Raw genomic sequence first — 143,454 nt, 5'->3', positions numbered from 1 at the left:
AAAGAATTGGTTGGGGGTACTTGTGTCTTTTTGCAGTCCAATAGCTAAACCATGGTTAAGGAATTAACAAATTGTCTAACTTAAGTTACCATTGAGTTAGAAATATTAATTCGTGATTACCATTGATAATAAAAAATTCTAGACTTTACCACTGAGAAAAATTAAAAGTTTGTGGTTACCAGATAGAATTTCCCTTTTTTATTTCTAGAGAAAGTTTGGCCAAACTCCTATGAGGTTTGATCAAACTTTTGAAAAGTTTAGCCAAACCTGTGGGAGTTTGGTCAAACTATCCCAAAATGCCTATCCCTTCAAAATTTGCACAAAACTTCTCTCAAAACACTCTAAAATACCACAAAATCATGCCAAATGACCATGGAAAACACACTCCTTTTTAAGGCAAGACATACAAGAATACCAACACAAACCAAAACACACAAAACCATCAATCCAAAGTTGTAGATAGAAGAATTAAAACATCAATAAAAGAGATAAGTAGAAGAGGGTTAGAAACTCGGGTTGCCTCCCGAAAGCGCTTTTGGTTTACGTCATTAGCACGACGCCCCTTGAGTGAGATCAAGGAGGATCATTCACATGATGCACATCAATGAGTGAGTAGGTGACTCGCTCATCAATGGGATGCCCTTCATAGTAAGGTTTGAGACGGTGACCATTTACTTTGAACAGAGGGTACTCATCATTAAAAATATCAATAGCACCATGAAGGAACGAACACTTTAGTGATGACGAATGGCCCACTCCATCGCGACCTTAGCTTGCTCGGAAAAAGCTTCAAACAAGAGTTATAGAGGAGAACCTTTTGCCCTTTGACGAAGTCTTTCTTGACAATTTGAGCATCGTGCCAAGCCTTGGTCTTGCTTTGTATATGCTTGCACTATCATAAGCGTTCAACCTCAAATCCTCTAACTCATGAAGCTCTAGAAGCCTTTGCTAACCCGCACTATGGAGATCAAAATCGATTTGCTTGATTGCCCAATATGTTCGATGCTCCATTTCCACGGGTGTAGGCGTCATTTGAAGCGCGCCTACTTAAGCATGTTGTGAATATGGTTGGCACTCATAGGAAGTGGGAATTGACATACGATTAGGGACACGATTAGGGACAAAGCAAAATAGGGAGCCTCCAACAAGTTTTTAAGGAACTTGTAAACCGTTCACGGATCATTTAAAGGCAACCACGATAAAGGGACAACGATAGGCAACAACGATTGACCCATGAAGGTTACACCCTGTTCATAATCCATGAGATTACTAACTCCATATGGTTTGGAACCACGAAAGGCGGATCAGGGATGATGGTACGAAGTGAGTCATGGAGTCACATTCGCCCGTATTGGCCTTTACTCGATTCTTATAGTGAAAAAGTATTCTTATGATCTCAAAGGCACACAAACAAAGATTTAATTTTCTCCAAACTAATATTAAGATAAATTGGTTGAATGTTAATGCAACATATAATTCTAAAATATTGTGATCACTTTAATTAACAACAAGACTAAAAAGGAACCTAAACCGGTCGTCCAAATTATCTTATTAGTCGTGATATTCAATTACATATTCCCTTTAAACATGCAATATGGTGGTCAATAGATATAATAAAATTAACATTAATATTGGAAGCAATTTAACCATGAAAATAATGGTTAGTATATGAAAAACACAATATAGAAATATAATAGGAACAAAAGGAACATGATTCCTTACTTTGATTGCGTTTACTTGCAACCATAAAATAATTAACGCGTTAGTAACTTCAAGGAAAATAATAAACAATCAATGGAAATTAAATAATATTAAAGTAGAGTTGATTTGAGGCCAACCCTCAAACAGTTCTACCTTTCACGCCTTGGCTTAAGTGTGGAACTACGAGTAAAGTACAGACTCCGGGGAGTGCTCAAGGGATGTATTGTGAGAAAATAGAGAAGGCTAGTGTTTAGGCTAGAGCATAAGAGAGAAAGAGAATTATTTGGCGCCCCGAAACTGGTGAAATCAGATTCGTATTTATAGAGAAAATGTGAAGGGTGAAGCACGAAACACTAGAATTGAAGGCACCGCAAAACAAAACCCTAGAAAATTGCTGTGCCATGGCATAATTGTTGTGACGCAGCAGATTTTGCCGTGGCGCGGCAGATTTTGCCTTGACACGACATTTTTTACCGTGTTGTGGCATTTGTACTATTTTCTGGAATTTCGTCTAGGTTCATTTTTATCTTTTATTTTGCATTAGGTACGGGATAATCTAGGCATCGTTTTAGTGTTCCGGACTTATTTTAGGCTTAGGGTTTTAATATTTATTAATCGGGCTTAATTTATAAATATTATGAAATGGATTTAAATGGTTTGGGTTGAAATGTGAGTTGGAATGAGCTTGACTACATGTTTGGACTGATTTGTGGACTGAATATGGGTTTTAAGCACTCCCGGGATTAAATACTCGACCCGGCCAATAATGGCGTTGAAAGGTTGTTCATCATCGGGTTTGGTTTTGGGGAGACATTTTTAGGTGTCTACAACGGGCAAATGGCAATTCTTCCCATATACAAGCTTGTAGGGAGTAGTCCCGATTGGAGTCTTAAAGGCGCTCCTATAAGCCCACAAAGAGTCAATGAGCTTGGTGGACCAATCCGTTCTTGTCCTTGCCACCGTTTCTCTAGAATGACCTTAAGCTCTCTATTGGTTATCTCCGCTTGACCACTTGTTTGAGGGTGGCAATCAAGCCCTCGCTTATGAGATACACCATGCTTATCGAGAAGTCTAGTGAAAGTGTGATGCTTAAAATGCGACCCTCCATCGCTTATGATAGCCTTAGGGACACCAAATCTCGAAAAGATCACCTTCTTGAATAACTTCACAACCACCTTGGAGTCATTTGTAGGAGAAGCCACGGCCTCTGCCCATTTAGAGACTTAGTCAACGGCCACCAAGATGTATTTGTTCCCATGAGAAGAAATTAAGGGACCCATGAAATCTATTGCCCAAACATCGAATACTTCAAGCTCAAGGATGGGGTTTTGAGGCATTTCATCTTTCCTTGAGATGTTCCCCGTCCTTTGGCACCTAACACAAGTTTTAACAAATTGCCAAGCATCTTTGAATAGAGAGGGCCAAAAGAGCATGCATTGTAAGACCATAGAAGAGGTCTTTTGAGCCCTCATGTGACCACCACAAGGAGAGGAGTGACACATATAGAGAATACTTGGAAATTCATCATTGGGAACATATCTTCTTAGAAGACCATCAACCCCTCTTTTCAACAATATGGGATCATCCTTTATGTACCTTTTTGCTTCATGCTTGAGTCTTCGACGCTGTTGAGGAGTGAAATTCGGAGGAATGGCTCTACAAGCCAAGTAATTCACAATATCCGCATCCAAGACTCCGATTTTTGCCTCAAGAGCATATAGAACATCATATATTAAGGCATCCTCAATTGGCAAGCCATCTTCATGTATTCTTGCACCTCCTAACCTAGAAAGGTGGTCCGCCACCACATTTTCGGCTCCCTTCTTATCTCTCATTTCATAGTCAAAGTCTTGAAGGACCAAAACCCATCTCAACAATCTTTTTATTGCTTATCAAATATTTGAGGGACGAATGATCGATGTACATTATTGTCCTAGAACCAATAAGGTAGGTCCTAAATTTCTCGAATGAGTGAATAACTACTAAGAACTCCTTCTCGGTGGTTGTATAGTTCCGTTGAGCATCATTGAGGGTCTTGGACAAATAGTGTATTACGTGAAGTTTCCCATCCTTTCTTTGTCCTAGGACCGATCCGATGGCCTTGTCGCTTGCATCGCACATTAACTTAAATGGTAGAGACCAATCCGAACCTTGGACTATGGGAGCGGTGTAAAGAGCTTTCTTCAACCTACAAAAGGACTCATGACAAGATTCATCAAAAACGAAATCTTTATCTTGTTGCAAGAGAGATGTGAGTGGCTTGGCAATTAAAGAAAAGGTCTTTTATAAAATGATGATAGGATCCGGCGTGGCCATGAAAGGACCTCACCTCCCTCACATTAGTGGGGGGAAGGAGTTTCTCAATGACCTCCACCTTGGCTCTATCTACCTCAATGTCGGCATGGGAAATTTTGTACTTTCTACCCTGAAATGGCATTTTTCCCAATTCAACACAAGATTAGTCCTCTCACACCTTTCCAAACAACGAGATAAATTATATAGACAATCTTCATAGGTGGCTCCACCAACAGAGAAGTCATCCATGAAGACCTCTATCTCCTCCTCAATCATGTTGCTAAATATCGAGATCATACATCTTTGAAATGTTGCGGGGGCGTTACGAAGCCCAAAAGGCATCCTACGATACGCAAAGGTACCATAGGGACATGTGAATGTCGTCTTCTCTTGTTCCTTGGGGTCAATTGGGATTTGGAAAAATCCCGATTAACCGTCAAAGAAATAATAGAAGGAGTACTTGTAAGCCTTTCCAACATTTGGTTAATGAACGACAATGGAAAATGATTTTTGCAAGTACTTGTATTGAGTTGGCGATAGTCAATGCAAATACGCCAACCAGTAACAAGCCTGGTAGGAACTAATTGATCATGATCATTTTTCACCACCGTCATGCCACCCTTTTTTGGCACAACTTGCACGGGAGATACCCAATCACTATGAGCGATTGGATAGATGATTCCCGCTTCAAGAATCTTAGAAACCTCCTTTCGTGCAACTTCTTTTATGGAAGGATTGAGCTTTCGTTGCCTTTGCCTTACGGGTCTAGCATCTCCCTCTAGATCAATCTTATGCATGCATAAGGATGGACTTATACCCTTGAGGTCATCAATGGTATAAAACCCAAGGCCTTCTTATATTTCCTCATGATATACACGTTTTATACATAGATTTATCCCGAATTTTCATTACATTCTTGTATGGTTTTAGGCTCTTTAGAGCTATTTTCCGCTAACATTCTCTTCTCTAGTGTGTTCGGTGTATTTTTATAAGTTTTACAGGAACTTGGAGTTTCTCGGATGATTCGGACACGTTTTCAGCGTTTTGGAGATGTTAGTGGACAAGGATGTAAAACCGAGCTAAACAAGAACCAAGTCTTAGAAGAATTTGCAAGCAAGGAGCAGTTTTTTATAATGTGCCCGGTCAGGCATTGTAAGCCCGGTCAGACCGGGCACAGAAGGACTTCATGGTTGATGCTAATATTGTAGCAAAGAAGCTGATTTATGGTTTTATCCCACGCGCCCGATCGGGCAGCCCATGCCCGGTTGGACCGGGCGTGTGGTGGCTGAGATGTTCAAAGCTACAAAATCAAAAGCAAGGCAGCCAGCGAAGAAGTGTCCCTCCCGCCCGATCGGGCGCCATATGCCCGGTTGGATCGGGCGCTGAGGAAGGCACTGGCTCATTCGATACATGGGACAAGCTAGTGAAAGCCTTCTTAATAAAGTTTCTAGGACAGGAGAAGACTGCTAGGTTGAGAAACAAATTATCCACCTTCAAGCAGTCAGATGATGAGTCCCTATACGATGCGTGGAGGAGATTCAAGCGATTGCAGAGGCAATGCCCCCACCATGGTATTCCTAAATGGATGTTAATCCAAACCTTCTACAATGGTCTAACTCACGAGTTCCGTATCTACATTGATGCTGCGTCCGGGGGTTCTCTCTTGACAAAGAATCCAACTGATGCAAAGGAGTTAGTTGAGAAAATGACGACCGCACCAACATCCCCATTTTCCTAGGTGGCTTAGTGACTCACCTAGCGGTTAAGGAGGGCTTTGTAGAAGCCCAAAACCGCCCTGTGCCAGGTCACATTACCTTGGACCAGCACTACCTCACCACCACCGGCTGGTTGTCGGTGGAGTACGGTAGTTATAGCTGGCTACTAGACAGGAGCACTAGGCGATCCATTACCTTACCTGCCCCTGAGCTTACTAGGATCCAGCCCTACCAGCCCTCCTACCTACTCGAGGCCCCTGACGGCCCACCTCCTCCTGCCGCACCTACTAGGACCTATCACAGGAGAGAGCAGGGCGGCGCATCCTCATCCTCCACCGCTCCCCATATCCCTACCGACCGTGAGTCTATCATAGCTAGAATACAGGAGCTTAGGTTAGGCCAGCAGGAGATTAGGTTAGACCAGCAAAACCTAGCCACCCGAGTCCAGAACCTAGAGACTGACCTACGTCAGTCTATGTATCCTGTATATGATTTCTTTTGCATGCAGGGTCATATCCCGAGAGATGCTCAGCACCTCTCGTGGTATACTTTCCCCGATATGACTGACATTGCAGGTACTAGTGGGGCGGCTGGTGGTGTTGATGATGATGGTGTCGATGGAGGTGATGATGATGATGATGATGGTGTCGATGGAGGTGATGATGATGATGGTGTTGATGATGAGTTCGCTTGAGGACTCAGGTATTTCCTACTTCCCACTTGTTGTAATGAGGACATTGTCGAGTGTAGCTTGGGGGAAGTTTGTGCATAGTAGCTTAGGTATGTTCTTTGAGTTTTCTTATTTTTTCTGGTTTGTTTTATTTCATGTGTTTTGGTGTGTTTTAGTTTATTGCTTTTTTAGTTAGTTTTAATTGCTTTGTTAGTATATATATATAAAAAATAAAATATATATATATAGGGTCGGGATCCGGTGAGAACCACCTTCTATATGAGAACACATCCTGTATGTGAGAACCAATCTCAACCATCAAATTGTATTCAATCCAACGCATGTGATTAATCACATAAAACTCCTAAAATCACACCTAACTGTCATCTCTCTCCACCTAGCTAACTAACTTCTCTCTCCACCACGAGCTTCATCAATGGCGCCTAATCAGTAACGCTGTTTCTCATTGCTTCAAATTGCTTCATCAATTGCTTCATCAAAGTAATCATAAGCAAGTTCACACCGACCTTGCTCGCCTTGCGCTATATTACTAATCGCGATTGCAATCGCTGCTACAAATCAAATTCGCCAGGTTATTGAATTGCATGTTAATTGGATGATAATTTTTTATTTTTTGGTTTGTTTAGTTCTTATTAATTTGCATATTTAATTGCATCAATCACCAGGTTATTGAATTGCATGATAATTTTTGATTTTTGAGGTTTGTTCTGTTCTCATTGAATTGCTTGTTTAATTGCATCAATTATGGATTTGATTGAATTTACTTCTTTGAAATTTTTTGAATTAAATCAACAATTTAGGTTTGATTAATTTGATAGAAATTGGAAATTTGCAATCAAATTTAAAATGAGCAAATGAATTGAAAATGAGCAAACCTAAATATTTGTAATAATATAAAAAACATATAATGAGCAAACATAATTAAATTGAGCAAATCCTAAAAAAATGAGCAAATATAAAAAGGAGCAAATGAGCAAAATAAGTTGGTAATGGTGGTGGTGGTAGGATGCAGGGGACAGGGGTGGCGGCAAGGGAGTGAGAGTGAGACAGGTTGTGGTGGTGATATTGGTGGTGGTAAGGTACAGAGACAGGGGCGGAGGAAGGAGAGAGAGTTTGGTGGTGGTGGTGATTGTACAGTGTAAGATAGAGGGTGAGAAATGGGATTCAGCTCATTAACATGAGTTGCAGAATCAGTGAGTAAGTGTAAGAGTTATGCTGTAAGTAGTAATTAGTATGGTTAAAAACATGATTCAGCAACACATATGAGATTTTTAATGAGCTTCCTTAAACTATTTTATGGAATTGTTACTAACCTGTTATTTCTATTATATTTAATGTTAGAAATGATGAGCAACAACGAAGAACTTGACAGTCATTCTAGTACCATCACAAATGTGGCAACTACTCCTACAATAGTAGTTTCTCCTAAAGTAGCACCTTTGCTCACTCCTGGAGGAACAAAAGAATGGCTTCCAATATTCCCCAATAAGTTGAAACCAGCTATAGGGATGAAGTTTAATAATCTTGAAGAGGGCCTTGAATTTTATAAAAGATATGCGTTTGTTGCTGGATTCAACACAAGAAAGTCTACAACTAAAAGGCAAAGAAGAAGCAAAGAATTGAAATCACAGTATATCTTATGCAATAAAGAAGGATACAAAGAGAAAAGAAAGCCTACTGTTGAAAAAGATTTAAATAACAACGAAGGAGAAAGCAATGAAGAAAAAACTTCAATCAAAAGGAAGAGACTCGTTACTCGTGTTGGGTGCAAGGCACATATTGTCATAAAGCATTGTGATGATAACAAATTCATAGTGTCACAATTTCATGAGGGACATACTCATCCACTTTATACACCTAGTTGTAATCTCTTCCAAAAAGAAGGAAGAAAAATGAACATATTGCACAAAAAAATAATTGTGGATAATTCTAAGGTACGAATTTCAAAGTTTCTTATGTTTCATGAATTCTCTGTACGTTCTAATAAAAGTAGTATGCTCATTTGAAAAATGAGCATTTAATTGTTTGTTTATTTGAAAAATGAGCATTAAATTGTTTGATCATTTGAAAAATGAGCATTAAATTGTTCAAATAAGCAAGCAAATAATTGAATTGTTTGCTTATATTAAAAATGAGCATTAAATTATTTGCTCATTTGACAAACTGTTTTGTTCTTTAAATAGGTGAATATTGGTCCTGTTACAACTTTTCGAATGATGAAGGAAATTGTTGGAGGATATGATAACATCGGTGCATCTAAGCAAGATTTCAAAAAAATTCATAGAGATTTGAAAGCATACATTCAAGGAAGTGATGCTCAAATGTTCGTGGATAACTTTACCAACAAAAAGCTAATGTGGAGCGCTTTTTTCTTTGATTTTGAGATGGATGAAGATTATTGCCTTTGTAGAGCATTATGGGATGACCCCCTTTGTAAAAAGAGTTACGCTCTATTTGGTGATATGGTATCCTTTGATACCACATACCAAACCAATAGGTAATTCATAAAAATCACAATTCATTTTTATGTTATAACTATAGCTTAAATTAATAACTTTGTTTTAAATGAACTTAGTATAACTGTTTGCTTATTTCACAAATGAGCATTGACTTATTTGCTCATTTCAGAAATGAGCATTCAATTATTTGCTCATTTGACAAAAAAGCAAACAATTGTTTGCTTATTTCACAAATTAGCATTGAGTTATAAGCTCATTTGACAAATGAGCAATCAATTATTTGCTCATTTGTCAAATGAGCATTGAATTATTTCAGTAGCTGATGACAATTCTGATTTCATAATCTGATTTTAGATTCTATTACAGATTGTGAGTGCGTGTATGTATGTGTATGTGTGTGTGTGCGTGTGTGTGTCTGTGTCTAAGTACGTGTGTCTGTGTATTTATGTGTGTGTGTAGTTATTTGATCATTTAAAATTTAATCTGTATGTGTAAACAGGTACAACATGGTGTTTACTCCATTTATAGGGGTTGACCATCATAAGAGCTGCATTACTTTTGCTGCTGGTTTCATAGCAAAGGAAGATATAGTGTCATTTGAGTGGTTGTTCAGATCATTTCTCAAGGCAATGGGTGGAAATGAACCGAATTGTATGATTACAGATCAAGATCCAGCAATGAAAATTGCTGTTAAAAGTGTGTTTAACAAGACTGAACATCGCTTCTGTATGTGGCACATAATGAAAAAGTTACCAGATAAGGTGGAGAAATCAATCATGCAAGAAGAAACTGGTTTCCTAAAAAAATTATGTGCTTGTGTTTGGCATCTTGAAATTGAACCTGTTGAGTTTGAAGAAAGGTGGAACAAGGTGTTGGTTGAATACCACTTGGAAGAACATGAGTGGTTAGGTTATATGTACAAGATAAGGAACAATTGGATTCCGGCGTATTTCAGAGATGTGTTCCTTGGAGGAATAATGCGTACAACATCAAGATCCGAAAGCGAAAACAACTTTTTTTCTGCTTCTTTATCAATCCTCATGTGTCACTTGTTGAGTTTTACTTGATATATAAAGCTGCAATTGATGCCCAGGGACACACTCAAGGTCAGAATGATAATGATTCGAAGCACAAATTCCTGAGTGCAAAACACCACTAGGGATAGAAAAGCATGCCTCACATTTATATACTAACTCTGTCTTTTATGAATTTCAATATGAGGTTGAAATTGCTTGTTTTTCTTGTGGTGTTGATGAATTGAAGAAAGAAAATGGATTGGAAGTTGCAAAAGTAAGTGAAGGAAATTGGATTAGAACATTTGATGTTGTGTTTAATCCAACTAACTATGACACCACATGTTCTTGCAAGCTATTTTATAGACAAGGAATTCCATGTAGACATATGATTTGGGTTTGGAAATCAAAAAGGTTTGAAACCATTCCTGAGCAGTATATGCTACACAGATGGACTACTATGGCACTGAAAAAACCAATTTTTGACTTGGGTGGAAACCTATTGGAGCAATGTGCTAATTTAATTGACAAGAAAAAATTGTTAAATGATTTATGGTCAGAGAAACACACTTGTGTAAGTTTGGCAGAAGGCAATGATGTAGATATTCAAGATCTTGTGATAAATCTTCAAGGAATAAGAAAGGATTTGGAGCTAAGAGGATTGCAAGGAATAATGAAACAACAGGAAGTGCAAACAACAAAGGACAAGACATTGAGCTATTGATTGGAGCTAGTGTGCCAACCGAAATAATTGTCAAACCTCCAAAACTTTCAAAGAATAAAGGGACTGGAATTCATGTATCCAAATGTAGAGACTTCAAAAGAGAAAGGGGCTGAGATTGATGTGCCAAATGTTGAAACAAGAGGTAGAAGTGCAAAAAGGCTAAAGGGAGAAAAAGAAAAGGCTGTAGAACAAAACCAGAAAAAGAAGAGATTATGTAGAGGTTGTGGTGAATTGAGTCATCATGATATTAGAAATTGTCCAAACAAAGTATAATGATACTTTTATACAAATATAAAAGTTAATATTTTTATATAAATATATGATTTAGCATTTTGTGTTTTAAATTTTGTTGAAATGAGCAAATATTTTGCAAGCTCTGTTATCTATCATACACACATGTAATTATACCAAAGCTATTCTAATGTCCTTGGCAACAGAAATAGTCCAATCCAAGATATTATACAATGAGTTCAGTAAAGAGAACAACCCAACATACCCTAATCTTCAAAGTCATAGAGGCTAAATTAACTAGATATTTGCTGATATTTGTATAATGATACTTTTATACAAATATAAAAGTTAATATTTTTATATAAATATAAGATTTAGCATTTTGTGTTTTTAATTTTGTTGAAATGAGCAAATAGTTAATGCTCATTTGTCAAATGAGTAAACATTCCTTTTAATAATACATTAAATCAACAACCATTTCTTTGCACATTTGTGAAATGAGTAAGCATTAGTTTGCTCATTTTTTAAATGAGAAAATAATTAGTTACTCATTTAAAAAATAAGGAAACATTTCTTTGCTCATTTAGAAAATGAGCAAATAGTTAGTTGCTCATTTGTCAAATGAGCAAATATTTATTTGGTCATTTGGCAAATGAACAATTATATACTGTTTGGCAAATGAACAATTAATTTTTTGCTCATTTAAAAAATGAGCAAATAGTTAGTTGCTCATTTGTCAAATGAGCAAATAGTTAGTTGCTTATTTGTCAAATGAGCAAATAGTTAATTAGCAATTTAACAAATGACCAACAACTTAATTAATAAGATAGAAAATGATATCCATTACATTGACATAGCAAAAGTTATACTTAGAAAATCCTAACAACATCATAAAAACATTTGATCAACTAAGAACATTTATCACATTTGTCCTATTAAGAACATCATAAAACTAACACTTCTATTGTTCTATACAAAAACTATACAAATCCTAAGAACAATTGATCAACTTCAGTCTTCAATTCTCTCTGTTAATTGCTCTTGGATTGCTGCCCCTAGCTTTCTTCAGCATCACTTGCTTCCTTAGCCTTTTTTTTTTCTTTTGGACAACTTGTTTAACAGGTTTAACAGTATTTACTTCACTTGAAATAATTGAGAGGGTATACTTCAAACAAAGTTTTTCAATGATTATGTCCTGCAAAGAGAAAAAATGAAGCAATAATTCAGAGTAAGTATAGGGTAAGTAACGGCTTCATGAATGTATATCAACAAGCTGCTCACAAATTTTAACCTAAAAAGTGCAGATTTCTCATTCCAGAAGAAGCAAATTATAAAAATTGCAATTAGACTTTTTCTGGTTAGACTTACATTATTTTTCTTTAAATGTGAAAGACTTACATTATTTTTCTTTAAACCTGAATTCCGCTTTTACAAACCCATATATGTTTCCATATGCCTCATCATTACAACACCGCAATGCAAATGATGATCATCTGAAGACTTCCAAGGTAAATCAACCACAACAGACTCCATAGACTTGATCTGTTTTGACAAAACAACACTTTGTATACTTCCTTCACCATTCATGAAATATGAAAATGCACTTTTCTGAAAATGAACAAATAAGTTAAAATAAGAAACAAAACAGGTGGAACAAATATAGTTAGAACAAGCAGAACAAGATCAAGATAAACAACTAAACTCAAATCAATTTTCTAAAATAATCTAACAAAATCTTGAGCCATTACTGCCACCTACCCACACAAACCTACCCACACATTACACAATTCTGATTCTAAAAACTAATTTCAGAATCTGATTTCAGATTCTATTACAGGTTGTATGTGCGCTTGTGTGTGTGTGTGTGTGTGTGTGTGCCTGTGTATGTGTGTGCGTGTGTGTGTGTATGTGTGCGCGTGTGTGTGTGTATGTGTGCGTGTGTGCGTGTGTGTATGTGTGTGTGCCTGTGTGTGTGTGTGTGTGCGTGTGTGTATGTGTGTGTGTGTGTGTGTGCCTGTGTATGTGTGTGTGTGTGTGTGTGTGTGTCTGTGTGCGTGAGTGTGTGTGTGTGTGTGTGTATTTTCTTGTTATGGGAGAAAGGAGAAATTCAGAGGAGAATCCTGAAAAGGTTAGGGTACCAGTGATATAATGAGAGGAGACATGAATAAGGAATATGGTAACAACATGACAGGCATCAATGAGGATATTGATGATGAAGAAGAAGTGGCAGAAGACATACCAGATTTTTAAGCAATTTCTTATTTTCTCTAGGACCTCTACTGTAATCAATAACCTCAATTGTACCACAGTCTGTGATGGTGTTAAAATATACCAGATAATAATGATCCTTTTCAAATACTGGGTAAAAGAAAAGCTCAATATCTTTCTTTGGGATGATTGTTTTGCTGAAATCCAACTCCACAACCTCACAAAACATTTTATTCATTTCTCGAGCACGATCACTTTTGTATTGAAAAAGGCGATCCTAAAAAAATACATAAAGAAAAATACATAAATAAGATGAATATAAATGAAAAGAGTAAATAACAAATGAGTAAAGTGAATATGAAATGAGAAAAGTCATATAAAATGAGTAAATTGAAATTTTTTTTACAAATGAGAAAGTGAATGTTTTGCTCATTTGACAAATGAGAAAAAAATTAACTGCTCATTTGGCAAATGAGCAAAAATTAATTGTTGCTATCATTCAATTATTTATGTAATTACTGAACATGCAGAATGTTAGTTGTCAGATAGCATCAGAAACTTAAAGAATTAAGACCTTTGGTTTAAGCTTTATTTTATCAGCCTCATTTATGCTTACGCAGATATCTGCCATGAGAATTACGAATGGTATTAGAGGTCATGCTGTAATATATGAAAGTTAGTTCATGCTAATGCTAGTTTATGCTTTAATCTTGTTCTTTTAATATTTTAAAAAGAATAAGATTGATCTGATATATGATAGTTCATGCTTTAATATATAGTGATTGTGGCATATATCATGAGTTCTGAATACAGCAGTTTGCTGGCTTTCAAAAATTCACACAACGAAAATTCATTTGCTAATCTTGATTGAGGAATTCCTAATAGCTCAGTGAACTAGGACTCATTTTCTGAACACTTACAACCTGCTCTCCACATTCATCCAGTGAGGCAGTGTGGTGGATGTACATAGAACATATAAAATTATAGATGCGGCATGTCTGTGAGTTCTCGCTCGTCACTGATTCAGACCATAATACAGGTCATAAATAACAGTTTGCATTGTGCACGACCAAAATTAGACCATAATACAACTCATAAACACTGATTATACATTGATCCAGACCAAAATCAGTGTTGGATAATTAGACCAAAATCAGTGTTGGATAATTAGACCAAAATACGTTGCATTATAAAATTCAGACCTGATTGTTCAACTATTCTCCAATAATTAACCTTGGTTAGTGAAATAATAGAAACTAATGGACCTTTAACTGCTAATTAGCTACTAACGTTATGTTTAAGACAATTCTTAAAGTATATAGTTACTTTTGGGATTTTTTAAAACTTTAATGCTAGCGATGGGAAAAGTGTAAAATACAACGCTATCAATGGGAATTTCCCAAATTTTTATTAGAAGTTCATAACACATCATTTATTTCTATTTGCTAGGGACATTGATCAATTTCTTAAATCGGCTACTTTTTGGACAAAGGAAGTCAGAATTTATATTGTTATCAAAATTAATTTCTCATTTGACAAATGAGCAAAAATTAATTACTCATTTTATAAATGAGAAAACGCAAGACAATACACTACAAAGTGCAAACAAACAACCATGACATGATTATGCCTTGAAGATAACTATAATAGGCAAGTTTCTTAAATTAGTTCTGTATTTCAAATATTTTATCAAAAGATTTTATGTTATTTAGTATCCAATAAGAGACTTGAATTAGTTCAGTATTTATTTTTTGCTCATTTGACAAATGAGCAAGAATATTTAACAAATGAGCATTGAATAGTTTGCTCATTTGACAAATGAGCAAAGAACTAATAATAGTTTTTGCAAATACAAAACAACATCTACATTCAAATATAAAAAAATTATATGAAATGAGCAAAGTGAACATGAACAAAATAAAACAAAATAAAATGAACGAGTTGAACTTACAACTGCATTAATACCGAAAAAGAAACGTCCACTAGAATTGATATCTCTATATTGCTCATTAAAATTCAGAACAGTAGACCATGCATTAATGATATCGCCATGAACTTTGCTCTGAGTTTTTAGCATTTCAAGTTGAAATAGCATTACTTCAGTATCAGGCTCACCCTCGCATAAAAACCCTGCATCACTACATATAAGATTTAGGGAAGTTAAAATAATTTTAATCGTAGATATGTAAAGTGAGAATATAGAGCTAGACTTGTTATAAGTAAGGAAAATAAAGTCAGTTGCCAAAATTTCCAGAACTGAAAAAATTGAATAAATACTTACAAACGGTTTTTCTTCTCATGAAAAAATGAATCCATAACACCTTTCTGAACTGCTGTTAATGGTATATATATGTTGATAATCCGAGACTTAAAAGGAGATCTTATCTGCAACGATGGTTGCACTTTACGCTTCTTTGGAATACAACTCTCATTTTCAGCATCTCCTTTTCTCTTAAGCACAATTGGATATTCTTGAGCATTCACAGCTTCAGCATCATCAGCAACAGCAGCAACAACTAATTTAGAAGCACCAACTTGTGCACTGACAGGAGCAACTACAGGTTCATCAGTAGGTGCAATGCCAGGGGACTTCTCCTAAGAATCAGTTTCTTGAGAAGAGATTCCTAAGCTGAATGAAGGAGTTCCACATCCTTTGGCAACTGAACTTCTTAAACTATATCTCATACTTGACTCTCCAAGTTTTTTAAACACATGTTCAGCAACCTTAGGCTGTATGATAATAGATGGAGCTTCAACATCAGGTATACCACTTGATATGTGAGCACATTCAAAAGCAATATTAGTAATATCAATTGGTTCTGATTCAATCAGATGATCAACCCTAGCATTAATTGTAGATTCAGCATGCTTGTCATTGCCTGAAATCTTTGAAAACCTATCCCAAGCTTCAATTACAGCTGGATCTTTCCAATACTGTTCATCTTGGCTAAATGAGAAAGGAATATCTTCAGTCAAAGCTTTAGAGCTCATCTTCTGCTCATCACAAACAGTCATTGCATCTTCCTTCAGCTTTTGAATCTTCTCATTGTTTGGAAAATACTTAACAGAAGTTTCATGTTTTTCACTGAAATCCATGTATGCCAAGACTAGATTTGTAGATGTTGTTGCAAGCTCCATAAGGCATTTCTATAAAATAAAAAAAAATACATAATAAGGTTAATATAAATGAAAAGAGAAAATATGAAATGAGCAAAGTGAATATGAAATGAGCAAAGTAGATGTGAAATGAGCAAAGAAATGTGGTACACAAATGTGATATTAACCCTATCCTCCCTAAGATACAACCAGAAGATGTATCTTAGGGAGGATAGGGATTGGGCTGATAATTATGATGTAGATTCAGACAACTTTTCATAGGTTAGCTTAGGGGAGGAGGCACAAATCACTATTTTACAAGGTCTGGGCAGAAGTCTAACACTAATATGGTACAAGGGTAGGACAGGTAAGCTACGTATGGGACATCCATAGTTATATGCCAAAGCCACAAACCTCTTATGACATATTCAAGTTCCAAAGAATAGACATTTTCAGCATTTAAACAATTTAAAAATTAGATGCTAAAGGCAAATCAAAGACATTTAAACAAGGCATAGCTATAATTCTGGATATTAACTAAGTATAGCACAAATGAACTTAACAAATCAGTAAGCAGAAGCAACAGAAATAGTCCAATCCAAGATATTATACAATAAGTTCAGTAAAGAGAACAACCCAACATACCCTAATCTTCAAAATCATAGAGGCTAAATTAACTAGATATATGCTGATAGTTAAAAAATAAAAAAAAAAAATGATATTGAATTCAATTAATATGCACAACTCAAAGGATATCCACCATGAAAGTCACCCTCACCTCATAACAACTCGCACACCCCCAACCTTTTAACCCCCTACTCTTTCATCGCACGGCAATCCCCAAATTCACAAAACAACAATACAAATTCACAAATTAAGTAAAAAATAACAAAAATTAGGAAAAAAAAAAACAAAAACAAAAAATGAGAAAAGTCATATAAAAATGAGCAAATTAATATAAGTTTCCAGAAAAGTCATATAAATACCTTCTTCGGATCTTGTTCAATTTCTTCATTTTTTGTATGAAGTGGATCAGATTGTTCCTAAAATCAAGCAAAAACAAAAAAAAACAAAAAAAAAACACAATTAGGTAATTGTGTAATTTTCATCCAAATCACACAGAGTATCAAATGAGCAAATATTTTTTTACTGATTTAGGAGGTCCATTAATGTGCTATAAAGAGCACCACATTGCATCATTTTCCTAAAAGCAAGATTTGTTCCAATTCAATTCTTCAAGCAATGCCAAAGACATAGAAAAACTAAGTATTGGTTACAAGTGAAATACCATTTTTGGTTGTTTGCTGCCAGAAGGACCAACAAGCTTCTGATTTTTATAAAAAAAACTACAAGCCTCCCCTTAAAAATTTCCAATTTATCACGACTTGACAACATATTGGTTGTCTAACCTTTGAGAACTAGAGTTTCTCGTTTGGCTCTAACTTCCTCAATGACAAACTTATCAACGTATAAAAGCTACAAACAAGTAAGATAGAAAAAATTAGTACATTAAAATTAAACAAATAACAATTAATACATAAAATAATTACAAACAAGTAAGAAAAAATAATTAGTAAATTAAAAATCAACAAATAAGTAAAAAAATACTACATTAAAAAAAACAACAAAAATTAAAGTAATACCATAAGAAACAGTAAAGACCCAGGAAAAGAACGAGTTTGACGTTCTTCCCAGAAAAGCTTGGCCTTCACAAGTGAATCAAGGATATAATTGCACCAATTTAAGTCCTTTATTTTATCAACATCAGAAAGAAATGTGAGAATATCAGAATTGATATTCACATTTTGTTTCCCTGACAAAAAAATGAGCAAAGCAAAAGAAAAATGAGCAAAAGGAAATTTAAATGAACAAAATATAATATAAATAAGCAAACAAAATTGAAAATGAGCAAACTCCTATAAAATTTAAAACCATGATGTTGACTCTCCACCTTTTCCTGATGATATAATTAATTTTTAATATAACTTGAAATTTTTTGGCAAGTATGTTAATATGAAGTATGTACCAAATCCTATTCCAAATTTGTTCACCCATCTCATCATTGACTAACAACAATAATCCATCAAATTATACAAACTACTTAGATAGCCCAAAAGATAAATACATAGAACAAAAGATAAATATATATATATATATCTTATTCTGAAAGTGTCAACAGTCTCTATCTAATGATGTATAGTTTCAAGTAACTGATTCTATACATATATGACCAACAACTTAGATAATATAATTGCTATATATAGCACACAACTGCTAAGTGCTAACTATAACTAAAAATAAGCAAAATAAAAATAAAAATTTTACCATCCATCAATGTAGAAACGCATAGCACTACAAAGTTCCTTTTGAACATAAGACCAGCTGAGTTATGCTCTTTCAGAAATTCTTTCAGCTCCCCTATTTTGATAGAGAGTGAGTTGCTTTTGAATTGCTTCTTCCATTGCTGAATCACTCTCTTATCTCTGGAAAAATTATTTTTTTATGCCACCCATTGGCAACCCAAGTACTTGTGTAACACCCCCAAATCTCCCTCTACGGAATATGTAGAAAATACGTATAAATACCGTAGAGATAGACTAGGGCGTATTACCGCCACGTGATAATGCAAGGCTTATACTTTAAAATACTTTTGCAGCGGAAATTCTTTATTCTTATTAATAAAACTTTAAATAAAATTTGTTCATAATTTGTGACACAAAAACGACTCCAACTTTTCCTAAGCTAGGTGAAATTCCCGTGGACTCCCGTATGCATCAATCAACTTCCACCTGAAACATTCACCTGCTTACCATAAATGGTAAACAGGGCAAAGCCAAAACAAAAGCACGTATTAGCAAATTATGCTAAGTAGATTATGTGTAAGATAAGTAAAACATAATTTAAATCATTTAGATTTAATTCATAAGAATTCCAATGCCGTACTCAAGTAAGAGTTTTTCCAATTCAATTCTTTCCAGACAAATTTAAAAACTCAATCGATTACGTTCCAAAACCAATTCCTCACTAAGTGTGCACACCCCCCAAGTGGTTTAATTTATGAACAAAGGTCAATCTTGAGGAAAGGCTAGGTCATGCAAAGTCCATAGCCTTCTCTAATCCATTCCCTAAGTGGGATTCATAACCATATCGATTGATTGCTTAAAAGCACCTTTTAAAAAAATCCGCTATACTTGGACATCAATAAACCTGTAAATCATTTTTAATGCAATCCTTTTAATAATTTTAATCGCAATTCAAAGCCTCTTTGATTAACCAAAATCATTAATTTCAAGCTATCATAAAACACAATTTCATATAGTAAAACATAAATTCATACGGCACATAATTTCATAAGAACTATATTAAAACATAATTTCATAGTCAACTTTCGAAAGTATCAAACCACATAACGTACCTTAAATCCGAATATCAATCAACACTTCGCACTTTCAAAGTTCAATCACGAATACACATTGCAATTAACATAACCATACGGTTATCACAACATCTTTAAGAACTATATTAAAACCCAAATCTAATGTGCATGGACTATAAAACTCTTTTAAAAATAATACTTTAATATAAAATTATAACTTTGAAATAGGTAATTATATTTTAGAAAACTAACCATTAAGAAAATAAAGGAATAGGATTAAAGGAAATTGAATTTGCGTTGGAAAGGATAGGCAGAACTTGTAGAGGTCATAACTCCTTTGATATAACTCCGAATTGGGTGATTCTTGAGCCTAACCTCAAGGAATTTTCGACAGAAATAATTTTCTTAGAAATAGAAAAATCCAAAAAATGAGCAGAAGTGCCCGAAAATTGGCTCCAAAGATATACGGGTAGATTTTCTTTTAGAAAAGAGGAAAAGAAAAATAGGAAAAGTTTGAGGGAAAAGAAGAGTAAAAGAAAAGACGGGAATTGAGCTTTTGGTGTGAAGAATATGAGAGTTATGAGGGGGTATTTATAGGTGTTTAGGTGATGAGTTTATAGAAATTTAGGGTTGTATAATTTATGGAAATTTTAAAGAATAGAAATTAGGGTTTTAAATATATGAAAGGATATTAGATTTTATTTGGTCATGAAATATTATTTAGTAGGTTTTGAGCTTGGAGTGCAAGTATAGAATAAGATCAAGAGATTTTAGATGTAAGAATAGAAATAAGGAATTTTAAAGGATTTTTATTTTTAATAAAATAAATTAAAACCATTTAGAAAATTCATGAGTGGCCGAAAATATTGAGCTTAATATTGCTCAATATTTTCGGTCCTTCTATGTTAATTTAACGATTTTGTAAAATAATTTATTTACCTAAAATTAAAATCCCATAAAATTTATTTGTGAAAATTAATAATTGAAGAATAAAAATCAGATTTTTATTAAATAATTAGGGTGGCCGAAAAAATTGACATATAATAATTAATTAAATCATATTTTTATTGTATAAAATCCGAAAATTAATATATTTCATGAAAATAATTAATTTAGAAAAATATAAAAGCAATTTAGATTTTTATTCTATGAAAACCGAAAATACATTTTAATTAATCTACCGAATTAATATAATTTCGTTTTAGCTATTTAAATTTTGAGAAATCAAAAATACTATTTATAACATAAGTATAAAATAGTTTCATTTATTGGATTATCCAATTTAATTAGTTTTGTAAAATAATGATTTAGGCGCCAAAATTTAAATATCATTTTGGCTCCAAAACTAAAATACTCTTTAGAAAATAATTAATTTAGAAAAATACGTCAAAATACGAGACTAAAATACCTTTCAAAAATACAGGGTATTACAGTCTACCCCCCTTAAAAGAAGTTTCGCCCCGAAACTAGGCAAAATAATGAGGAAAAATTAAAATTTTCTTCTTTGAAAATAAATTTTAGTTTGTTAATTTCATGCACATTCTAGCTAGACACGCCCTACTGCTACCCTAGAGGGTTGAAGATAAACGCGCGCGAAACTCTATCGCACTCTACCCCCCTTAAAAAGGAATTACGTCCCCGTAACTTGACCAACACATTAACTCATTAAATCAACGATATTAACACTTTATCGGTGATCGTCAATCAAAGTAAGGAAAATGAGCAAGTTTCAAACATCCAAAAGAACTTAGGTTTTGATTTGTTTACAAAAGTAGTTAGAAAACTCGTCAAATATTTTTATGAGTCATTCGTAAAATTTAAAATATTTTCATTAGGAGAAATCGTTGAAAGACTATAAGGTATGAACTGAAATATTTAATCAAATATATTAAAAGATTTATGAAAGTTTCCAATCTAAACCATTATTTAAAAACAAGGAATACAAAACTTTATTTTCAAAATATATTTGAAAATTCATTTTGCATACTTGTAAAATACTTTTTAAAAGTCTTACTTTTTCATAAAGAAACACTATAATTACAATAATCACATATTCAACTTCATAGCTAAGATTGTCATAAGTACAAGCATAAAAAGAACATATCTCACCTTGACCTTCTTATCGCTCAAAGATTAGTAACTTGTCTCGGGGTATCTTCCAAAAGTATTTACAATTTTCCCAACAATTTCATGAGTCCTGGTAATACAGCCTTAAAACGTAATCATTACCTCTTGGTCACTTCAAATAACATAATACTTTGCCTAAAAAAAACACTCGATAATCTTTTCTCATAACTTCAAATTCCTCAATCTGGTTGTAATAATCCATAACTTATCTCTAAGGCAATTCATTAAATAACTCAATTGATTCTTCTATCATTAATAACTTCTCTATACCAATTTTATCGTCAATCCCTTAGAGTAAAATCCTTTAAGTAATCATCCAAACAATCATTTCCTTAACTAACTTTAATAAATCCCTTCACAAGGTATCATTTCTTCAAAATAACTTCAATTTAAACAAATTCCTCTATCTCAATATTATTTCTTATACTTCCTTTCACTTCAATTGACTCAAAATCCTCTAACTTTTGTATCAAGTTTCTTCAAAGATTCAATCATCAACAATTTTGCTTTAAATAATCATCACAATACGCATTCTTGCAATATGAATACTTTCCACCATTAGATATAAACGATCATAAATTAATGCTAATATCAAAATTCATATCTCCCAAAAATACATACCTTACTCCAATACTTATGTAGAACCTTTAACTCATTATTACCACAAATAATATTTCCATGCTCAACATAAATCATATTCCAAAAATTAGTAAAGGCTTGGATAACACAAATTCTCCAAATATTCATGATAACACTCCAAAATAACTTCTCATTATCCCATGGTAAACCTCAAATCCTCATCTCAAAATAACAAACTCAACCATATTGACCACATGTAACTTCGTATGGTTCAAATACATGCCACATATCACATAGTTAATTATACCATATAAGGTCAAAGAAATTAATCAATAGATTATATCAAACTTATAAAATTCACACTTAAATTGATAGTCAATACAAAAACTTATTGAAATTCACAACAGACACCATCATTCCAAAATACGATTTTAATATTTCACATAAACCCATCTATTATATATCAATTTCAACATTAGGAACACTCATTAAATAATTTTTGTTCCACCAATAATTTTGGAATTCATATATTCCTTCGTATAAACCATGTAAATCATATATATGCACAATTTCATGCTTTGCATATGAAAATAATTATTTCTAGCTTCCACTTGATATAATCAAATATGTATCTTCCACCTTGGAATAAATTTCCGTAAAACTTCAACATGCACTAAGAATTCGGACAATTATGTTTCTCATGAAAACTTCACATGAATCTTGAAAATTCAAATACTATTATAATTCAACTTTTATTAATGAGAGTCGCATAGAAGGATTCAAAAAGCTTGAACTAATTAAAATTCTAAAAACATAGAGAACACATCAAATTATTCAGAACTTTCACGTTCACAATTATTCAATACGAACACACGCCCCTTAGGAACATTCCCTCCATTGTTTCTGGTTTCAACTTGTGGTCCCCTAAATTATGCATGGGCCACATATATACCCAAAATGTTTTTTCCATGGACTTCTTCTAAAAAAAAATTCATATTATACCAACTTACATGCACACATAGTTTTGAAACTTAGAGAATTTCAATTCATTTTATTTTGAAATTAATAATGTACTTGACTCATGATATAGGATGGTCGAGTCCGCGTCTCCCAGGTAAGTTACCCACAACGTCGGGGAGAGCCTTACCTAGACAGAGAGGCGTACCCATTATAGGCCTCATTATGAGAACCCGAGCATCCTTTTCTCAATCATCTTTCCAAAGAAGAAAATAGGTTTTTTTTTTTTTTTTTTTGAAAAAAAATGCAAAACTCTATCCTATATGCCCAACTTAAGTCTACCCATCCAATTTATTTATTTCAACTTTTAATCTTGTTTTAAGACCCGACAAACTGATACCACTTTGTAACACCCCCAAATCTCCCTCTACGCAATATGTAGAAAATACGTATAAATACCGTAGAGGTAGAGTGGGGCGTATTACCGCCGCGTGATAACGCAAGGCTTATACTTTAAAATACTTTTGCACATGCTCTTCAATGATACAAAAAGGTTCAGAATCTGGAATGTTTAAAGAGCATGTGTTAGCATCAAAGTGATGAACCAACCATAAACCCAACTGCAAAGGCAGTTGGGTCACCTTCAAGAACTCCATAGACCCGAATCCTATTGCTCTAATAGCTTTTAACTGATTTTCTGAACATTTTTCAATAACTTGAACTATGGATGAAGGGGACATCCGACTATGTAATGTCCCATAAACATGAGACTTCAAATGTTCCCCTTCGTTGCTGGATTTCGTCTCCTCCAGCTTAATCTTTTATTTTTCTTTCAATCCTTTTTCAACCTTTTTACCTTTAACCTTAGTACCAACTAATACCTCTGATAAACCAACATAAGCAGCAGGCCCTGCTGAACCAACATCAGCAGCAGGCCCTGTTGAACCAACATCAGCAGCAGGCCTTGCTGAAACAACATCGGCAGTAGCACCTGATGAACCAACATCGGCAGCAGGCTCCTTTTCAATAGACTCCCTGCTCAAACAAAACAATTAAAAAAAAAGTAAATAATTAGTTGGTAATTTTATACAAATGAGCAAAAACATAGATACTCATTTGTCAAATGAGCAAAAACATAGATGCTCATTTGTCAAATGAGCAATCAAACATAGATGCTCTTTAAGTGACAAGCAAAATTTTTGCTTTAACCAGCCTAGAAACTACATTTAGTCAGTAAACCTACTCTCGCATGCTTCATACCCATCTTACATTCCTCCCACCTCATTCCAACCCCAAATCTATCCTCAAGTGCAGTGGTAATACCCTACAACCACTTGTCATCCGAAACAAAATCAGTAGACTTAAATGAGTAAATTCCATTTACTGCAAGACCATAAATGACAAAACAAACATGAGAGAATGAGTAATTATGGAGTACATTTCATTATATTTATTCTTTGATATTAGATTTTTTTCTATTATTAAAGCTTAATTTCAAATGAATTAAGCTTTTTATACACATAAACAAGGCTAATAATGCTTTTTTTTCCTGAATGCAGCAAATTTGTCATAGAGATCTTAAGCTGGAAAACACTCTCTTAGATGGCAGTTCAGAATCGCGTCTAAAAATCTGCGACTTTGGCTACTCTAAGGCAGGGAAACTCCTCTGAATCTATCATTTTGTTTATAATCAATTACTAATCATGACTAATCTTTGTTAATTATAATAGTTTGTAGTGCTACATTCTCAACCAAAATCGACGGTAGGAACACCGGCCTATATCGCCCCAGAATTCCTTTCCCGAAAGAAATATGATGGAAAAGTAGTGTAACAACTAGTGAATAGTGATAGAGCGCTCTAGATTGCAATAAAAATATAAACATCTACATGTGTTACAGAGATGTAATATTTCAAGCAGAAAAGCTCAGTAAAGTCAGGAGATTAAACGAAATTCAGCAGGTTAGGTAGACTACATGACATAAAGGTGAAATTACACATCATGGAGGACCTAAATTTAGAGAAAATAAAACTAAAAATTACTTGATAATTACTCAAAAACAAAACGAAAAAAAAAAACTAAAATCAACAAAAAAACAAACTAAAAGATAATCGACACAAAGTAACCTAAAATTAATGAGCTAAAATCAGAACAAATTAAACGAAAAGCAAAACGAAAATCAAGCAAAAATCGCAACAAAACAACATAATATCGCAAATACAAAACCAAAACAAGAACACTTAGTAAAACCAAAATTCAGGCAAAATAAAACTAAAATTTACTGGATAATCACTCAAGAAAACGAAAATAAAACTAAAATCAACAAAAAATAACAAAATAAAACATAATCGACACATTGCATGTTAAAATTAATGAGCTAAAATCAGAAAAAATTAAACAAACATCAAAACGAAAATAAAACAATGAATGTAACCTAAAATTAATTGAAAAACAACAAATGTATAAACAATAGACTCACATTAACGAAAAATTGATGAAAATTGAAGAACTTGTGATGAAAAATCAGAGAGCAGCAGAGTAGAACACCGTAGAATTGCAGGAAGAGAGAGAAAAATGAGCGAAAAAGAAGAAGGAGGAGAGAGAAAAAACGTAGGAAATAAATTTTGAAATAAATTTGTTTTGTTTTGTTTGTTTTACCGGGTTGTATTATGATCCAACGGTTGTAATATGTATATATATATATATATATATATATATATATATATATATATATATAGGATCATATGAGACCACCCCCCTTATGTGAGAACCCTATTTCATGTGAGAACATATTACAACCGTTGGATCAACTACATCCAAGGGTCATAATACAACCCAGTAAAACAAACAAAACAAAACAAATTTATTTAAATTTATTTCCTACGTTTTTTTCTCTCTCCTCCTTCTTCTTTTTCGCTCATTTTTCTCTCTCTTCCTGCAATTCTACGGTGTTCTACTCTGCTGCTCTCTGTTTTTCATCACAACTTCTTCAATCTTCATCAATTTTCGTTAATGTGAGTCTATTGTTTATACATTTGCTGTTTTTCAATTAATTTTAGGTTACATTCATTGTTTTATTTTCGTTTTGATGTTCGTTTAATTTTTTCTAATTTTAGCTCATTAATTTAACATGCAATGTGTCGATTATGTTTTATTTTGTTATTTTTTGTTGATTTTAGCTTTATTTTCGATTTCTTGAGTGATTATGCAGTAAATTTTAGTTTTATTTTGCCTGAATTTTGGTTTTACTAAGTGTTCTTGTTTTGGTTTTGTATTTGCGATATTATGTTGTTTTGTTGCGATTTTTGCTTGATTTTGTTGCGATTTTTGATTGATTTTCGTTTTGCTTTTCGTTTAATTTTAGCTCATCTCTGATTTTAGGTTAATTTTCGTTTACTTTGTTCTGATTTTTGATTGATTTTGTTGCGATTTTTGATTGATTTTCGTTTTATGTAATTTCTCAAAAATTTGTAAAATGATGTTTGTCTAGTATCGGAAACAACAATTTGTAAAATTGATAAATAAATGGTGATAGTACAGTAAGATGCTATCAAAACCAAAAAAATCTATTTATTTCTAATAGAAACATAGCAGCAAAGCGCTAATCCTGAAGGTGTAACTACATTCTGATGTAGCCCATATTGTTCTGACAATCCTCTAGTATTGTATAAAAGTAATAGCTCCTCTGCTTCTTGTCCAACATTAACTCAAGGCTGGAAATTAGGTAATGTTATCTTTCGATATTCTTTTTGTGATCTACATTGTTAAACTGTCTGGGTTTTGGATGATATTTGAAAAGGTCTGGAGGAAGGCAGCTAAGTCAGCCCCGTAGATGATTCTGTGATCAGCTGTGACATTCACCTGCACAAAACATTTAACAGCTTGAGTCAAATTATTCAAAAAGCCATCCAAATATGATCTTGTCTGCTGGACCCTGGAATGTTAAGCTGTTAGGATTTCATGTATGAGTATGTTAAAACCCAGGCGAGAGTAAAATTTGGAAAATAATTCTAGTCGTCATATGCTCAAACTGTCAAACACTTATTTTCAGTAGCACAACCTTAATAGCAACAATACTATTGCAGACAAGATACATTGCTCAAAAATTTTGCTTGTCGCTTAAAGAGCATCTATGTTTGATTGCTCATTTGACAAATGAACATCTATGTTTTTGCTCATTTGACAAATGAGTATCTATGATTTTGCTCATTTGTATAAAATTACCAACTAATTATTTACTTTTTTTTAATTGTTTTTGCTCATTTGGGAGTGTTGAATGTGTTATATTATCTAACCAGTAAAGTCGATGGTTCCAAGTCTTTTGTAAGGTCCTCCATGATGTGTAATTGCACCTTTATGTCATGTAGTCTACCTAACTTGCTGAATTTTGTTTAATCTCCTGACCTTACTGAGCTTTTCTAGAGCGCTCTACCACTATTCACTAGTTGTTACACTACCTTTCCATCATATTCCTTTCGGGAAAGGACTTCTGGGGCAATATAGTCCAGTGTTCCTACCGTCGATTTTGGTTGAGAATGTAGCACTGCAGACTATTATAATTAACAAAAATAAGTCATGATTAGTAATTGATTATAAACAAAATGATAGATTCAGAGGAGTTTCCCTGCCTTAGAGTAGCTAAAGTCGCAGATTTTGAGACGCGATTCTGAACTGCCATCTAAGAGAGTGTTTTCCAGCTTCAGATCTCAATGACAAATTTGCTGCATTCAGGAAAAAAAAAACATTATTAGCCTTGTTTATGTGTATAAAAAGCTTAATTCATTTGAAATTAACCTTTAATAACAGAACAAAAATCTAATATCAGAGAATAAATATAATGAAATGTCCTCCATAATTACTCATTCTCTCCTGTTTGTTTTGTCATTTATGGTCTTGCAGTAAATGGAATTTACTCATTTAAGTCTATGTTTTTGCTCATTTGACAAATGAGTATCTATGTTTTTGCTCATTTGACAAATGGAATTTTTACTTTTTTTTTAATTATTTTGTATGAGCAGGAAGTCTATTGAAAAGGAGCCTGCTGCCGATGTTGGTTCATCAGGTGCTACTGCCAATGTTGTTTCAGCAAGGCCTGCTGCTAATGTTGGTTCAACAGGGCCTGTTGCTGATGTTGGTTCAGCAGGACCTGATGTTGGTTCATCAGAGGTATTAGTTGGTACTAAAGTTAAAGGTAAAAAGGTTGAAAAAGGATTGAAAGAAAAACAAAAGATTAAGTTGGAGGAGACGAAATCCAGCAACGAAGGGGAAGATTTGAAGTCTCATGTTTATAGGACATTACATAGTCGGATGTCCCCTTCATCCATAGTTCAAGTTATTGAAAAATGTTCAGAAAATCAGTTGAAAGCTATTAGAGCAATAGGATTCGGGTCTATGGAGTTCTTGAAGGTGACTTAACTGCCTTTGCAGATGGGTTTATGGTTGGTTCATCACTTTGATGCTAACACATGCTCTTTAAACATTCCAAATTCTGAACCTTTTTGTATCACTGAAGAGCATGTGCATCAAGTACTTGGGCTGCCAATGGGTGGCATAGAAATGGACAAAAATAATTTTTCCTGAGATAAGAAAGTGATTCAGCAATGGAAGAAGCAATTCAAAAGAAACTCACTCTCTATCAAAATAGGGGAGCTGAAAGAATTTCTGAAAGAGCATAACTCAGCTGGTCTTATGTTCAAAAGGAACTTTGTAGTGCTATGCGTTTCTACATTGATGGAGGTAAACTTTTTATTTTTATTTTGCTTATTTTTAGTTATAGTTAGCACTTAGCAATTGTGTGCTATATATAGCAATTATATTATCTAAGTTGTTGGTCATATATGTATAGAATCAGTTACTTGAAACTATACATCATTAGATAGAGACTATTGACACTTTCAGAATAAGATATATATATGTGTATTTATCTTTTGTTCTATGTATTTATCTTTTAGGCTATCTAAGTAGTTTGTATAATTTGATGGATTATTGTTGTTAGTCAATGATGAGATGGGTGAACAAATTTGGAATAGGATTTGGTACATACTTCATATTAACATACTTGTCAAAAAATTTCAAGTTATATTATAAATTAATTATATCATCAGGAAAAGGTGGAGAGTCAACATCATGGTTTTAAATTTTATAGGAGTTTGCTCATTTTCAATTTTGTTTGCTTATTTATATTATATTTTGTACATTTAAATTTCCTTTTGCTCATTTTTCTTTTGTTTTGCTCATTTTTTTTTCAGGGAAACAAAATGTGAATATCAATTCTGATATTCTCACATTTCTTTCTGATGTTGATAAAATAAAGGACTTGAATTGGTGCAAGTATATCCTTGATTCACTTGTGAAGGCCAAGCTTTTCTGGGAAGAACGTCAAACTTGTTCTTTTCTTGGGTCTTTACTATTTCTTATGGTATTACTTTAATTTTTGTTGTTTTTTTAATGTAGTATTTTTTACTTATTTGTTGATTTTTAATTTACTAATTATTTTTTCTTACTTGTTTGTAGCTATTGTATGTATTAATTTTTATTTGTTTAATTTTAATGTACTAAGTTTTTCTATCTTACTTGTTTGTAGCTTTTATACGTTGATCAGTTTGTCATTGAGGAAGTTAGAGCCAAACGAGAAACTCCAGTTCTCAAAGGTTGGACAACCAATATGTTGTCAAGTCGTGAGAAATTGGAAATTTTTAAGGGGAGGCTTGGAGTTTTTTATAAAAATCAGAAGCTTGTTGGTCCTTCTGGCAGCAAACAACCAAAACTGGTATTTCACTTGTAACCAATAGTTAGTTTTTCTATGTCTTTGGCATTGCTTGAAGAATTGAATTGGAACACATCTTGCTTTAAGGAAAATGATGCAATGTGGTGCTCTTTATAGCACATTAATGGACCTCCTAAATCAGCAAAAAAATAGTTGCTCATTTGTCAAATGAGAAATTATATTTTGCTCATTTGATACTGTGTGATTTGGATGAAAATTACACAATTATGTAATTTTTTTTTTGTTTTTTTTTTTATTTTAGGAACAATCTGATCCAATTCATACAAAAAATGAAGAAATTGAACAAGATCCGAAGAAGGTATTTATATGACTTTTCTGGAAACTTATATTAATTTGCTCATTTTTATATGACTTTGCTCATTTTTTGTTTTTGTTTTTTTTCCTAATTTTTGTTATTTTTTACTTAATTTGTGAATTTGTATTGTTGTTTTGTGAATTTGTTGCCGTGCGATGAAAGAGTAGGGGGTTAAAAGGTTGGGGGTGTGCGAGTTGTTATCAGCCCAATCCCTATCCTCCCTAAGATGGGAAAACCTCCTCATTAACATGTGTAGGTGTTTGCTCATTTGATAAATGAGTAATCAACTATTTGCTCATTTGGTAAATGAGCAAAAAATTGATTGCTCATTTGACAAATGAGAATCTATGTTTTAATTTACTGCATGAAAGGACTTTTAGCTATTGGGGAAATGGATTTAAGGATCCAGGTGTAGTGTTAAATGATGCTCTAATTGTTAGCAAAATAAAACTCTAACAAGCTGATCAAGATTTTGCTCTAAAGTTTGGGACTCCTTTAAGTATTCAAGATGCTCTTGGTTTCTTTCCATTATTATGAATTAATTTTTTTTTTTATTTATAGAAATGCTTTATGGAGCTTGCAACGGAATCTACAAATCTAGTCTTGGCAATGACTGTTTGTGAAAAACATGAAACTGTTGTTAAGTATTTTCCAAACAATGAGAAGATTCAAAAGCTGAAGGAAGATGCAATGACTGTTTGTGATGAGCAGAAGATGAGCTCTAAAGCTTTGACTGAAGATATTCCTCTCTCATTTAGCCAAGATAAACAGTATTGGCAAGATCCAGCTGTAATTGAAGCTTGGGATAGGTTTTCGAAGATTTCAGGCAATGACAAGCATGCTGAATCTACAATTTATGCTAGGGTTGATCATCTGATTGAATCAGAACCAATTGATGTTACTAAGATTGCTGCTGAATGTGTTCACATAGCAAGTGGTATACCTGATGTTGAAGATCCATCTGTTATCATACAGCCTAAGGTTGCTGAACATGTATTTAAAAAACTTGGAGAGTCAAGTACGAGATATAGTTTAAGAAGTTCAGTTGCCAAAGGATGTGGAACTCCTTCATTCAGCTTAGGAATCTCTTCTCAAGAAAATGATTCTCAGGAAAAGTCCCTTGGCATTGCACCTACTGATGAACCTGTAGCTGCTCCTGTTAGTTCACAAGTTGGTGCTTCTAAATCAGTTGATGATGTTGATGTTGTGAATGCTCAGGAAGACCCAATTACGCTTAAGAGAAAAAGAGATACTGAAAATGAGAGTTGTATTCCAAAGAAGCGTAAAGTGCAACCATTGTTGCAGATAAGATCTCCTTTTAAGTCTCGGATTATCAACATATATACACCATTAACAGCAGTTCAGAAAGGTGTTATGGATTCATTTTTTCATGAGAAGAAAAATCGTTTGTAAGTATTTATTCAATTTTTTCAATTCTGGAAATTTTGGCAACTGAATTTATTTTTCTTTCTTATAACAAGTCTAGCTCTATATTCTCACTTTACATATCTACGATTGAAATTATTTTAACTTCCCTAAATCTTATATGTAGTGATGCAGGGTTTTTATGCGAGGGTGAGCCTGATAATGAAGTAATCCTATTTCAACTTTAAATGTTAAAAACTCAGAGCAAAATTCATGGCGATATCATTAATGCATGGTCTACTGTTCTGAATTTTAATGAGCAATATAAAGATGTCAATTCTAGTGGACGTTTCTTTTTCGGTCTTAATGTTATTGTAAGTTCAACTCGTTCATTTTATTTTGTTTTACTTTGTTCATGTTCACTTTTCTCATTTCATATAATTTTTTTATATATGAATGTAGATGTTGTTTTGTATTTGCAAAAACTATTATTAGTTCTTTGCTCATTTGTCAAATGAGCAAACTATTCAATGCTCATTTGTCAAATATTCTTGCTCATTTGTCAAATGAGCAAAAAATAAATACTGAACTAATTCAAGTCTCTTATTGGATACTAAATAACATAAAATCTTTTGATAAAATATTTGAAATACAGAACTAATTTAAGAAATTTGCCTATTATAGTTATCTTCAAGGCATAATCATGTCATGGTTGTTTGTTTGCACTTTGTAGTGTATTGTCTTGCGTTTGCTCATTTATCAAATGAGCAATTAATTTTTGCTCATTTGTCAAATGAGCAATTAATTTTGATAACAATATAAATTCTGACTTCCTTGGTCTGAATCAATGCATAATCAGTGTTTATGAGTTGTATTATGGTCTAATTTTGGTCCTACACAATTCGAATTCTTATTTATGACTTGTATTATGGTCTGAATCAGTGACGAGCTAGAATTCACAGACATGTTGCATCTATAATTCTATATGTTCTATGTACATCCACCACACTGCCTCACTGGATGAATGTGGAGAGCAGGTTGTAAGTGTTCAGAAAATGAGTCCTAGTTCACTGAGCTATTAGGAATTCCTCAATCAAGATTAGCAAATGAATTTTTGTTGTGTGAATTTTGGAAAGCCAGCAAACTGCTGTATTCAGAACTCATGATATATGCCACAATCACTATATATTAAAGCATGAACTATCATATATCAGATCAATCTTATTCTTTTTAAAATATTAAAAGAACAAGATTAAAGCATAAACTAGCATTAGCATGAACTAACTTTCATATATTAAAGCATGACCTCTAATTACATTCGTAATTCTCATGGCAGATATCTGTGTCAGCACAAATGAGGCTGATAAAATAAAGCTTAAACCAAAGGACTTAATTCTTTATGTTTCTGATGCTATCTGACAACTAACATTCTGCATGTTCTGTAATTACATAAATAATTGAATGATAGCAGCAATTAATTCTTTGCTCATTTTCCAAATGAGCAGTTAATTTTTTGCTCATTTGTCAAATGAGCAAAACATTCACTTGCTCATTTGTAAAAAATATTTCAATTTACTCATTTTATATGACTTTTCTCATTTCATATTCACTTTACTCATTTGTTATTTACTCTTTTCATTTATATTCATCTTATTTATGTACTTTTCTTTATGTATTTTTTTAGGATTGCCTTTTTCAATACGAAAGTGATCGTGCTCAAGAAAGGAATAAAATGTTTTGTGAGGTTGTGGAGTTGGAATTCAGCAAAACAATCATCCCAAAGAAATATATTGAGCTTTTCTTTTTCCCAGTATTTGAAAAGGATCATTATTATCTGGTATGTTTTAACACCACCACAGACTGTGGTACAATTGAGGTTATTGATTACAGTGAAGGTCCTAGAGAAAATAAGAAATTGCTTAAAAATCTGGTATGTCTTCTGCCACTTCTTCTTCATCATTAGTATCCTCATTGATGCCTGCCATGTTGTTACCAGATTCCTTATTCATGTCTCCTCTCATTATATCACTGGTACCCTAACCCTTTCGGGATTCTCCTCTGAATTTCTCCTTTCTCCCATAACAAGAAAATACACACACACACTCACGCCACAGACACACACACACATACACAGGCACACACACACCCACACACGCATACACACACATACACACACGCACACATACACACACACACACACACACACAAGCACACATACAACCTGTAATAGAATCTGAAATCAGATTCTGAAATTAGTTTCTGGAATCAGAATTGTGTAATATGTGGGTAGGTTTGTGTGGGTAGGTGGCAGTAATGGCTCAAGATTTTGTTAGATTATTTTAGAAAAATGATTTGAGTTTAGTTGTTTATCTTGATCTTGTTCTGCTTGTTCTAACTATGTTTGTTCCACCTGTTTTTGTTCTTATTTTAATTTATTTGTTCATTTTCAGAAAAGTGCATTTTCATATTTCATGAATGGTGAAAGAAGTATACAAAGTGTTGTTTTGTCAAAACAGATCAAGTCTATGGAGCCTGTTGTGGTTGATTTACCTTGGAAGTCTTCAGATGATAATCATTTACATTGCGGTGTTGCAATGATGAGGCATATGGAAACATATATGGGTTTGCAAAAGTGGAATTCAGGTTTAAAGAAAAATAATGTAAGTCTAACTAGAAAAAGTCTAATTGCAATTTTTATAATTTGCTTCTTCTGGAATGAGAAATCTGCACTTTTTAGATTAAAATTTGTGAGCAGCTTGTTGATATACATTCATGAAGCCATTACTTACCCTATACTTACTCTGAATTATTGCTTCATTTTTCCTCTTTGCAGGACATAATCATTGAAAAACTTCGTTTGAAGTATACCCTCTCAATTATTTCCAGTGAAGTAAATACTGTTAAACAAGTTCCAAAATAAAAAAAAGGCTGAGGAAGCAAGTGATGCTGAAGAAAGCTAGGGGCAGCAATCCAAGAGCAAATAACGGAGAGAATTGAAGACTGAAGTTGATCAATTGTTCTTAGGATTTGTATAGTTTTTGTATAGAACAATAGAAGTGTTAGTTTTATGATGTTCTTAATAAGACAAATGTGATAAATGTTCTTAGTTGATCTAATGTTTTTATGATGTTGTTAGGATTTTCTAAGTATAACTTTTGCTATGTCAATGTAATGGATATCATTTTTTATCTTATTGACTAAGTTGTTTGTCATTTGTTAAATTGCTGATTACCTATTTGCTCATTTGACAAATAAGCAACTAACTATTTGCTCATTTGACAAATGAGCAACTAACTATTTGCTCATTTGCCAAATGACCAAATAAATATTTACTCAATTGACAAATGAGCAACTAACTATTTGCTCATTTGCTAAATGAGCAAAGAAATGTTTCCTTATTTTTTAAATGAGTAACTAATTATTTGCTCATTCAAAAAATGAGAAAACTAATGCTTACTCATTTCACAAATGAGCAAAGAAATGGTTGTTGATTTAATGTATTATTAAAAGGAATGTTTACTCATTTGACAAATGAGCATTAACTATTTGCTCATTTCAACAAAATTAAAAACACAAAATGCTAAATCTTATATTTATATAAAAATATTAACTTTTATATTTGTATAAAAGTATCATTATACAAATATCAGCAAATATCTAGTTAATTTAGCCTCTATGATTTTGAAGATTAGGGTATGTTGGGTTGTTCTCTTTACTGAACTCATTGTATAATATCTTGGATTGGACTATTTCTGTTACCAAGGACATTAGAATAGCTTTGGTATAATTACATGTGTGTATGATAGATAACAGAGCTTGCAAAAAATTTGCTCATTTCAACAAAATTTAAAACACAAAATGCTAAATCATATATTTATATAAAAATATTAACTTTTATATTTGTATAAAAGTATCATTATACTTTGTTTGGACAATTTCTAATATCATGATGACTCAATTCACCACAACCTCTACATAATCTCTTCTTTTTCTGGTTTTGTTCTACAACCTTTTCTTTTTCTCCCTTCATCCTTTTTGCACTTCAACATTTGGCACATCAATCTCAGCCCCTTTCTCTTTTAAAGTCTCTACATTTGATACATGAATTCCAGTCCCTTTATTCTTTGAAATTTTTGGAGGTTTGACAATTATTTCAGTTGGCACACTAGCTCCAATCAATAGCTCAATGTCTTGTCCTTTGTTGTTTGCACTTCCTGTTGTTTCATTATTCCTTGCAATCCTCTTAGCCTCCAAATCCTTTCTTATTCCTTGAAGATTTATCACAAGATCTTGAATATCTTCATCATTGCCTTCTGCCAAACTTACATAAATGTGTATCTCTGACCATAAATCATTTAACAATTTTTTCTTGTCAATTAAATTAGCACATTGCTCCAACAGGTTTCCACCCAAGTCAAAAATTGGTTTTTTCAGTGCCATAGTAGTCCATCTGTATAGCATATACTGCTCTAGAATGGTTTCAAACCTTTTTGCTTTCTAAACCTAAATCATATGTCTACATGGAATTCCTTGTCTATAAAATAGCTTGCAAGAACATGTGGTGTCATAGTTAGTTGGATTAAACACAACATCAAATGTTCTAATCCGATTTCCTTCACTTACTTTTGCAACTTCCAATCCATTTTCTTTCTTCAATTCATCAACACCACAAGAAAAATAAGCAATTTCAACCTCATATTGAAATTCATAAAAGACAGAGTTAGTATATAAATGTGAGGCATGCTTTTCTATCCTTAGTGGTGTTTTGCACTCAGGATATTTGTGCTTTGAATCATTATCATTCTGACCTTGTGTGTGTCTCTGGGCATCAATTGCAGCTTCATATCTCAAGTAAAACTCAACAAGTGACACATGAGGATTGATAAAGGAGCAGAAAAAGTTGTTTTCGCTTTCGGATCTTGATGTTGTACGCATTATTCCTCCAAGGAACACATCTCTGAAATACGCCGGAATCCACTTGTTCCTTATCTTGTACATATAACCTAACCACTCATGTTCTTCCAAGTGGTATTCAACCATCACCTTGTTCCACCTTTCTTCAAACTCAACAGGTTCAATTTCAAGATGCCAAACACAAGCACATAATTTTTTTAGGAAACCAGTTTCTTCTTGCATGATTGATTTCTCCACCTTATCTTGTAACTTTTTCATTATGTGCCACATACAGAAGCGATGTTCAGTCTTATTAAACACACTTTTAACAGCAATTTTCATTGCTGGATCTTAATCTGTAATCATACAATTCGGTTCATTTCCACCCATTGCCTTGAGAAATGATCTGAACAACCACTCAAATGACACTATATCTTCCTTTACTATGAAACTAGCAGCAAAAGTAATGCAGCTCTTATGATGGTCAACCCCAGTAAATGGAGTAAACACCATGTTGTACTTGTTTACACATACAGATTAAATTTTAAATGATCAAATAACTACACACACACATAAATACACAGGCACACGTACTTAGACACAGACACACACACGCACACACACACATACACATACATACACGCACTCACAATCTGTAATAGAATCTGAAATCAGATTATGAAATCAGAATTGTCATCAGCTACTGAAATAATTTAATGCTCATTTGACAAATGGGCAAATAATTGATTGCTCATTTGTCAAATGAGCTTATAACTCAATGCTAATTTGTGAAATAAGCAAACAATTGTTTGCTTTTTTGTCAAATGAGCAAATAATTGAATGCACATTTCTGAAATGAGCAAATAAGTCAATGCTCATTTGTGTAATAAGCAAATAGTTATACTAAGTTCATTTAAAACAAAGTTATTAATTTAAGCTATAGTTATAACATAAAAATGAATTGTGATTTTTATGAATTACCTATTGGTTTGGTATGTGGTATCAAAGGATACCATATCACAAAATAGAGCGTAACTCTTTTTACAAAGGGGATCAACCCATAATGCTCTACAAAGGCAATAATCTTCATCCATCTCAAAATCAAAGAAAAAAGCGCTCCACATTAGCTTTTTGTTGGTAAAGTTATCCACGAACATTTGAGCATCACTTCCTTGAATGTATGCTTTCAAATCTCTATGAAATTTTTTGAAATCTTGCTTAGATTCACTGATGTTATCATATCCTCCAACAATTTCCTTCATCATTCGAAAAGTTGTAACAGGACCAATATTCACCTATTTAAAGAACAAAACAGTTTGTCAAATGAGAAAATAATTTAATGCTCATTTTTAAAATGAGCAAACAATTCAATTATTTGCTTGCTCATTTGAACAATTTAATGCTCATTTTTCAAATAAACAAACAATTAAATGCTCATTTTTCAAATGTGCATACTACTTTTATTAGAACATACAGAGAATTCATGAAACATAAGAGACTTTGAAAGTCGTACCTTAGAATTATTCACAATTATTTTTTTGTGCAATATGTTCATTTTTCTTCCTTCTTTTTGGAAGAGATTGCAACTAGGTGTATAAAGTGGATGAGTATGTCCCTCATAAAATTGTGACACTATGAATTTGTTATCATCACAATGCTTTATGACAATATGTGCCTTGCACCCAACACGAGTAACGAGTCTCTTCCTTTTGATTGAAGTTTTTTCTTCATTGCTTTCTCCTTCGTTGTTATTTAAATCTTTTTCAACAGTAGGCTTTTTTTGCTCTTTGTATCCTTCTTTATTGCATAATATATACTGTGATTTCAATTCTTTGCTTCTTCTTTTCCTTTTAGTTGTAGACTTTCTTGTGTTGAATCCAGCAGCAAATGCGTATCTTTTATAAAATTCAAGGCCCTCTTCAAGATTATTAAACTTCATCCCTATAGCTGGTTTCAAATCATTGGGGCATATTGGAAGCCATTCTTTTGTTCCTCCGGGAGTGAGCAAAGGTGCTACTTTAGGAGAAACTACTATTGTAGGAGTAGTTGCCACATTTGAGATGATACTAGAATGACTGTCAAGTTCTTCATTGTTGCTCATCATTTCTGACATTAAATATAATAGAAATAACAGGTTAGCAACAATTCCATAAAATAGTTTAAGGAAGCTCATTAAAAATCTCATATGTGCTGCTGAATCATGTTTTTAACCATACTAATTACTACTTACAGTATAACTCTTACACTTACTCACACACACACACAATAATTTCATAATCTAAAATAGATCTGAAATCAGATTCAGAAATCAGAATTGCAAACAGAAAGATGAGGGGGGAGGGGGGAATAGGTTTGTATAAGGAAGTGTAAGAAGGGAGTGTGGTTGGTGTACAGGAAACAGACCAAGAAGAAGGGGGGTGGGGCTTGTGTGCAGGCAAGAAAACCATGGAACTCAATGCTTTGATAGCAGAAACTAGATGATTTGAAAAGGAGTAAAATTTGATAATGCTACCCTTCGCTATGATTTGCAAAACCTAGCATATATAGCATTCAGTATAGCATATTTGCCTACAAAAACCATACATTCTTAGACACACACACACTCTCTAACACATGCACTCTTACACTCACTTACACACACACAGTAATTTCAGATTATCACAGCACACAGAAGTGCTCAATCTAAGAAGCACAACCACTTGCTCATTTGATAAATGAGCAACTATATATTTGCTCATTAGCTACAGCTACCTCTTTCACTTTCACTGCTTCTGCAACACATGTTAATGAGCTGAATCCCATTTCTCACCCTCTATCTTACACTGTACAATCACCACCAAACTCTCTCTCCTTCCTCCGCCCCTGTCCCTGTACCTTACCACCACCAATATCACCACCACAACCTGTCTCACTCTCACTCCCTCGCCACCGCCCCTGTCCCCTGCACCCTACCACCACCACCATTACCAACTTATTTTGCTCATTTGCTCCTTTTTATATTTGCTCATTTTTTTTTTGGATTCGCTCAATTTAATTATGTTTGCTCATTATAGGTTTTTTATATTATTACAAATATTTAGGTTTGCTCATTTTCAATTCATTTGCTCATTTTAAATTTGATTGCAAATTTCCAATTTCTCTCAAATTAATCAAACCTAAATTTGATGAGTACAATTACAATTTTACAACAAATTTAAAAGATTAATTCTATGAGTACGACGAAAGTAGTCATACAATATCATACTTTGTATATATATAAAATTAACATTATATTATATGTTTACCTCAAAAATAAAAAATTATCATGCAATTAACATGCAATTCAATAACCTGGTGATTGATGCAATTAAATATGCAAATTAATAAGAACAGAGCAAACCAAAAAATCAAAAATTATCATCCAATTAACATGCAATTCAATAACCTGGCGAATTTGATTTGTAGCAGCGATTGCAATCGCGATTAGTAATATAGCGCAAGGCGAGCAAGGTCGGTGTGAACTTGCTTATGATTACTTTGATGAAGCAATTGATGAAGCAATTTGAAGCAATTCAAGGCGAGAAACATCGTTACTGATTAGGCGTCATTGATGAAGCTCGTGGTGGAGAGAGAAGTTAGTTAGCTAGGTGGAGAAAGATGACAGTTAGGTGTGATTTTAGGAGTTTTATGTGATTAATCACATGCGTTGGATTGGATACAATTTGATGGCTGAGATTGGTTCTCACATATAGGATGTGTTCTCACATAGAAGGTGGTTCTCACCGGATCCCGACCCTATATATTTATATATATATATATATATATATATATATATATATATATATTGAAAAAATTGAAAAATGAAAAATACGAGAATCATGATAGTGAATAGCCATCGAACTACTTCCCTGTGCCCCTATCCTTAATGGTAAAAGGTTTTGATTCAATTTCGATTGAAATACTTGCATTGTGGACTAAAAGATCATGATTTGACCTTGAATTTGTTGATCCCTAGTAGGAGTCAAAGCTATTTAACCATGTATGTTTTAGGAGCTTGACTGTGTTAACTGTGAGGCTTGAACCTTATATATTCATTCATGTGTGTGTTTAGTTCCTGGTGTAGCATTGATCTTAGTTTTGATTCTAGACTCTTAGTAGTGTGTCGTAATGCATTGCATGTGCATGTTGAAATGATGAAGGCCATGTTCATTAGGTGACCTCCAGAGGAATTTAGAACATCCGTTCCCTTCTTGCTCACCCATGTTGTAGCTTGACTATATTTTTCATAAACTTCACAAAAATTACCCCTTAGCCCCAATTTGGTTACTTTTCCCAAGTCTAGCTTGGGGGAGCTATTTTATGCGGTATTTTGTGTGATTTTAATTTCAAGTTGCAATTGATGAGAGAAAAAAAAAAGGAAAAAAAAGAGAGAAAAGAAGGAAAACTAGCATGGAGGTTTGTTGAAAAAAAAAGAGAGAATAAATCGAAGAACAAGGAAAGAAAATCTCATACTTAAAATGAAGGAAAATGTCTTTATTCTCGAGAAAAATAAAAGGAGAAAAAAAAGAAAGAAAAAGAGAAAAAATGTTGATGAAAAGAAAAAATTGAATAAAAGGAAGCTTGAAGTTAGAAAGAAATATGAAGAAGTAAGGGGTGTTTTTATTGCAGTTGGGTTTGTGTTTTGTTGATTGAAAATGGTGAATCGAGGTGTGACTCATTGCTTTTGATAGCTCCCCGATTACACTAATATAGCCCACATTTCCCAAATTATTTCTTACCCAATATTCTTATTCCCGGCCTACGTTACAAGCTTGAAAAAGTCCTTTCGATCTTCATGCATAGCATTGTGTTCATGTGAAACGAGTCTTTTGTCAAAATACTGGAGTATATGTTACATTTCGAGTCAACATTTGACTAGGTTGAGCGATATAATAACCTTCTAAACACGCGAGTGTTGTGAGATGGGGGGATTGCATTATTGTTGGGGATGGTGAGAGATCGAGCTCATTTTTAGCTCGCCACATAAAAAGTGTGTTGAGTGACCACCGATGTGAGATATTCTAGTCATCGATTCTTGAAATATACATGGTTGGTCTCGTTTGACAACTAATTAGGTGGATCGATGGTATGAGTGATTTGATTGGTTGGCTAAGATGCATGCTTGTTCGATTTCGTTTTTGAATCCGTGTTTTGAATTTGCATTATGGGGTGAAGTATGTTGTTTGGTTGTTGATTATTTTTTGTTGTCTTGCTTGAGGACAAGCAAGAGTTTAGCTTGGGAGAATTTGATATACACGTTTTATACATAGATTTATCCCGACTTTTCATTACATTCTTATATGGTTTTAGGCTCTTTAGAGCCATTTTCCGCTAACATTCTCTTCTCTAGTGTGTTCGGTGTATTTTTATAAGTTTTACAGGAACTTGGAGTTTCTCGGATGATTCGGACACGTTTTAAGCGTTTTGGAGATGTTACTGGACAAGGATGTAAAACCGAGCTAAACAAGAACCAAGTCTTAGAAGAATTTGCAAGCAAGGAGCAGTTTTTTATACTGTGCCCGGTCGGGCATTGCAAGCCCGGTCAGACCGGGCACAAAAGGACTTCATGGTTGATGTTAATATTGAAGCAAAGAAGCTGATTTATGGTTTTATCCCACGCGCCTGATTGGGAAGCTCATGCCCGGTTGGATCGGGCGCGTGGTGGCTGAGATGTTCAAAGCTACGAAATCAGAAGCAAGGAAGCCAGCGAAGAAGTGTCCCTCGTGCCTGATCGGGGGCCATATGCCCGGTTGGATCGGGCGCTGAGGAAGAATGCAAGGAAGAAACAGTTGCTTATTTAATCCCACCTGCCCGATCGGGGTGTTATTGCTCGGTCTGACCGGGCAGTGTATTGCGATTCCGGTTTTTATTATTTTTCGAATTTTTATTTCATTAAGGGTATAAATACCCATTGTAATTATCATTAGTTCACTTTTATTATCTCCTTAAGTTTTATTTCTCTTTCTAGAGCCCTAATTTCATACTTTTTAGCAATTTAATTCCTAGGTTAGATTTGGGTATTGTTGATTAACAATTTGAGTAATTTCAATTGAAGCATCATTGGTATTCATCTCTATTCCTTTCTCTTTCAATTATTTTTGTTTTCAATTATGTTTCCTTGATTATTATTGTTATTGCTTCTTTCAATATGCGTGAGTAGTTTTCTTATTCCAAGATCTAGGGTAACCCAATTATGATTGATGCATGAATTAATTCTTTAAATTCTCTAATGACTATTGCAACTGTTATGCTAAACTGATTGTGATTATGCCAATACTAGATTAGAGATAATTAGTAGTGTTATTATTCCATAGTTTCAATCACAACGAGAGTTGGGTTTTAACGGAATTGAGTAAATTAATTAAGGGTTTGAAATTCATCACGAGAGTAGTTGAATTGATAATTGGGAAGTGAAGTAAGGTGTTTAATGTCTCTAATTTGCATGATACCATGAGAATAGGCTTGATTGTGGGTTAGGGAAGCCATTGATACTCGAGAGAGGTCCTTGGTATTGGTTAGGGTTTGCTTTTCCCCGTGTTAATTGGAATTGTATGTTAGGGGTAGATATATAATTGCATCGATCGTAATTGTGGTGATACTTGATCTTGGATGTTTTAGCTTATTGATTTATCATATTCGTTTGATTTATTCTAGTTTTCCATACATTAGCTTTTAGTTTATTCCATCATTGTTTGATTCTTGCTTGGTAATTACTTGAGTCTAAATAATTTAGGTGAACCTTAGTCTCTGTGGGATCGACCCTGACTTACCCTACTACATAATTAGGAGGAGTAGTTAGGTTATTTTTGTTAGGTGTGCGACCGCCTATCACCTCAAAACATTGATCAAGAGGGCGGCTTGGTCCTCCGTTAGATTAGAATTGATGATTACGGAAAAAGACTCATTAGCATCAAGATATGCATACCTCAAGCCCAAAGGTAGAGGTTTCAAGTCTACCTTTGGTGCTCCCTTACCCTTGGAGTCCTCTTCTTTCTCTTCCACTTAAAAGAAGGCATGAGTAAAAGTAGTCTATTCTTATGCTTGCATTGTTGCATTCCTCCTTGCTTTCTTCAAGCAAATCCTCATATAATTGCATGTCTTCTTTATGATCACCTATCTTAAAATCATTCAACAAAACACTTTCAAGAGGATCATTAGTAGCATGCAAATGAGGATGGTAAAATTCCTCCATCAAAGATTCAATCACATCAACTCTATAGCATTCACTAAATTAAGAAGGTTGGTTCGTGACACTATTCAAATCAAACTTAATGGACTCACTATCAACCTTCAAAGTCATCTTACCATCTTTCACATTGATGATGGCCTTAGAAGTAGCAAGGAAATAAAGGTCTATCCAAAATGATGGGGATGCTCTCATCTTCATTCATTTTCAACACATAAAAGTCAATGGGCCAGGAAAGGTGAACTTGCCAACTCTAAGAGGGATGTCTTCCACTTTCCCTATAGGCAATTTGGTAGAACGATCGGCAAGTTGTAGAGTGATGTTTGTAGGAGAAAGGTTGCCTACACCTAGCTTTTGGTAAACTGAGAAAGGCATAAGACTCAAACTTACACCTAAATCACACAAAGAATTCCCAAGATGGACATCATTAACCAAACATGGGATAGAGAAACTACTGGGGTCCTTCAACTTTGTAGGGAGCTTGCTAGAAAGAATAGCACTACAATTGGCGGTAAGGTTAACGGTCTCTACTTCTCTCCTACCATGCAAGAGGTCCTTCAAAAATTTAGAATAATGGGGCATCTCTTTCATGGCTTGAATAAATGGTAATTGATCATGTAGACCTTTAATAACCTCCAAAAATCTCTCAAATTGAGCATCTAGCTTAGACCTCACAAAGAGTTGTGGAAAGGGTAGCTTCTCCTCTCTAGGTTGGCGATTTAGGGGGAAAGGGGTAGCTTTTTTTGTGGGATCTTTCTCCTTTGGTTCAACAACATCATTTTCTTTCTCATTTCCCAAAGACTCATTGGTTTTCTCACTCTCATCCTCAAGATCAACTTCCTCCCTTGATTTCTTCTCAATGTTTGGCTCACTCCCTAGAACTTTCCCACTCCTAGTGGTAATGGAATACATGGGATTAGGGTTCAAACCTTAACTAGGAAGGGCATGAGTGGAAGAAGAAGAAGAGGGGTTTGATTGAGCAAGTTGAGAGATTTAAGTTTCCATCATTTTCATGTGGGCCTTTAATTGCTTCTTCTCTTCTTCTTGACTTCTATTAAAATTCTCTTGACTTTTAACAAAATCTTCTTGGCTCTTATTAAAAGTCTCTTGATTTTTAATAAGAGTTTGGAGTAATGACAAAGGATCGGAAAGTACCTCCAATTTAAGAGGTTGTTGAGGTGGGGGAAGTTGGGGTTGTTGGAAACCCGGAGGCCTATTACGTTGGGCATAATGAGAAGTATATTGACTTTTATTTCCTCCGGTGCTTTGGATGGAAATATTTCTTTGTTTATTGTTTCCCATGTTACTTTGATCACCAAAACTATGATTTTGATTGTCATAGTATCGGGAGTTGGGTTGATGGTTTTGATTTCCATAACCTCTTTGGTTAGGGTAGCCTCTTCCATTTGGATTGGAAGGGCCTCCCCCACCATGATATTGGTAATCATAACCACCACCACTTTGGTTCCAACCATGGTTCCAATTTTGATTCCAATTCCCCATTTGATTAGGGTTTAGCCTCATGTTCTCCATATTCCCCATACATGGGGCAAAGTTCATAGCATTAACGTCTTCCACATTATCATCGTGTTCTTGGGGAGGGTTTGAGTTTCACAAGAGTAAACACATTGACATGTATCATGATCATAGGTACCACAATTAACACATAAGAAATATCCAGGAGGCATTGTATTGTAAGAAGGAGGGGAAGGAGTATTCATATCATTGCCTCCCTTGGTAGAAGGGGAGGAAGCAATCTGGGTTTGGACTTTCATGAGCTCTTCCATTTGTTTTGCCATCTTGGTCATTTGAGAGGAAAGATTGGTGATGGCATTAGCTTGCTCCAATGGATGAATCGTTCCCTTGCTTGAGGTAGCTTCACGCTCTCCTTCATACCATCCTCATAATTTCGAACCACATCCTCTATGATGCGCTCCACTTCCCCTTCTCTTTTGTTCATTATTGGGCCTCCCGCACCAGCATCCAAACTTGTTTTGCTTTGAGGTGAAAGTCCACTATAGAATGTTTGAAGAGCTTGGTAGTTAGGGATGTTATGATAGGGACATTGTCTTTGAAGTTCTGTATATCTCTCCCAAGCTTCGCACAAAGATTCTCCACCTCTTTGACGGAATCCTTGAAACGAGCCTTGGTGGTCTTCTTGTGATTATAGAACCGTCCCAATAAAGCGGTGGTGACTTCATTCCAAGTTGTGAGAGAACCGGGAGGGACATCCTTCTTGAGCTAATGTTCGGCCGCACCCATGATAGAGAAAGGGAACATCTTAAGACGAATGTATTCTTGAGAAACACCATTTGCCTTTATGGTATCACAATACTTGAGAAATTTCTCGAGATGCTCATATGGATTCTCAAATTTCCCACCCGGGAATTGCCTCTTCTCAACATAGAAATGAAAGTAGGCTTGATCTCAAAGTTGTTTGCTTGAGTGGTGGGGGCTAGAATCCCACTTTGAGGTGCATAAGCTTCGGAAGTTCCTAGTTGCTTAAGAGCTCTATGGACTCCCATGATGTGGGGTTGCGCACACTCGAACTCAAAGGTTGAGAAAGGATTGATTTCTAAACTTGATGAAGAACTAGGACTATCTCCTTCTTAACTTGATGGTGAGGAAGGTGGAGTTTGAGAATCTCTCACTACCTCTCTTGTAGGGTTATGGGAGTTTCTACTCCTTGCTCTTGCTTCTCTCCTTAGCAAGGACAAAGTCCTCTCAAGCTCGGGATCGATAGGGATCAAAGACCTTGAGCGGGTTCGTCCCCTGTTCATACAACAAAGCTAAGAAGAAAGTAAGCACTGACAAGTAACAATAGTAACACAAACAAGCGAATAAAAGATGAGATAGACTTAATAAGGTAATGAAAAAGTAATGGAAGTTGTCTCTCCGGCAACGGCGCCAATTTGATCAAGGATATTCTAGGTCGTTGAAACTAAAACACCTTTAATCAAACCCAAAATTTATAACCTAAACCTAAGAACTAAACACATGCAAGTCTAGCAGTAAGTCGAGAGTCGATCCCAGGGAGAAGCTAAAACACCACGTTCAATACCAACAATCAAGCTATCTAGGAAAAAGGAGAAAAGCTATCTAAAGATACTAAATAAGAATGAAATGAACTAGAAGCAATGTAATTAAAGCACTAAGGGAATGGTTTAGGTAAGAATTCACTCAAGCACAACAAGACATGAAATAATCAAGTTTGAATGTGAACTAAGCATCTCATATCAATGATTTTAAAGTACAATAACGCATGATATGTCATACTAAAATAAGGTAAATTTGATTTAAGCATACTAGCATAACAACATGTGGGCTTCAGTTGCTCTTAGGCCGTTCTTTTGAAAATTTTGGCACGACATATAGCGAGTTGGCTTGATCATGGATCAGACATGACAAGATGCACAACCAAATTCGACCTAAAACCATAATTACTATTTTTCATTGCCTCCACACTTCCATGCCACTGCTCCACCAAACGCCATTATATTCAATTGAATTGCACTTTCCTTTTTATTAAAAAAATAAAATAAAAATTGAAGCAGCCAAATAAGACTGGCAATTATTTGTGGTACTAACAGACTGTAGTAGTCAATACTTGACTTCTAAGAGAATATTCCATGATGTTTCCTTACACCAACTAAGGGACTACTAGTAAGCATTGCACCAACTAAAGTGAACATTTATTAGTGGTTTTAGCCTTGTGCTCTCAAATGCCTATAAAATGTTGGACATCTAGATAATGTTTTAGAGCTTTAATCATAGTCCTTATCAATTTTATCCAAGAAAATAAAAAAATATGGCTCTTCCATTGGTATTTCTGTTAGTCCTTTCCATCCAATATCATGCACATTTACTCTCAGCATCCGACCCGGATCCTATTGAAGACTTCTGCTTATCCACCGGCGGATCCAAACCCGGTGATACGAGCTGCATGAACAACAATGTAACAGTGGAAGATTTTATTTTCACAGGCATAAAATTGCCAGGAAACTTCACAAACACAGGTTTCACTTCAAAACCTGTTAATGCCAATGTATTCCCTGGGCTAAACACCTTAGGACTTTCGTTGGTGCGAGCTGACTTTGGCGTGGGTGGTGTTAATGTTCCACATTATCATCCAAGAGCTACAGAAATCGCGTATGTTTTGGAGGGAAAAATTTATTCAGGATTTGTTGACACTCAGGGAAAAATATTTGCTAAGGTAATTGAGAAAGGTGAGGTGATGGTGTTTCCTAGGGGTATGTTGCATTTCCAAATGAATGTTGGGGAGTCCCCTGCAGCTATTTTAGGGAGTTTTGACAGCCAGAATCCCGGCTTGATGAAAATACCATCAACCATTTTTGGGTCTGATATCAATGAAGAGCTTCTAGAGAAGGCTTTTGGGTTGAGCTCAAAAGATCTTCGAAAATTGAAAAAAAAAGTTCAGCTCATCCTAAGTTTTTGATAAAATTCTGTAATCTTTATTGTACTAATCTTACATATTAATATTGTATTTATTTACTGATGTGTCCATGAAGATGTGCTGTTACATTCTGTTTTCATTGAAACTATAGGAAATTCATGTTTTTCTTATATTAACATGAAAGACCACCATATTATAGCAATTGTCATTCTTCTAAATGATTTAATACTTGGGAAAAACCCATTAAATTGAAGGCTAGGACTGTGATCAAAACATTACCTTCAACATTAGGTGATCAGAGTTATAATGACAGGAATTTATAATTCCGGAGGATTAATTAGAGAAACATTGATTCACTTGGCTTACAATATTGGATAAATAATTGCCATTGACTAGAGAATTGCACTTAGCATTTCATTCCAAGCATCAGGAACCCCAGGAAGGCACCAATGACTGCAGTCAGAGTTGTGTTCTTTCAGGTTTTGGTTTATTTCTTGTGCCAAATCCCTGCTGTACACCGAGGGGTGTCCATCCCTTCGAAGACCAGATATGTTGGTAATATCTTGCAGATATACCGGAAATCTCATCTTTCTTAGAACTTCTTTGAGGATCATAGTAGGTCCTGCAACATGAGGGTGGCTGAAATATAGTAGAGGCTCCTTTTGTTTGTAGCATTTCCAGCCATTTTCCCTGCCATAGTAAATCGACTTAATTAAACTATTGAATTGAAAAGGAAGAAAACAGAGTTTAATACTTAATTAGGCGAGTAGGGAAATATGTAGACGCCAACTAGCTTAGTTGGTAAATTATCAAGGGAGAAGGATCAAACCTCGTCTCTGCCACAAACCTTTGTGGCTTCTTATGATCTTGGTAATATAAATAAGCATTTAGTTGATGGATATACCTGTTGTGTCTGGGTGACATGCTGCGAAAAATGACCCGAGTTTTGTGAGGATCTAAATTTAAATCTACCCATTTAGCCCATGTTGTGAGTCCTTTCTCGTAGGCAACCATTGGATTCAAATTGCTGATAATTCTGTTTTCTTCCATGAAATAATCCCACCTACAAGCAGTTTCAAACTTGAGATTTTTAAGTGTAATGTTACAATCAGAATCAAACAAAGTGTGGCAAACAAAGCAGAATATCCTACGCTCTAGACTTGACTGAATGTGTCCACCAGTGTGCTGAATCGAACACAAGTATATCGACTCCTCTCCAATACTTTGCATTATCTTCAATCATATCAAGATGTAAAACTCGCTTATGCTGAGGACTTCTTTTTAGTTCTACTAGTAGAGGCGCCCAAGAAAACTCAATCGACGTCTCAAAGTCCTGAAATCAGTCATTTGATTTATAGAATGGACCAAACAATGTAGCTTAGAAACGAAAGTAATCAAGTCATGGAGCTATTACCAGGGCATGGAAGGCCATTGTAGGACCATTGTATGTCACCCGTTTTCGGCCAGTTGGAATGACTCCTTGGACAAGGCAAACAAGAGACTCCCATTGGTTTCTCATTATTGAATCTCCAACTAACATTACTCTTTTTCTCCTCATCTTTCCCAGGAAGTGAAGTGCATCAAATCTTACATCAAGTAAAAAGTGGCATCAATAATTTTACAGCAGGAAATTGTAGCAGTTGTACTCCAAAAACTTATGAGTATAAATTATGACTAGTTGACACTAGCATTATACAGCTTTACCACAAATTTGTGTACAAACTCTATTAATATAAAATCAACTTCTTTTTTCTTTTTTTTTGGTTTAACCAATGTTATTTTTCCTAGAAAATCATCACATTATTTTTACCTTGTTGTCAAACCAGTGTGCACACTTGTGTTTTACAAGAAAGCAACACACATTTCAGATCAGAAAAATCGTCTTACCTTGTTGGATAAAAAAAAATCAAGAAAATTCACTACGACAATGAAATTTATCATACAAATTCACATGATTATAACTCTAATCACCTAATACACATGAATACATCAAATAAAAGTCATTCCAACGCGAAATTGGTTTTTTACATGTGGAACTACATTTGTTGTATTAGCAAGTCTTGTGTGTGGCCACTTATGAAAAAATAAAGTAACCCCTATAACACTGACCGAGTAATCCTATAACACTGACAAAATAACCCCTTTAAAACCGACCAAATAACCCCTATTACACTAACGAAGTAACCCTTATATAGTGGCTGGCCACACGGTGTGATCAGCCACATATAAGAATTTGTGTTGCTCTATACAACATCATTCCCGTTATGTAAACGTTTTTGCCTTTTATCTAGCCATAGCTGTAAATGTTAACAACAGAAACAAGTCTACTAGGGGAATTTTATTTTTTTTTCTTTTTTTTTTCTTTTTAGAAATGGATTTAAAGTACTTAACCTACTTGTAGTAATATAAAAATTTTACTAGTATATAAACTTCATTAAACATGGAACTAATTTAAGGGGAATAAACAAATAGAAGAACAAACAAAATAGCAAACAGAAAATGTAGTTAATTACCTAGGAATAGAACACTTAAAAGGTTGCCATCTCCATTTTTGATAATCCGAATCCGGGCGTCCATTCTTAAGGCAAGTTACAGCAGTACTAAGATAAGGGCAGCTTGAATCATAGAGAGGGTACGATTCATCAAACACCCATTTCCCCAATGTGAAGTCACACGATGACTTGCCTCCTGCCGTGGCTCGGTTTCGGGTTAGGGCCATGTTAAGCTCGCTAGCACTATAATCCTCATTCAGCCATGCCTCTTCTTGAACGTCATCATAATGATCTGAAAATGATGTTACATGATAAATGCTTAGGGAAATTATGAACATAAAACATAACAAAGACTTTGGTGTGTCAGTTACTGTCATTTTATTTATGTTTTTTTTTTGTGTATAAGTGAACAAGTTTTGTGCTTGTTTTCATGCAAGTAAAAAACACATTGTTAAGAAGAGATCATGCTATTAATTAAGGTCGTCTCTTTTGGGTGCAGAAGGTAGTCTCTTGTCTCGCCTTTCATTGCGGTGGAATTGGATGGCAAATTTATTGCAACTTTTGTTCTTGATTACATATTATGGTCATTTTTTTGGGGTGGTAGGATCGTGGTAATTGTTTAGAAAAATAGAAAAAGATTAGGGTGATTGATAGAGTATAAAACATATTATTCTGCCTCAACCATCAGCTTAATCTTTTGGTTGAGATGATGCTTTGACATGGTATCGGAGTCATCGTGACAATCACCTTTAAGTGGAGTATTAAGCGCTGGGTATGAAGAGGGTCCATCTTGCATCCACACTTCAAGCCCAACGGGCTTTCGTGTAAGGGGGCGTGCTTTCGTGTAAGGGGACGTAATAGAGTATAAAACATAATCATGGGCCTCAACTTCAACAGTGATGTTAATTATCCTCATTTCAAGGGTAGTTAGTCTAATCAAAAGTATGGAAAGAAAAAGTATTAATATGATTATGATAGTTGTCTAGTGACTCAAATGCTTCTAAACATAGCGTAAATAATCTGCATGATAAAAATAAGGGAATCTCTTCATTCGCATATAAATGTATTTTAATTTTATACAATTGTTGAATACTCCATATAAATAAGTTAATTATTCTTTCTTTTTTCGAATATAACACAATCATAAAATATAGTTGGTGGTTAATATTGTGACCCATCCAATATGTCAAAAGGGATGGGAACTTTATAACCCACCACCTTGTTAGATTAGTGTCGTTTGAAGTTAAATAAATTTGGGTTAATCATTGTCCTTGTGAGATTACTCTTTATGTTTTGTCGGACTTTTTGTCACTTCTCTAACGTTTCCTCAAAAAAAAAATTCAAAAAAAAAATATTTTCTGTGTAAATAGAGCCAAGGGCAATATTGTAAAGGTCTTGTATACCACCCTAATATTTTAAATTTTTACTAAGTTAGGTAGGTGGCATTTAAGGTTAACACATGAGATTGAAACAAACTGAAATTTGTTCCCCGTAACTGAAGGATTAAGTGGGACAATGCTGAATTTGTAAATTTACAATGTCAAAAAGCTAACGAGTCAAAATGATAACAGGCATGTTATTGCTGCTTCAAGGCTGTAGCTAGCCCTTCACCTTTATGCCCCTTGTGGATACAATTCATTTTTCTATGTAATAATTGTTAGGACTTCGGATTACCTTCAAATGACCAATAATATTAGGTAAAAGAATGTAGAAGGCTGTGAGTAAATCTCAAAAAAAAAAAAAAAAAAAAAAAAAAAAAAAAAAAAAAAAACCTTATATATTAAAAAGCGTTCCTAAAAAGGTATATATGCCACGTGGCACCCTCGCTATGTCATTTTTCAACTATGAGCATATTCTAATGAAAATGTCCATCATGAGATTTGAACTCACAACCCCCAAAATATGCATTTGAAGTCTTACCATCTCATATATTAATTAATACTGCTTTTATACTCGATTCATAAATATATATATATATGGATTGGATATCTGAACATTTAATGACTGCGATTCTTAAAAAAATCGATTCTAATATTTGCTAATAATGCTCGTCGATGAGATAATGTAAACAAGAAAAATTGACTATTGTTATAAACTAATTTTAGTTATTTGATTATTTTGATAATAGTTATATCTTTATTTTCATTATATTAATTATAAATTATACACAAAAGACATGCATATATATATATATATATATATATATATATATATATATATATATATATATATATATATATGTTGAAGACAAGCGGGACAACTTTCATTAAATCATATGGAGATCAACCAAAGCTTGAATGAATTTGGGGGAACTCATTCGTACAAATACGCTCTGAATCAACATTAACATCCCACCTAACAAATAAGTGAGCTACCATGTTACCCACTCTTCTAACGTGGATACAATGAAAGAAATTAAACAAAGAACTCAGCCTATAAATGTCCTCTAGCACACGAAACATTGGACTTGCACCAACTTGTTTACATTGAACAGCTCGCATTACATTCACAACATCCCCATCAAGCACCACATTCATATAGCCAAGTCAATAGTTGTTCCATAAATAATTTGTTTAAAGGTTTAATGAAAAATATTATATAAATAAACAAATAATGAATTATTGGAATAATAAAGATTGAACTTATTTATTTAATTATAAGTGTTCAAAGTAACAACCCGGAGCATCGTCCGGGACACACACCAGTTATACTATCAAAATAAGAACGAAGAATATTAAGAGACTACGGGAGTAATAAATAGGGGCCGTTTGGTTTCACTACTAGAAAACAGTCGATTTCCGACGGAAACGTTCCGCGGACACTTAATTCCGTCGAAAAAACCGAAATTTCCGACAGAATTTAATTCCGTCGGAAATTTTCGACGGAATTAAAAATCCGTCGGAAAATAAGTAATTTCAAACGGATTTTAACTCCATTGGAAAGTTCTGACGGATTTTTTCTATCGGAATTCTAAATTTCCGACGGATTTTCCCTCAAAATTCCGTCAAAACATTTAAAAAATAAAAAATAAAAAAAATAAAAAATAAATAAATCTAAACCCTAAATTTTATGAGAGCCGCCACCCCCTTATTACCCCCTCTCCTTGTTCTTTTCCCTTTCTCTCTCCTCTCCTCTCAGACTCTTCTTAGTCTCACTTTCTCTCCTTTTTAGTTCTCTTCTCCGCCCTTTCACTCATCTCCTCTTCGATTTCTTCTACCCTTTCACTCTCCTCTTCGATTTCTTCTCCCCTTTCACTCTCCGCCATTTCTCAACGAACGAACACCATCAACGAACACCAAAGTCAAGGTTTACACTTCAAACACCATCAACTAAAGGTTTTTCATGTCAAATTCGACCATGAAAATTCTAGATCTAGAGTTTTCATGGTCGAATTTGACCTTTAAAACCCGAATTCGCCGTTTTTCCGGTAGAATGTGAGATTGTGAGGTATGTCTTCTTTTTTCATCTTTTAATTTGGTTTGGATTTTTTTTTCTTCTCTATTTTTATGGTGGTGTGATTAAATTGCAGTGGTAGTGGGTTAGGATTTGGTTGGAAGGGATGAGGGGTAGGTAAATAAGGTGTGTTGTGGGTTGTGGTGGGTGCGGGTTGTTGGTGTTTGTGGGTTAGGGGTTTCGGTTAGTGGGTTGTGGGTTAGGGGTTTCAGTTAGTGGGTATTGGAATTAGGCGGGTCTGGGTTAGGGGTGGTGGTTGGTAGATCTGGGTAGTTTTTTGTTAGGGTTCGGTGGTGGTGGTGGTGGGTTGTTGGTGTTTATAGGTTAGGGATTTTGGTTAGTGGGTTGTGGGTTAGGGGTTTCAGTTAGTGGGTTGTGGGTTGTAGTGGTGGATCTGGGTCGTCGTGGGTTGTAGGGGATTCGGCGATGGTGGGTTAAAGTGGTTGTGGGTTATAGTGGATCTGGATTGTGGGTTAAAGTGGGTTTCGGTGGTTGTGGGTTAAAGTGGTTAGGGGTTTCGGCTGTGGGTTATGGCGGTGGTGGGTTAAAGTGGCTGGTGGTGTTCTGAGGTGGTGATACGCCTTGCCGGTGGTGGCGCGACGTGTTTTTTTTTTTTCAATATACCAGTTTTCGACGGAATTTTCCGTCAGAATTTTCCGACGGATTCGTATTTCGTCGGAAATTTCCGACGGACTTTTTCGGTGCCGGAATTCCACTTCCGACGAAATAGTTCCGACGGAATTCCGTCAAAAAAGGTCGTTTTTCCTACAAAAGGTTTTCCGACAACTGGTTCCGATGGAATTTCCGTTGGAAACGGATTTTCCGACGGAATTCCAGGTTATTCTGACAGAATTTTTCCATCGAAAATGACCTCTTTTCTAGTAGTGTTTGCACGGGGTAAACGGAATGGAATGAAAAAGGGGAATGGAATGGAATGGAATGAAAATCCCTCAAATGTAGTATGTTGTTTGTTGTAAGAAAAACAATGGGAATCACCAGATTCACCACCACCACACCCAAACAACCCCCTTTTTCTTCACTTTCCCATTCACCGTGGCTGGTTGGGTGTTCGAGGAGGCTGATCGGGCTGGCATTGCTGTCGGCGACCGAACCCAGCCCCCTAGCGCGCCTGACACCGACGGAACCCTAACCCCCTACCGCGCCTAACTCCGACTGCACCGCTACCGTGGTTGGTACTCTTTCTTCACTTTCTTCTCAGACGGAACCCTAACCCCCATCCCTACCCCTCGCCGCCCATCCCTAACCCCTCGCCGCTCAGCCCTAACCCCTCCAACTACACGGTGGTCGACTTAGAAGGGTTTCTAGGGTCGGGGTGGCATTTTTGAGGAGAGCGGGTGGTGTTTTCTAAGGCTGTGGTGGTTGGTTGGCCGAGCTGGTTGGAGTGTTTATGGTGGCTGGTTGAGGTGTTCGAGGAGGCTGGCCGGGCTTACTAGGTGGGTTTCCGGTGAAGGGTGGGGTGCCAAGGAAGGCGGTTAGAGGGTGGGGTTGCCGGTGAAGGATGTTGTGAGAGGTGGTCATGGAAGAAGGACGAAGGAGTTGGTCATGGAGGAGGAGAGATGAGAGAGAAAGAAGCAAGGGTGGGGAAGGGAATGGAAAAGGTAGGGGGGTGGGGAATGGGATCAGAAGCTTTTTGGGTATTCAAAGGGGAAAGGGAATGATAGAAATGGGTAAACAAACACCAACAAAGGGAATGATTCCCATGGAATCCAATTCCCTTTGATTATTACTGTGAACCAAACGGCCCCTTAATCTACTACTTCCTCTGTCCCTTTATTTTTGCCCCATTGTCACATTTTGGGTCAAACTTTGTAAACTTTGACCGTAAATTACCGTTAAATCACAAGAGATAATATAGTCATGAGTAATCTTGTAAGATTCAACTCATTTATATTTTATTAATACCACGTTTTTTTTAATTTTTACGTGTATGGAAATGAAGATATGTGTGTTCTAAAACGCATCTTGAAGACCGTAAAAAGTTAAATGGGGCAAAATAAATAGGGACAGAGGGAGTACATTTTAAGTATTACATATCATAGAATACTAAATAAACTCTTACACAAATATTATGAAAATCAGCTGCTAGAAATTATTGTTTAAGCAACATTAATTGAAAATTAATGATTATTATTCAAGAGCAATTGATTGGAAACTAAAGAATGTAATTTTTCCTTTCCACTCAGCCCTATTTTTCTTACTTCCACATTTATCTTTTTGCGTTGCTCTAGTCAACAAAAGGGCTGGACTTTCTTTAGAGTAACACACGTAAAATCTTCTTCACATAAACTCTCAACGACTCAACACATACGGCTTTTAGGACAAAGCAATGACATAAGCGGGTTCTCAAATTTTCAATCTATGGACATCATATGACATAATTAGTCAAAGTCTTAAGGATACCTTAAATTTAAAATCAAATCTTGTCCAAATCATTTTCCTTTCTACACCATTAAACAAAATAGTGTTTCTCAATCTGTTTCACCATACATTCATGCTCAATAAACATCATGTATCTTTCTATGTGCGTAACAGCGCAAAATATGACTTCATGGTAGTGCACATTCACAGTTTGCTTCTAATTATACTTCCACTATACTCGTAAGAAACTTAAATGGGGTTGTTTCCTTTGGTGACTCGACACCCTGATGATGCAGGGAACTTCAGACATTCTCTTAAAGGAAGAATGCTGCAAACCATTGGTCAATGCTTCACACAAAACCTCATCGCTTTGTACATCACTTACGCAATTTGGTTTAATTCACAAAACCACATTGCTTTGTACAGTGACAGAGTTCAGGAAAGCTACAATGAAGCTGAGATATGCTGCAACCTGCAGGCCTGCAGCTGCGGTGAAGCATGTATATTGATTTATTGTTGAATATAGAAGCAAGTCCTTCGGAACAACTAGTGCTTCCGCTATAAGAACGAATTAACTTTTGAGTCCTTAGGAGCATGTAGCCATGTAGCCTTCTTAAAGATAGATTAGAAAAAAAGTGATGAACTAGTATGTAATCTGATTAACATTCGAGGCCCCAATTTCAACGACATGAACCTACAAACTTTAAAAAAGAACGCTCTCTCTTGACAAACACATACAAAGAAACTAACAAATTAACATGAGAAATTGGATTTAAATTTCTATCAAAATATTCCATAATCTTGAATGCTTGACCCTTGGAAAATCATCTCCTTATATAACAAGCAACAAAACTTGGGTATTGACAGCAAAAGATATTTCTCCATAAAAATGCTACAAAGCAATGGATTTGACCTTTAGATTCAAATCAAAGTTAGGAGTGACAGGGTCACTCTTTCCCTGGTTCAATAAACGAAGAGCTTCTTTCGCCCAATAGACCATGCCGACAACATTTCCCTGGGCTAGAGATCAAAGCAACGCAGCTAAAAATGAAAAATTACAAATAAGATAACCATGTCATCCTAAGTTAAATTTTATATGCTTAATAATAAGATTAATAAAAAGAAAGTGGTTTAAATATTCAATTGTACAATTATGAGAATATAGAAACTTTGTTTTCAGAAGGCATTATTATTTTATATTTTGGATAAAAATGCTACACTAAAAGAATTACATCATGCAGGTGCAATAGAAACTCGATCAACCTCAACAATATACTCAAGGGTAGCACAAGGTGGAATAGAGACATCGGAACCAAAATCAGCACCATTATCACAGTAACCCAATTTAGGAGGGACAATGACCCTTCTTTTACCTCCGGCCTTCATCGTCTTTAACACATATTCTATCCCTTCACACATTCCTCTAGTGTATGGCCTTGACCCCATTACAAGAGCAAGTGATCTGTTATTCTTACCAAATGTATCAACAAATACTTCACCACTATCTTTGACGCTGCCTTTTAAGTCTATTACTACCAAGTCCCCTGTTCTTGGAGTAGCACCACCACCAATTCTCATGTCATAGTACCTAAATCAATGCAATGATTCGATGAACATGCAAATCAAGTAGATATTCTAGAACTAATACATTTAAATATTCTAGAACTAATACATGCAAATTAACGAGTACATGTACTGCAAGAAGACGAGCAAAATATTCTAAAATTAATACATGCAAATCAAGTAGATATCCTAGAACTAATACATACCAATCAACAAATACATGCAATGCAAGAAGCCAAGCAAAACATTCTATAACTAATAGTCTTGTATGCTATATAATAGTTTGTGTAGTCATGTTACCAATAAACTCACTAAGATTAGTAGATATTAATGTAATGAAGACTCATTTTAATATGGGAAAATTAATAAGGAGAATAACAACTTTCAATTATATTAGTGATTAAAGTAGCAAATCTTACATTAAATCCCCATTTTCGAGATCAAACATGACCTTGAGCAATGGATAATAATTTAATGGCAAGAATGCAGCTCACAAAAGACACATTAAATCAAGGTCAATTGCAATAGTAAACTTGTTCCGGAATCGAGTGCATTCGTAAACGTGTTCAAGACAGGTGTAGGTTTATCGTTGGATGAACTGCATTAATCGCATATTGACCCTTTTCCTCAATCGAGCTTAGTAGAGGAAGGGAGATAGGAATTGGTGGGAGATGAAAACACTTTCACAAAAAATGTGAATATATTTAAGAATAGTGGTTGCATTGAAAATGTTCATCAACGACTTATCTTCATCATTCACATCATCCCAGAGAAACAAATTTGGCTACCAAACAGGTTACATTTACATGAGGATCAAATTCGACCACCAAACACCTTACATTCTTACATAAATAAATTTAAGAATAAAATGAATAAAAACTCAAGAATAGAAAACAATGTGAGAATTTTCTTTATATCTCTTAATCAATAAAAACAAAATATCTTCCGAATAAGAAACAACTTCTTTTGGTTTTCAAAAACAAAAAAAAAAGAAACAGCCTCTAAATTTTGCAAAATTAAAAGATTATGGAGTAGATTGAAACGTAGCTACTTAAAGAGATTAGCAATCATTATATATAGATTAATGGGAACTATATATGAAATATATGTATTTATACAATCTTTGTTTATTTATTGTACTCACATCCTATTCCTTTAATTAAAGTCATGACTTAATAGATTCATTTCAATGTTTATTTTTAAATTACCAATTTTTATAAAAATTATTTTTATAGGCGTGCATTGGAGATCAAGCAAAATGCACATAAGAACCAACAACAACAACAAAACACAAAAATAGTACAATTTTTGTTAAAAGACCAACTCTAAATTGATGGTTAAGGCCTAAGACTAAGTTTTATAATCTACCACGCCCCTCACATAAATGTATGTTAGACTTGAAATATCAATGCAACATGGGTCTCTCTATACCCAGTGTTTAGGAGGGGTATATGGACCCACAACATTTATGCTTTTGATTGAGTTGGTATTCTAACAATTTTTTAATGAATATATACAATTGCAAATATTGAAAATGTTTGTAAAAGTTAGAAGAATGAAGAACTTACATTAACTAAGCAATGATAAAGTAGAAAATATACCTTATGCCATTTGGTAGTATAACCTCTTCTTCCTTCTCCAAATCCCTACATATGAGAAAGAAAAAGGTTAGATAAACTTATTATCATATACTTAATTAAACGTAGTGATATAAAACATAAAATGTACATAGGTTAACTATTGGTTACACTCTGATAATAAATAGTTACTTCATCGCACCATACCGTTATCAACTCAAATCACATCTTATGCCATACCCATACCCAATTATTCACCCAAGCCCTCTTAACGTGGACAAGATTTGCTAGCTAGTTGATTAATATGCTACTAGCCTATCCTCAAACGACAACAAAAAACGTATACAAAAATAGGAGATGAAGAAAGTTAAAGTCCCAAGCCTATAAACACTTTATTCCTCTGTTTGGAAATTAAAAAAAAAAAAAAAAAAAAGTCTCAATTTGATTTTTTCACTATTCATATACACCAGTTTGACTTCCGTTGGTGATTCATATATTAAATAAAACATAATTACCTTGGTACTTGTTAGAATTGTTAACATATACTTTTCCAACATTAACATTTTAGAAGTTATACTTAGGTCATTTTTTTTAAATTTTATTTTTGCTAAACTAAAATTATTTTTACTGAATTGAATTTATTTTTATAAGATTAAACTTATTTTTAATGAACTAAAACTATTTTTATTGATTTTCTACTATATTTGTTCTTTTTAAGTTACTATATTTACTAATCAAAACTTATTTTTATTTCACTAAAATTATTTTTATACACAATCATTCTAGTTAAATTTGTGCTAAAGATAGTCATAACGACTTATCATGAACTCTAAAGTCATAACTAATGTGTCATACTAGTATAATCAAGCATGATTTAAAAGTCAATTCGTAAATGTCAAGCACAGAGTAGTGATATAGAGGAGATACCAACACTATTTTTGCATAGTTTTTGGATTTGAATACTTTACTCACTAACTTACGGAGTACTTACTAATTTACCGGGTATCAATGTCTCTTAATTCGGGTCAAGGAGTCAGGTTCGGATCATTTGGGCCGGTTGGTTCGAGTGGTTTGAATCGTTTGAGTCTAAATCGGGTTGATTTCGGGTATGGTTGGGTGTGGTTCTCGTTTTGGCTCTCTCTCAATAACTCAGGTTTGGAATCGAATCGGTCAGTAATTGACAGGTCTGAATGCACGCAATGCATACTTCAATTCAAATTCTAAAAAGAACAAATAAAAAATTAGGATTGTTTTTAGGAATTTAATTAAGTGGTCATCAATCTCGCATTTTCACCAACAAGTAGCTAATGTATAATATAGATGAACTTGTAAGTATAATTGAAAATAGCAAAAGAAAATGAAAATCATAACTTGCCTAGTGTTAGCTTGCTCCTGAGAAACTTCAAGACGAGTCTTGACTTGCTCAGAAATAACCCCAACAGCAAGAAAACCAACCCAAGCAAGTCCTGCGCCGAGGCCGAAACGCCGGGTCAAGGAAGATGCTATCCAATCTGTAGAATCTGCAGTGGTTGAACCCTTAACATTATCATTCTTATTACTGTTATTATTATTATTTTCCAATATTTTGGGTGTAATTGGCTTCTCTAAGGAACTTGAACTTAATTGAGGCGTTTGAGAAGGTGGAGTAGTTGGTGTTTGAGGTGGTGGTGTCTTTGAACATGGTGATACTTGGTGTGTTCGTGAGAGTGGGGTGGAAAGAAATGGTGGTGATGTAAAGGAAGAGGAAGCCATTTTATCTTTGAACAAGTATTGATGATGTTTAAGCTCTTTCTTTCTTTATTTATTTATTTATGTTTTATTATGTTGTAGCTGATTTTTGATAAAATGGGATGATAAGAAGGGTGTCCAAATGACCACACATATGGGTCACTTTCTTGTAAAACCCACCTTATCAATTAGAATTAGAAAAGGATAAATATAAAGGCTACTGATTATAAAAACCAAAGCAAATATGCAATAGGGTCTATTATATTTGTCTTCATCTAAACAAATAGGAAAATAGGATGGCATGGACGCATGGTAGTAAATAAATACTCTATCTGTTTTGTAATAATGATAATATTAGGTATTTTAGATGAAATACTAGTGATGGTGGTTGGGCTTTGGTCTGAAACTGTTGGGGGTGCTTGTACTGTGGCAAATGTAACTGCCATCAAAAGTGGCTCAAGAAACCCCCTTTTCTGATGCTTGAGTAAGTATGTGCTTTAATAAGAGAAAGTGTGCTTAGTGAGAGAAAGTAGGGTGAAAGAACAGATTGTTTAACCACTTTTTTTCGTGGTAAATAATATGGATAATTACTATAATTGTACGAATTGGGCTGAGTGGAAGTTGTTCCAATCAGCGGTTTGCCGACTTAAGGAAGCTTTGGGATTAGTGGTGACATAGTGCTTGATGCGTGTAATCCTAATGGTGAAGCTGGGGGTGAGAGAAAGCTCCGCGATATCCCATACAACTAGCCCCCTAATAGATGGTATGAGACTATGAGGTGACTAATGCCAGCTCTTTTTAGTTATTACCTCACCGTTATTGTTCAATCATTTGGTCTGCTGGAGTCCTCCTCATTTAACTAGCCCCCTAAGTCTTAGCATTGTTTCAATCAGGCCGTTTCCAAGATTTTCAAGGCCTTATGCTAACTACAATAATGAGGCCCAGTAAATTTGTTAAATTAAAGGACAACTAATTAATGTAAAATTACATCATCATCATCATCAAGATTAGAATATTTTTGATTCGGAATAATTACATCCTTTATATTACCATTTATTTTCAATAGAAACTTGTGCTTAGTTTATAACGAACTCATAAAAAATCTTAGGGTTTGTTTCGCATCGTTTTTTGTTTTTGGTTTTCTATCTTGTTGAAAAAAAAAAGAAAAAAAACAAACAAACAGGAAACAAGGAAAAGGCGTTTTCCACTTTTTTGTTGTCAGTTTTTAAAATTATCACGATTTTAATAAGTTTGACTAATTTTTGTATTCATTATATGATATATATCATATGATATGATTTTTTAAAAAAAAAACACCAAACCACAACATTACCAAACAAACCCTTAGTATTTATTTTTCCGTTTTTCAAAACCAAGATTATATTTCCTTATATTAGAAGAAATAATTGAAAAACTCAATGCAATTACAATATTTTTTTTAAAAAATAAATCCAAATTAGAATTATATTAAAATTGACGCAAATTGAAAATTTAATAGATAAACACATGAATATATTTTTGAGCAATCATTGTGAAAAAATTTAAGAGCTCGAATGTAGTGGTTTCCCCCCTTTCTAATGAATGAAAAATTGTAGAATGTGAGAGGTTGTGATTAAAAGATCTTGATACTGATGTAAGCATAAAAAAATTTACCCATTGAAAAGCTTAGTTAACGTAAATTGTTTAAGAAGATAAATTAAAAGGTTTGAAAGAGGAAATGAAAGAGTCGATCATGGATAATGACTAGAAGGTTTTTAAGAGTGATAATATATTAAAAAGTGTTTCTAAAAACATTTATTATACGATGTCATTTATTAATGAGAAAAAAGTATCTCACAAGTTTCGAACATCAAACCTCACGATATAAATTACACTTTTTACCATAATAGCCAATAGCATTTATGTATGTTCTTTGTATACACATAAATTAATATATCTTTATGTAAACACGAAAGAAATAAAAAATAATTATATAGCTTGGAAAAAGTAAATGAAAAAGAATAGCCTCAACAATTCTAAGACAATGGAGAGTTATTCTTTATAAATCATCTTTCTTAGTAACATTATGTTTTAAAGTAACAATCTGGTGCAACGCTCGGGCCTCACAATAGTTGATAGTATTAAATATAGTGTTGTTTTGGAATTCTAGACATGGTAAATTTAGGGTTGTACAGAGTGCGGTTTAGATCGCATCAAACGCAATTTTGCGGTTTGTTGCGGTTTGCGGTTTGAAAATTGCGGTTTGGTTTTTGAAAATGACCAAATCGCGGTTTGCGGGTTGGTGCGTTTTCAAAAAATATTTAGTCCAAACCGCACTTTAATGCGATTTGCGGTTTTTATTCTATAGTTTTATTAAAAAAATATATAAAAGAACTAAAATATATGAGCTAATCTTTGACTATTAGTTAATTAAAGGTTAAAAAAAAAAGAGTTTAATATTTGAATTATAAATTAATAATTACAAAATAAAATAAAAGTTTTGTTTTAAAAAGAATAATTATAATTTTAAAAAAGTATGGTTAAACCGCACACACCAAAGCGCATTTTGCGGTGCGGTTGGTGCATTGTTTTAGAAGTGCGGTTTGAAAAAATTACAAACCGCAATTTTGCGATTTGATGTGATTTAGCATCCAAACCGCACCGTGAACACCCCTAGATAAATTGGAGAGATAAGTCAAAGGGTTTAATGAGCTTACTTATTGACTAACTCACTTTGAATAATGGGAAGAGGTTGTGAGGAAGAAGACATTAACAAGTGAAAAAAAATTGGTCCCCCAAAATTTAAGGCCCTCTTCTGTGGATCCGATTAAACTATCTAAAAGCCGAGTTTGGTCTTGATGCTGCTAAGACTTGAGGAAACTGCTAATTCTTAGGCATGTGTTGAAGCGTTACTCTTTCACATTTGTGGATATGTAAATTCGTAGCTGTGGTTGAATTTGAATTTCATTACTCTGCTGAAAAATTTTCGGTTATCACCCCCCTTCCACAGCAGGGCCGTCTCGGAAATTTATGGGGCCTAGAGCGAAAACTTAAAAAAGGGCCCTAAACAACAAAGCTAGACATATTTCTTTCATATACTAGGTATAATTCACCAACAAATTATCTATCCCCTTATATTATTGTTGGATTATTAACTCGATATTTTATTATTTTTTGATCACGGAATTGAAATTTGATGAGGTGCAACAAAATTTGAGATGGGACAAAGGGAGAAGTAAAGGATAAAAATGATTGGCATGGTTATGAGTATAATTAGGAAATAAATATAGATGAATACTTCTTATATTTTCTATTTTATTTATTTATTTATTTTATTAAGAATTATTTATTTTTTATTTTAAATAAAATTTATATAGGGGACACAAAAGGGGGGACCTGAGCGATCGCTCAAGCTGCTTCCCCTTATAGCCGGCCTGTTCCAGAGAAATATTTAAGCAGTTTTCGAGATGTGTTGCTCCACTAAAAAAATTAACTCGTTCCATTCCTTGTTCGAGAAAATTCAAGCAATTTTAATTTGTAGAAATTGTAGTTACTCCTCTTTGATTATTTATTGACACATTTTCAAATTGATGGGTTGATGATATTTGCATCACTCCCCTTTGAGTACTGATAAATTTTCAAACTGATGATTACTATTCTGTTGGAGAAATTCGATTTACTCTACCCATAATTACACCTCTTAGAAATTTGAATGTTTTACTTCCATCATTTTTGTAAGAAAATAGAGATTATGCTAGCTTGAATGTGATCAATGACAAATAACAATAACAAAAACAAAGAGCGAAAAGCAAGAAACAACGAAACAAGAAAGAATTTATCAGTGCCAGAAGAAAACCCACAAATCCACTATAAAGTTACTTGATGATGATGATTACAAGCTCTCAAACCACCATGAAAGCTCACACCTCTCTTTATTTTTTCTCTTAAAACCCTAAGAGGATGAATAAATCCAAGAGGCTATTTCATTATCTCTCAATCTAACATCATGACATAATTTATGTCAATACATGAGTATATATAATGTCAAGACTAAGAAACGATGCAATGGAAATAAAATAAAACACGATATAAATAGCAAAATTAGGCAAGAAAAAAAGAGCTCGAGCATTGCACCTAGGCCCGCAGCGGGCATGCACAAATTACTGGTGTTTCGGGGTTTTCTGATGTCCTGCGGGAGAGTTACAATTCCGAGACTGGAACCGGACGCCTGTACCTGCAAAATAACGGAGACTCCTGAGAGCTCCGCCTCCAACGGTCAAGTTAGTACCTGATTAAGGAGTAATTAATACGGAAATTAAAGTAATAAGATCTCTCTAGGTGAGAGTGCTTAGTGTTGGTAATCTGCGTCGTTAGCGAGATTAGCCGGTTGTTGGTGTTCCGTAATATTTCTGTTCTTCTCTGCTTGATTTCTTGATTATTCGATTTTCTAACTAATGAGGATTAATTAAGTATTTATAGCCTTGAGAAGCGTGCCACTCTCTAGGTTTAAGGTAAACCTAAGGCTGATCGGGCCTCTAGACTGGATTGGGCCTTGATGGCCGGTTTTCCCATTTGGCATGGATGGACACGTGGCGTGTCTAAATTGGTCCGTAGAGGACGTATCTGTGACTGACACGTGGCAGGCTCCTGTTGGCCTTCGTGAAGGACACGTGGCGGAACCTGGTTGGTCCACTTGTCAGTCGGTGATTGGTGGATAAAAATCCCCTAATCATTTGCCCCTCACAGGTGGCACGTGACTGGTCACGTGTCGCCTGTGACAGGTGTCGCACGGTGACAGGCGACGGCCTGTTACAGGTGTCACCTTGCAAACGGCCGAGAGATTTTCCTGCCCAAATTTTGAATTTGGAAGCGACCTTTCGCCTTCTCACCTTGCCTATATAAGGAAGTGCTGACTTCGGTCATTTTCACATTTGAGAACTTTGCGAGAACATTCGGACCCCTGAACTTGCTCTGACATTTCGGACCTTTTCTGCCTACCGCCTGTTCTGACAAGCCGACTGCACCGGACTTCCAGGACTTCATCAACCGTCACTCGTTCAGGTAACTCAGTTCTCTTACTCTTAATTTTCTTTTTATTTTTTGAAATGGCACCACGGAAGCACACGACACGACCTAAGTTAGTGATCAGCCGGTCACCGGGGACGGCTGAATCTAGGACTAGGAGTGCCGCCTGCCCTTTTCTGGACCCATCTTTGCCCTTTATACAAAGTCCGACTGTATCTGTGTCTATGCAGAACGTGATGGCCAGAACGAAACAAACTGCTATGATATCAAACTCAGACGGCTCCTCCCAAAGGGTGCTCCTTAGTGAAACATCTGACCAGGCGCCAGATGTAGAATTGAAACGAGACGACTGCCAAGCCGACAGTTCTGAGAGAGGGGCCAAGGTGGTCCCTTCCCATCTTACCGTTAACATGTCTAATTTTCCTCCTGCTCCTTCTAAGAGAGAGGAGGCGGGCCCCTCTAAGAGAGAGGAGGCGGATGATGCTAATTTCGAAAGTGCATCTGCCTGGTTGTTTTCTGATCTCGGCACTTGGATCAGATGGAAATCCTCAAGGGAGCCGACAGCTTGTCGGACCGCCTGTAAATACTTGATCATGGCCGGATGGGTTGCTTCGTATTCGCCATTGTACTGACTCACTATCAATTGTGAATCAGAACAGGCGTCTATTTTTCTTGCCCCTGCCGCCTTGCACATGCGGATCCCGGCTAGTAAAGCTTCATATTCTGCCTCATTGTTTGAAGCCTGAAAACTGAAGCGTAGAGCATACTCGAACCTGTCGCCCTCTGGAGATTGACATACGACGCCTGCTCCACAACCGTTTGAAGTAGAGCTTCCGTCCACATATACCTTCCAGACTTGGTCTGGAACTTGAGAGTCAGGAGGACGAGTCATCTCTACAATAAAGTCAGCAAAGGCTTGCCCCTTCACTGCTTTTCTAGGCTCGAAAGTAACTTCGAGGCTCTGTATTTCTATGGCCCATTTGATCATTCGTCCGGACGACTCCATGGTGGTAAGGGGCCGCTTGATTGGTTGGTCGGTATACACGACGACTGCATGTGCCAAAAAGTAGGGCTTCAATTTTTTAACAGCCATGAAGAGTGCAAGACCAAATTTCTCCACTAGGGGATACCTCAACTCGGCATTTTTCAGTACGTGACTGACAAAGTAGACCGGGAGCTGACAGCCGTCCCTTTCAGCAAGGAGCACAGCGCTTAACGCATGATCAGAGACGGCCAGGTACATGTAGAGATCTTCTTTGGGCAAAGGGCTGACCAGCCTCGGCAAGGAATGCAAGTGAACCTTTAATTTCTGGAAGGCGGCCTCAGCATCCGGCCCCCATTCAAACCTTGCCTTTTTCTTAATTGCCTGGAAAAAGTATAGGCATTTGTCGCCTGATCGGCTTAGGAATCTCCCCAAGGCCGCCAGACAACCTGTTAACTTCTGAACCTCTCGGACGGTACGAGGCGACTGCATGTCAATGACCGCCTGCACCTTCTCAGGGTTCGCCTCTATTCCTCTCTGATTGATGAGGAATCCGAGAAATTTCCCAGACTCAACTCCAAATACACATTTCTTGGGATTGAGCATGACATGGTGCCGCCTGAGTGTGGCGAAAGTTTCTCGGAGGTCTGTCAGATGATCTTTCTGAAGTTTAGTCTTGACAATCATATCATCAATATATGCCTCGACGTTTCTCCCAATCTGATCAAAGAACACTGTGTTTATCATTCGTTGGAAGGTAGCCGGGGCATTCTTAAGACCAAACGGCATGACCGTGTAACAGTATAATCCCTGATCAGTGACGAAGGCCGTCTTCTCCTGATCTTTCTTCCATAAAGGAATTTGATGGAAACCAGAATAGGCGTCCATAAAACTCATCAAGGCATGGCCGGCTGTTGAGTCGACCAGGTTATCAATTTTAGGCAGAGGGTAACTGTCTTTGGGGCACGCCTTGTTCAAATCTGTGTAGTCTACACACATTCGCCAGGTGCCATTCGACTTTTTAACAAGCACCACATTTGCAACCCAATCTGGGAAGTAACATTGCCGAATGAACCCTGCATCAAGTAATTTTTTGACTTCGGCGGCTGCCGCCTGACCTCTTTCTTCACCATGGTTCCGCTTCTTTTGCCGTACCGGCTTCTTTTTCGGATCCACAGCGAGTTTATGTACCGCCAGATCAGGACTAATGCCTGGCATTTCATGGACTTCAAATGCAAAGATGTCCTTGTATTCTTTCAACAGGTTGTGAAAGTCGTCACCAAGGTTTCTCAGAGCAGTCGTCCCAACTTTGACTGTTCGGTCAGGACGTGAGTCGTCTAATATCAGGTCCGCATGCTCACCAGCCGGCTGAGGGCGGAACTCATCCGGCCGCTCCTCTGCCAATGATTGCTATTTTCTTGCTTTTCTTGCGGACTCTGTCTGGGACGCCTTTCTCTTTTTGTCGCCTGTTTCTTGAACAGGCGCACTCTCCTTGACATTGTCAAGGTCTGTTTTTTCTCCACTTGACCCAGTGGCCATAACAGTGGGCTTGACATCCGAGAGATAGCACTCTCGGGCCATCCTCTGATCTCCCCTTAGGGAGCCGACTGTTCCATTATCCCTTTCAAACTTAAGCAGCATAAGTGACGGGATTATAACAGCCTTGGAATTATTCAGGGTTGGTCGACCCAGAATCATGTTGTAGGCCGAGAGTTCCTCTACTACTAGGAACCGGACTACCATGTTTCGTCCTTCCCCTTTTTCGCCCAGGCGAATGGGTAGATCTACTCGTCCAGTGGGTGGACGACTCCTCCTCCAAACCCTATTAAAGGGTGGGAGGCCGGATGTATGCAGTCCGTCTGATATTTCAGTTTTGACAGACATTTGCTGCTGATGAGATCTGAGGAGCTCCCGGTATCTATGAGGATTCGGCCAACTCTCTGGTTGGCCACTTTACATTCAATAACGAGAGGGTCGTCATGCGGCCCCCTTATTCCTCCTAGATCCTCTTCAGTGATGACAATCTCAGGAAATGTATATTTGGACGGCCGTTCTTGGTGAACGGAATTTACATCTAACCGCCTTATATTATCTTTGTTGCCCCTAATAGTGGGGCCGCCTCCTGAGAAGCCGCCTGCAATGGTGTAGACGACTGCATCATCTGTATCAGAACTGTCGGCCTGTTGATTCTTTTTGGCCGACTGCTTTTTTGAGGAAGTGTTCCCCGTAGATTTCTTGACATAAGTGTCAAGATCACCTTTATCAGCCAAGCGGTCTAGGTACCGCATGAGACTGATGCAGTCATTGGTGTGATGACCAACGTCATCATGATAAGCACAGATTTTATCTTGGTTCCGGTTGTTTGCAGAACCCTTCATGGGGACCGGCTTCTCAATTGAGAACCGTCCCTTTATTTCTTTTAGGATAAACTGGTTATCCTTGTTAAACACATACTTTGGGGAGTATGGTTTGAATTCTTTTTTCTTTTTCTGGGCCGGCTGTTTAGAGGAATCAGCCGCCCAGACCTCTTTTCTTTTCTCATCTTTGTTGGACGACTGTTTCTGTCGTCCCTCTCTTTTGTCGAACCTCTTCCCGTCCGACTGTTTTATCGTACACAGATCAGTCGCCTGTATATAGGCTTCTGCTTCAATCAAGGCTTCTTGAAGAGTCGCCACCCTTTTTCGAACTAAATCAAATTTGAAGGTAGACCCGTCTTTGAGACCTCTAAAAAAGTCAGTGTAAGCTACCTCATCCGGTAACCCTTGAATCTGTATTCTCATCAGGTTGAACCGCCTGATGTAAGAACGAAGCCCCTCCTTCTCGCCCTGCTGAATTGTTCCCAAATCAAGGGTCGTTTTCTTCGCAGGGATGTTCATAGCGAAGTTGGAGGCAAATAAGTAAGCAAGCGTCCTGAAGCTGTTTACACAACCAGTCGGCAGGTTGCCGAACCATTGCTGTGCAATTCCCTTGAGAGTCGCTGGGAAACACTTGCACCAAGTGGGATCATCCAACCCTTGAAGGTACATCAGGTTGGTGAATGCCATCAGGTGGTCTTCTGGGTTAGTAGTGCCGTCATAGGCGCCTACTAGAACATTTTTTACTTTGGCCGGCTGAGCGACTTCAGTAATTTCCTTGGAGAAAGCCGATGGCTGTTCACCAAGTCTAAGCAGCCGTAGCTGCCAGTCCATAGGTTGGACGTTTTTTGCTGCAGGTCCACCAAATGGAGGTGGCTGCATAAAATACTGTTGTTGCGGCACAAATGGTAAGTTTGGTACCGCCTGGGCACTATGAAAGCCGGACTGACGGGAGGTGCCGCCTGACTGACTCTCATGGTACGACTGAGTATGCCTCATCGAGGCATTTCGCAAACTGTCTTGAAAATTTGAAGTAGAAGCCGACTCTGATAATCGGTCACTCTTCTTCTGCTCTAGCAGGAGCCGAGCATCTGTGAACGTTTGCTTTGACCCGTCCGCCTGAATATGACGAACTGGTTTCCTATTTCCCGTAGGATAACGGAGTTTTGTGAAATCAAGAGCAGGTGGCTCCCGCTTCTTGGATTTAGGATGGGGAGTCGCCTCTCGCCCTTGAACTGGCTTCCTCTTCAGTGAAGTGGAAGGTTTCTTGGCCGACTGCTCTTTGACTGAAGCAGGCGGTTTTTTGTTGATCAACTCTTGAATCTCTCCCTTGAAGTCCCTCATGAAGGTCATGAGTTCGTTCCTTGTGATGGGAGCAGACCCATCAGTCGGCTGTTGCCGAGCAAGCGGTGCGCCTGCTGGCTCGCTTCCTGTTTGAAGATGCTCCCGTTCCCTCCTTTCGGTATGACGGGTACGTCGGGCCCTTAGGGTCCCGTCTGGAGCTGTATGAGTTTCAACTTCAAATTCACTTTCGGTATCATGGTCCGACTGAACTTGAGGGTCGTCTAGGGGACGCCTCTCTTCTGGAGTCGGTACAAACTTGGATGCCATCTCTGAAGTACTCTCCCCACAGACGGCGCCAAATGTTTCGGGGTTTTCTGATGTCCTGCGGGAGAGTTACAATTCCGAGACTGGAACCGGACGCCTGTACCTGCAAAATAACGGAGACTCCTGAGAGCTCCGCCTCCAACGGTCAAGTTAGTACCTGATTAAGGAGTAATTAATACGGAAATTAAAGTAATAAGATCTCTCTAGGTGAGAGTGCTTAGTGTTGGTAATCTGCGTCGTTAGCGAGATTAGCCGGTTGTTGGTGTTCCGTAATATTTCTGTTCTTCTCTGCTTGATTTCTTGATTATTCGATTTTCTAACTAATGAGGATTAATTAAGTATTTATAGCCTTGAGAAGCGTGCCACTCTCTAGGTTTAAGGTAAACCTAGGGCTGATCGGGCCTCTAGACTGGATTGGGCCTTGATGGCCGGTTTTCCCATTTGGCATGGATGGACACGTGGCGTGTCTAAATTGGTCCGTAGAGGACGTATCTGTGACTGACACGTGGCAGGCTCCTGTTGGCCTTCGTGAAGGACACGTGGCGGAACCTGGTTGGTCCACTTGTCAGTCGGTGATTGGTGGATAAAAATCCCCTAATCAACTGGTACGTGCTCCTCTTCAAGTTCCTACTTCATTTCTTGCGCTCGGGGTTGCGTGCAAGCCCTCCTCCTCCACGCACAACACTCTTTAACTTTTATGCCCTATACCCTAACTTCTACTCCCTCTGTCCCTATTTTTTGCCATTTGACTTTTCACGGTATCCAAGACGCATCTTAGAATGCACATATCTTCAATAATATACACCGTAAAAATTCTAAAAACTTGATATTAATAATAAAATATAAAATGAGCCGAATTCAATTTCATAAGTATATTATCTCTTATAAGATTAACCGTAATAATGACTATGAAACAAAAAAAAAGTTTAAATATTACTCCGTGTTAGGGTTTAACAATAAACCACCTAAAACCCCAATTTCCCTCATCTCTCACCTGCTTGTGAAACCACCGCACTCTCTAATGGCGGCCTTCGACCACAGCAAAGACCTCAATGATGTTGCCTTGAAGCCTCGTTTGCTACGCATCCTCCTCAAAGACCAACTTCCCGATGAAACACACCCACTTCGTAACCCTTCTGAGCTCTCTTCCATTATTTTCACTCTCAAAATCCATAGCCTTCTTTCCGAAGATATTCCTCCTTCTGCTCATCAGAAGCATGTTTCTGACTGGAACTCTGCTGTTGATGCTTGGGTTCGTCGAATTCTAATTCTTTGTCGAAGTGATTTGGTAAAATTAACAACCCATTTGACTTTTTTTTTATTATTTTTTATTTATTTTATTTATTTCAATGATTAATGTTTAAAATTCATTGACGATATTGATATTTTCAGTAGTAGTTTGTATGACGTTTTCGGTGTATGCTAGTGGTTTAGTGGGGTTGCTTGAATGTTGGGACCTTTTATTGAAGAGCGGTTATAGTTTGGAGAATTTCAGAATTTGATAATGTGAGAATTGAAATCTTGATTTTATAATTATCTTTGATTTGTTTGAGTGTTTCTGTGTTGAAAATCAGCTCATTGAGTTGAAATTAAGTTAACATTTTGGTTAATCAGTTGACTGTTTTTTCTGCATTTTCGTAGCGTATTTGAAATGAATTGAATCCTCTGAGAAGGAGCTGTTAACGGCTGGTTTTGCTTGAATCGAAGTTTGTAGGGTTGCACCCTTTTCAGTTTTATATTAGAGGAGTATTAGCTTGGTTGGCTATGAGTGTAAAGGAATTTGTATCGGTAGAAATGATGTGGGCTACAACAATCGAGTTGGTTTCCATTGCGTTTTGTTGGATTTGGATATGAGCTGATTATTGTTTGTTACATGGATTTCCATTTTCTTTCAAGAAATTCTGTTTGTGTACTTTATTGGAGATTTCATGAGCTCATGTATAAAGTGTTGCCCGTCAATATTCTAATGAGGGTTATTTTCATAATCACGGTGCAAAAACATGATATTGGATCAGTTGATGTTACTGTCAAGTGCCAAACCTGACTTTGCTTCACAGTATTTTTAAAAGAAAAATTCAACAAGATCGTTTGATTTTATTCTAGTTTTTCACGTACAAATGGTTTAGTTAAACTTATTCAAGAACAATACGGCTGTAGACTTGAATCATGAACAATGTTTCCAAACACTTTTGAACTTTTGATGTTTGTGTTGCATTACTCTATATGAATGCACTGTCAAAATAATTTGTTTTGTAGTCTTGGTTCACTGATGTTATGCTAGGTTGTTTTATGCGCAGTCCAATGCACTTTTTTTTCCAGAGTTATATTTAGTATTTTTTTTTTTTTTGGAGAGTAAATGCATATGAATGACTGATGATTCCTTTTCTAGCCAGATAAATGTTGGGCTGGAGTGTGCTTACTTGGAGTGACTTCTATGGAATGTAGCTCTGCACGCTTCTTAAAATCACACTCAGATTGGTTCAATGTGCTTCTATCACATATTCAGGTGAACAATTTAATTGAAACATAATATCTACGAGGATATGCAAAAAGATGTTAAGCCCATGCTTCCTTTTGATGATAAGAGAGGAATAAGTCGCATTTCTTCTCTATGAATCTTGAAGGCATTGTATTCCTCTACAGTACATTATTTCCACTGCTAGTAATAGTTTTTTTTCCACTGTTTTTGTAATGAGTGCAAGTTTTAGACTTTTACACTTGCTAATGCATAACTTTGAACATTAATGTCTTTTAGTGTCATCTAGTAAATATTATTAAAATTTGATATTTTGAACTTATATATCGAGATGATTTTAACAAGATCCCATATGACTATATTTTATCTTACTTAAAAGTCACAAATGATGGTCAAAGTTTAATAAGTGAATAGTGTTAAAGTCAAAACATTGTACTTATATAAAAGTAAAGGATGCATTCACTTTCTAACAATTATTCCATGTGAAATGTGAATATTTCTTGTAATAAAGACCTCAAAAATTGAACTTTTTTAGGTATTGCAGAAGAAAGGTTTCAAGTACTCCCTTCATTTTTGAATATTTGTGACACTTGAGCTTGCACCTAGTTTTAGGAAGGGTTGTAGGTAGTGCATGGAAATAAATAAATAAATAAATTTGAAAAAGTGAAGTTAATGCTGTTTTTTTATTTTTTATTTTTTTTGGGTAAGAGAGAGAAACAATAGAAAACAGTGCAAGTGAGGTAAATGGGAGAGTGAAACAATAAAATATTTATGCAATTGAGTTATTGGAAGGGAGAAACAAGAAAGTATTAGTGGTCACGTGCCAAAATAAAAAGTGTTGTGCGAATTCGTAAACAGATGAAAAAGGCAAGTGCTGCAAGTATTTTGGAATGTATGGAGTAGCACCTATAATGTCTCTCAAAAAAGTAACTAATATAAATTAAATTATTAACTCAACTCAAAATGATGAAATCATTAGTGTATTACCATCCATAGATGACCCTTTTTTTTAATATAGCTTTGAAAGGGGTAAAATTGATTTTTGAAATTTATAAAATCTCCTCCATATTTGACATAATCTTTGCTACTGGTAGCTTCAAACTTGCATACAGTCTGCAGAAGGCTCTGCAATGTTGTTGAAAGATTCCAGGTCTACAACCCTACTACAGTTAAAGAACTAATCACAGTAACAGATATGTCACTTGGTGTTGGATAGTTCCATTCTGAAGCTATCTTACTTTATCCTTTTACGTTTTAGTAGATTTGACAGACTGTTGCATACATGGCAAAATGTCTATATCTCATATCTTAAGCAGCCATCTAGTGGAGCTTCGCAATTTGTCAAGGTATCTTCCTGTGCTGCTGTGTCAGATCTTCTAACAAGGTTGGCATTTCTTGTTCTAATCTGATCAGTTTTGTTGCTCGTCTGTTCATGATAATTCTAAAAAATCGAATATGTTTGTATTTAATGTTCTGAATTTAGATAACAAAAACTTGTAGTAGCTTAATTACTTTATCTAAAAATGTTTCTTGTAATTTCTAATTGCAGTGTGCTTACGACACTTCCATTATATGTCCTGAACCAGGCTCGGTAGATTCTCAAACCTAAAGAAGGATGGAAACTCTTATGCAGGAAAACTTGTCCAGCCAATTCTCAAGCTGCTCAGTGAGGATGTAACTGAGGCCGTGTCAGTTAGTATTTATATCTCTGCTATTAATTTTTTGTTGCTTCAGCCTTTTTATTTTTTTTTTAGAAGTAATACTTGTTGTGATAGAATTTCAATCTCAAATAATGTGGCTGCACAGTATTACCAGTCACTTTAAAATCCCATGAGGATATAGTGTTTGCATTAGCTAAAAAATATGTTTCGAAGTGGGTTATGATTTATAGCCTAAAAACGTGTTTCGAAGTGGAGTATGAATTGATGATCTCTAGTAATTGATTCTAGGGAGTAGTATTAAACTTTGGTAATTAATTATGAATAGTTAAGCTATTTTCAAAAAGGGTATGAATGCAATTTTGTTGGGAAAGGAGTTAAGGAATAATTGACATGTGTCCAATATTTAGGTTAGAAGACATAAACTGACTTTTGTTTTTGTTTTAGTTGTAGTTATAGACTAGTCAGTAGTCACATGCCCTCCCCCCGTTGGCCGCCCCCCTGAATACAACCTTTTTTTAAATAATTATATAGTACCAAAAAAGTAGTAAAGGTAATATGCCTTTTAAAACTAAGATATCGCCAAGCAAGTAGAACATGTAAAAAATGGAAGTAGTTTATCACAAACAGTGGCCTGTGGCCTGTGGGGCTGGGATGGCAGGTCAGTCAGATATGTGATCTATGCTTTATATTTTATTTAATCATTTTCCAACTCTTTGATGATTGTTTGCAGGATGTAGCAGCTCATTTGCTGCTGACAATCTTAAATTATTTCCCTCCTTCAGTTCATCGTCATCATGACAATGTGAGCCTACTCTTTCTGAGATTCTTTTTTCATAGTGATATCATATTTAACTGCCAAAACACACAGTAATGCTATCATTTAGAATCTATGCAACTACACTAACAGGAATCTACCTGAAATAGAATATATGATCTTCACCATAGATTTGTAAAGTGTTAAGATTTATAGTATCCTTAATCTGAAGAGAACTATTGATTTTTCACATATAGATTCAATGAAAGAGTTGCCAGCCTTCATGTTAATGCACTTTGTGCCTTATCTCAAAAGTTGTTTTGGTATGCTGGGGAACTGCAAATTAGAGCAGGAACCTGTTACTTTGCTTGATATGATGTTTCAGTCAACTTAGTTTGGTTGCCTACTTCTCTGCTTATATTGAAGGACATGTCTCTTGTAACTAATGGTTTTTTGAAGAATATAATCTCTTTATTTATAGGCAATTGTTCCACACAAGTTTTGACTACTTTGGATTAACTTGGTAGATTAATCTACAGTATTCAGGGTCTATGTCTAGGCTACATGTAACTGATCTTCAGCTACTTTTGCAGGCTGAAGAAATTATTGTGTCAAAAATCATGTCTGCTAATTGCAATGCCAATGTGCTGAAGGTGTGGGGCTTTCTGCAGTAACATTATAATATAGTTTTGGCTGTATGGGTATAGGTGACAGTTGTCTTCTTTTTCCATGTATTTAGAAGTTATCTTGTTGCTTAGCTTCACTTCCAAAATCAAAAGGAGATGAGGATAGCTGGTCTTTGCTGATGCAAAAGGTTTTGGTATCTTTGAGTGCTCTTCTAAATAGCACCTTAGAAGGCCTTGAAGAAGGTATAAAAGCAGTTGCATTTTTTTATTTTTTGAAAAAAAAAAAACTTGTTTTTATTTATTTATCAAATCATGGCTTCATTGTTACCGGCAGAAAGAAGACGTTTGGAGGCTGTTACATTATTGGTTCCACCAGGGAAAGACCCTCCACCAACGTTGGGGGGAAAAATGATGACAGGAGAAGCATTTAACACTGGAGAGAGGTCCCAGAAAATGCTAATCTCATCCATTTCATCACTGATGCAGTGTTGCTGCATGATGCTCACAAATTCTTATCCTGTTCAGGTAATTCTGCAGTCATTATTTTCTTAAAAGAAATTAGTAGTTACATAACATATACTCTCTGTGGCAGTAGACATTGAGGATTAGGATGACTATTAATCACTACTTATAATACCTTTTTCTTCTATCAAGCACAGGTAACAGTCCCTATATGCCCATTATTGGCCATAATTAGAAGGGTGTTGATGGTCAATGGGTCTTTGCCAGAAGCCTTACAGCCATTTACAACTGCAATGCAACAAGAATTTGTATGTTTGCAACTTCCTGTTCTACACCTAAATATGTTGGAGGTTCTTGCAGCAGTTATTAAGGGATTACGCAGGTAGAACATGCTGTTCTTTGCCCAGGAGCTCTAAGTTCCACTATGATGCTTATTTTTCTGGAGTTATTGCTCATTCATGCCATTTTGTTTTTCAGTCAGCTTTTACCTCATGCAGCAGACATTATTTGGTTACTAATGAAATATCTCAAAACATGCTGCATGCCAGAGCTGAGAACTAAAGTTTACTCCATAATCAGAGCTTTATTAATCTCCATGGGTGCTGGTAGGTTCTCTATATCTGTAATCTGAATATTATTATTGGCTAATTTCTTATGCAAGTGTTTTCATACCCCCTCTTCTGTTAAGTTGAAGTATGCAGTGTGTACAGGTGGAGATGCTTATAATGTCTTAGCATGTTTACACTATGAAACATTCTATGCTAACCTGGAATTGGATCATAATCCTGTTTTGTTTCTGTTAGTTTGTAAATTGTCACCCTTAGATAATACATGAAAGCTATGCCACTTTGCAGGTCGATGCTTTTTGCACATCTTTAAATTCTTAATTAATTATAGTGTCAGTATAATTTTACTTAGGGCTTTAGTGCACTTAGATAGATATGGACCACAAAATTATATAGCCAAAGTGACCATGGTCGTAAAGCCTCAGTTACTTCTTTTTTTTTATCCTTCTTTGGCACTTTCCAGTTGGTATTGAGCAGTGAAATAACTCTTAGATTTATGCTTCAATCAATCATTTAATGAAAGTCATAATGCCAAAAATGAGGAGATTGATGCTTTAGTTTGGCATTTTACTCTTTGCTAATTGTTTGTAACAAGCATTTAGAATTTTGGCCTATTTTGCTTGATTAGGCATCAACTATCATTTCTTAAATTTTATTCAATCAATCAAAGCCTTAATCCCATAAGTGGGGTCGGCCACATGAACCAAAAGTGATTATTCCGTATAGTCATCCACAAAAAACTTCCTCCTCCATCCCTTACGATCAAATACCTTATTCTCATGCAAATCCATATGCTTTATATCCTTCCTAACTTCTTCCAACCAAGTCATTTTCGGTCTCCCTCTACCTCGTTTAACCTCTTCATGATTCCACTCTTCCACTCTTTGTATCTGTGGATCCTAGGTCTTTGTCTTACATGCCCGAACCAATGTAGAGTAGTTTGCCTACAATGCCTGTGAAACTCACTTTCTTGCAAATACCTTCATTTTTGATTCTATCTCTTAGAGTGTTCTTGCACATCCATCTTAACATGCACATTTTTGTAACCTCCATCTTTTTGATGTGTTCCTTCTTAGAAGCCCTTCTGTACCATAGTGATCATTGGTCTTAAGACAGTCCTATAGAATATCCCCTTCAATTGTAAAGGAATGCTTCGGTCGCATAACACTCTGGTGTATTTGCTCTGTATTTCAGCCACCTTGACTTAATCCTGTGGGCCACGTCTTGATCAATGTCACCATTCTAAGATATTTAAAACACTTACTCATGGTCAAATCCTTTCCTTCTAAACTCACTACATCATCGCTTGTCCCCCTCTGTGTACCAAAGCGGCATACCAAATATTCAGTTTTACTCCGACTTAGCTTAAACCATCTAGATTCCAACCTTTGCCTCCATTGCTCTAATTTGACATTAACCCCATCTTTTGTTTCATCCACCAAAACGATATCATCCGCAAACAATATATACAATGGAACCTCATCTTTAATTGATTTTGTTACTTCATCTAGAACCGTTGCAATAAAGAAATAGGCTTAATGTTGACCCTTGATACAATCCAATTGTAATGGGAAAATCTTTTGTCAACCCTCTACATGTCCTCACCTTATTTTTAAAAAGCGCGCCTATGTTGGCGCAAGGCGACGCGAGGCGCAGGCCAAAACGCCTAGGTCTTCCTAGGCGTAGCGCATTCCAGAAGGCGCGCGCCTTAGGCCGCCTCCTTATGTTCAAAAGCGTGAGATAAGGAGATTCGGATTAATTTTTTTATAAAAAAAACACATTTGTTTTTCAAATTGATGCTTACCTAGTCTGTAAAGTGACAATTCGAGTAAAAGCCCATTGTTAATTGAATATAATCGCTTCAATTTGACCCCAAATTTAAAAACCCTAATTTTTTGAAAACCCTAATTTACGGGTTGCTTTGCAATTGAAGAATTGGTGGGTTCTGCTACGGCAGACATTGCCGGAGATCAATTCCCGGCGGTTTCCGGTAGCAGACCGGCGGCCGGCGCCGGTGAAGCAACCCAGGTAAGTCCCCCCCCCCCTCTTCTATTCTCTGTCTTCGACCTCTGCTCTTTTCCATTCTTTCATTTTCTGCTTCTTAATAACGTAAAGATTTTTATTTTCTTTTTTATTTTTTCAGTTTTTTTTAGTTGATAAAATAACAAAAGCTTGCTCTCCTTCTGACAGTCAGTCACGTAACCAGTCTCTCTGACCAGCTTTCCTTTTTTTTTTTTAACCAATAAAAATAGTTTTAATTATTTATTATGCTTAAATTTGAGTATTTTTAAAAAAAAAACTTACAAAAAAGCACCAAATAAAATAAAATAAAATAAGTATCACTTTAATTTGATTTTCAAACTAATTTTCAATGCCAAAAAATAAGTAAAATAAAAATAAATAAAAAATTAAAAAGTTTGCGCCTCATATCCAAAAGGCGTGCGCTTTCGCTTTGCGCCTAGCCTCGGTGAGCCTCACGCTTTTTAAAACTAAGGTCCTCACATTTGTTGACACATCCCAATACATACCTTAACCAGATCCAAGTACCTTTGTGGGATACCTTTCTTCAACATTGCCCACCAATGTATCTCTCTTGGCACCTTGTCATATGCCTTCTCTAAATCAATAAAAACCATATGGAGGTCCTTCTTCTTTACCCTATAAAACTCCATTAGATTTCTTATCAAATGGATTGCTTCCTTAGTAGATCTCCGGGCATAAAACCAAATTGGTTATCGGAAATGATTGCTTAAATTTTATTGTTGTGGTTTTTATTATTTGTTTTTTATTATTACGATAACTTATATTATCTTTAACAAAGAAGAGGTGTGTTGCCATAACTGCATTTTAGCCGGTGTTGTGGATATTTCGGTGACTTTTTGAGTTTTAATTATAAATTTTTAATTAATGGATTAGCTTCAACACTATTTTAGTCCCACAAGGCGTTAGTCAATCGGGGTGGCTGTGTATATGTTTGTCAGTCTAATATCAAAGCAAAATGTGTGGGTTTCACCCCAGTAATATTACCAAAGAAGACATTTTTAATAGTTTATTGCATCCATGAGCCAGTGTCAGCTTATAAACTTGGAGATACTACTATCTAATCTCCGTTCCTCTGAAACCTGCCTGTTTCATGTGTTACCTCGCCTAATTTCACTAGTTAATGGCATATATGTCAACTGAAGTTGACTTGGTAGGCTTCTCTTGAGCTTATTAATGTCGAATGTCAAATTTTGTATCAATATTTCGTTATAAAGCAGTTTGGAACTTTAAATTTGCAGAATCTTTTTTGTCTGTGTTTTTCAATTGTACTTGTTTTAGTTTTATTTCCAATAATGTATCTTATGTGGATGAGAAACTATTTTGTAAGTCAAGCTATGGGGACATTCAAAGTTATACTGCTTATTGTAGAATGAGGTACACTCAATATGCTGAGTTTGTTCTTTATCCATTTTCTTTCCGTGCTGACTATGTAGAAAATTTCTTAGTCAACCTCATTGGAGAGTGGAATCAAGGTGGAATTTGGATCATATCATGTTTATTTGGGTGGTATCTCTTATTGACCATTAGTGTTATTTATAATGGGCTTTGGATTATAATGGACTTAATCAAAATGGCTTAATAAACTGTCATCATGTCTTATGAAAAGTAGCAGAAGAGGATATAACATAAACAACCTTTCTGTTTTGCAAAGGCTAAGACTGTTTACATTCAACCTCCAATACACTGTATGGGTGGGATCCATTTTAAGTGATATTAGGATTATGTTGATGTTGATCTTGCTGCTGCTTCCTAAGCTGTTTGCTGTTTACCTCTTAAATACATTTTTATATTTCTGATTAGTATCAATTATTGTTTTACTAATTTTTATTTAAAATTAATCAGGAATGGTACTGTACATCTCTGAGGAAGTGATCGACAATATATTTATTGATTTGAAGTTTGCTGATACTATCAATGATGTTGGACCCTTGGATGAGCAGTCACATGTTAAAGTATCACATCCTCTCCAGAAGAAGAGAAAGCATGGAGCTTTAACTGGGCCATTGGTAGAACAGCAGCCTTTGTTATGTTCAGAACCAAAAGACCGCCAATCATCAATTGCTTTAAAAAAAGCTGCATTAGAAACACTGGAGGCTCTTGTAGTGATGGTATGTGCTGCTACCAAATTGTATGGTTTTCTTTTCTCCCCTCACCAATTGGTAGTTGTTGGCAGAATTGATGGTCCTTCTCTGGCCGTTTCTGCTAAATGTAGTGTAGTTTGAATTAATTACAATGATGGTCTATTCTTAGGGTTTTTTTTTCCCCTGTTTTTTTAAAAAACAATTATTTTCAGAAATCTCTTTTCAGATTCCTAAATGATATACCTTTAGCTATGTAGAATGGATGGCGGGATGATTATGGTGTGCACTTGAATCTTGTATGAGAGTATTTTTTTTTTCATTCCAAGCTGATCATGGAGAATTAGAGGATGCATATCTTAAAACTAGCCTGATGTTGAATGTAATGGAAAGATAAAGATTGCCATGTAGTAAAGAATTATGTGGTAAATCTCCATTACACATGGTTCCAAGTGATTATATCTTCCAATAGAGGTTATATTTGTGGAAGAACTGCATGAAGAGATTTCAAGCAAAATAGCAAAATTTGTAGGAAGCAAAAAATTAGTCTCTCTGTTGTCGATTTGCATGTAACCTCTTGGTCTCTGTGTCTGAAGGTGATGCTTCAACTGACCATAAGTCCTTACCTTAGAGATGGTACTTCCATCTGACTGAAGACAGAGGAGGGCTGGAGAGAGAAGCTAACTTAGGCCCAAACATTTTGGATTCCTATGATTCAGAAGCTTTTCTTTATATAAGAGGTAAAATAGTGGCCAACATAAAGTAGGAAGAATGGGAACAACCAAGACCTTGTCCATAAGAACTTGTGGAGGTTCTAGGCGAAGCAGCATGGTAATGGGGATTCATGTTACTATGTTAGTGATAACTTGAGTCTATGCTTATTTTCTTTCTCGTGAAGTTCATGAAAATAACTTTGCTTTTCCTTCTCCTCATCAAGTGCAGAATAGGCAATAGCAGTGACATTGGTTTCATGGATAATTTGGCAGTACCACCCTTTCTCCATTTTTGCTCTTTGCCTTCGTCCTTTTGCTGCATGTAATGATTATTTATGGTGTTTCTGTGCAGTAATGATTATTTAAATGTTTTATAAAGATGTGTTTGCCCATTGTTCATTTTTTCCCTTCGCCTTCGCTCTTTCCCTGCATGATGTATCTATTTATAGTGTTTTGTGTAGTAATGATTAACTGAATGTTTTATGCAGAGGTGTTTACCCTTTGTCCCTTTTTATTTGGCACATTCCTCTCCTTTCAAAATTTTAAGGCTTGTATTGAGTGGGTTGGTAGTTTTGTCTTGTTAGCAAACAAGGGTATGGGGCCATCTTTTGGCATGGAGGGATATTAAAAGGACACTAAGGGAGTGTCACTAATGCACTTAAGGACATAGGCTGAGGCTGTAATGTAGCAGGTTTATTTACAAAATTAAGTGCATTTGGAATTTTATGTAATATCCATTTCTACATTGCCCTTAACAATGGAATTTGAATTCGACATGTATCACATCAGCAAGCTTTGCTCTGACAAATTAACTGGTTTCTTTCTTTCCCCGTGCTCTACAAAGTTGCCAACAGAACTATCCTTCAAATTATTGCAATTCAGCCTCTTTCCATCCTTTGTTTTAGGCTGTTTTATGTTCCTTATTACAAAAAGCCTGCAAGATGTGAAGTTGTACTTTGCGACTTTCTTTTGACCTTTGGTAAACTTCTAGGTCCTGTTCTTGTCATTGAAATTCTTTCTAAATAGCAACTTGCATAATTGTACATGCCAATACATTTTGATTGCCACTTTAACATGGATATGAAAAAAAGTTCCTTTAGGTGAAATTTAATTTATTAGGCCACAACAAATCATGCTAGTTAATTGTTCTATAGCCAGAAATAAACTGGAGTCATCAATATAATGTGTATGATAAAAAATTTGTGTGGTGGAGAAAAATGGTCAGCTGTTTCTGCAGTGTAAGGTTGCCTCTCGGTCATGCTCGATCTTGTGGCTTTTGTTTCTTGAATTGTCCAAGTGCACTGTTGCTCTAATACTATCTTGAGACTTTTGTTTCCTGAAATGTATTTGCTGGAAAGTATTGATTATATCTCATCTAAATTACATGAAGTGTTGTTTGTCTTGCAGGGTGGTGCTTTGAGCTGTGATAGCTGGCGCAGGAGAATTGATGATCTTATGATAGAAGTTGTGACAAATGCTTGTAAAGGGGGATGGACCCATGATGAAAAGCCTTTCCATTGTATGGAAACAAGGGCAGTCTGGGAGGATTTCCAGCTTGTGGCATTGCATGCACTTTTGGCTTCTATTCTATCCCCTGCCGGTTATCGACCACCGTATCTATCTAAGGGTCTTGAGATATTCCATAAAGGTAATTAATGTAGGTGTGCGTGTCTTGTGCCTTCATCTCAGTATAATATTCATTGCCACAGTTCAAGCTTTTGTCTTTCAACATTGATCTCCATCTTCTGTATGTTTGCCTTTAATGTGCAGTACTCTTCCATGTCTAGTGTCCGTCTCAATATTTTGCTCTTAAAATTCTTTGTTTCAGTAAATTTCATCATTAGTCTAACATGTTTTGGATTTGCCTGCATAGCCAACTTGAGCAAGGGTCTGAATGTCATAATTTCAAATAAATGTAATTGTATTTTGGTTCTGTCATATGTTTCAACAGGTAAGCAAAATTCTGGATCCAAGGTTGCTGAATTTTGTTCTCAAGCTCTTGTTGCCTTAGAAGTGCTTATACATCCTAGGGCACTTCCACTAATAGATGTGCCACTGTCAAATGGCAATAGCTATTCTTTTGGGAGGACAGATTTTGGTGGTCCTACAGACAAGCAACCTCAAAACTTTCTGTATGAAATGTACAAGGAAGACAATCTTGAATCAGGCGTTCCTGCTCATGGAGTTCACAAAAATATGCAGTTTGATGGGAATTCACTAGATGTTACCAGAGATCAAAATCATAAAGAGTCCAATGTTGTCAATGTTTTACCTGATAACGTGATGCCAATGGAGAGAGATGACGGTTCAAAACCAGCAAACCTTGCCAGTAAAGTAAAATTTTCTTACGACAGAACAATGGTTGATGTGCAACATCACAAAGAGAGTAATCAATCATCTCTAGCATCTATCTGTGATGACAACCCTGTTGTCGTACCAATGAGCAGTTCTCATGTTGCTATAACTTCAACAACTGAAGTAGAATATGTAGTTACTGCTGCTCCGGATAACAAAGCGAAGATGCCAATGATAGAGCAGGATGATGATTTATCTGATTCATTTCCTGATATCATTGATGCAGATCCAGATACAGATTCAGATTCTGAGTAGAAAATTCTTAGGAACTATGAAACTCATTTTCCTTGTAGAACACTTTTAACACCGAATTTTTTGAAAAATAGAAATAAATTTTTGGAGAGATAACAATTAGATGTATGCAATTACCTTTATTTTAAGGCCCTGTTTTATTTGTCTTGAATATTCTTTAACTAGATTGATTTAGATTAATATATATTTTTTAACTGAACAATACAAGTCATAGTATAATTGTATTTATGCTTCATTCGATTCACTAAAAATTACAACTTTTGATTCATAATTGGCTGACCCTTTCTCTCTTCCATTTTCTCTATCTTCCTAAAATAGAGGTGAACTCAGTAATCATTATGATCGAAAAATTTAGTCAATCTAGTGACAATATTATAAATAAGTGCACTTTATTTTATTGTTTATGGGCAAAATTGTTACTTGAAGTAGTGGTTATGCCCTAATACCGCTACTTTTGCCCATAAATAGTAGAAAAGGGCATTAATTTACAATATTACCACTAGATTGACAAAATTTGTCAATCATAAAGATTAACTTGTATTTTCTCTTTAAAATATACTTTAATTGTCATAATTTTAGTGAAATGAAGGAAGGAACATTTACAGTAATTAGTCAGCGGAGTAGCACAAAGACAACATTACTTTGAAGTGTTCCCATTTGTGCTAGTTCTCTAAACCTGGAATTTGGCATGTATAGGAATGTAGGATTGTAAACGCAAAATAAAGTTATGACCTGATATAGGATTATTTTACAATCAAGTATAGGTTTATTTGATTGTACAATAATTGAATGTTTGTAAGCTACATTTGAGGTTTTTACCACAAGTATTATGTCCCATCATGTAAGGTTATTTACCAAAGTGTAATAGGTAATGTTCATACTTGTTTAGATTGGAATTGCCCTACGTTAGTTTCATCTTTTGAGGCGTTCCTATGCCAGCCTATGCCCTGCAATTTTACACGTAAGTTTCTTAGTTACCACTTCCGTTTGCGCTCGCTTGTTCTTGACATGATTCTTATATCTGAAACCCAAAGCCTCTTCTTGTGCTTCACACTTCCATCTTTTGTACTCGCAAACCTATCAAGTGGATAGATGATAGATTCCGATGAACTAGGTGGAGGTAGGTTCTCTGGTTAACTCTGGATTGTGGGTAAGAAAGTTATCTTAATTATCTTAAGTAATAATAACTAGTTTTACAATATTCACAACATATAAAAACTATAGGCTCATTTAACTGATTCACTGGGCTCGCCATCTAGCTTTCTGCAGGCTGTGAAATTAGTAGTACACTGCTTTGTCTAAGTTTAGTGTAAACTTGGCATTGTATTCTGCTGTAAATCAGAACTTATAACATGGTATTATTGTACAAGAATGTTTTTATAAACTACCAAACATACACGACATCACCACATGTTCCTAATATTGATGCACTCGGGATCTGACCATTTTTTAGGTTGCACGAATCCTGAACTGGTGTCTTAGGAGTTCTCACCAAGAAGTAGTGCCTTGAGAATAGCTTCATTCATCCCGTCCGCAAAGGGAAACAAATGACCTGCCCCGGACACCTCATGGTACTTAATCCATGGAAGTCTTTGCGCGATGTATTTCTGCAACGTGACAGGTACAAGTGTATCTTCATTACCCTGCCATAGATGCACTGATCCTTGCTTGGATCCAAAGGGGTTTGTCAGATTCAGCGGACTAAAATCCCAGCTCCCAAATCCAATCATCATGTCCCGGTATATTGACTCGAATTCTCCTTGTTGCTTCACCTGTCCCTGAAAAGCCACAGATTTTCTTTATTACAATTTATCCTACTATACCAAACAGTTGCTCTGATATCGAGACAAAATATACTATTTACACATCAAGCCATTAATTACTTGACCTTCTCACAAACTACATTTCATCTAACTCGGAAAATATCTATATATTAAGCCATGATATCAAAATACCATTGCCAGATTAAGTTGATCAGATACATAAGTTGGTTTACCAGTTTGAAACAGATGTAGCATATTAGCATATATTCTATAATTTCTCTCCTTGCAAAAGTTCTAAGGAAGACAACATGCTACGTAATTAAGACTGATGAATATCAAGCAGCAGTTCCAGATTGAAATTTGAGCTACATTGTGTATCCAAAAACAAAAGAACAATAAGTATTATGAAATGAGGTCAAAACTGATGGAATAAGCCAACTTACCATATGACCAGTTCCAAGTGAAATAATCTTGGGGATAAGTTCATAATCCTGTCGACTTAGTACAGCTTTTCCAGCAGCGACACTGGAACCAGGAAAGAGCCTTTGAGTGTTCCACCAATAAGTAAGCCAGGGAAAGTAGTAGACAACCCTTTGTGCCCATTGGTCTTGAGGTGGCTGTCGTTGAAAGGCTTCTTTAGATAAGTTGTCAGGGAAGCCACTCCACCAGTAATTCACAACCGGAGCTAATAGTGCTGCTCCTGCTAGCCTGCAACAGCAAACCAGCGAACAAAACCAAAAAGCATTTTTAATTATATTATGATCTTACATACTAAAACGATCATATGAACATTCGACCATTATCAATGGCTTTAAAATAATATCCTCAGGCATCAGTGGATTCATTACATCCCGCCTGAAGGAGATACCCGCACCCCAGCGTCGGTAGGGACCCAGAGAGCTGCCAAGGGATTCAATTAAAATAGCTCTATAATAATCAAAAGCATTGTTATGTTGTTCTTTCTCTCTCTCTCTTTTTTTTTTTTTTTTTTTTTTTTTTTTTTTTTTTTTTTCCCCTTTTTAAAATTATGTTGGTGAAATTTGTGTTTCAATCCATGGTGAATTGGAAATAGCCTCTTATTTATTTCATAATAAAGTAATGTACATCACCCTTCATTACATCAGAGTGAGCCACTATGAAGGCATGATGATAATAATAATGATGTTGAAAAGTTACCTATTCCAATATACTAAGTAGTAGATTTGAAATATCCCAAGGTAATTTTTCTGCATTAATATAGTCAGGGTTTTGACTGTCAAATAGTAGCAAATTTCAAAAACCTAATGTTTTCAAGGCATTATAAGCTTGCTCAACGTGGGTGTGGGTCCGATCCATCAGAATACGGCCAATAATTCAATGTAATATCAGACTTATCAAGGACCTTTACCAATTGAAAATATGATCATTATAGAGGTAAGTATTTTATCAATAAACCTGTACATTGCATTGTTTACTTTCAAGGAAGTCATTCTCACAATCTCACTCTCCAAATTTTCCAGAGGGGAGCAAGCCTACTGCTAAGTGCTAACGTCTTCAAAAAAGTCAAATTCTAATACCACAATAATAAATACTTTACACAATGTATAGGAACAGAAATGATTCAAAAAGTTGTTGACAGGTAAACTGTAGACTCTGACAGGATGCTACCACACCAAATTATTTTTTAGGATCTTTATCCCAATTTTGAGGACTTCCAACTCACCAAATGAACCAAACAATTCTTATAATATTTTCACTCAATATTATGAACCTTGTAAACATATAATACTCATAAGCGATAAATACAGAATGCCTGGGCATAGAAAGAACCATACTTCGCTACTTGTGTTAAGATGTATGGACTGGATAGATATAAGACAATACCTATGAGGAATGTATTTGAGGCTAGATATAAGACAATACCTGTGAGGAATGTATTTGAGGGAACCCCAAACTGTTTGGCCGCCCATGGAGAAGCCAATCAGATAAAATTTGTCCCCAAGCTTTAACTGGTCGGCAAGATCTTCAATATCCAAAGTAAAGCTTTTCACTGTTCTCTTTGGATCAGGATCACTTTCTCCATAACCTGGCCTATCAAATGACACTATATACAATCCCAACTGTTCAATGACTTCCTGTGAGAGAGAAAAAAAAAAAAAAAAAAAAACAAGAAGAAGAAGAATGAAGCTTATGAATGTCTAATATGTCAGATCAATAGAATGAAATAGCATTTCTTGTCTAGAAGTAAATAGTGCATTTTATGGAATGTATTAATGACAAGAAAAGTTCATAGCTTAATATGCAAATAAATCACAAAAAGAAGTTAAAGTAACTTATGCAGATAGTGTCCATAGTCAAAACTTTTCAGCAAAAAAATTTCAGAGGAAATATCTATTAGTCACATTGTTAAAGAGAAAAATGAGAGAATAAATGTACAAATTAATAAAACATCAATAATAGGCAAGGGTAGAGACTTTGGAGTTGAGATATTAAGGTTTAAGTCCGATCACCTTCTCTAATTTTTCCTTTAAAGTGGGTGCCAAAAAGGTATGTAGCAAGAAAAAAAAAACAGAGGAAGTATATTTGTAGCTAAGACTATTTTTTGGATTTAAGAGATAAAACAAAAGTGAGTAACAAATGCAAAAGAGATTATGAGGACTAGCCTCAGATACTCCGAAAGTATTTCAATTAAGAGAAATTTTTCAATCATAACACATAGTGATGCATAATGGCGAAAATCATAAAGGACAAGAGTTTACCACAAATATTCACAAAAGGACCAAGTTGAGAGAGTTCTCAGATTACATGTCATCAAAAGCTAGTCTTCTTTCTAAGAAAGACCTACTTTGTATAAGTAATTTATTGATAACCAAGGTAGGAAATAAATTATTTTGGCTTTACTACGCTGAGATTAGACTAGGCTCTCTATTTGTTTTTCACTCTTGGAAAAACTATTTTCCACCAATGAAAAAATTGTTTCCACCCTTTATTAACCAAATAATGGAAAATGGTCCTGAAAATGTTTCCGTCAAAACAAACGGAGACTATGAATGGAAATCAAATTATACCCTCACTTGTGATCTAGCCTACTGCCTACTGGGTATGCTACTCAAACTGATGCTTAGTGTTATCAAAGCCAACTAAGAGACCGCTCCAAGCTTTCTGGAGCTTACCATCTGTTGCTCAAACTTAAATAAGCAAATTCCAACTAATTCTCTTCTTCCTTGATCTTCAATAACTTACCATTCAGACCTTTTAAGGCAATTTTAAGGGTATCTTCTAAGTAATATCTCAATGTTTTATGCTAGTCAAACCTGAGAGTTGACCCCCTAAACAATCACCTACCCTAACTACTTCAGAAAGGTGCCCACTATACATGACAAGTGGCTTTTACTTAACCTTAAAAGTTAAAATCAACCAAACTTGAAGCCCCTGAATCTCCAATTATCCTCAAGACTTGATAAAGCATACAGTAAATTCTATGTTATTAGTTTGCAAGAGTGTTGTGCATACCAAAAAGATTTAGGCAGCCCCCGAATGTATCGTTCAAGGCAAAAAAGAATTATGTGTGCTTAAGCAAAAGATAACACTGTATTGATGACCCTGTCCCAAAAAAAAATAAAAATGTATTGATGACAAAGATGATTCATGTTGAAACTAAAAATGGTGTTGGATATGATATTCTATTGTTTCATTATGGATTTTTGGAAAAAAAGTCGATTTCATGCTTTTGGTATAAAGATGATATTCTTTGGAAATCCCATATTACATCATTTTCGGAAAAGGAGAAAGAACCTTGCATCTATCTCCAGTTTTTAGTAATGACAATTTGATTTTGACTTTGTCAATACATAACTTTGGCTATTAATTTTGTGATTATCTATAAGTAAAAAATGATTATTGATACATTGGAAACATACACTAAGTAAAAGTTTTTCTTAGGTATATTATAGGAAATAAGATAAAAGATAAAGTATAATAACACTTTCATTCTCATATACACTCTACACTTTCATTTTATAAATGAATTTACTAATATTTTATCATCTCTCTCTTCCTACAACTAAAAATCTCTCTTATTCAATTGGTAAGAACCCACTAACTCTTACCTCATCTAATTCTTCAATAGAACAACAATCGATAAACTAGACAACATTTATCACCTAAAACTTTGTGCAAAGTTGAGTATAAACACCTTTCTAAGATGGAGGGAGTATATGAATATTGCTGAAATCCAAATGTTGCAAACTTGCATTTGAAAAAAAATAAAATAAAAATGAAAGAGGTATTTTATTTTATTTTTTTATTAAGGACCATTGCCAAAATATATCATTATTCATGTAGCACCAATTCAGATCACATCACAAGAGCATATCAATTTATGTAAGTAGCCCCAACTTATATTCCTCAATGAATTTTTTTTTGCTAATACAAGTTTTCAATAAAAGTAAAAGCAAGAAAGAAAGATTAAGGAATTTACATCCTTGGGTAGAAAAAAAAAAAATCAATACCTGAAGAAGGTTAGCTGCAACAACCACATCATGCCTGGAATTGCCAAAACCATGAACAAATACAATTTTAAACTTGGCATTCTCCTTTGGTACACCAATCTCATTGTAGGCCAAATATCTGCCATCCCTCAGCTTCACTCTTGGTGCTGTTATGGGCGGTCCACCAGGAAACCCACATATCCTCGGAGATGGTGGCAGGTTAGATTGATAAAGACATGTTGCCACTATGGCAATAAGCAAGATTATTCCAACACTCTTCAACATACCTAAGAATATATATTGAATTATAAGTTGGAAACATGAACAACAATCTTTACTTAATGATATTGTATTAGATTGATCAACTTTTAATGTAAATAAATGGCACATACTATGTAAACAAATATCAGCAATTTACGCGATAACCAAAGAAAGACACGAACATTCATCATTTAGGATATCAGTAGATTGCAATTCAGTGAATCATAAAATTTAAAGATCATGTTTAACAGGACTATTTACATAATTTCCATTCTACACGCGGGTGTAAATTACACACTCTCTTCATCTATTGCATTCTTCTACCCAAGTATATAAAGCATATTATTGCCAATATCAGTTAACTTAACCCCCCCTCCCCCCCCCCCCCCCCCCCCAAGAATCGGGATCAAATCTCGCCTACATCACAAAGATTAGTACTGTTCCATTAGGTAGATGAATGAATGAATTTGATGACAGGATTCATTAAACAAAAACATTTATTTATCTTTTTTATTTTAGTTTGTAAAATACAATAAATGATGAGATTCAACAAGGAATACTCCTAATCTGCTATCAGGGACTCAGCGTAGTAACTTAATTTACTCAAAATTGGAGCCAAAAGAACACACAAACAATTAAGAACAATTAATATCAAAATATACCCAGAAAATTGAAAAACAGCAGGAAAATATTTCTTTCATTGAATGAGAAAGTAATCAAAATTTTTGCATGAGTTTATGAAAAAAAAAAAACCTTCTCAGAAGCTGGAAAGATGAAAGTTAGTATCAATCTGAGACCCAAAGTAGCGCAGCTGAAGACTTGCTCTGAAGCTTGGTATGATTGTAATGATACAAATCATACAAGAAGAGTATAACTCTGGAGTATGAATTTGGGCAGAAAATGGGAGAAAAAGATAAACAAGTGAATTTGGCAGGGATTTCAATGTTGTTGTTGGTGGGTGAACCGGTATCTATCCAGGCACACGGCCACACGTATGACACATAATGACAGAAGTTTCTATTCACTCTCCTTATTTTTTTTACCTTATTCCATTATTTTTTTTTTTTTGGTAATGATAATGGAATTAAGTTTGAAATTCATGACAAAATCACGCGCGGAACGGTGTACTTAATGTTAATTTATTCTTAATATTTCCTTTTTTAGCTTTTTACACATAGCCCTAAGGACTATGTTTATCAATTTTTTTTTTTTTCCGACCTACTCGCTCCATCTCCTTTTTTTATGAACATTTACTTTTAACAATCAATTACCAATAATCAATAATTATATATTAAATTTCCTTAAAAAAAAATAGAAAAATAATAATAATAAATATTAAATTAATAATAATAATAATAAATATTAAATTAATAATAATAATAATTAATATTCAATAATAATAATAATCAATATTTAATGATAATAATAACTAATATTAAATTTATAATAATAATAATAATATTAATTAATTTATAATAATAAAAATTAGTATTTAATAATAATATTAATATTCCTCAAAAAAAAAAATTTAATAACAATTAATAATAATAATAATAATAATAATTAATATTTAATAATAATAATTAATATTAAATTTATAATAATAAAAATAATAATTAAAATTTTGTGAAAAGCTAAACGACACCCTCATTTTACCAGGTAACGTCCGCATTTAAATATGAATGGACGAACATACCCTCACCTGTATTCTACGTTTTTCTTCCCGCTAACTCAATGTAACATTCTTTCCTTCCAACCAATAAACCATCACCAACAAGGCCACCACCAACTGAGGGTGAGGTTATCTATCGTCGAGAGTTAAGTCATGTTTTTTTCTTTTTTTTTTGGTTGAAGGCAAAACGCCTAATTTTTTCAAATATCCAAGGAGAAAACGCGTAAAATTTTCAAAACACCTAGGGAGAAACTAAAATTCTAGGCGTTTCTCCCCATAGAGTTTTGAAAATTTTAGGCATTTCTTTTCCAATTTTTTTTGCGGTTTTTGTTTTTATCATAACTTTTGATCTCAAACTTGAATTAAGACAATTAATACATCGCTGGAAAGCTCTAGATGTCTACTTTCTAACCCAATTGAAATTAGGTCAATATCATTTCTAGATTTTAAGATATGGTTGAAATACTAAACTTGCTCTAAAACCTATACCCTTGCACAATTTCGGCCTTATCTTAATATCTAAAAAGGATGTTGACTTGATTTTAATTGGGATGAAAGGTAGACATCCAGAGCTTTTCAACGATATATTATTTGTCTTAATTCGAGTTCGGGATCAAAACTTATGACAAAAACAAAACCACAAAAAAAAAAAAAAAATGTCACGCCTGGAATTTACAAACTCCATGGGGATGGAGAAATGCCTAGAATTTTAGTTTCTCTCTAAGAAGTTTGAAAATTCTAGGCGTTTTCTCCTTTGGATAATTTAAAAACTAGGCATTTGTTCTCCAACCAAAATAAAAAACACGACTTAAACTCCGTCGATAACCTCGCCCTCGGTCGGTGGTGGTTTGTTGGGAGGAGAGAATATTAAAGTGAGTTAGTGGGAAGAAAAAAAATGTAGAATACAGGCTAGGGTATATTTGTAATACCCCGTATTTTTATAAATATTTTAATTTAAATAAGTATTTCTTAAAGTATTTAAATAATTCGAAATGAATTACTTATGGTTTTCATTAATTTAAAAAGAATTATTTTAAATAAAAGTTTATTTTTAATTATTTAATAATCTTGAAAATATTTTATTTCATGATTTGGAAATATTGGGGCATATTATTTTATAAAAGGAAACTTTTAAAGTCAATGAATTTTAAGGAAAGTCAAAATACTAGTTTGACTAGGAAAGGGATCATTAAGGGTAGTAAAGGAATTTTAAGTAGGAGGGTTATTGAGAGGGGGTATAAATACCCATCATATGCCAAAGGTGGAGTGCACCCAAAGGTAAACTCTCTCTCTCCTCTTATTTTCTTTTCCCCTTCTCCTTATTTTTATTTTTGTTCAATCACCACCCACGCACACCACCACACCCGCCGGCCACCACCACACGCCACCATCGGCCAGCGGCCACCACCACCGGCGTGCGCTAGTGGCAGCAGCACTGAACGACAAGCGCGACAGCAGCCTTGCCGCGGTGGTGCTGTGCGCACCTTTCAAAAAAAATTATTCTTTTGATTTTTAATTAAATCTACCCTAAATTTAATTATTGTTTTTGGGTTTTGTGATGATTTTATGATGTTTGATAATAAGTATGATGTATATAAATTTTCAGATTTGATTTTTAAGTAAAAAGCCCCAAATTGAAAACCCTAGGTTTCTAAATTAATGTTTATTGATGGAATTTGATTGTGATTGATTGAAACTATTGAAATTAATGTTTTTAAACTATATTACAGCAAGTTTATAAGTTTTAATAATGCTGGAATTTTTATATATAACCTATAATTATGTTTCTTGAAAGGATTTTTAATAACCCATTAATTGGGAATTAAAGTAAGGGTTTTTAATTAAATTTTAGCTTATTTTAGAGGGTTTATGAGTGATTTAAAGAGGGTATATATTGCTGGAAATTTGTGAGGAAGAGGTATTAATATTTCTTTGTAATTTTGATTTGCAAGAGACTTTCAAGTGAGTGATTTTATTTAGGCGTGGCGAATTTGAGATCATAGTCAAGGTAGATTCGCGTACTTGGTAATTTCTTGAATATGTAGAAGCATGCTAGGCTTTGCTTAATTAATTCCAAGTAGTATCATGATAGGTATTGGTTGAAATTTGTTGATTTGATTGATGTTGGTGAATGATTGGTAATGTATGAATTATTTATGATGAATTGGTGATTGGAATTAATTATGTTGGCATGTTGATTATGAACCATACTTTTATTATTGGCATGTTAGAGAGCATGTTTAATTAAACTAAATGTTTAATTTGGTTTGGAATATGAAAAGGGATTTTTATTATGGTTCATATAATTTTTATTGATGCTTTAAGCATGGGAATTGAGCTATTTAAGTGTCTTAGTACACATGAATAAATTATATTGCGGTGCTTATGTGCACTTAAGGTGTTTCTAACACCGAGGGATAGGATTTGCGGCGCATTATGCGTTTAAGGTGTCTTTGACACCGTGGTAGTTAAAAAGGGTTCAACTATTAAATATATGTGGACACTAATTATTCAAGAATTAAATTGATATGTTTGATTGCTTGGATGAATTATAATGTTTAGTTGTGCTATCGTTTGAGAGTCATCACCAAGTATAATAATATGTAAACAACGTAAAGTGAAAGAGATTACACACCAAAACTCTTGGAACGTATATACCTTGGGTATGAACATATGGGGGGAGTTATGGGGTTTTATATTTAACCATGACTTCTACTGGGAGTACACGACGTTGTATTTTCCTTTTTATTTATTTTATGCGCAGGACGTCCGGTCACTTCATGTGACATTTGTCTACCAGGCGCCACCACCACGGTGGCGGTGGTCAGGCCATGCGCCGGCCACTATTTCGTCCTTTTTTTTTTTTTTAATTTTATTTAAAGTTTTTGGTTTGTTTTTTTTTTTTTTTTTTTTTTTGTGTTTTTTAGCATTGATAAATTTGAAATTAAATATGTGTTAATAATTTCAAAAAAAAAACAAAATTATGTTTTATTTTGAAATTATGTTTTAAATATGTGTTAATAATGTCCAAAAAAAACAAAATTATGTTTTAATTTGAAATTAATATGTGTTAGTAACTTCAAAATAAAACAAAATCATGTTTTAATTTTGTATGTGTATGACTACTTTTATATATAATAACGTGTTAATTTTGTGTTAATTATGTGTACATTTAGAAATTAAATATATTATGCGTTAAATATAGAAATGAAATTTAGAAATTAAAAATTTAGAAATTAATTATGTGTTAATTTTGTGTCAAATGTATTAATTTAATCTTTATATAATTATATTTACATGTCATTGTTGTAGGATTTTGGTGGAGACGGTGTTGATTACAGCGGGATTTTTGTACATGGTGGTCCCTTTGAAGATGCTCAACAAGAGATAAATTGGGCAAAACAGGTTGCAATTAAATCTGGTTTTTGTTTAGTAGTAGCATCTCATAAATCTCAGCGGGATGGTAGAATGGATCGCATTTTGAGATGCGACCGTTATCGCAAAAGGGAGGAACGAAATTTCAGTAGAGCAATTTGGTTTGATACAAAGCGGAAAGGTTGTGGGTGTGAGTTCAGAGTAAAGGTTCGGCAACACCAAAGTCGTGACGGTTGGGAAGTGAAGGGTTACTCTAAATGGGGGTATCACAACCATGAGATGATAGTATATGAAGTGGGTCATCGACAGTTAAGCGGCCTAAGTCATGCTGCAAAACTAGTTGTCAAAGAAATGAGTGATGCTCAAGTGAAACCTGCTTAAATATTAGCATCTGTGTTAGAGAAGTTTCTTGAAGACCAGCCGAACCGAAGACACATCTACAACGTCAGACAGAAACTGAGGTTTGAACGGTCAGAGGGACACAACCCTATTCAGCAGCTTCTACACCATGCACAAGCACGTGGTTACCTGTTCTGGTTTTATTATGATGAAGAGACATCGCAGGTGACTCATTTATTCCTTGTGCATCCTGATTATGCTGATATGATCAAGTCTTGGCCATCTGTGATTTTGATCGATTCAAAGTACAAGACAAACAAGTACAAGTTCCCACTGGTTGAGATGGTTGGGATGGCTCCAACGAACCAGAACTTTTTGATTGGTTATGTTGTCATCGCTGTCGTCGCCATGGTGGAGGTCTCTAATCAACCTCGGGTGCGAATACCGGTTGTACCATTCCATGTAATGCTGGTCACACATGCCAGTCACCTCAGTTGGAGGCCGCTACAGCTCCGCAGTCCATAGGCGGGCAACCATCGAAAACTGCTCCCACGTGGCAACCATGCTTTTCGGCCATTGGACGACGTACTCCTTCGACGACGCAGATCGGATCACCTTACTGGGCCATGCTGGCGGAGGAGGGACAACTTGGACAAATCCAAGCTGGCGAAGACAGCGCTGGGGCATGTACGCCTCTACGATCTCACGATACTGAATCAGTCCCGTGTAGAGGGTCCTGGGTACCCTATTACTTGGGTTCTGGTCGAAAGGCATCCAGTTCACCTGCACATTTTTTCAAATTAGTAAAATCATATAATAAATGCATCAAAATATAAAATTAGAAATAATTTATACACTTTACCTCTAAGGGGGACATCCTGTCAAGCAATAACCGTATCAATCGGAGGCGGTCAACGGACTTCTTCTCGAACCGCGGACTCCACGCAGAGGCACGTGCCATCCCATCCCCAATAGGAACCGGGTCGCGGTGTGGTCGAAACACAGGAAAATACTCATATATCCAGGTTTGTAATAATTTCAGACATCCAGCGATACCTGCCGCGTCAGCCCGACTCGAGAATCCTAAATGGCGATACAGATACGCCAACGTAGCCGACCCCCAAGAATATTGGCCTACTCCGCCAGGCTCACACGCGTCAACTATGTCGTGTGGCCTGAGCTTGTTTCCGCTCTTATCCGGAAACAAGGTATACCCGAGGAGAAGAAAAACATATGCAGCCAGTTGTGTGTCATGTGTCCTACGTGCAGTGGGGTGCAAGCAAACATCGCTGCAAAACGGCTGCGATCTTCACACCGCCGTGATCCCAAACACCAAGCGCCGCGGTGTACAGCGCAACCCTGTCCATCGCCAAACTCCGCTAGTAAATCTGTCTGATCCGCATCAGTCACAACAGAAAGTCGTTTTCCCTCTGCGGGAATTCCAAGGATGGCCTCGACGTCATGCAACATGATCGTCATCTCACCGAACGGAAGGTGGAAAGAGTTCGTATCCGGCTGCCATCGATCAACGAAAGCCGCGATCAGCGTTGAGTTAATCCTATCGTGCATGGTGGCAGGAAGGTGACTCACTCTAGTGCCTCTCAATTGGCCGAGCATCTCGCTCTCCTCCGGCCAAGCCTCAGCCCAACTACACAAAAAGTTACAAGTCTTTTCCCGGGTTTGGCATTTCAAAATGCCCGTATCCAAAGCCCTCTCCTGGTCCTCCCAGATACGGGTAGCTATGTGTCCTAGAAAGCTAGGAATCACACTCCCGTCTACAGGTCCCCCAGCCACCTCACCCCTTACCACCCAAGAATCATTAACGCCCCTCGACCGTTTTCTACTTCCCCCAGACACAATGGACGTAGATGATGTGCCAGATCCACTAACAAATCTACCATCTCTACCCTTACGCACATCTACCCTATGCGTCTCATACATATCATCAACCCTCTGACTGAATGGACCGTAATCATCATATGGTCCACTCTGATCGTCCATCCCAAGCACCACATCCTCATCTGCGTCCTCCTCAACCTCCTCTTCCTCATCACCATCATCATCTTCATCCTCCTCAGAATGGTGAACCCGTTCTCTGCGAGCTGAGGCCAAAATACCACGGGATCTAACGTGTTTGGGCCCCGAGCTCTCCATTGAGTAGATTCTACTTCTAATAACATCCATACTCTTCCCCGCACCAAGTCGAAAATGCGATACCTAACTCCATATAAATAACGAAATATAATAATAACAATTGTTATTATTATTTATATTAATAATCTATTTTTTTAAGTACCAGCAACAAAAATTAGAAATACCTAACAAAAAAAATCAAATAATTGACATAAAAAAAAAGTACACAACACTGAAAAAAAAGATAAACAGAAAAAAATACACACAAACAGAAAAAAAACCAAAACATACAAAATACATATAAACATAAACAAATTTACAAAAAAAAATAAATAAAATACAACAACATTGGAAAAAAAAACAAAACAAAATACAAATAATTGAAAAAAAAATATAAACATAAAAAAAAACAAATTTGAAAAAAAAAATATAAAAACAAACAAAACAATATAAACAAAAACAAAAAAATTTAAACAAAAAATATAAACAAAAAAAAATGTAAACATAAACAAAAAAAATATAAACAAAAAACAAAAAATTAAACAAAAAAAAAAACAAAAAAAAAAAAAAAAAAATACAAAAATTCTGAAAAAAAATTAAAAAAACCAAGAAAGGTGGCGGCGCCCTAGCTAGACGCCAGGCCCACGGCGGCGGCGCCTGGGCAGGACGCCTTGGCCACGGTGCAAGACACCACCACCTTGGCCCTGGCGTCTGGCCCAGCCACCGCTGCCGTGGGCTAGGAATCTGGCTACGGCGCCGCCACTGTGGCCACGACGTCCTCCCCAGGCGCCGCCGTCGCATCGTTTTTTTTTTTTTTTTTAAAAAGGTACCTTCCCACCGTGTGACCGCCCTCCCTCCGCCTCCAGTGCCGCCACTTCCTTGCCTTGCCGCCTCGACATTGTAGTTTGAATTTTTTTTTTACAGAGAGAAAATGAGAGTAGACAGTAGAGAGAAGATGAGAGTGTGTTTTTTAGCTTTTGGGAAAAAGTGTCAATTCACTTAAAAAATTATTGGATTTATGTAGAGATTTGCGGGCGATGTTTAGCAGTTCATATTGGTTAAGGAGGGAATTAGAGGGGAATTAAAAAAGAGGGTGTGGGAATAGTAAAAAAAAGGCATGTGACATGCACATGATAGGTCAATGCCGGAAAATGATGAGTCCACGTCGAAAAGTGTCACTGTCTTCAACAAAAAAAATTTCTGAACAAGTTTCATATGGCCAAGAAATGTTCAAAAGGTTTTTCCGGACAAAAAACTTGCTTTAAATGGTTTTTTTTGACAAATTTTCCAAAAAAAAAAAGGTTACTTATACAGGGGTTACTTATTCAAGTGTTACTTATTTAGGGGTTACTTAGTCGGTCAATGATTACTTATTCTTGGGTTACTCAGTCGGTAAAGGGTTACTTATTCTAAAATTACTCAGTTGTTTATCGCGTTTTCTTTATGAGAGTACCTCCTGAATGGCCAAATAACCCTTTGAATAAGTAACCCCTGACCAAATTAAACAAGTATTTCCTGAATCAGTAACCTCAGAATAAGTAACTTCTATTAGTAACCCTGGTCACACGGTGTGGCCATCCACATATAAAAATTTCGGTATATTAAAACACATATAAGCAATGACACATGTCATTTCCGGGTGCGTCCTTATTTAATTTTTTTTATTTTTAATTTGTATTTAATAAACAAATCTTTTACATAAATATAACAATATTCTAGAATGAAGAGTAAGTAATTATTGTTATATTTTCATAATAAAAATAGCAATAATTGTTGTACTTATATAAAAGATTTGATATATTTTTCCAAAAAATCAAATAAAACTAACTTAGAAATATCCATCCTTAATAATAGCCCTTAATGTATCATAAAATCGAGGCCACGGTTTATAAAGCAAAGAAACTAGTCGTTATGTGGGCCCTTAGGTCGAAAAATTTGCTAGAACCGAGAAGGTGTGGTGATCGCTAACTCTTGTTAATTTAATCAGTCCAAGCAAAACTAATCCAATCTCTGTGTCTTGAATTTAAAATTTCTGCTGTTCCCATCCAGTCTAGCCTAGGACTGATGAACAACCCTACTTGAGAGCCTCATTTCACCTTTTGGAACAATCAAGTCCAACAGGAAGAAGATCATCGTCTTGATTGGTCTTGATTGTGTCTGATATTATGTTTGAATATGGAATTAATTTCAATTTTGCTTGTATTGAAAATGGTGGTTTTCAATGAATAGAGATAGAAAATATGTATGGTTAGAGAGAGAAAATGAGGATGGCTGGTATTGAAATGAAAAATGGGTTTAGTTTTTTTTTTTAATTTTTAAATCACTATTTATAATTTGATTTGCCTGTATGTGCGATTGTGCGCACGTTAAAACGCGTCGTTTTACAAGAGGGAGCATAAATGCATACTCCCTCCGTTAAGTCTGACTCACTTTGCACTTGCGCGGTCTCCAATGAAAATCTTTGACCATGAATATCTTCGGCTATGTATAAGTGAAAATTATAAAAAGTTGATATTTGAAAACTTTATAATAAGGGAAATCTAACAAGATCACTCACGCTAATTTATTTGTATTATATAAATTATAACATATGGTCAAAGTTATATTATTTTGACCACATAAATAGTAAGTGAGTCGAACTTTCAGGAACGAAGGTAGTATTTAGTTTTGAGACTAGCTAATACTAGTTGTTCATATAGATTAGAGCATCAAAAAATAAATAAATTCTGGAATTTAGAATTCCTCACTAATTAATTTGTTGTTTGTGCTTGTTTTCAAACCAAAAAAAAAAAAAAAAAAAAACAAAAAAAAAAAAATAGTGTTGTCTGCGATTGATTAAATAAATTTGAGGATTGGGGATGCAAGTTTGGCCTATTGCTAGTAAATTCTTGTTAGTTTATCATCAATTCTCTTGCTACTTCTTGATTTTTATTTTTCAATCAATTTAAACCCTTTGATTTGGCCGATTTGATTTTGATGGAGTAAAAAAAATAGATTATCAATTTTCATCATTAGAGTTGAAACAAATAACTTTAATCGAATTGGTTTTGTCACCAAATTCTGTTTTTTTTAGAAGTTTGTTATTCTCGTTAAAATTGCCTTTAACACTCTAAAGTATAGCTTGGGTGCTGCCAATGCCCCAAACTTTTACTAGTAGCTTGAACACCACCAAATGTTGATTGGGGTGCAAGAGCAACACATGTCATCAAATACCCTTTAATTTAACTAATTACCAAAAATGTCTCACTTTGAATGCTAAAAATTCTCATTAATGTCAAGCGTTGCATCGAAATCACTAGTTGGTGGTGTTTTAGCTACTAGTCAAAGTTCGGGGTGTTGACTGCACCCAAGCTATACTTTAGGGTGTTGAGGCCAATTTTGCCTATTTATATTAGTTCTGTCATGAGCTTGTTTGTAAAGAAAATTTTCAACAGTAAGACCCTGTTCACTTCACCTTATTTTGCTGATAATTATTTTTTGCTGAACTTTAATTAGTTATGTCGAATTGAAATTAATTTTAATGAACTTAAATTGTTTTTAATGAATTAATATTATTTTTGCTAAATTGAAATTATTTTTACTGATTCTCTATTACACCCTCTGTTTTTAAATACTTGCTCAATTTCACCTCGGCACTTATGCCAATGCTAATTTTTGATCAATAATATCTTTGTTATCAATAAGTATAAATTTTAACAATTTAAAATTAATGATCTATTCATTGAGATGATTCCAACAAGTACCCACGAGACTATATTTTTTTTTTTCTTATGTATAAATCACAAACGAACTAAAGACCTGTTCACTTCACCTTATAAAAATAATATTCTGTAAAAATAATTTCAATTCAGTAAAAATAATTTCAGTTTAGTAAAAATAAATTAATCAGTACTTTTAAAGAAGAAATATAATAGAGAATTAGTAAAAATAATTTCAGTTCAGCAAAAATAGTTTCAGTTCAATTAAATAATTTAAGTTCAGGAAAAATAATTACTTTTACTGAATAGTGTAAAAGTAGAAATGGAGCAAGTTTTAAAAACGGATGGAGTATATTTCTTCTTTAAGAAAGTGATTTTTACTGAAACTGAACTTATTTATAAAAATTACTTCTACTGAATATATTTTTTAAGGTGAAGTGAATAGGGCCTAAGAGTATTGTGAATTAATAACAAAAATGTTCCCTCTCTTTTCTCTCTATCTCTATATGCTTCTTATCTCTATTCTCTATTAATCCATATTCTAGTAGTAAGCTCAATCTTGCATTATAAATCACTGAAGAATCCTGAAGGTATGGTTGGACTCGTTATTCCGAATTTAAGCTTCTATAATTGAGCGCTACTGTTTAAGTATGTTTGGATGTGTCAATCCAATTCCCTATGCTCAGCCATACTACCTCTGTTCTCAATTGTTTGCCCAATAGAAATATTTTACTTTATTAAGTTTTAACTGAGTGGAATTCATAGAGAGAAATGTGGTGGGATCAAAAGTGTTTTTGTGAGAGTAAAATAGTGATCCGTATGTACATTAGTAGTATGGAGCAATATTTAAAAAATGACTTAGAAAGAAAATTGGGGCAAACAAAAAGGAACGGAAGGAGTATTTATTAAAAAGCCAATACCATCTTAATCCGATGAAGGAGATAGGGACAAATAAACTTCACTGGTCATGGGGTTATAAATGGCATAGTTAGAGTTTTTACGGAGCTTAAAAGACTTGAACTTCCTCCGTTTTTTCAAAGTTACAAACTAAAAAGTGTAGGAAAGTAAACCCATTATAGTAATGTACTTACATTAGAGATTAGGGAATGCTAAGAACAATAACACTACAAAGGATCAATGGGTGAAAGGTTGGACATTTCAGCTTACGGATTCGGTCACCACGAAGGAAAGACACTCGCTAGACTCTGTAGCGAGTCTCATTAATAGTCAGACTAACAAATTTCAACAGGTGTGTCACCAATATTTTAGAGGCATATGCGCATGTGTAAGGAGAGTTAGAAAAGTTTCTACAATGTGTCTATGTCTCCTTTCCGAATAGCCATTGTGTTGAGGTGTATGTGGTGGAGAAGTTAGATGAGATATTCCATCAATTGAAAGGTATTTTTGGAGTGATTCATATTCACCTCCGTTGTCGGAATATAGGGTTTTAAGTGGGAATTGAAAATATTTTTCAACCAATTCTGTGAATCTAATAAAAACGTTAGTGGTGTCCGATTTGAGTTTAAGAGGGTATAACCATATGTATTTGGTGTAATGATCAACAAAAATAACGTAGTATTTAAAATAAGGTAATTTGTGACTTTTATTACAAGCACATTCATTACAATCTAAAGTTGATAGACTAGAGACATTGAGATTACTTTTTGAGATAAGATGATGAAAGACATTTGGGAAGGATGCCCAAAACAATGATGCCAATGAAGAGAGGTTGTAACACCCCAATAATTCTCTCTAAAAGAAAACCTGCAAAAACCTGTAATAACCTGTATAACCTGTAAAACTTGTAAGAGAATTATTGGAGTGCTACCACCACGTGTTCAAACGTTAAGGCTAGTTTTAGAAATCAGCAGCGGAAAATTAACTTAGTTTTAAAAAAAAAATATAAATTTCAAAACTAAAAGTCAAAACTCAATTTAGTCTTACAAGTTGGAACCATAACGACCCTTATTCAAAATCCAGTAAAATAGGAAGTAAATGGAATTAGAACCAAAATAAAATTTAATCAATGATATAAAATAAGCTAAGTAATCAGCCAACGCTCCACTCAATCCCATCACCCTGATGCAGCAAAAACCTGTGATGAATCTGCTCCCCAATATTACAAGTGTAATAATTGGATATTACAGGGTCATTGAAGGCGAAGGCCATGACCAAAGAAAACACACAAAAGAACGCAATCAGCAACGCTGTGTACATACAAGTTACGAAATATAGTAAAGAGTTCTAGCATGATACTAACAAGCATTCCATACACTCACAATATTATCATTGACTCGAACACATGACTCCATAGTTACTCATTACTAAGTTTTTATTTAAATAGCATCGATCACTTCATTAATTGATTGGATTAAGCAATAGACCGGATTGTCCACCTGTGCTCCATTCCGGAACATTAAATAAGAAAACCCTATGCTCCTTTCGGAAGACATTAATGAACATCCAATGGCAGACGGGCGCGACTCCGTGGCCATAGCTAGTATGAGATCTCATCTAACTCATTATAATTTTAAAAGAATTTAAAACAAGAGACTCGTAGATCAGACGACCTCTGAAAAGTGCACGGCTAATACCCCGTGAACCCCAACCCCTGTTTGTCATTACTCTAGATGTGCACAAATCCAGAGTTTTATTGCTCATCCTTCTTGCACTTTACGTGATTTACCAGTTTAAATTTGGTGATGACTCATATGCAAACAACACAACCAATCATACATCAATCATTCAAATCATTCAAGTTTCCAATTCAATTCTTAATTTATTAGTGACAAACAACATTTATTATTGAATCCTTTAACTACCTCGGTGTATAAACACCTTAAGTGCATAAGGCACCTCATATCCACACTCTTGTCTTATAAGACTTTAACTCTTCCTTTACTCATTCCATTTCAATACAGATGAATAAGTAATTAAAATGATTCATTCCATATGTATACTTGTAGCTTTACTTCTAAGCTCTCCTTGCAAAGTATTGCATAAATAATGCTCATAAGGAAAAATCAATGCAAATTTCTCATACATGAATTATAACAATCATCACATTTATCATCAATCAACTCATTACCAAACAATGTCAACCAATCCACAAGTTCCCTAGCATGATTCAAGGTTTTTCCAAGTCCCTAAACATGCTCCTAAAATCAAGTTTTCTCGTATTCTTATACGTACCTTAATAAAATCATCTTTCCAACTAGCCACAATGCTAGAAATTACTCAACTTAAAGTCTCCTACAATACCAAATACATAAACTCATTTACTTCCTTGATTACACAAATTTCTAGCAACTTTTAAACACTTTAAATCTTCTCTAATAAGCTGAAATTTTGGTTTAAAACCTTTAAAACTTTTTCTTTAAGTGGGTAATTAAAACCACAAAGTAAAAACTCATTCTTGGCGTTTATATAAAAATTCCAGCACACTTTTTAAAATTTAAACCCCCCAAATAAATCTGAAAATTATTTTTAAAACATTAAACCTTCATCAAAAATCAAAAACTGTCCGAAAACCCTATTTAGAGGCTGATTTTGGCCACGAGAGAGTGGTATTCAATACCAAAGGTAGTGTGTTATGATTAGAACGTTGTTTACACATGAAAAACACTATTTATTTGTAAAAAACGGACGAGTTATAATCTCAGCGGGATTAAAACGTGATTAAAATAATTAAGAATGGAGATCGGAATTTAATTACCGAAAATTTGTTTTTATGTTTAATTAATCTTTATAAATTCAATAGGAATGAAAACCCTAATTTAATTGATTATTAGAACCCTAAAAATCAACACTTTAATAGTTAAAATCCTAACTTTTAATACTTTATAAAATCATAATTTAAAACCATACAAAATCTGAAATTTATACTCTTTAGTTGTCAAAACACAATTATTAAATATACTAATCATATTTCAATAATTAAAATCAAAACTCAAAAATACATACTACATAAAAATATTTTAAAAACAAGAGGAGAGAGAAACAACCACCGAGGGGTGGCCGACGGCTGACGGTGGCAGGTGGCCGTTGTGGTCGCCGGTGGTGATGTGACGCAAGGTGGCGTGAGGTGGGGTTTGTTTCTCCCAAAACCCTCACGTACAACAACATTGAAAAAGAAAAAGAACGGAAAGAATAAGAAAAGAAAGAAAAGGAAAAGAAAAGAAAACTAAGGGAAAAGAAAAGAAGGGTTACTTACCCCAAAAATCTGATTTTTGATCTCTTGTGTGGGAAATTTTTGGGGCTTAGGGGGATGTTTATAGAGTAGAGAATAAATATTAGGGTTGAGCTTAATAAATAAGTAGGCTTTAGTTATGAAATATTTGACCTACAAGGGTTCAAATAAAAGAATTGGGCTTACTTAAATAAAACGGGTTGGTCCACTAGAAGTATGTAAGAATTGTTTAATATTATTATTTAAATGAGCCCAAACGATTAATAAACATTTAGCCCAAAATAAATTATACTTTTATAAAACTCAATAATTTAAATACTTTACCCTTTAAATATTTAATTAAAATACTTGAGTACTTTTAAAAATATATTTTATAATTAATTAAATAATTTATAAAATACATAAAAATACGGAGTATTACAGAGGTGGTTGTTGTGCTTGTGAAGACCTTAAGAGTTTGTGAAGACACCTCATAGATGCCAAACTTAGAGTGGGCCTGGAAGAGGCATGCCCCCGTTGTGAGATCCTTAACAAAGAAAGAATTTGGTGAGAAAACAATAGAAATATTATTGTCTTTACATAGTTGGGAAACAGAGATTATGTTCTTGGTAATTGCAGGCACAACAAGAACATTATGTAGAGTTACAGAATTTGAGAATTTAATTGAGCCAAAATGAGTGATAGTGAGAGCCTTACCATCACCAATTAGAAGTTCTTCAGTGCCGTCATAAGGGGCATGTAAAGAGAGATTGTTGAGGTCATTAGTGACATGGTGTGATGCACCAGTGTCCAACAGCCAAGGAGAAGAGGAGGTATTTTGAGGGAGACCAAGTGCGTTGGCTTGAGGTTTATTTTGAGGACGATTAGTGGAGAAATAGGAGGGGGGGTTAGCATTTGGATGTTGTTTCCTGAATAAGGAGCACTGACTGACCACATGACCTTGAGTGCGACACCATTGACATCGACCAAGGAAAGGCCGAGACTGTTTGGTATGGGTAGTGGGTGTGGGAAGGATACCTGCAGTGGGTGAGCGAGGAGGGTTGCGGTTGTGGTTATGGTTGGAAATGTGAAAGGCAGTAGCAGGGAGGGAGGAAGGAGGGGTTTGTTGAAGCAAGGTGAGCTCCTTGTTTATGAGCTTTTCATGTAATTCCTCTAAGGAAATTGGGATATCCCTTGCAGTTACAGACTCGGCAACAGATTGATAGGCATCATCTAAGCCAGCAAGTACACGATCGATGAGATCCTCATGGTCTTGTGGCTTCCTAAGGCTGCGAGTTGATCAGCGCAGGCCTTGATGGCTTGAATAAATTCAGTTATTGTCTTATCACCCTTGGTGATTCAACGAAGTTGATCTTTAAGTTGTTTTATGTGACCACGGCTAGGAGTTGCATAGGTTTTGTGGAGAATATCACAAAATTACTTGGAGGTTTTTGCTTGAGACACCAACGGAACAAGCGTGGCAGAGAGTGTGCCAACAAGTGCACCACATATGAGCTTGTCTTGCCTAGTCCAGTATGAGAAATCAGGATTGGGAGTAGTGGTGTCGTTATGAATGATAGTGGCAGAGGGAGGAGGGAGGGAGCCATCAACAAACTGGAACAAATCGTGGCCAACAAGTATAGCCTCAATCTGCATTTTCCAGGAGAGATAGTTGGTAGCCGTTAGTTTTATAGCGTTGGGGATGTTCAAGAATATGAACGGTTTGGAGGGGTCCGAGTTGTTAAGAATTTGCTGAGATGAATTAGGAGTAGCCATTGAAGAGGAGATGGAGAAGGCTCAAAGAAGGAGAAGAAGAGAATATATGGAGGATCGTTTAATCTGATACCATATAGAAGAATATAATTTTTTTTTATTAAAAACAAGAGCTGTACACCAAGGTATAAGTATACACAAGAGAAGCTATTCTAGGAAAAGATAAATTACAATTACATAAATCAAGGAGAGAATAAGAGGGAAATAATCAGTGATTGATTTCTCCTTGATTGTAGGCATAATCAAGGGAATGGGAATGTTCATTCCGTAATAATTCTGAGCACCAATATCACAAGGAGAAACCAAAAGGATGAGCAAATCTTCCTTTTCGGGTTACTACACTGTTAAATCAGCATACACAGCAGTACTTGACTACTTGAGAACACCTTTCTACATACAACAAATTCAAATCTAATGGGATATGAAAACTTTCCCGTGGAAGCTTTGTTAAGAGCAGTCGAAAACTAATACTTCGTATCATGATATAGGTGTTGCAACTGATCTTGTGCATGTTCTTTGTGGCCAAGCCCTCAAGTCTTCAAAACATCTGTTCAGGAACTTTGGATGGCCTTTAAAAGTGTGGTTGGCATTGTTGTTAGGGATTAATTCTCGAGCTAAATATCCCATTCAAATTGGGATCAATAGATCAAATCCTAGATCAACCTTCTCTCAAAGTATGACAAGACTCTCTGTCAACTTACTATTGTGTTTTTTGTTGATAATTTAGAGTGTCGGAGTGGAGCGCTCGCTCTACGGAATCGCTCTCGCGCCAGCTAGGCGCAACCCGCGATAAAATCGCGCATAAACTGCGATGAGAATCTGGAAAATCTGGAAAGTTAGGAGGCGCGCCCGTGCCATGGTATGACGCAAGCCACGCCTAAACCGTGTCAAAATCGCGTCAACTCTCTGGAAAATTGAAATTTTTAGGCAAAGAAGGAGGCGCGCCCGCGCCGCTTCGCTCGCGTCCGCGCTTCTTGCCGTTTTATGCGACGGTTAGATTCTATTTTATATAGAATGTTGTTTTCGAAAGAGAATAGACATAACTTTATTCTCTTATTTTCTCCCCAAGAGTTCTCTAAATAATTTTCTTGCAAACTATTTTGAGAAAATCTCTTGATTTTAGCCTTCTTTGTGATTCATCCATCGGTGTTTCGATTCTTTGTGCTAAGAACGGAATTTCTGTCAATTGTATCTCAAAGGGAATTTCCGAAATAACCCTAGCACCGTGTGGGGGAAATTAATCCCTTTAGGAAAGTATTCATACGCCTTTGACAGTGTATCAAGACCATAGTCTCAAGGGACGTTGCAATTCTCATGTTCATGTTCGGTTGATCGGCTTGGAATTAAGGCAAGTGTAACTAAACTTCACATTAGTGTCGTCATTAGAAATTTCTGTAATTTCTTAGTGATATTAATACTTGATTGTAACACCTTGGTTGTGTTTGATTGTATTACTTTACTTTGTTATAGTAATCACATAATTTAGATTTTGTTCCCACACACTTTATTAAGTGTTCTCTTGATTGAATACGCTGTAAAACCTAACATTTTTTGCAGGATTGTGGGTGATTTGGAAACATATAAACAATGTGATTTCTCAAGGGGAAGACCCAGAGCCTAAAAATTTGGTCTCGTCGATGCAAGTGTGGGTTCTATCAGCCAGGAAGTGGTGAATTATAGCTTAACGTGTTCCCAGCGCAGGAGCATTCCACCTACAAGTCACTGCAATCAGGTTGCCTCAGACAGGATAGCAAAGGAATTTCAGCCTGGTGGCTAATAGGTGCTTGGAAACAATCTAAGATGAATAAATTTACATTCTATGCAGGGATAAGGTAGACCCTCATTAGAGTCATAGAAAAATTTGTCATCAGCATGGTTAACATGCCAATTAGATGCTAGTCAGCAGCGAAAACGGAAATAAGAGGCGTATGAGTTATGACTGCTGAAATGGTTAGAGGAAAAGGAATTTGTTAACATTCAGGTTAACACCGTCAGTCTAGCTCTCCTCCAATACCTCAATAATGTAAGCAACACACCCGAACATATCCAATGCCTTTTGAATGATATTTTAGTACAGGATAGTAGTTTCCAATTATATAATATTAATGTGTTCCTAGACATACTAATGCCCATAAGCTTGTTAACTATATTTTTTTCATAACGATGCTAACTGGATCGCTCGATTTCCAGGATGAACAGATCCAATCTTGGTGTCAAAGTAGTGATCAATATGCTACTCACCCAACAGCAATGCTCTGAGAATAGCTTCGGCCTTCCCTTCTGCTAAGGGAAACACATGCCCTGCCCCTGCCAACTCATGGTACTTAATCCATGGAAGTCTTTGAGCAATATATCTTTGCAATGTGACCGGTACAAGGGTATCCTCATCACCCTGCCATAGATGCACTAACCTTTGCTTGCTTTCAAAGGGGTTCGTGAGATTCATTGGACTAAATTCCCAGTTCCCAAATCCTATCATCATGTCTCGATGAAGTGACTCGAATTCTCCTTGTTGTTTTGTTTGTTCCTGTAAGAAAAGCCATAGTTTTTCTTGATTAGTATTGTGTTTACTATCCATGGGATATCAAATAGTATCCCTAAGATTCAGATAAAAACACACAGTACATGCATCAATTTTTTTCAACATTTCAGAGTTCTCTTCAACAAATTTAGAAAATTACTTCTAGTTACTCTTTTCGAAAGACTTTGAAGATATAAGATAATTATTGTTGACCATGAATGACGCACAGTTATGATTTGACCAAAAAAATTAAGTTGGCCTACTAACTAGTTTGAAGCCATAGCATTTAGTTTATAGCTTTCCCTACCTACAGAAGTCCCAAGAAAAAGATCATAATTGAGACTGATTTTGACGTTATAGGACTAGCAGCAACGTCAGATTGAAATTTTTTCAAGCTATATTATGTATCGAATCCAGTAAAACAATAAGATTTACAATTTTAGACCAAAATTAATAGATGAAGATAACTAACCCTGTGATTAGTACCGTCAGAGAATGTTATCTTGGAAAAGATTTCATAATCCTGTCGACTGAATACAATTTTTCCAGCAGCAACACTAGAAGCAGGAAAGAGCTTTTGAGTGTTCCACCAGTAAGTAAGCCAAGGAAAGTAGTGAACAACCCTTACAGTCCATTGGTCCTGTGGCAGCTGCTGTCGAAAGGCTTTATGAGATAAGCTCTCAGGGAAGCCACTCCACCAGTAATTCACTACTGGAGCTAAAAGTGCTGCTCCTGCAAGCCTGCAACAACATGCCAATGAACAATTCCATGAAGTTTCTAATTCACATATTCCATACGACCTTGAATCATTATGTATATATTTGCATTACACGAGTATATATAACAAATTGTTTGCTCATCAAATAATCAACAATATGTGACTATCATGTGGGTTAAAGTCTATCTGTATGCATAGATTGCACCATCCTTACCTTTTATTTATTTACCTTATAATCATATAGTTATGCTTCTAAGAAATAGGAATAGAAAGTATGTTCCTAAGAGCTATACAGTGTTGCTGATGTTAACAAAAAAAAGTAACTGACTAAGTACCTGTGGGGAATGTACTCGAGGGAACCCCAGACTGTTTGGCCGCCCATGGAAAATCCAACCAAATAAAATTTATCCCCGAGCTTTAACTGGTCAGCGAGCTCTTCAATATCCAAAGCCGTGCTTTTCATTGTCCTCTTGGGATCAGGATCACTCTCTCCATAGCCTGCCCTATCAAATGACACTATATACAATCCCAACTCTTCAACCACTTCCTGTGAAATGGGGATAAAATTAAGAATGAAGCTTATTATTGATGTTTATTTCAGATCACCAATAGGATATAGCATTGTTCCTCTAGTTGTATAAGGGACATTTTATTGTTAATTTCTAAAACTAAGTCTACGAAAGTGTAACTAATACATATTTGTTAATGTTCACTAGATATCATATTGAATATTATATGCAGGAAAAACAGAATATAATATGTCTTGAGTTGCAAGAGCCAATAGAATTGAGCTCACCATCCACAAAAGCGAGCCTGGATTTTAGCTCCTAGTAGAATCAAATAACTATAGAAATAGCAAAATACAATCCCATCCTTAATGAGAATGAAAACTTTATAATTACCTGAGGAAGATTAGATGCAATAATGACATCATGTCTGGAATTGTCAAAGCCATGAACATATACAATCTTAAACTTGGCATTCTCCTTTGGTACACCAATCTCTTTATAGGCCAAATGTCTACCATCCCTCAGCTTCACCCTTGGTGCTGTTACGGGTGGTCCACCAGGAAGCCCACATATTCGCGGTGGTGGAGGCAGGGTTGACTGACATATAAATGCCACTGCAACGGAGATCACCAGGATCACTCCAACACTCTTCAACATGCCTAAGAAAACTTTTCGAATGATAAGTTTGGATAGTGTTTTTCCTTACATATATAATACACAGAAGACGGTCAAAAAAAGGTGTTGAATAGTGTAAAAGTCAAAGCGAGTAGAGTAAAAAAAAAACAAAGGAAGTATATATTTAAAGCTCCAAAGATAGAAAATTGAAGGAGGACTTAGAACTTGATTGTAAATTTGTTGTAATAGTAGAATAGATCAAATAGAGGTATATGAGCCAGAAATAAAGAAAGTCAACACCCAATTCACTTAATTAGCGAATTTCAAATTTATAGATGATGGCCTCGTGGGGTGGGTGTACCACTGCACCAGTATCTTACGTGCTCACATGTAACCACGGATCCGGATACATTTTTTTCTAAATACTTTTGGTTGTCTGATGTACAAGTTTAATCAATAATAAGACTCCATTCATTTCACTTTTTTTTGCTGAACTGAAATTATTTTTATTGAACTGAAATTATTTTTACTAAATTGAAAATATTTTTATTGATTTTATTTTATATTTCTTCTTTATATTACTAAATTTTACTGAACTGAATTTATTTTTACTGAACTGAAATTATTTTTACTGAATTGAACTTATTTTTACTAAACTAAAATTATTTTTACTTAATATTATTTTTTTAAGCTCCAGTGAACGGGACTAAGTAGTATACAACTATTTACTTATCATTTGTATTTGGATGATTTTTTTTAGGAACATATTCGGAAATTATTCTTTGAGACAATTACGACTAAGTATCCTGGTGATTATAGTATCCTGAGTCCATATACGCCTGCCACAAGCGAACGGAGGTGCATTTTGGTTGCTGTAGATTACTTCACCAAATGGGTTGAGGCAGAGGCGGTTAAGGGCATTAAGACAAAGGATGTCATCTCCTTCATCTGGAGAAGCATCATCACCCGGTTTGGGGTGCCTATGTCTATGGTCTTTGACAATGACCCTCAGTTTGAAACGCCTACCCTCAAGAGCTGGTTAGGAGATCAAGGGATCTCGCATTGTTTTGCATCAGTCGGTCGTCCCCAAGCAAACGGCCAAGTTGAAGCCTTCAACAAGCTCATCTCAGACGACATTAAAAAGAAAATTGAAAGAGCTGGTGACCTATGGGCAGATGAGTTGCCTCATGTCCTATGAGCCATCAGAACAACAGAAAAAGGGGCAACCGGTGAAACCCCGTTTCTCATGACATACGGCACTGAAGTCGTTCTGCCTATTGAACATTACGAGCCAACACTTCGAATCATGCTCTATGATGAAGAGGCTAATTGGGAGGCCATGCGTCTAGCGCTGGATTCACTCCCGGAGCGCAGGGGCAATGCTGCCTTGCGTCATGAGATATACCGTCTGAGAATGACGAGAGCCTACAACAGAAGAGTGCATAAACGGCCCCTAAAAGTGGGTGATTTTGTGTTACGAAAAGTAGAGGCAACCGGTAGGGCCAATGAGCAAGGAAAGTTAACCCCTAATTGGGAAGACCCCTATCGGATTTTTGAAGAAGTTAGAGGCGGCACCTACCGCCTGGAAACTCCAGACGGCAGGCAGCTAGCCAGAACTTGGAATGTAGATAATTTGTAGCAACTCCTGATCTATCCTAAAGCATTACGCAGTTTCCGATGGTGCCTTTTGTTTAGCGTAAATAAGACATCCTGCACCGCTAGCACCAGTGGTTATTTGCACATCATGCTGGATAATCAATCATTATGCTTGACTCAAGTTACGGAATATTAGTGGTTTAATTTGTAGAACTTGATTCTACAAACCACTACTGAATATGACTTTGCTAAATCTTTTGAGGGGTTTCAAAAGATCATGAGCAATAGCATATGTTCCTAAAAAACACCTGTCTATGGCCTGCCTGTACTTAACCAGTAATCACATTTGTATTGTACAAACTTATGATAACTTTTATATATAAATAGTTGTTTTAATACTTTGTCTTACAATTGCCTTAATATATTTTGTTAGATTTGCTTTACATTATTAGCTTGATCTACACCATACCTAATACTAAAAATTATCACAGAATTACACTTATCAGATTTTCTAGCCTTTTGCTGAATTCCTATTCCAAAAATTATAAACTCTTTTACAGCACCACAAACTCTGTCAAAGCTATAGACTAAATTTCTAGATTTCAACATTTTAATGCAGAAATACACTTTTCAAAATTTGCAATATCTCACTAAATTTGTTTTGTAAAATTTAACTAATCTATAGTTAATACTTGAATTCAAATTCAAGAAATAAGACAGACACAAAGCGTGTGCAATTTTAGTGTCGAAACAAGTTAATTTCAGTCTTAAAGATATCATGCTCTACATTCCAAGTTTGAATTTGAATTTCATCTACTCTGTTCAGGAAGTTTTTTGAAAACTCCAAACCTTATGTCCTAACAGCTTATTTGATTATAGCTCACTTTAGATATCCTGTAATATGTTGAAGCACATCTCTAGTTATAACTGTCTGAATACCTTTAAATTTATATAAGTGTAAGCTTTGTTCACACTATGATCACAGTTGTTAGTGCTAGGCAATCTGCTCTACTTTGTTGTTCAAGAAAACTAATTATCCAAGAACAGGAACATCTCACTTACTCAAAATTAGATACATATCACATATAAACTGTAGGGAAAAAAATGTAAAAAATCGATCACATTTACCAAACAAATATAACAACAATACCAACATTATCCAAATATTATTTCTCATATATATTAAGATCATTGACCAGAGTTACAAACTAACAACTTAACAACTACAACCAACAAGTCACTTAAGTTGTTAACTAAGCCAATCAAAACATCAAACTTTCAAACTTCACCCTATGTTAACAAAAGGAATTGCCTGAGACAAATACTTAAATACTAATTAATTCCTTAAAACCACAACAAAACACCTAATTATCTTGATAAACAAACAGAACAAACAACAATGGACTATTATCTAACCAATTCTATCAAAGTTGCGTGGGGTGCGACGATATGCATCAGAATCAAGTGATGAGTCTGAATTGGCATCAGACCAGTACCTCTGAGCATTATGATCCATATCTTTGTCCCCACCATCCAACCCAGACTCCTGCACATCATCTTCCTCCGCATAACCGATATCATCATCATCATCATCAACCCCAAAGTTAACTCCATCTCCAACATCATTATATTCAGCATCAACCTTCTGTCCAACCTCTTCGTCATGTTCGACATCAACATCATTGCCATCCACGCTATGTTCACCTCCAGCATCATTCTCGCAATCATCATTGTGAACACTATCCCCATCTTCATTTCCTTCACCATCATCATCTTCAACAATTTGTGCATCTCCATCCTCATTAGCATTTTCTTCCTCATACGCTTCTCCCATCCCTATATCTCCCTCACCAACTATATTCTCTTCAATAGGATCAGCCCTCCCCTGTAAATTAACTCCCTCATTTCCAGCATCCTCACCCACAACATTCACCCCTTGCTCTTCAACCACCCTTTCAACAGCGTCTACATTCTCGAAAAGTGGTAAAAGCCTACTTTGACCTCACGAATCACTGTTGATAATATCATCAATTTGTCGATAGATTTTGCAAGCCGCTTATCCCGAATTTTCCATATTTCACGATGTAGAACCTGTACTTCTTCAAGCTTAGCAGCATATGTAGCCCAGAAGTTAGACAATTCTTGCTGCTTAGCCTCTCGAGATGCTCTAATGGCATCCGTTTCAGCGTACAATACATCAATTCGCGCTTTCAAATCATTCTCAACATTTTTGTCAGCTATAGTTACACTTTGGAAGAGAAAAGATGGAACGAAACAGGGGAAAATAAACGCTTCACAACTAAATGAAAAAGAAATGAAAGTTGTTACGGTTTTTTTTTTTATGTGTCCTGCAGGAGAGTTACGATTCAAAGACTGAGCTGCCGGTGCATGTACCTGCAACATCACGAAGACTCCGGTTGGTAGGAGCTTCGCCTCCGACGATCAAATTAGTATGCGTACAGGAGGAAAGAATACTGAATAGGTAAAGTTCTTCTCGCTGATTGGGAGAATTCCGCAATTAATATTGCTCGGTAATAGTGTTTGTATTTATGAATATCCCATTAATGAGGTTTGCCCCACTATTTATAGTGGGACAGACAAGTCCCTCATGGAGGGTACCAAAGACACGTGTCAACAGGGGATTGGAGCCCTGTTGACTAATGGCGATGCGCCACGTGGCCCAATCACGTGTCACCAGCCCATTGGGCCACGTGTTTAGGGTCATTTTTACTCTAAAAATTTGCCCCTCACAGGTGCTGAAGTGGCCGTGCCACGTGGCACCTGTGAAGAACTCTCTCTCTCTCTCTTTTTTTTTTTTTTTTTTTTTTTGAATCTCTTGGATTCTGGTTGTTTGGGTGAAAAGGCGGGAGAAGCAGAAAGTGAAGGGTCAGGACTCTTCGCCTTCTGAGGAGGGGCCTATAAATAGCCAAGTCCCCTCCCCGAGCCCTCATTTACAAACTTTGCGAATTTTCTGATTTTCAAGAGCAGCCGGCATTGAGAGTTTCTGAGATAGTTTCCGCGTGATCATCCGGTTTATAACCGTCTGGGGGGTTTGATAGCAAGCCAAATTTGCACCTGCACTTCAAACAACACAGCCGGCTCAAGAGATGCTTGTGTCTTCGCAAGCAATCCCAAGAAATTCTCAGCGACCAAGTGGTTTTCTCCTTCTTTCTTTTAGGTACCGCCTCTATTCTTTCAAGCTCTTCCATGTATTTACGCTTGAGTCTTTTGTTTATTTTCTCGTTTATTTGTCCCATAGTTAGATGGACCCTTTATACCCCCATCCGGAACATAATAATGAGACCAGTCGGTCTATTAGTACGGCTGAGTCTAGAACTGGAAACACCGACTATAGCCTCTGGGATTTGCTTTGTTTGTCTCCCAATCCGACCGTCTCCGTGTCTGTGCAGGACACAATGACCAGAACCAGGAAGACGGCTGTGGACCCCAATTACGGAGGCGGTGGCTCTGACGAGTTGCCGCCTGATGAGAGGGCCCCTAATGAGGCGGCCGTGGGATCTCCCGGAGGTACTCCTAGTACGCCTAGTGATAGCATTCTAGGCTCTGATCAGGGAGACGGTGAGGAAGCCGCCTCCGTAGAACGAAGAAACTCGTCCCAAGAGGCCTCCTCCTCCGCTTCCGACTCTGCTCTCGATCATGTGGAGAGCAGCTCTAGCTATCTAACACCATCCGTCGATAGTGAGGAGGAGAGACCCTCCTGGCAATCTAAGGGTGATCCTTTGATGATCACCGTCTCTACCAAAGATAGGGCCATGATGCAGAACAATTTGGCTGATTTCATCCTTAAACGGCCCCTTCAAACGGGATATAGACTGGTGGTCCCGCATGCAAAGGGGACAATTGCTTGGAAGGATGACCAGCGCAACGCAGACGGCTGGTTTGGCTGCTACGAGGCGGCACTCTTGGCGGGGCTCCGCTTCCCTCTTCATGACACAATAAAGGCCATACTAAGGGGGTATGGCCTGGGCATCTGGCAACTTACCCGCAACTCTTGGGTGAATATTCTCGAGTACATCGCCGCCTACGAAATGCAGGATCTGAACCCCGGATGGGAGGCGTTTGCCCATATGCACTACTTGAGTAGGAGCCCAGGCGGCTGGAGAGCCTGGTACACCCTGACCACTTACCCCCAGTACCTCATGACGCTTGACAAACCGTCTAAGTGGTCAGACTGGAAGAGTCGCTTCTACCTGGTCAAGGCTCCAACAAATGAGGAAAACAGAGATTTCCGGACATACAACCGGAAACCTGAACTTTTGGGGGAGAAATGCCGAATGCCTCCAGTGCCGGAGAGGGATAGGGAAGCAATCCTAGACTCCCACTTTTTTGAGCTCGTCCCTTCCACCCTCTCAACCGGAGAGGTAATAAGGGTGCCCAGAAACTGGGTGCCCAAACATGAGTTTCTAAGGGACGAGGCCTTTTTGTCCGCCTGTGGGCTTAGCACCATGTTCGGAAAATGTAGGTTAAAAGCCTCATCTGGTGTGTTTATGCCGGATGTCAATTTTCTCTTGATTACAATGCCTGTTTGTTATTGTCCTGATGTCATACCCCGTATTTTTGAAAGGTATTTTCTAAATTAAAGAGTATTTAGTCTCGTATTTTCAACGTAATTTCTAACTTAAGAGTATCTCAGTTTTGGATCCAAAATGATATTTGAATTTTGGCGCCTAAATCATTTATTTTAATTAAATGGATAAACTAAAAAAATTTATAAATAGTATTTTGATTAAATAAATAATAAAACAAAACTATATTAATTAATAAAATTAGAGGCATTTTAGAATTTAAGAATCTAATTTTTTGTAAATAGTATTTTCGGATTTTTCCAATAAAATCCAATTTTACTTAATATCTTGCTAAACTAATTATTTTCATGAAATAAAATTAAATTCCTAAAACTAAATAAATATCATTTTCGAATTTTACAATTAAAAATTTGATTTTAATCTAAGAAAAAGTATTTTTATAAAATAAAATTAATTCCTAAACTAATGAAGCATATTTTCGGATTTTATACATTAAAAATCCAATTTTTATTAATTATTTGCTAAATTAATTATTTTTATGAAATAAAATGACTTCCTAAATTAATCAAATAATATTTTAAATTTTATATAATAAAAATCTGATTTTTATACCTTAGTATAGACCAAATTTCAGCCACCCTAATAATCTAGCAAGAAAAATTGATTTTATTCTTCCAAATACCTATAAACTTATTAAATCTTTAATTTTTGACAAATAAATTATTTTATAAAATCCCTAAACTAACATAATAGGTCCAAAAATATTGAGTAATATTTTGCTCAATATTTTCGGCCATTCATGGTTTTTCTACAAAGATTTTTAAATTATTTTATTAAAAGTAAAATCCTTTAAATTCCTTTACTTCTATTGTTAAACCTAAAATTATTTGATTCTATGTCATACTTGCACTCCAAGCTTAAAACCTACCAAATAGAATTTCATGATCAAATAAATATTATAGCCTTCCATATATTTAAAAACCTTAATTTCTATTTCTCAAAAACTTCCATAATTTATAAACCCTAAAATGCCATAAACCCATCACCTAAACACCTATAAATACCCATTTCAAACACACCAAGAATCACACCAAAAAAACCTCAAGAAATTCTCTTCTTCCTCCTCTCTTTCTCACGGGTTTTCCCCTCTCTTCCTCCTTCCCATTTTTCCGGCCACCGCCACCACCGGCGGCCACCACCTCCGGCGACCACCTGCTGCCGGCGACCACCAACAGCCGCCACTCCAGCCGGCCACTCTTGCTCCTCCCTTGCATTGGTTCCCCCACCATCCTTCAATCCCTCCTTTATCTTAATCTTATTTATATTACTAATCATTTTCCTAAATATTATTTCTTACACAAATTAATTTTATAAAAATAGAAAAATTCTTTAAATTATAAACAGAAAATTATTTTAATTAATTCATGCACATATAGGGTAGTTTAATTAAGTTGTTGTGTTTATTTGATAGCCTTATATTAATTAAGGTTATAATTATGTGTAGGGTGTTCGTGAATTAGAGAATTAGTTGTGAATCGCTCAAGGTTGATCAAGGTACGTTATGTGGTTTGATACTTTCAAACTATATTTTATGTTCCGTATGAAGTTATAATTCATTCCGTATAAAATTATGAATATTTACATTCCGTGTGAAATTATATCTTACCACGTTCCATATGAAATTATGATTTAATGAAATCACACTTTATTAAACTCCATATGAAATTATATTTTACAACATTATATTTATTCCGTATGAAATTTGCTAAAGTCATAATTTATTAAGTTCCGTATGAAATTACATTTATTACATTCCGTATGAAATTATATTTTACGTTCCGTATGAATTTATAATATTACGTTCCGAATTAAATTATGAAATCATGCCGGATTGATTTTAATGATTTGGATTTAAATTAAAATTGACTTTGAGTCGTAGTTGAAATTATTGGAAATGATTTGCAAGTTTGTTGCTAAGTGTTGTTTCGGGGTTTTTTTATGTGTCCTGCGGGAGAGTTACAATTCCAAGAATTCCCTTCGACCGCCTGTACCTGCAAAATCACGGAGACTCCGGTTGGGTGGAGCTCCGCCTCCGATGATCAAGTCAGTGATGTACGGGAGGAAGAAAGTGCGTAAAAGAGTAATTACTTCTCACGTAATGGGAGAATTCCGCAATTAATATTGCTCAGTTTTGGTGTAAGTGTATTGAATGCAATTGCATGTAAGTGAATATAAATTGAATACCCCATTAAGGAGGATTCTCCCACTATTTATAGTGGGGAGCATTGGTTCCCCATTTAAGGTTCCTAGGACACGTGTTAGCAGGGGATTGAAGCCCTGCTGACCAATGACAAGGTGCCACATGTCGCTCAGCCATTGGGCCACGTGGCTGGGGTAATTTTACCCCAAACATTTGCCCCTCTCAGGTGCTGACGTGGCAAGGTGCCACGTGGCATCTGAGAAGAGAGCTGACGAAAGATAATAATAATAATAATTTTTTTTTTTTTTTGAAAACCTCTTCAAACTCTAACTGAAGGAAGAGGGAAAGGCAGAAGGGGAAGGGTCGCGCCCCTTCGCCTTCCGGGACAACCCCTATAAATAGGGGAGGAAGCACACGAGAGCTCATTTACAAACTTCGTGAAATTTCTTGAATTTTGAGAGCATCCGGCATTTGAGGGCATCCGGTTCTTGAAATTCAGAGCACACGGAGATTTGATAGTTTACGAGCAGCCGGTTTTCAGACCGCCTGTGAAGTAGCAAGCAAACAAAAGATTTTCGAGAGGGTACCTCAGAGAACCCAGCCGGTCTTCAACCGTCTGTGTCTTCGCAAGCATCCCAAGAAATTTTCTTGAGGTTTCGGCACTCTTCTCTAGGTACCGTCTCTATTTCTTCTCACTTTTCCATGTATTTCCGTTTGCGTCTTTTGCTTGCATTTTTGTTTATAAGTCCCCTAGGTAGATGGACCCTTTATACCCATACCCGGACCATAGTTGTGAACTCAGTCGGTCAATTAGTACGGCTGAGTCTAGAACTGGATCTGCCGCCTCTGATCTTTGGAATTTCCCCTTTTCAACGCCTGTATCGACCGACTCCGTGTCTTTGCAGGACACCATGGCCAAAATTAGGGGAACAGCTATGGACCCCAATTACAGAGGCGGAGACTCAAACGAGTTATCGCCTGAAAATCAAGGCCCAGACGGGGAGGTTAGAGAACCATCCGGCGGTACCCCCGCCACCTCAAGCGATAGCATTCTAGGCTCCTACAACGAGGAGACCTCTCCGGGTGAGGAGGCTGAGCAGCCAGAAGCTGCCAATGAGGCTCCCAACTCCCCATCCGGCTCCGATGACGGTCGGGTTGAAAGCAGTAGCTCCAGTTACTTAACCGTGTCAGAAAATAGCGAGGAGGCAGAGAGGCCTTCGTGGCAAAGCCGAAACGACCCTCTCATGATCGCCGTCTCCTTGAAGGACCGCGCCCTCATGCGGTCTTCTCTACAAGACTTTATCACCAGGCGGGCGCTTGGTGAGGGATACAAGATGACCGTGCCGGGGGAGTTCGGGACGGTTGTATGGGAAGATGACCAACCCAACGCTAACGGTTGGTTTGGGTGCTACGAGGCGGCTTTTCTAGCCGGTGTCCGCTTCCCCCTTCACAACACAATCAAGGCCATACTTAGGGGGTATGGCCTAGGCGTTTGGCAGCTCACCCCGAATTCTTGGGTGAATATTTTAGGGTACATCGCCGCCTGCGAGATGCAGGGTCTCAACCCTGGCTGGGAGGCGTTTGCCCATATGCACTACTTGAGCCGGAGCCCAGGCGGCTGGAGGGCCTGGTACACCTTGACAACTCACCCCCAATACATGATGACCTTGGACAAGCCGTCTAAATGGTCGGACTGGAAGAACCGGTTCTACTTGGTCAAGGCCTCGTCTGATGAGGAAAACAAGGAGTACCGGACCTACAACCGGAAACCAGAGCTTATGGGGCAGAAGTGCCGGCTGCCCCCAGTTCCCGATAATGATAGGAGGGCCATTCTGGACTCCGGATTTTTTGAGTTGACCTCTACCTCTCTCTCAACCGGAGAGATAATAAGGGTACCCAAGAACTGGGTGCCCAAACACGAATTTTTCAAGGACGAGTGCTTCTTGTCCGCCTGTGGGCTTAGCAACATATTTAAGACCAAAGGTTACGAACCCTAGCCGGTTAATTTGATGTCGGCTGACCTTTTTCTCTTGATTGAAATGAAATTCATATTTCTGACCGGATGTGTTTTCGTTTTGCAGAAGAAGCTAAGAAGATGCTGCCCACCGCCAAGACACCCGCATAGAAGGCTTCACATATCCGCAAGGAGAATCTGGAGAAGAAGCTTGCCGCTCAGGCGGCTAAAAAGGTTAGCTCGCCTGACCTTTCTATGTGTTGGCGTTGATGCAGTTTTTAGCTATTTATTCACCTGACCGTTTGTGGTCTTGTTTCAGGATGGGGGTGTTATTCCCCGCTCTTTGCAAAAACAGATCCGGCAAAGGCCGTCTGTTGAAGAGCCTGCACTCAAGGTGTAGAAAACCGCTTCTACCGCCCGGGCTACAACCGGTGGTAAATCAATAAAGACCCCAGACGGGTCAAAAACTGAACCGGCCTTGAAGGGGGTTGTTCCAATAATTAAGGACCGCACACGGTCCATATTCTGCTGGAGGCCAAACGGCTTCCCAAAAAGGTACAAACCCCTTCAACCTCACGCTGCTCGACCTACCCATGCGGGTAAAGTCATACTCCTCGTCGCAGCCGGGGGATTCTCCGATCAGCCGGCTGTCCGTAGGTGGAGAATACGCGGCATTCTCACTGTCTGTTTCTGGTGCAGATAACTCACCACGCTAGCCGGACGCTGCTCAATACGCCCAGGCCATGCTGAAAGCTGTCCCCCGGGACGCGAAGGAGGCGATTCCTGGAATCAATACCTTCAATGCCGACCGGGTGATGGTCGACCTGGCCGATGTAAGTCGTTGAGTACCCACCCAGCATTTAATTTGTAATATACCCATCTGGTCTTTCAACTAATACCGATTGTGTTGTTGTTGCAGGCACTGCTCCGCGTGGAGGGGCTTAAGAAGGCCTACATCAGCAAGCAGGAAGAGGTAAGAAGAGCCAAACGTTCTGCGGATAACGCACATAGAGTTGCTCACTATTCCATGATTTTGCATGACTTAGAAACTAAAGCTATAATCATGCAACAGGCGGATCAGGTCAAGTCCCTCCAACGGGCCCTCTCGGAGTCCAAGCTCAAAATCGACAACCTTCAGGCGGCCCTGGATAACGCTGAAGATGAGCTAAAAAAGCAGGAAGATCCCCTCAAGCGGCTCGACCAGGTGGAGAAGAGCAGCAAACGGCTGCAATTAGAGAATGACCGCCAGGTCAAGGAGGCTGCAGATGCTCAGCGCAATTTCCAGGCCACTCTAGAAGCTGATCAGAGCCGGCTCATTGAAGAGAATGAGCAGGACTGCCAAAAAAGAATGAAGAGGGCGTTCTCCATCATCCACCCAGGTGCAGACTACAACGTCTGGGAGCTCGCCTACAAATACGCAGACCTGGCCATTCTGGCTGAAGAGGAGGGCCAGCCGGGGCCCGAACTGTATGAGCAATGGATGGACGCCGAGTTCCAGCGAATGCAGGCGGAAGCGGCTGCTTTGGAGGCGACAGTCGAGGATGAGGTTGCTCCCGGCTTCGTCCCCAACACCGACCCAACTCATCCGGAAGGGAGCCAAGCTCAGGGCGACCGGGTAACAGTGTAGCTAGAGTAGCAACGACCTCTCGGCCTGCGCGCCGTGCATTATCTTGTAATAGCGCCGGAAGGGTCGGACTACTCTGTTGTTATTTTTCATTTTGAGTACTGATATTTTCACCGGCTGTGCCGATTTATCTTGTAAACAGTTTAACATTTTCACCGGCTATGCCGATTATTCCTGCTATATTTCTACCGGTTGGTCCGGTTTTGAATGAACTTGATTCTTTCTTTTTGCTGTTTTGAATGTCTTGAATATCGCATTTTTCTTGCTTTGAATGAACTCTAATAAACAGCCCAACTCGAATAAACAGCCCACACAAGTGGCAAGCCGGCTGTGTATAATAATTTTTGCGAGGATAGCCAGGAAAACCCAACCAGTATCACTGCCGTCTGTGTCTTTTCAAGCTAGGCAAAGAAATTTGTGAGGGTAGACAAGAGAACCCAACCGGTACCATTACCGTCTGAGTCTTCGCAAGCAATTATATTTTTTGCCTTGTGTAAACCATGGTGGTAGCAGCCATGAGTATTGATCTTTTTCAAAAGTCAAACCATGAATGTTTTTACGCATGACTTGTTGGGGTTAGGATAGGTAATTGCTCCTGGATAGGAGGCTGGCATAGATGAAATGGTGCCAGGCGGCTATCCATATGATATAACGACGTTAGCTGAATGCTAAGCGTCAACCGTTTTTACCGATTTGCCGGTTGGATTTTTGGGAAAGACTTTCAAAGGGTTTAGGGTGTCAATTTTCCGGTTGGGTTTTTGCAAGAACACCCTTCATAGATTATTGGCCTAACCCAAATGTTTGAGGCTTGCCTTCTCTTAGTTGATTAGGCGGTACATTAGGTACCGGCTGTCTGTTTTGAGAACAGCCTTAAATGGTACTCGATCCAAAGAGGGGGCCGGATGCATGTTTGGGAATGCTAGCCCACAATCCTTGGTGCCATGGATCATTCAGGCGGGAAGGACCGCCTGATTTTTGTTCCCTAGAACAATTTTCCACCCAAATGGGAGATGTTCTCTTCGATGAATTCACCCGAATGGGCGTCACCGGCTGGTTTATTAAATTTCCGGGCCCGCTTGTGTTGGGCACAAGACAGGGCGCATGGGAAATAGGTAAAGGGGGCCGCTTGTGTTAAGCACAAGACATGGTGCATGTAAGCACTATATGTAGTAAATCTTTCTCATTAATTATACAGAAATATACAAAAACTACACAATTTCTAGAAGTAGTATTTTTTGAGATTATCTACATTCCAAGTTCTAGGCAGCTTTCTACCGTCTGGGCTTTCCAGGCAGAATGTGCCATCTCGTACTTCTTCAAAGATCCGGTAGGGTCCCTCCCAATTTGGGGTTAATTTGCCTTGTTCATTGGCCCTACCGGTTGCTTCCATTTTGCGAAGCACAAAATCTCCTACTTTCAGGAGCAGTTTGTGAACCCGCTTGTTGTAGGCTCTTGTCATTCTCAGGCGGTAAATCTCATGACGCAAGGCTGCGTTGCCCCTTCGCTCTGGGAGAGCATCCAATGCAAGCTGCATGGCTTCCCAGTTGGCCGCCTCATCATATAGCATGATGCGAAGTGTTGGCTCATAATGTTCAATGGGGAGCACCGCCTCAGTGCCATATGTCATAAGAAATGGGGTTTCACCAGTTGCCCCTTTTTAAGTGGTCTTGATGGCCCAAAGGACATGAGGTAGTTCCTCTACCCATAGTCCACCGGCTCTTTCCACCTTCTTTTTTATACCGTCTGAGATCAGCTTATTGAAGGCCTCAACTTGTCCATTTGCCTGAGGACGGCCAACGAATGCAAAACAGTGGGAGATTCCTTGGTCTCCCAACCAGCTCTTGAGGACAGGCGTTTCAAATTGAGGTCCATTATCAAAGACCATAGACATTGGAACCCCAAACCGGGTGATGACATTTCTCCAAATGAAGGAGATCACGTCTTTTGTTTTTATGCCCTTGACTGCCTCTGCTTCAAGAGTGGGCCAAAAGTAACCCTGTCGTCTGGTTCTCCTTGCCAAGGACCTGCCGCCTATGTGTGAGGCACAGAAATCCGCGTGCAGATCCTCTAGAACCTCTCTTCCCCTTTCAGGGGTTACACACTTTAGAAACGGCTGTAGATAACCCTTCCGGAGAAGTTCTCCATGATGCATAACAAAGTTAAGAGCACGCTTCTTGAGCGCCATTGCTTCAGAAGGGTCATCCGGTAAGGTACCGTCTGCCAAGTAACCCCGGATGGGGTCCATCCAGGTGGCACTTAGGTCCAGGATACCTATGGGGTCATGATCAATGCTTCGCTTCTCAACGACTTCCCAAAAAACCGTCCTAGGTGCATCACAGGAGGCGGATGACGCCAATTTGGAAAGGGCATCCGCCTGATTATTCTCTGACCGGGGCACCTGACTTAGATGAAATTCATCAAGTGACACGGCCTCTTCTCTGATCGCCTGCAGATACTTGATCATAGCCGGATGGGTGGCCTCGTAGTCACCATTGTACTGGCTAACAATCAATTGAGAGTCTGAGCAGGCGGCGATCTTTGTTGCCCCTGCTGCCTTACACATGCGTATACCGGCTAGTAGGGCTTCATACTCCGCCTCATTATTAGAGGCTTGGAACCGGAACCGTAGTGCATACTCAAACTTATCCCCTTCCGGAGAATGACATATGACGCCTGCACCACAGCCGTTCACCGTAGAGCTACCGTCTACGAATAACTTCCAAACCTGATCAGGATTTTCCGGCTGCACCGGCCTAGTCATCTCGACAATGAAGTCGGCAAACGCCTGACCTTTCACTACCCGCCTGGGTGCAAAAGTTATCTCGAGGCTCTGTATTTCAACAGCCCACTTGATCATTCTGCCGGATGACTCGATGGTGGTCATTGGGCGCTTGAGCGGCTGGTCTGTATATACAATCACTTGGTGAGCCAAAAAGTAGGGCTTCAACCGTTTGACTGCGACGAACAGGGCCAACCCAAATTTTTCTATCATGGGGTACCGGAGTTCAGCATTCTTAAGAACATGGCTGATGCAATACACCGGGAGCTGATTACCGTCTCTCTCAGCGAGGAGAACGACACTAAGGGCATGATCAGAGATAGCTAGATACATATGGAGGACCTCCCGGGGCAGGGGGCTCACTAGCCTTGGCAACGAATGCAAGTGTTGCTTTAGCTTCTGGAAGGCCATTTCCGCCTCTTCACCCAACTCGAATCTGGACCTCTTCCGGATGGCTTGGAAGAAATAGAGGCACTTGTCACCTGACCTGCTGAGAAATCTTCCCAACGCCGCCAGGCAACCGGTCAATTTCTGGGCATCTTTTACCGTGCGGGGAGACCGCATGACAATGACCGCCTGTACTTTTTCTGGATTAGCCTCTATGCCCCTTTGATCGATCAAGAATCCGAGAAACTTCCCAGACTCAACACCAAATACACACTTATTTGGGTTAAGCATGACCCGGTGCCGTCTGAGTATGGTGAATGTTTCTCGGAGGTCCAGTAGGTGATCCGTTTGTAGCTTGGATTTGACTATCATGTCATCAATGTACGCCTCTACATTCCTGCCAATCTGATTGATGAAAACGGTGTTTATCATGCGATGGAATGTAGTCGGTGCATTTTTTAACCCAAACGACATCACCTTGTAACAAAATAACCCCTGATCAGTGACGAAGGGCGTCTTCTCTTGATCTTTTTTCCATAGGGGTATTTGGTGGAAACCTGAGTAGGCATCCATGAAACTCATCAGAGCATGACCGGCTGTAGAGTCGACCAGATTATCGATCTTTGGAAGCGGGTAACTGTCCTTTGGGCATGCTCTGTTCAGATCTGTGTAGTCTACACACATTCGCCAGCTACCATTCGGCTTTTTCACGAGGACAACGTTTGCTACCCTATCCGGGTAGTAGCATTGCCAGATGAACCCAGCATCTAACAATTTTTTTGACCTCAGCCGCTGCCGCCTGAGATCTCTCTTCACCGTGATCCCTCTTTTTCTGCCTGACCGGCTTCTTTTTAGGATCCACGACAAGCTTGTGGACAGCTAGATCCGGGCTGACGCCTGACATCTCTTCCACTTCAAAGGCAAAGATGTCTTTGAATTCTCTTAGAAGTTGGAGCAGGTCTGCCCCCAGCCGTTCATAAGCAACCGTCCCAACCTTGACAGCTCTATCAGGACGGCTGTCGTCTAAGACGACATCAATGCAGTCACCAGCCGGCTGAGGTCGTTGATCATCTAACCTTTCCCCGGCTAGTGATTGCTATTTTTCTTGCTTGACGGGATCCGTCTGGCCCGTCTTTCTTTTCTTACCGGCTGCTCTTGGAGCCGGGACTGGTGTAACGCAGTTATCAAGGTCTATGGGGTTACCGTCTCCGGCTGCCCCCATAGTAGGTCTGACGTCAGAGAGATAGCACTCCCTAGCCGTCCTCTGGTCCCCCTTAAGGGAACCGACTATAACATCGTCCTTTTCAAATTTGACAAGCATGAGAGAAGGAACGATGACATCCTTGGACTCATTGAGGGTCGGACGGCCAAAAATCATGTTGTAGGCGGCGAGCTCTTCTACAACCAAGAATTTTATCACCATGTGGCGTCCTTCCCTCTTTTCACCCAGCTGGATGGGAAGATCTATGCTTCCTACCGGATGCACTACGCCTCCCCCAAAACCAACAAGCGGGTGGGGCGCCCGGTGCATGCTACTGGATTTGTACTTGAGCTTGGTCAAGCATTGATAACTGATTAGGTCAGACGAGCTCCCGGTATCTATTAGGATCCGGCCAACTCTCTGATTGGCAACCTTGCATTCGATGACAATGGGGTCATCGTGAGGCCGCCTGACCTTGCCTCGGGCCTTTTCAGAAATAAGGACCTCAGGAAAGATGTCTTTCGACGCTTGGGTCTCCTCAACTGAGTTAACCAGCTTCCTGATGTTATCTTTACTGCCCCGGATAGTGGGACCCCCTCCGGCAAAGCCGCCGGTTATTGTGAAGATGGTTTCTTCATCTGTTTCTGAATTGGCAAGAACAGCTTTTGCCGCCTGCCCTTTCTTGGCCAGGGTGTTGCCCTTGGCTTTGGGCAGATAAGACTTTAGAGCCCCTTCATCAGCCAGACGGTCTAATAGCCGCCTGAGGCTATAGCAACCATTAGTGTCATGGCCAACGTCCTCATGGTACTGGTAGTATTTGCTTTTGTCCCGGCTGCCTACGGGGCTTTTCGTAAGAGTCGGCTTGTCGAGAGACATCCGGTCCTTGATCTCCATGAGGATGGAGGAGCAGTCCTTTGTGAACTCGTACTTAGGAACGTACGGTTCAGATTTCCGTCTGAGCTTCTGAGCCGGCTGACCAGATCGGTCTGCAGCCCAGACCTCCTTTCTCTTCTTTTCTTCCTTTTTAGCCGGCTGCTGTTGTTGTTACCGGCTGTCTCTTCTGTCGGATTTTTTGGAATCCAACGGCTGCTTTATAGCACAAAGCTCCGTTGCCTGTATGTAGGCTTCAGCTTCCATTAACGCCTCTTGGAGGGTGGCTACCCTTTTCCGGACGAGGTCAAACTTGAAGGTTGACCCATCCTTCAGACCCTTAAAGAATTCTGTGTAAGCAACTTCATCAGACAGTCCTTGAATCTGAATTCTCATCAGATTGAACCGCCTGACATACGACTAGAGTCCTTCTCTGTCACCCTGCTGTATTGCCCCCAGATCGAGGCTTGTCTTTTCAGCCGAGATGTTCATTGAGAAGTTTGACGTAAACAAGTACGCCAAGGTCTTGAAGCTGTTGATGCAGCCGGCTGGTAAGTTACCAAACCACCGTTGGGCGATGCCCTTCAGGGTAGCCGGGAAGCATCGGCACCAGACGGCATCATCCAACCCCTGTAGGTACATGAGATTGGAATAAGCCATTAAATGATCTTCTGGGTTGGAGGTACCATCATAGGCCCCTACCAACACGTTTTTGATCTTGGCCGGCTGTGCCGCCTGGGTTATCTCAGGGGAGAACGCCGAGGGCTGTTCTCCCAAATTCAGCAGGCGCTGCTGCCAGTCCATGAGCTGGAACGACTGCTGCATATTTCTTCCAAACGAACCCGTTTGGGTAAAAGGGGATCCACCCAGCCCATTCGGCGAACCAAATAGACCGGGTTGGATCACATGGGGTCCAGACCGGGCAGATGGTTCGCCCGTCTGACTCCCTAGACTCGTTCCCGTACGCCTGTTAGAGGTGTCACGGAAACTGTCTGGAAAGGTCGACGTTGAAGCCGACGCAGACGCCAGACTTCTCTTTTCTTGGAGATACGTCTGGGCGTCAGAGAATATCTTTTTTGAACCATCCGGCTGCAAGTGCCGGATGGGTTTTCTTTATTCCGCTTGCAGGAAGTGGAGTCGGTTTTGATCGAACCTGAGTCCCTCCCCCTCCTTTGGCTTTGGATGAGGGGTAGGGACCCAGTCCTTGATTGTCTTCTTGTTAGAAGGCTTCTTGGCCGGCTGACTCTTCTTGGGAGTAGCTGACCGAATAAGGTTCTGGATCTCGCCTTTGAAACTATTCATGAAGGTCATGAGTTTGTTCCTTGTGACGGGAGCAGAGCCTTCTGCCGCCTGTGCAGCTCCAATCGGGTTGCCGGCTGGGTTGCTTGGAGAAGCTTGGATGTTTTCCCGTTCCTTTTTATCCCTGGAATGGGTGTACTTTGTTCTGAAGGACCCGTCTGGGGCCACATAGGTGTCGAGTCCGTAATTATCACCGCTTTCATGGTCCGTCTGGACCTCAGGCTCGGCCGATGGCCGCTTGACCTGATCCGGTGGTACAGGGTTTGAAGCCATCTTAGAAGTACTCTCCCCACAGACGGCGCCAAATGTTTCGGGGTTTTTTGATGTGTCCTGCGGGAGAGTTACAATTCCAAGAATGCCCTTCGACCGCCTGTACCTGCAAAATCACGGAGACTCCGGTTGGGTGGAGCTCCGCCTCCGACGATCAAGTCAGTGATGTACGGGAGGAAGAAAGTGCGTAAAAGAGTAATTACTTCTCACGTAATGGGAGAATTCCGCAATTAATATTGCTCGGTTTTGGTGTAAGTGTATTGAATGCAATTGCATGTAAGTGAATATAAATTGAATACCCCATTAATGAGGATTCTCCCACTATTTATAGTGGGGAGAATTGGTTCCCCATTTAGGGTTCCTAGGACACGTGTCAGCAGGGGATTGGAGCCCTGCTGACCAATGGCAAGGTGCCACGTATCGCTCAGCCATTGGGCCACGTGGCTGGGGTAATTTTACCCCAAACAAGTGTGATGGATTTTTTTTAAAAGAAGAGTTTTTAAGCAAATCAATCGATATGTTATGAATCCCACTTAGGGAATCGATTAGAGAAGACTATGGACTTTGCATGACCTAGTCTTTCCTCAAACTTGGCCTTTGATTATAAAGTAAACCACTTGGGGGGTGTGCACACTTAGTGAGGAATTGGTTTGGAATCGATTGAGTTTAATTTGTATTAAAAGAATTGGATTGGAAAAGTTCTATTTGAATACGGCATGGTATTTCTTTAAACGTAAATGATTTAAATTACGTTTTACTTATCTTACACATGACTTACTTAGCATATTTTGCTAATACGTGCTTTTGTTTTGGCTTTGCCCTGTTTACCATTTATGGTAAACAAATGAATATTTCAGGTGGAAATTGATTGATGCATACGAGAGTCCACGGGAATTTCACCTAGCTAGGAAAAGTTTGAGTCATTTTTGTGTCACGATTTATGAACGAATTTTTTACTATGGTTTATTTAATAAAGAATAAAGTTTTCCCCTGCAAAAGTATTTTGTATAAGCCTTGCGTTATACGCGGCGGTAATACGCCCAAGTCTATCTCTACGGTATGTATACATAATTTTCTACAATCTACGTAGAGAGAGATTTGGGGGTGTTACACCTGACCTTGACCGGACGTATTTGATTTGTGTTTTGCAGAAGAAGCAAAGGACATGTTGCCAACAGAGAAAACGCCTGCTAGGAAGGCTTCAGACATCCGCAAGGAGAATCTGGAGAAAAAGCTTGCTGCTCAGGCGGCTAAGAAGGTTGGACCGTTTGACTTATCTTTGATTTGTTTGCTTTACTCCCGTTTTGCTCGTTTCTTCGCCTGACCGTTTGTTACTTCGTTTCGGGATGAGAGCAGAGCTCCTCGCTTCTTGCAGAAGCAGATTCGGCCGAGGCTGACTGTAGTGGAGCCTGCATCTAAGGTGCATAAGACCACATCCACCGCCCGGCCCTCTACCGGCGGTAAATCAATAAAGACCCCAGGCGGGTCTACTACTGAAGCGACCTCAAAAGAGGTCACACCAATAAGGACCCCAACCGGTCCTTCTACTGACGGAGGCTAGAGAGGTCTCCAACAACAAGGTACCAATCCCTTCAACCTCGCGCTGCTTGACCTGCCCATGCGGGTTAAGTCTTATTCTCAGTCTCAGCCGGGAGATTCTCTAATCAGCCGGCAATCTATAGGCGGAGCATATGCAGCTTTCTCGCCGTTTGTTTTTGGTGCAGATAATTCCCCCCGCTGGCCGGATGCAGCTCAGTATGCCCGAGCCATGCTGAAAGCCGTCCCCCGGGACGAGAAGGAGGCGATCCCTGGGATCAACACCTTCAATGCCGACCATGTAATGGTCGAGCTAGCTGATGTAAGCTGGAAGTACCCATCCGACATTTTATTTGATGTATGCACATCCGGTTTTTCTACTGACGCCGGTTGTATTGTTGCAGGCACTGCTACGCGTGGAAGGGCTCAAAAAGGCCTACATACGCAAATAGGAGGAGGTAAGGAGAGCCAAACGCTCTACGGATGACGCACATAAAATTGCTGAATATTCAATGATTGTGCATGACTTAGAAACTAAATCTATAATCATGCGACAGGCAGACCAGATCAAGACCCTTCAGAAAGCCCTCAATGAGTCCAAGGCCAAATTGGACAATCTCAAGATGGCGCTGGACAATGCCGAGAAGGAACTCAAGGAACATGAGGAGCCCCTCAAACGACTAGATCAGGCGGAGGAGACCAGCACCCGCCTGCAATAAGAGAATGACCGCATGATCAAAGAGGCGGCTGTTGCAAAGGGAAACTTCCAGGCCACCCTTGAAGCAGAACAGAATCGGCTCATTGAGGAGAATGAGCAAGACTGCGAGAACAGAATGAAGAGGGCGTTCTCCATTATCCATCCGGGTACAGACTACAACGTCTGGGAGCTCGCCTACAAATATGCAGATCTCGCCATTCTGGCTGAAGAGGAGGGTCAGCCGGGGCCTGAACCCTATGAGAAGTAGGTTGAGGCGGAGTTCAAAAGGATGGAGGAGGAAGCGGCTACTAACGAGGAGGCTATTCAAGATGAAGTTGCTCCTGGCTCCGTCCCCATTGACCCGTCAAACCCGGAAGGGACTCAGGCTCCGAGTGACCGGGTGACTGTGCAGATAGAATAGCAACGACCTCCCGGCCTGCGCGCTGTGCATTATTTTGTAATCGCGCCGGATGAGTCGGCTTATTCTGCCATTGTATTTTATTTTGAATATTAATATATATATATTTTCTCACCGGCTGTGCCGGTTTTGTTGAATGATTTCTCCTTGTTTGCACTTTAAATTTTGCTTAGAAATTTCTTCAAGTACTATTGCCGTGCGAAACAGAGACGGAATGGGGTTAGGCATATTGCCCCCCAGATAGGTGACTGGTAGAGCTGCACTCAGCCAGGCGGCTATCAGTATGCCCCCGGTTAGGGACCGATGATGTTTCGGGGTTTTCTGATGTCCTGCGGGAGAGTTACAATTCCGAGACTGGAACCGGACGCATGTACCTGCGAAACAAACGGATGCTCCGGATGATTGGAGATCCGCCTCCGACGGTCAAGTTAGTACTTGATTAAGGAGTAATTAATGCGGAAATTAAAGTGATTGGGTCTCTCTAGGTGAGAGTGTTTAATGTGTGTAATCTGCGTCATCTCCCTTAATGAGGATTAAGGGAGGTATTTATAACCTCGGGAAACGTGCCAATCTAGGTTTAGGTTAACCTTGGGCTGATTGGGCTTCCCTCGGAAGTTGGGCCTAGGTGACTGGCTTCTCCATTAGGCATGGAGTATGCCACGTGTCATGACATAATAAGTCCAGGTTGGACGAATAAGCGTGTGCCACGTGGCAAGCCCTGAGAGGTCCAACTGGGGGACACTTGGCAGGACCTGATTGGCCCACGTGGCGCATTCCGATTGGTGGGAGCAAAATCCCCTAATCATTTGCCCCTCACAGGTGGCACGTGACTGGTCACGTGTTACATGTGACAGGTGTCGCCCTGTAACAGGCGACGGCCTGCTACAGATGTCACTCGGCGAGAGGCCGAGAGATTCTCCCGCCAAGATTTTGAATTCTGGAAGTGACCCTTTGCCTTCTCACTTCGCCTATATAAAGGAGTGTTGACTTCGGTCATTTTCACACTTGAAAACTTTGTGAGAGAACATTCGGACCCCTGAACTTGCTCTGACATTTTGGACCCTTTCTGCCTACCGCCTGCTCTGACAAGCCGACTGCAAAGGATTTTCAGAACTTCATTAATCGTCACTCGTTCAGGTAACCGTCGGTTCTCTTACTCTTAATTTTCTCTTTACTTTATTCTTTTTTGAAATGGCACCACGGAAACACACGACACGACCTAGGTTAGTGATCAGCTGGTCACCGGGGACGGTTGAATCTAGGACTAGGAGTGCCGCCTGCCCTTTTCTCGACTCATCTTTGCCCTTTATACAAAGTCCAACTGTATCTGTGTCTATGCAGAGCATGATGGCCAGAACAAAAAAGACTGCCAGGATCTCAAACTCAGACGGCTCCTCCCACAGGGTGCCGATTAGTGAAACATCTGACCAGGCGCCAGATGTGGAAGTGAAACAAAGAGGCTTGAAAGCCGGCAGTTCTGAGGGAGGAGTCAAAGTGACCCCTTCCCATTTTACAGTTGACAATTCTACATTCTCTCCTGCTCCTTTGAAAGGAGAGGAGGCGGGCCCCTCCGGGAGAGGGGAGGATTCGTCCTCTTCGGACTCGTCAGAGGACGAATCCGAGTCTAAATCTTCTGGTCATGCTTCTCTGGACACAAAAGAGAAAAACAGTCGCCTACAAGAGGCGAGGCTTTCTCACACAGTTGAGAAGGGGGACGATTGGGCGGAGCCATCCGCCTCTCACCGAGAGCAAAATACCCTCTACTACTGCACGGTACCTCGGGGCCGGATCACGGCCATGCAAGAGAAAGTGGAGAGCTTTATCGCAAACCACACAATGGGCCCCGGCTTTTTAGTGTTCGTGTCGGATCCAGAAGACACAGTCGTCTGGCCGGCTGGTACCAGTTATGATGGCGCCTGCTTTGGCTGCTACGAGGCGGCCATCAAGGCTGGGCTGCGCTTCCCACTACATCCGGCTGTTCAGCGGATCTTGGATGGGTATGAGTTGGGGTTATGGCAGTTAGCCCCAAACTCCTGGGTCAACGTACTCGGCTATGTGGCCGGGTGCGAACTGCACGGGGTGGAGCCGAACTTCAAGGCTTTCGCCCACATGAACTACCTCAGCCGGACCCCTAAGGCAGGCGGTACCGGCTGGTATCAATTGACGAGCCACAGGGGCTACCTCATGACGAGGTGTAAAGCAAACAAATGGAAGGACTGGCGGAGCACCTTCCTTATCATTGAGAGTTCAGACATAGAGCTGAACAAGCGCTTCAACAGGTGGAACAAGAACCCGCCCCTTCTTGCAGGCGGCCGCAGCATGCCGCCTGTTCCCCCCCAAGGCTAAGAAAGAGATCCTAGATAAATGACTCTTCAAAGTAGATTCGAAGGTGAACTCTACTTCAGGGGTACGAGAGCAAGTACCCCTGCACTGCGTCCCGAGCTTCAAATGGCTCTACGACGAGTACTTTTTGGCCGCCTGTGGCCTCAGCAGTCGGTGCTCAAGAGGTAGCCGGCCTGTCGAATACTCTGTTGTTCCGTGCATTTCTTGTTATGACTTTTATTAACTTTGCTATTTGTTTTTGCAGCGGACGCCATGAGAAAAATTACCGCCTCCAAGACTGCGGCGGACATGTTGCGGGCCTCCATCATGCAACAGTCTTCAACCGACTTCCCCAACAAGGGGGCACCCTTGGTGGGCTTCGAACCTTTCACCCTCTTTTTGGAGTTGTGTTTATGCATATACTGACTCTTTTCTTCTTTTTTAGACGGGCGCTCCAAGAGCTTCTTCTTCCCAACAGCCGGACCCCAAGGCCCGGAGGACGACTGTTGTGAGCTCTCCTGGTTCTGCCAAGAAACATGCGGCGGCTGAGAAACAGCCGGCCACTTCTTCTAAAACTCCAGCTGGGCCACCTAGAAGTATGAAATTGTCCTTGTAAATTTTAGACTTGCTCCCTCCTTTACTATGTCTAATCCGTTTGTTTATTCTTGATGCAGCCGGCCCTCAGGAGCCTGACTTGGTCGAAGTGGCCAAGTCTATGATCAAGGCCGTACCTCCAGCTGAAAGGGAGGCGGTCAGGGGTGTCGGCACCCTTGACCTAGACGGGATTGCAGGGGTCCTTGCTGAGATATACTTAGCATATTTTTGAGTATTTGAATTCCAGGACGCCTGTTTTCTTTTTTGTTTGGAAACTGACGCTTGTTCCCCTTTTTACTTAGGCCCTGCTCCGAGTGAACGGCCTTCGAAAGCCGCTTGACCGGAAGAAGAAAGAGGTAAAGGCTGCAAAAGCTATGGCCGCCTCTGACTGTGATAAGGCAATGTTTCAAATTGCTTAAAATGAAGTTCTGACAATTGATATTCTTTATTATTAGGCGCAGGCTACCGCCGCTATCCGAGCTCAGTTAGAGGCGGCCCAGAAGAGGAATAGCGAGCTGGAGGCGACCATTAACAACCTCAAGACCGAGCTGAGACCTCTTTGCCAAAAGATGTCCTCATACGAAACCTTGGAGAAATCCTTGGCGAGCGTAAAGGAACGCCTGGTGACCCAGGAGAAGAGTCTTACTCAGGAGCTCTCGGAAAAGGCCGAGCAAGAAAAGAAAGAGCTGGTCCGGGAGATGATGGAAGACTCTGCTCAAATCCAGCTTATGACTTGGGGCCGCCTCTTCCCCAATGCCGACTTTGCCTCCTGGGAAAAAACGTACCGCCAGTGTTCTGATAGATATAATCAAGAGATCCTGGCGACTGCTGAGGAAGAGGCGTTGGAGGAGGAGGAGCAGCCGGTAGTGGCGCTTGTGCCGCTTGGGGTAATGCATCGAAGAAGGATGCAGCTGAAGCCGAGTCCAGCAAAAAGAGTGCTGACCAGGCGGCAGCTGCTAATATTGAAGATCTGCCCCCTTCATAAGCTTTATGTCTTCTTTCCCTGGCCTGCGTGCCGTTTGTTTGTATTTACCCGGCCAGGGGGCCGGGGCTCTGAATATTTTGCCGGTCTTTAATGACTGGCTTCCTTTTAATGAATATTTTTGTTTTGCTTCAAATTTGTTTAAGTTGAATATTCTGATATCCAATTGTACACTATACCGACTGTTTTACATGGCCGATAGTTGCAGACATGTACGGATAGTTAGTCACGCCGCCTATGCCCCTGGACGAATGGTTGTCTGTTTCCAGGCTAGACGATCAGTCGGCCATTTATCCAATCGGTATTCGAACCATTTTAAAGACTGGATCCCCTTTAGGCAGGCGGTCCTGTCATTTGTAAAATTAACCAAGTAGGAAAGTGGTTTCCTACTTGTCATGTTTTTAGACTAGAGACTTTAGGCCGTCTAGGCCGACTCTTCCCCGCCATATTTAATCTAGTGTGAACAGGTGTTGTATGAACACCTTTTTAGTTTCATACTAAATTTTTAAGGAGTGACCAAGTAAACATGATTGTTACCTAGTTGCCAAGTAATTGAGTAGTAGAGGTATCAAGCGGTGGGTACCGGTTGTTCCCCTTTATTCGCCAATGTTTGTTAGCTTTTAACTCATAGGTTGTTAACCTAGCAGGAGTAGTGGTTGAGAGCCCCTGTTTGCTAAAAACAGGCGGACGACTCATACCTTTTAGGCTCCATACTAAGTTTGAGAGAGTGACTATGAGTTAACTTTTGTGTTACTCAGTCGCCGTCACTCCTGCTTGAGTAGTAAAGGTACCAGGCGGCGGAGGCCGGCTGAACCTTTTGATTTGCCAATGTTTGTTGGCTATTAACTCAAGAGGTACCCCCTGCATTTATCCCAAGTAATACAGGCGGTCATCTGACTCAGATGTCAACTGCTACCACTGGTTTGGTTAGTCATAGAGTTATCCTTGTCTCAAAAACGGCTACGTGGTTGCCCTTGGGACAGTCGTATAGGTGCCGTGTAATTAGTTTGTAGAGCAATGTTCCACCCAAAAGGGAGCTGCTCTCTGCGATGAATTTCATCCAGAGGGATGCCGCCGGACGCCTGCTATGATGTTGGGACAAGTCGTATTAGTTTTAAAGATTGGATCAGTTGGCTTGGCGCCTGGTCTGATCATTCGGCCTGTGGCCTTGGTTAGTCCTTTGGTGGACGCAGATGCTAAGTAAGAGGAGGGCAGCTGCCTATTTCGGCACAGGGTCGGCCAGGCCACCATCATTTTTTAGCTAAGTATAGGAGGGTGGTCGTCTGTCTTGGAATCGACTGTATGTCCAGACGGCATGCCCCTATGGTGATAGAGTAAAATATTCAATGGAGATTAGCCGACTGTAAAGGTACAGGCGGCATGCCCCTCTGAAGATAGAGTAAAATACTCAATGGAGAGTAGCCGACTGTAAAGGTACAGACGGCATGCCCCTCTGAAGATAGAGTAAAATACTCAATGGAGAGTAGCCGACTGTAAAGGTACAGACGGCATGCCCCTCTGATGATAAAGTGAAATACTCAATGGAGAGTAGGCGACTGTAAATGTATAGGCGACCTGCCCCTCTTAAGTAAGAATAAAAATTAAACATGGAGAGTAGCCGACTGTTTGTCAGTAGGCATGCCCCTCTTAAGTAAAAATGAAAACTGAGTATGGAGAGTAGCCGACTGTTTGTTAGTAGGCGTGCCCCTCTTAGTACAAAATTAAATATTAAGTATGCAAACTTTTATTAAGTAGCCCTTGACTATTTATATCATTCAAAAGAAATATTTCTTAAGATTATCTACATTCCAAGTTCAAGGTAACGGTTGGCCTCTTCACAGATTCGGTAGGGTCCTTCCCAGTTGGGAGTTAGTTTGCCAGACTCATTAGCCCTTCCAACTGCTTCTATTTTTCTAAGTACAAAGTCCCCCACTTTGAGTGGACGGCTGTGTACTTTTTTGTTGTATGATCTAGTCATTCTCAGGCGGTAAATTTCATGGCGCAAGACAGCATTGCCCCTCCTTTCAGGAAGTGAGTCTAATGCCAGGCACATGGCTTCCCAGTTTGCCTCTTCGTCATATAGCATTACTTGAAGAGTCGGCTCGTAGTGTTCTATTGGAAGAACAGCTTCCGCACCATAAGTTAGGAGGAATGGAGTTTCTCCAGTCGCCCCTTTTTCAGTCGTCCTAATGGCCCAGAGAACATGTGGTAATTCATCCGCCCATAGGCCGCCTGCTCGTTCAATCTTTTTCTTGAGACCGTCTGAGATGATTTTATTAAAGGCTTCTACCTGGCCGTTTGCTTGTGGACGGCCGACAGATGCAAAGTAGTGTGCAATTCCTTGGTCACCCAACCAGCTTTTGAGAACAGGCGTCTCAAATTAGGGACCATTATCAAAAACCATAGACATGGGAACCCCGAACCGAGTGATGACATTTTTCCAAATGAATGAAATTACATCCTTCGTCTTGATTCCCTTTACAGCCTCCGCCTCTACCCATTTAGTGAAGTATTCGACGGCAACAAGTATGTACCTCCTTCCGCCTGTAGCAGGCGTATATGGGCCCAGAATATCCATGCCCCACTTAGCAAACGGTAGTGGGCTATGAATGGTAGTGAGGACAGTAGCCAGACGGTGAATTAGTTTGCCAAACCTTTGGCACTTGTCACATTTTATCACCATCCCCATCGCATCTGCTTCTAAAGTAGGCCAAAAGTAGCCCTGCCGCCTTGCCCGTTGAGCAAGCGTCCTACCGCCTATATGGGAAGCACAGTAACCAGAGTGAAGATCATCTAGTATCTCTCGCCCCTTTTCTGGAGTAACACACTTTAAGAAGGGTTGAAGGTACCCCCTTTTGTGAAGTTCTCCCTTTATTATTTCAAAACTGGTTGCTCGTTTTTTCAGTGCTGCCGCCTGTTGATGATCATCCGGCAGGGTACCATTTGTCAGATATGCCCTGATTGGATCCATCCAGGTTGAGCTTCTGTCTAAGATTCCAATAGGGTCTTCCTCAATGCTTCTCTTCTCCATTACTTCCCAAAAAACAGTTCGAGGAGTATCACAGGAGGCGGATGATGCTAATTTTGAAATTGCATCCGCCTGGTTGTTTTCTGATCTCGGCACTTGGGTCAGATGGAAATCCTCAAGGGAGCCGACTGCTTGTCGGGCTGCCTGTAAATACTTGATCATGGCCGGATGGGTTGCTTCGTATTCGCCATTGTACTGACTCACTATCAATTGTGAATCGGAACAGGCGTCTATTTTTCTTGCCCCTGCCGCCTTGCACATGCGGATTCCGGCTAGTAAAGCTTCATATTCTGCCTCATTGTTTGAGGCCTGAAAACTGAAGCGTAGAGCATACTCGTTCCTGTCGCCCTCTGGCGACTGACATATGACGCCTGCTCCACAACCATTTAAAGTAGAGCTTCCATCCACATATACCTTCCAGACTTGGTCTGGAACTTGAGAGTCAAGAGGACGAGTCATCTCAACAATAAAGTCAGCAAAGGCTTGCTCCTTCATTGCTTTTCTAGGCTCGAAGGTAACTTTGAGGCTCTGTATTTCTATGGCCCATTTGATCATTCGGCCTGACGACTCCATGATGGTCAGTGGCCGCTTGATAGGTTGGTCTGTATACACGACGACTGCATGTGCCAAAAAGTAGGGCTTCAATTTTTTAACAGCCATGAAGAGTGCAAGACCAAATTTCTCCACTAAGGGATACCTCAACTCGGCATTTTTCAGTACGTGACTGACAAAGTAGACCGGGAGCTGACAGCCGTCTCTTTCAGCAAGGAGAACAGCGCTTAACGCATGATCAGAGACGGCCAAGTACATGTAGAGTACTTATTTGGGCAAAGGACTGACCAGCCTCGGCAAGGAATGCAAGTGAACTTTCAATTTCTGGAAGGCCGCCTCAGCATCCGGCCCCCATTCAAACCTTGCCTTTTTCTTAATTGCCTGGAAAAAGTATAGGCAGTTGTCGCCTGATTGGCTTAGAAATCTTCCCAAGGCCGCCAGACAACCTGTTAACTTCTGAACCTCTCGAATGGTACGAGGCGACTGCATGTCGATGACCGCCTGCACCTTCTCAGGGTTCGCCTTTATTCCTCTCTTATTGATAAGGAATCCGAGAAATTTCCCAGACTCAACTCCAAAGAAACATTTCCTGGGATTGAGCATGACATGGTGCCGCCTGAGTGTGGCGAAAGTTTCTCGGAGGTCCGACAGATGATCTTTCTGAAGTTTAGACTTGACAATCATATCATCAATATATGCCTCGACATTTCTCCCAATCTGATCAAAGAACACAGTGTTTATCATTCGCTGGAAAGTGGCCGGGGCATTCTTAAGACCAAACGGCATGACCGTGTAACAGTATAACCCCTGATCAGTGACGAAGGCCGTCTTCTCCTGATCTTTCTTCCATAAAGGAATTTGATGGAAACCAGAGTAGGCGTCCATAAAGCTCATCAAAGCATGGCCGGCTGTTGAGTCGACCAGGTTATCAATTTTAGGCAGAGGGTAACTGTCTTTAGGGCACGCCTTGTTTAAGTCTGTGTAGTCTACACACATTCGCCAGGTGCCATTCGGCTTTTTAACAAGCACCACATTTACAACCCAGTTTGGGAAGTAACATTGCCGAATGAACCCTGCATCAAGTAATTTTTTAACTTCGGCGGCTGCCGCCTGACTTCTTTCTTCGCCATGGTTCCGCTTCTTCTGCCGTACCGGCTTCTTTTTCGGATCCACGACCAGTTTATGTACCGCCAGATCAGGACTAATGCCTGGCATTTCATGGACTTCGAATGCAAAGATGTCCTTGTATTATTTCAATAGTTTGTGAAAGTCGTCACCCAGGTCCCTTAGAGCAGTCGTCCCAACCTTGATTGTTTTGTCAGGACGCGA

General features: G+C 37.6%; 11 protein-coding genes across 14 annotated transcripts; 4 read left to right on the top strand and 7 right to left on the bottom strand.

The window, feature by feature from the left end:
• The first annotated feature begins 7,745 nt into the window (after positions 1-7,745).
• Positions 7,746-10,598, top strand: LOC110697455 (protein FAR1-RELATED SEQUENCE 5-like). Its single transcript, XM_021874822.1, has 4 exons — positions 7,746-8,336; positions 8,586-8,899; positions 9,361-9,820; positions 10,125-10,598. Exons 1-4 carry the CDS (start codon positions 7,746-7,748, stop codon positions 10,596-10,598), a joined length of 1,839 nt encoding a protein of 612 aa, XP_021730514.1.
• An 18,689-nt stretch (positions 10,599-29,287) lies between these two features.
• LOC110697454 lies at positions 29,288-31,491 on the top strand. The gene is made up of 3 exons (XM_021874821.1): positions 29,288-29,940; positions 30,200-31,427; positions 31,472-31,491. Exons 2-3 carry the CDS (start codon positions 30,824-30,826, stop codon positions 31,489-31,491), a joined length of 624 nt encoding a protein of 207 aa, XP_021730513.1. The 5' UTR covers positions 29,288-29,940; positions 30,200-30,823.
• A 5,666-nt stretch (positions 31,492-37,157) lies between these two features.
• On the bottom strand, positions 37,158-38,559 carry LOC110697453 (protein FAR1-RELATED SEQUENCE 5-like). Its single transcript, XM_021874820.1, has 3 exons — positions 38,025-38,559; positions 37,493-37,806; positions 37,158-37,176 (listed from the first exon to the last, which is right to left on the bottom strand). Exons 1-3 carry the CDS (start codon positions 38,448-38,450, stop codon positions 37,158-37,160), a joined length of 759 nt encoding a protein of 252 aa, XP_021730512.1. The 5' UTR covers positions 38,451-38,559.
• Positions 38,560-43,922: 5,363 nt separating this feature from the next.
• On the bottom strand, positions 43,923-44,627 carry LOC110697452. The gene has a single exon (XM_021874819.1). It carries the CDS (start codon positions 44,625-44,627, stop codon positions 43,923-43,925), a length of 705 nt encoding a protein of 234 aa, XP_021730511.1.
• A 2,793-nt stretch (positions 44,628-47,420) lies between these two features.
• Positions 47,421-48,241, top strand: LOC110697474 (germin-like protein subfamily 3 member 2). Its single transcript, XM_021874845.1, has one exon. The coding sequence runs from the start codon at positions 47,524-47,526 to the stop codon at positions 48,169-48,171; it is 648 nt and encodes a 215-aa protein (XP_021730537.1). The 5' UTR covers positions 47,421-47,523; the 3' UTR covers positions 48,172-48,241.
• Positions 48,242-48,424: 183 nt separating this feature from the next.
• LOC110697473 (protein trichome birefringence-like 36) lies at positions 48,425-51,237 on the bottom strand. Its single transcript, XM_021874844.1, has 5 exons — positions 50,643-51,237; positions 49,544-49,715; positions 49,281-49,462; positions 49,034-49,192; positions 48,425-48,819 (listed from the first exon to the last, which is right to left on the bottom strand). The coding sequence occupies exons 1-5, from the start codon at positions 50,996-50,998 to the stop codon at positions 48,522-48,524; spliced, it is 1,167 nt and encodes a 388-aa protein (XP_021730536.1). The 5' UTR covers positions 50,999-51,237; the 3' UTR covers positions 48,425-48,521.
• A 6,283-nt stretch (positions 51,238-57,520) lies between these two features.
• On the bottom strand, positions 57,521-61,488 carry LOC110697472 (peptidyl-prolyl cis-trans isomerase FKBP17-2, chloroplastic-like). Its single transcript, XM_021874843.1, has 3 exons — positions 60,969-61,488; positions 59,618-59,662; positions 57,521-58,041 (listed from the first exon to the last, which is right to left on the bottom strand). The coding sequence occupies exons 1-3, from the start codon at positions 61,343-61,345 to the stop codon at positions 57,687-57,689; spliced, it is 777 nt and encodes a 258-aa protein (XP_021730535.1). The 5' UTR covers positions 61,346-61,488; the 3' UTR covers positions 57,521-57,686.
• A 10,640-nt stretch (positions 61,489-72,128) lies between these two features.
• Positions 72,129-85,416, top strand: LOC110697471 (proline-, glutamic acid- and leucine-rich protein 1-like). 4 transcript variants are annotated; one of them, XM_021874838.1, is made up of 13 exons: positions 72,129-72,557; positions 73,659-73,775; positions 75,062-75,129; positions 75,332-75,437; positions 76,137-76,208; positions 76,754-76,813; positions 76,903-77,029; positions 77,121-77,311; positions 77,446-77,630; positions 77,726-77,853; positions 81,700-81,965; positions 84,056-84,296; positions 84,600-85,416. In XM_021874838.1, exons 1-13 carry the CDS (start codon positions 72,291-72,293, stop codon positions 85,256-85,258), a joined length of 2,487 nt encoding a protein of 828 aa, XP_021730530.1. In that variant the 5' UTR covers positions 72,129-72,290; the 3' UTR covers positions 85,259-85,416. The 4 variants fall into 4 exon arrangements, with proteins under 4 accessions (XP_021730530.1, XP_021730529.1, XP_021730532.1 ...); XM_021874837.1 differs by having other exon boundaries at positions 72,130-72,557; positions 76,900-77,029; XM_021874840.1 differs by having other exon boundaries at positions 72,425-72,557; positions 73,663-73,775; positions 76,900-77,029.
• A 986-nt stretch (positions 85,417-86,402) lies between these two features.
• On the bottom strand, positions 86,403-92,739 carry LOC110697468. Its single transcript, XM_021874835.1, has 5 exons — positions 92,502-92,739; positions 91,509-91,774; positions 88,921-89,132; positions 87,462-87,726; positions 86,403-87,033 (listed from the first exon to the last, which is right to left on the bottom strand). Exons 2-5 carry the CDS (start codon positions 91,770-91,772, stop codon positions 86,734-86,736), a joined length of 1,041 nt encoding a protein of 346 aa, XP_021730527.1. The 5' UTR covers positions 91,773-91,774; positions 92,502-92,739; the 3' UTR covers positions 86,403-86,733.
• An 18,191-nt stretch (positions 92,740-110,930) lies between these two features.
• Positions 110,931-113,747, bottom strand: LOC110697469. Its single transcript, XM_021874836.1, has 4 exons — positions 113,048-113,747; positions 112,481-112,692; positions 111,900-112,167; positions 110,931-111,433 (listed from the first exon to the last, which is right to left on the bottom strand). The coding sequence occupies exons 1-4, from the start codon at positions 113,309-113,311 to the stop codon at positions 111,140-111,142; spliced, it is 1,038 nt and encodes a 345-aa protein (XP_021730528.1). The 5' UTR covers positions 113,312-113,747; the 3' UTR covers positions 110,931-111,139.
• Positions 113,748-116,276: 2,529 nt separating this feature from the next.
• Positions 116,277-118,953, bottom strand: LOC110697451 (uncharacterized protein DDB_G0290685-like). The gene is made up of 3 exons (XM_021874818.1): positions 118,869-118,953; positions 116,872-117,102; positions 116,277-116,830 (listed from the first exon to the last, which is right to left on the bottom strand). The coding sequence occupies exons 1-3, from the start codon at positions 118,951-118,953 to the stop codon at positions 116,277-116,279; spliced, it is 870 nt and encodes a 289-aa protein (XP_021730510.1).
• Between the last annotated feature and the right edge of the window lie 24,501 nt (positions 118,954-143,454).

The sequence above is a fragment of the Chenopodium quinoa genome, unplaced genomic scaffold, assembly GCF_001683475.1.
Source record: "Chenopodium quinoa cultivar QQ74 unplaced genomic scaffold, ASM168347v1, whole genome shotgun sequence".
Classification (NCBI taxonomy): domain Eukaryota; kingdom Viridiplantae; phylum Streptophyta; class Magnoliopsida; order Caryophyllales; family Amaranthaceae; genus Chenopodium; species Chenopodium quinoa.
The sequence above is the reverse complement of the archived record's forward strand: the minus strand, read 5'-3'. Positions and strand labels throughout refer to the sequence as shown.

Excerpts from the sequence above, each read along its gene's own strand:
- LOC110697473 (XM_021874844.1), bottom strand. The coding sequence starts at position 50,998 with ATGACAGTAACTGACACACCAAAGTCTTTGTTATGTTTTATGTTCATA. Across the intron at positions 49,716-50,642 it reads TTTAAGTGTTCTATTCCTAG|ATTTGATGCACTTCACTTCC; the intron begins GTAATTAACTAC and ends ACTTGATGTAAG. Across the intron at positions 48,820-49,033 it reads ATGTCACCCAGACACAACAG|GGAAAATGGCTGGAAATGCT; the intron begins GTATATCCATCA and ends TTACTATGGCAG.
- LOC110697474 (XM_021874845.1), top strand. The coding sequence starts at position 47,524 with ATGGCTCTTCCATTGGTATTTCTGTTAGTCCTTTCCATCCAATATCAT.
- LOC110697452 (XM_021874819.1), bottom strand. The coding sequence starts at position 44,627 with ATGTATTCCATTACCACTAGGAGTGGGAAAGTTCTAGGGAGTGAGCCA.
- LOC110697451 (XM_021874818.1), bottom strand. The coding sequence starts at position 118,953 with ATGGGCAAACGCCTCCCATCCGGGGTTCAGATCCTGCATTTCGTAGGC. Across the intron at positions 117,103-118,868 it reads TATTCACCCAAGAGTTGCGG|CTGACAAAAATGTTGAGAAT; the intron begins GTAAGTTGCCAG and ends GTGTAACTATAG. Across the intron at positions 116,831-116,871 it reads GATATTATCAACAGTGATTC|ACGCTGTTGAAAGGGTGGTT; the intron begins GTGAGGTCAAAG and ends TCGAGAATGTAG.
- LOC110697453 (XM_021874820.1), bottom strand. The coding sequence starts at position 38,450 with ATGAAGTTTAATAATCTTGAAGAGGGCCTTGAATTTTATAAAAGATAC. Across the intron at positions 37,807-38,024 it reads TAATTGTGAATAATTCTAAG|GTGAATATTGGTCCTGTTAC; the intron begins GTACGACTTTCA and ends TTCTTTAAATAG.
- LOC110697472 (XM_021874843.1), bottom strand. The coding sequence starts at position 61,345 with ATGGCTTCCTCTTCCTTTACATCACCACCATTTCTTTCCACCCCACTC. Across the intron at positions 59,663-60,968 it reads CAGGAGCAAGCTAACACTAG|GGATTTGGAGAAGGAAGAAG; the intron begins GCAAGTTATGAT and ends TCTCATATGTAG. Across the intron at positions 58,042-59,617 it reads ATACTACCAAATGGCATAAG|GTACTATGACATGAGAATTG; the intron begins GTATATTTTCTA and ends GCATTGATTTAG.
- LOC110697469 (XM_021874836.1), bottom strand. The coding sequence starts at position 113,311 with ATGTTGAAGAGTGTTGGAGTGATCCTGGTGATCTCCGTTGCAGTGGCA. Across the intron at positions 112,168-112,480 it reads CTCGAGTACATTCCCCACAG|GCTTGCAGGAGCAGCACTTT; the intron begins GTACTTAGTCAG and ends ATGTTGTTGCAG. Across the intron at positions 111,434-111,899 it reads CTGACGGTACTAATCACAGG|GAACAAACAAAACAACAAGG; the intron begins GTTAGTTATCTT and ends CTTTTCTTACAG.
- LOC110697455 (XM_021874822.1), top strand. The coding sequence starts at position 7,746 with ATGATGAGCAACAACGAAGAACTTGACAGTCATTCTAGTACCATCACA. Across the intron at positions 8,900-9,360 it reads ACCACATACCAAACCAATAG|GTACAACATGGTGTTTACTC; the intron begins GTAATTCATAAA and ends ATGTGTAAACAG. Across the intron at positions 9,821-10,124 it reads TTCCGGCGTATTTCAGAGAT|AAAGAAAATGGATTGGAAGT; the intron begins GTGTTCCTTGGA and ends GATGAATTGAAG.
- LOC110697468 (XM_021874835.1), bottom strand. The coding sequence starts at position 91,772 with ATGTTGAAGAGTGTTGGAATAATCTTGCTTATTGCCATAGTGGCAACA. Across the intron at positions 87,727-88,920 it reads CTCAAATACATTCCTCACAG|GCTAGCAGGAGCAGCACTAT; the intron begins GTATTGTCTTAT and ends TTGCTGTTGCAG. Across the intron at positions 87,034-87,461 it reads CACTTGGAACTGGTCATATG|GGACAGGTGAAGCAACAAGG; the intron begins GTAAGTTGGCTT and ends GTGGCTTTTCAG.
- LOC110697471 (XM_021874837.1), top strand. The coding sequence starts at position 72,291 with ATGGCGGCCTTCGACCACAGCAAAGACCTCAATGATGTTGCCTTGAAG. Across the intron at positions 75,130-75,331 it reads GTGTCAGATCTTCTAACAAG|GCTCGGTAGATTCTCAAACC; the intron begins GTTGGCATTTCT and ends GTCCTGAACCAG. Across the intron at positions 77,631-77,725 it reads GTTATTAAGGGATTACGCAG|TCAGCTTTTACCTCATGCAG; the intron begins GTAGAACATGCT and ends TTTGTTTTTCAG.
- LOC110697454 (XM_021874821.1), top strand. The coding sequence starts at position 30,824 with ATGGAGCTTGCAACGGAATCTACAAATCTAGTCTTGGCAATGACTGTT. Across the intron at positions 31,428-31,471 it reads TCCTGTTAGTTCACAAGTTG|GAAGACCCAATTACGCTTAA; the intron begins GTGCTTCTAAAT and ends GTGAATGCTCAG.